This window comes from Abramis brama (assembly GCF_963993115.1).
Source record: "Abramis brama genome assembly, chromosome: 17".
NCBI classification, from domain to species: Eukaryota; Metazoa; Chordata; class Actinopteri; order Cypriniformes; family Leuciscidae; genus Abramis; species Abramis brama.
In genome coordinates, this window is record NC_139979.1 from 9638488 (window position 1) to 9770193 (window position 131706).

The 131706-nt window shown below is 38.1% G+C and overlaps 2 protein-coding genes across 2 annotated transcripts; both read left to right on the plus strand.

The window, feature by feature from the left end:
* The first annotated feature begins 6972 nt into the window (after nucleotides 1–6972).
* eif3ea (eukaryotic translation initiation factor 3, subunit E, a) lies at nucleotides 6973–46702 on the plus strand. The gene is made up of 13 exons (XM_084089662.1): nucleotides 6973–7114; nucleotides 8323–8440; nucleotides 8553–8670; nucleotides 14976–15018; nucleotides 17715–17819; nucleotides 25098–25223; nucleotides 26567–26691; nucleotides 30719–30845; nucleotides 33348–33449; nucleotides 38751–38860; nucleotides 43737–43839; nucleotides 45613–45747; nucleotides 46496–46702. Exons 1-13 carry the CDS (start codon nucleotides 7025–7027, stop codon nucleotides 46529–46531), a joined length of 1338 nt encoding a protein of 445 aa, XP_083945788.1. The 5' UTR covers nucleotides 6973–7024; the 3' UTR covers nucleotides 46532–46702.
* Nucleotides 46703–49277: 2575 nt separating this feature from the next.
* On the plus strand, nucleotides 49278–104195 carry rspo2 (R-spondin 2). The gene is made up of 5 exons (XM_084088863.1): nucleotides 49278–50114; nucleotides 72188–72376; nucleotides 81678–81821; nucleotides 82397–82585; nucleotides 103265–104195. Exons 1-5 carry the CDS (start codon nucleotides 50012–50014, stop codon nucleotides 103384–103386), a joined length of 747 nt encoding a protein of 248 aa, XP_083944989.1. The 5' UTR covers nucleotides 49278–50011; the 3' UTR covers nucleotides 103387–104195.
* Nucleotides 104196–131706: the final 27511 nt, after the last annotated feature.

Below are 131706 nucleotides of genomic sequence, written 5' to 3' on the forward strand. Positions count from 1 at the left end.
AATCAGCAGTTATTCTGAATCAGACGATTCACGAAACAGAATCAAACTCGAACAATATCCGGTTATGTCCGATTTGAAACGAAACCGTTGTAGGCTATAGCCTTCTTTAGGTTAGTGTTACTTACATTGTGTTTACCAGGGCTCAACAACATAAGGATTTTTTTTTTCTACTTGCCCGACAATAACATTTTTACTTGCCTTGCCAAACAAAAACATGCGCAAATGATAGACTTTCGTGAGGATACGATGCAACACTTCTGAGGATGCGAGGGACACTTCTGTCAACTGTCCCACGCTGGCTCCGCACCATCGATGCAGGCCTTATTGTCGAGCTCTGTTTTAACTCACTGGTTATTTTATATGTAAAGTGTAATTAAAGATACATATTCAAAGTCAGAATTATTCTTACAAACATCTTACTTATAACAATCAGGATCCACTGCAACTTCAGGTGCAGTAGTGTATGGAAATTGTGAGAAATGTAAGCACACAATTAAATCTTAAGGTAGTGTTAGGCTATATGACAGGACAAAGAAATATCGATACGATCCACCTTTACACTAAAGGTATTTAAACTTCTGGAACTCCGTTTTAATATAATATACTAAAATGTTATGTTTAGTTACATAACATAAACAAAATGGTAATATAATGTAATTATTTCTGATCAACAGAAATTAATTTGTTACATTTATATAGCGCTTTTTCTGAGACCTCAAAGCGCTTTACATAGAAGGGGGGAATCTCCTCAACCATCACCATGTTAAATTAGAAATTAGAAATATTACTACTACAGTTTGCTATGGCAAAATACTATACCGGAAGCTCGTGTAGCACTGAGATTTACATATTTACAGAAATACATATGCAGCCGTCATGCATAAAGTCCAGTTGGAGTGTATATATGCAGTATGTGTCCAATATATATATACAGTGCAATGGGGGTGTCCTTGGTCATTAATAGAAAGTAAAATGGCATGTTTTGCTGTGGATTTTTTTTTTTTTTTTTTTTTTACAAGCATCCAATCAAAATGTACTTTGTCCCTGGCATTTCCTCTCTTATTCACAGTGTGGGCCTACCATGGCTCCTCATTAAGTCTGCCTTCGTCTCTCCCAGGCTGGGGAGACTAGAGAGCGCCTGGCAGCAGAAGCCCACACAAAGGTGCGGAGAAACTGGCCAGACGCGACTGCTGGACCACCCTCCAATCTTCCTCCCCCTGACGGAGTCAGATAAGTAACAACAAGGGGTCTCCTCGACACCGCACTTAACAATAGTTCCCTGCAGTTAACGAGGGGCCTACGGGCCTTTTCTCCCATGAACTTCCTTTATCACTCACACGTAATATAAACACACAATGAGGTATATTTATTTATTTTTAGTGTGAAGTGGTATAATACAATGTTCAGTGTTTTGTGTATGTATGAATGAATGAATTAAGTGGTATATCTATGGAGGGCCAAATTACTCATCAATTAAATCATCAAATAAATGTTATTCAATTAAATAAATAAAATATTAAATATTTACTTAATAATTCAAGTAATTTGGCCCTCTATATAACACAATGTTTGTATAATTAGTAAATAAATACATACATAAAGCAATGCAATTTGTATTGCTTTATGTATTTTTTTTTCTAATTGTGAAGTGGTATAACACATAGTTTTGCTTTTATTTATTTATTATTGTGGAGTGGTATAACAGTGTTTTGCTTTATTTATTTATTGTGAAGTGGTATAATACAATGTTCAATGTTTTATGTATGTATGCATGTATGTATTTATTTATTGTGAAGTCATATAGCGCACAACATTTACAGGGTTGAACACAGTATTTGGTCGTGTAAAAATGCTAGCCTCTACGTGTACTGTAACTGTCAAGTGTGATAGATTTAATACAAAATGCAGCAGTGGTTTTTACTTACAAGTCTTATGTAAGGTGCTGTTTTTTTATTTTGAGGCTTGAGGTTTATGATAGTGAAAGGAAGAAAGATGTCCATTTGTGCGTGTGCACTCCGAGTGGAATACTTAATTGTGCAAGTTATTATTTTTGTGGTCATACCCACCACTTTTCTCAGTTGGGATGGGTGGAGATGGAGCGTGGGTGTGCAGAATTCCCTCCGACGTGTTGTGGAGCATCTGCATAGTGTAGTTTCCAGACAGAAGAGTTGTAAAAAAGCAGCAACAACATCTGGGGCAATCACAACTTTTCCTGCAAACATTTTATTGTCTACCACAGACATTTAAACCATCCATTTCTATCTACATAAACATTGCATGTCCAAAAACATCAAGAAAGATACTTCTGCAAATATTAATTGAGTCCATTTTTACTTCAGATTGATTTGCAGCATTTTGAAGGGAAATATACCCTCAACCATGAGCTCATTCAACACTTCGTCAGTCAAATAAGGTTATAAAAATTTAGGTTAGATTTAGGCCTCCTTTTAAAACACTGCCTTTAAAGATCCAGAGGGATTTGGGTTTACTAACTTCATCCAATTGCAAATGCAGAAAGGCCTCTATTTTCCGGAGCAGTGGGTACGTTTCCCTCAAAGGCACATCAGCAATTTAATCACCTACTGTATAGTGCTCACAGTTTCCCGTGCATTAACAAAGCCACAATTTTGTATGATTCACTGTAAAACACAGTTCCTCTTTATAAATGACTCTATTTGTGTTGAAATGAACTGTTAAGGAGGTACCAACGCCAAGATAACTTTTTTTTTTGTGTGTGCCATTGCATTTGTACCGCTTAAATTATGGGACACCACCAGCGTCACCTTGAATTGAAATCTGTAGTCTGCTCTTCAAAGATGTTTTGTTAATTTTTTTGTTAATTTTTAGTCACTTATTTTAGTCACTTAGTTAGTCACTTTTTTTTTCATTTTTTTTTTTCAAGGTCTGTAACCACAGAAATTAATAAGCAACGGTTTCACGTGTTCTGGAGTATTAGCTAACTTGTCAGTCTTCAGGAACTATTATTCCTCCATTTCCATAGATGTCACCTCCGTTTCCACCTACATGTCACAAATAGATTGCTTCAAAGGAATATGCACTCTAATATAAGGGTTTTATACATGTAGCTCAAATTTAAGTTTTTTCATCACGCTCGCCGTCTCAGACTCAGTCTCAGTCTTGTTTGGTGGAGAGGGTAAACGTGGATTTTCCAATGCTGTGCTCCAGGGCCTCCTTCATTAAAATGATTGGCTGGTTGAAACAGGAGAAACCAGAGCAATTTGGCCTCAGAATTAATTTTTCAAAAGTAGTCTTAATGTCAATTAGTATTCTATTGCGGTGTTTAACCTATTGCTCCTTCCTTTTCCAACAGCCTTTGCCAGCATTGGACTCTTTCTGGAAGTCATTGCCTTATCAAGTTTACAAGCAAAATAATAATATAATAAAAAAGCAGTTGATGATTCTATTTGCTGATTTCAGCATATTGGTTGCATTCGCTCTGAAATATCTAATAAAACCACTTTGCTGCACTTATCATATTTGGAAATTAAAAAAAGATGAATTGGAAACACCAAATATGATAATTTTGTCTCAAATTTCGAAAGAGATTATATGTGATAAAACTTGTTACTATCCCTTTCATATAAAACAATGACACCTTTATTCCCGAGAGAGACAGTAGAACGCTTAGGTACTTTATAAATAGGGATAGTGGGGAAAAAAATAATTCCAGTTTAAGAGCCGAAGCATTTACAATCCCGACATGGTGCCTATTTGCAGTTAAACCAAAGCACTTAGTAACAGCCGGTAATTTCCTTATGTTAAGCCATGGATAATTATTTCACAATAATTTTCATGGAGGTCTTCCCAAGCAGAGTGCCAGCTATAGGTTTGATGTGCCAAATTGTTGAAACAGGGAAAATAAATTTTCTCATTGAGAATTATAAAACAAGTAAGTAAAATAAGAGCCTTAAATAAATGAGCTCCTTGCTTTTCTTTTGTAAAAACTCCAAGGCTATCACTGTGCATATGCTCGCATGCAAGAAACGCATTATTGATGCTGAATTATTTGGACAAAAGGATTTTCTCGTGAACTCTGGGAAGTTGTGGGAACGTATGGTGGGTGTGACTGCAAACAATATACTCAAAAAAGAAAATCATGATTGGTTTGCAAAGGAAACGTCATGCACACACGAAGACTGTGAAAACTCGTAGCTAAAGCAAGCGTGAATTTTGATGTGATATTTCCCATGTTTCAAAGAGAGTTAAAAATCATGTTAACCTTTCAACCTCAAAACTAACAAGATGTCATGCCACTAAATACCATTCCAAACAAAAGTATTTATAATACAACAAAACATGTTTTAACTAAAGGGCTTTGTTCGGATGTATAAATCCTCAAACAAAGACATCTTTAACTACATATGTTGTTTTCCCTCCAGCTTTCAGAGTTGCCCAGTTAAACAGAGTTGGCCAAAGTGACAGCTTTACATTTGTGACTCATTCCACAGTCAGAAGAAACAAGGGTTCGATGTTACAAGAGGGAAATTGTTTTGGGATCCAGGACAGTGCCGTGTGGTTGTCAAGTAAATATAGTGCTTGTGGAACCCATTAGAGATGGGCCATTTAGGAGCTGATATTGGCTCTTCTCTGCGGTGTATGGCCAACACATGGGCATCTTTATGAGACAGCTGCTGAAGTGAGGAGTATAAAACCCGCTGGATGCTCTTCTGCTCCCGTCTTCAATTTATCATTGAGGTAGGCCCATATTGCATGATTATTTTGACAGTAATGTCATTGAGGGAGCTTTTTTTCCCGTTGGACCTCCGTTTTGTTTTGATCTTGAAGTGAAGGTAGCACTGTGTTCCAGAAAGAGGTCACATCTCTCTGGGACTCTCGCTGATACTTGTCTGCTGGAGGAATTTCAGTGGGTTCTGGAAGAGGCCCATTATTTCAGCTGGGTTTTTAAAAATTCACCAAGTTCACTTGGCAGAGCACGACCTCTTTAGAAATAAAATGTTTCATTGTATCAATTCTGCAGTCAAATTATATAGTCTTGAAAGGTTTATAGCATGTGCTCCTATTTAAGTAGGCTAGAATTACACACTTAGGAGAGATTGTTGTAGGCTATTATATTCATGTAGAGTTTAGTAAACTTATTTTTCTATTTTATTCTATTTGCGAGTACAATAAATTACTCACTCTCTCACCCTCTCTCTCTCTCTAATTCATTAAAAACTATTACAAGGCTACTTTATTTCACTTCAGAATTCTAGATCTGAGCTGTAGATGAACGGAAATTATCTCCGGACTATATCTGTTCCGTCAGATTTTGCGCTGCAAAACATTCATGAGTCATGACAGCTGTTATCTTGACCATGCTGGCGAATAATCATGACCACCCGACATGAATTATATAAATTATTTTAATAGCACGGCCATTCAAAACCAGGGGCTATGTGCATAGATCAGCGAAAATCATTTTGGCCGGGAATTAATGTAAACACAGATATTGGATTCCAGTCCTGTCTAAAGTGAATGTAAACAGGCCAAAAAATCAGATATGGTCAAAAGATCGGATCTGTGCATTAAGACTTGCACTGTAAATGCAGCCTGCGCGACTCATCATAGATGTAAACAGAGAGTAGCTCCAGCTACAATGTTCTTCCGAGAGATGCATGCACTTCTGTTTATTAACCGCTAGAGCACCAAAAGTTACGGACTGCACTACTTTATTTTATATTGCATCAAATATTATTCAATTCTGTTAGCGGAGAGTATAGTCATAACATTACAATAGTAATGAACTTAACTTAAAGAGCTCTTCATTGTACCACCTGACTGCTTCAGATTTATTTTGGCATTGATGATGTTGCTATTAAAACGCATGAATTTGAGACACGAACCGCTCCGATTATATATCTCTTCCAAATTATGGCGTGAACGCAGCATAAGCTTATTGTTTTGGTTCAGGAGGAACTGCTGTTTCAGTTGCGGTGCTCGGTGAGTGGCGTTTAACTGCATAGCATTAAACGCGCTGATGACGTAAACCGTGGAGGTATGAAAATACATGCGTTGATAGGCAGGTGGGACATCGTACCATTGCATTCGGACCAAATGCAATGATTGGCTGAACATTTTATGGTCCTATGACTTCCACAGACGACATATACTTATAAATACATTTAGAACACTTAACTTAAGCCGGGGACACACTTAACAACTGTAAATCTGATTATGAATGTAATTTGATATACTGATCATGCCCAAACACGCTGCGCTCAGTCAGTGTTTACAGTCGGTGTTTAAAATCTGCTCCAGTCGTTGGAAACAGTCTGTAAGTGTGTTCAGTTCAGTCTTCGAATGTTTCAGCTATCGTTAAGTGTGCCATAAGTGATTGTTATCAGGATTTCAACCAGCATAACAAAAAAATTTTCTGGAACAAATCTCCTACCCTGCCTTTAATACAATTTTATTCTTTAAATTTCTTCTATTCTGTTCCGTTGTTTTACAATATAGGAAATGTAATTATTAAACCTAATTTTTTTTTTTTAAGTCAGTTTATTTTATTCTTTCCTAGAAGTGCAGTTGAGTAAATGTTATTATTTAAACTATTGTATTCTGTTTCATTTGTTAACTTTATTATATTAGCGCAGAATAGTCAAGAAATTTTATTAATACAATTTCGTTTTATTCCTTCATTTATTCCCCATTTCGTTCTGTTTTACATTAGAGTAAGCGTATTATTAATAAACCTAGTTGTTTTTTGTTTTTTTTAACTTTATTTAATTCTATTCGTTTTTATTACATTTATAAGTAGGCTACAGGGAATACCAGAGTAAATAAATAAAAAAATATATATTGTATTCTGTTTATTTTGTAGATTTATTCTATAATATTTTTATTTTGCATAGAGTAAACATCATTCAATTTAAACCAGTATATTCTATGATACTGTGACTTTCACTTACACCTACACATGCAGCCTTTGGCGCTTTGTACTGTGTGAACACTGTATTAAATAAAGTTTTCCCCGTTTTGAAGCGCGTCCTCTTCCGTAGTCAACATGGCGGAATACGATCTGACCACCAAAATCGCCCACTTTTTGGACAGGCATCTCGTTTTCCCACTGCTGGAATTCCTTTCAGTAAAAGAGGTACATGTGTAACATATGTTCGTTTTTGCAGGCGTGTTGTAGCACTGTTTGTTTGTAGAAGGCGGCATAGGTAATACCACGTGCGCGCAGCCGGTAGCCGCAATATAGTGGAGCCGCACCGCTAACTTGCGTCCGGTAGTGTGTAAAAAATCACATAATTCATGAGTTCAGCCGGTATTTAAATAACACAGAGTAAATACAGGAAAATGACAGAACAAAAAAACTTTGACCTGAATAATTATGGACACACTGTCTAACCATAGTACACTGTCAACCCATCTGTTAGTTATTTGCTAGCTGTGTAGCCTAGCTTTTGCCTAGCTTTCTAAGCAGCGAGAAAGAGTTTCTGACCAGCTGATAAAACAGTACAATAGTAATATTGTTGTGAAATATTACAATTTAATGTAATTATAAATGTTTTCTCTTGTAATTTTATTTATATATATATATATATATATATATATATATATATTCCTATGATGAAAAGCTGAATTTTCAGCATTATTACTCCAGTCTTCAGTGTCACATGATCCTTCAGAAATCATTCTATGCTGTGTTGGTGTTCAAGAAACATTTATTATCAATGGTGAAAACAGTTGTGGTGCTTCGTATTTTTGTGGAAGCTTGATGCACTAAGTTACCATTTTAAAAGTTTGGGGTAAAATCGATCTTTAAAAAGATGAAGAAATAAATACTTTAAATCAACAAGAACGCATTAAATTGATACAAATGACAGTAAAGATATTTATAATGTTACAAAATATTCATATTCATTTCTATTTCAAATGAATGCTGTTCTATTCATCAGAATTCTGAAAAAAGGTATTACAGTTTCCACAGAAATATTAAGCTGGAACTGTTGTCAACATTGATATTAATAACCTTTATTGATAATTGAGCACCAATAATAATTGATACGGAGCACTAAATCATCATATTATTATGATTTCTGAAGGATCATGTGACACTGAAGACTGGAGTAATGATGCTGAAAATTCAGATTTGCCATCACAGGAATAAATTGCATTTTAGAATATTTAAATAGAAAACATTTATTTTAAAATGTAATTATTTCACAAAATCACTGTTTTTCAGCATAGTCGTAGTGAGCATAAGATACTTATTTCAAAAACATTAATAAAATTGTTCCAAACTTTTGTTCCAATGTATTCTCACATCTGCATGAATGCACTGTCACTGTTTTCTAGATCTACAATGAGAATGAGCTCCTCCATGGAAAGCTGGATCTCCTCAGTGACACCAACATGGTGGACTTTGCCATGGATGTATACAGGAATTTATATCCTGATAAAGAAATACCCAGCTGTGAGTGCTTTCAGTTCTAATGGTCTTCAGTGTTAAAAGATGTGTTGCTTAATGTGATGCTTGAGAATTGACTGTATGAGATTCATATCTAAAATGTATCACCTGTTTGCAGCTCTCAGAGAGAAGAGGACTGAAGTTGTGGCTCAACTGAAACAACTGCAAGCTGACACCGAGCCGATTGTGAAGGTGTTTGAGGACCCAGAGACCATGAGACAGATGCAGTCTACAAGGTACAGTACATGCTGAAATTACACATGTACTAATTTTTTCAACTGTCTGTCACATACTGTCTTAATATTATTTTTTATAATCTGCTGTTAATTTACTCACCCTCAGGCCCTCCAAGATATAGGTGACTTATTTTCCTTCAGTAGAAGAGTTAAGTTTTTAGCTGAAACCGTGGTCCACGGTGATTCAATGCAAGTCAATGGCTACTGTCACTTTGGGAGTCAAAAAAACAAAATGTATACATGTAAAACAAAATGAATACCCGTGGATCCTGACTATAAATTGAGGTCTTATGAAGTGAAACGATCTGACTGTACAAGAAATGTCTGAATGCCAGTGTATGGCAACTGCCATTATTTGCCATACTTAAACGCCACCCCTGGTTTCAGTTACAAATCTTCTTTACTCTTGTACTTAAGAAAAACAAATTCATCCACATGTAAATCAACAGCAAATTTTCATTTTTGGGTGAAAAAAGTATCCATTTATTAAAAGGGTTTGTCTCACCTGATTATCTAAATATCAATATACTTAAGCCATTTATGAGATGTTCCTTTTAACACACCTGTCTAGATTGTGATCACTGCATTCATTAAAGGTTGTTCCTTGTCTTTAGGAAATTTAATTCTCTTTTAGGAAATTATTTTTTGTTGTTTTAAACAATCTGTGTATATTGTTATGAACCAGATTAGGGACCAACACAAGTCATAAAAAAAAAAAAAAAAAATTACAAACAAATCGCAATGGCCAGGGCAAGAAAAGGATTACATTTATTGGCAGTAAAAGTAACTAAACAAAGGAACATATAAACACACAAAACTCAAATCAGGACTGGCGAGCTAACTAATCTAAACTACAACTCGGTTAACATTTCCTAACTACCGAGAAAAAAAAAAAGAAAAAAAATGGACTGCATTTATATAGCGCTTTCACAGACCTATGGCCACCAAAGCGCTTTACATTGCCTCACATTCACCCATTCACTCACTCATTCATACACCGACGGCGGTGTCAGCCATGCAAGGCGCCATCCAGCTCGTCGGGAGCAGCTGGGGTTAGGTGTCTTGCTCATGGACACCTCGACACTTGGTCAAGTGGAACCGGGGATTGAACCACCAACCTTTCGGTTTGTAGACAACCTACATGAACCACCGAGCCACTGCCGCCCCAAGAAAAATGAGCAAACACAAAAGAATCGTCCGGGTCAGCTTACTTACCTATGCTTTCCCTCTATTCTAATATAACTAAACAAACCAAACTCACCATCCTGTACAAAAGAAAAGGAAAAACAACCACCAACAATAGGTTTCCTGAGGTAAGCCAACGTGAGGTGCCACCAGCAGCTGTTAAATAAGCAGAGGCCGCAGGCGTTAGGAATAATCAGGCTCCGCCCCCATCCAATTGGTAACTATGCTCAGAAAGAAAACGAAAAGAGAAAACAAGAGAACGAGCAGGGGCTCGTAACAGTTGTCATTATTATTCATTTATTATTGTTTTTACTTTGTCAGTGCTTTTGAATTTCAGTTCATTTATTTATTCATTCAGTCATTTAGTCAATCAAGTAATGCTCATCTTCATTGGCTCATTTGTGTATTCAGACGTGTTTGGCCATGGACATGCCCCAATGCCTGTTTTTTGAGGTATTTGGTGCACGCTTTAGAGTGTACAGTGGTTGACTTTAAATTAGAATTGATCTTTCTGTACTTAACAGTACATTTGTATAGGCCTTTATATGTCTGTGGTTTTTACTGGAAGAAGACTGGAGAATCGTTTTATGTTATGACAAGATTAGTCATTGTCTATTCCAAGCAACAGCTGAGATGGTACTTTAGTTATTTTGTTGTTCATCTAATGCAAGTTGAACAGTGTACAATTGCACATTTGAGACAAGACAGTCCTCAGGGATGTGGGATGAAGCCCTGCTCGATGCTAGACGATACTCCAAACAGAACATTTGTGGCTCTTTTTCTGGATGGTCTGGCTTAAGTGCCATTTAATTAAGTGGATGGCAGAACATCAGCGGGCATTTGTAATCACAATCGGTTCGCATTTGATTGAAATTGCCATGTGGATGAGTGTATGGTTTCATTCTGCAAATTTCAGAAGAGCAGAATGTTAGAGCATCCTGTGGTGAGTTTCACAGAGGCTACTTTTCAATTTAACTGATGCTGACTTTGCCGTAATTAAAATATTTTGGTTAAACTTAGTCCTCTTCTAGTGCTTGCTTTTCTTTGATGGATGTGCCTCATTTCTAGCTGCCGGCCAATCTAGATGTTTTAGGTTTAGATATGTGGTGTATAAGGGATTAAGAGATGTTTTTTCTTAAAAGAAGGTTGTTGTTGCATTGATCACTAAAGCAAGTATAGATATTCTCAAATAGCATTACCATTAGCAGTTGGAGGGATTTGCTGGATTAGAGACAGTGGATTCCTGTTGATTATGTTGGATTGAAAAGACATTGTTCTGCTCTCAATCAGTCGCCATCAAACCTAGAAAGAACAGAAGAGAATGCATAGCAATGAGTTAGTCACTGATTTAGCCACTATATTTGAGATAATTTAGACCTGATCATGAGACCACTGTTCAAAGAGTTGAATATTTGAATCTTTGTCTCTCCTTTATAGCAGGGATTCCCTTTTTTGTCAGCCGAACCTCTTTGGCCTAAAATGTTTACTTGAAGAACCCCTTGAAGTTAATATTTCAATAATTTAACGACACATTCACGTTCACGCCACGGTTCCCTGATGTTATATATATATATATGTATATATAAATATAAATATTTATTTATTTATTTTTAATGATATAAGTAATTTTAGCTTTTCATTAACTAATGAACTGCATGCAGTTTTCTCATGAACCCAGCAAAATCTTATATGCTATCAATATGAATAATTAACAACTAAAATGGCAAATCAAAAAACAATGACATGTAGCTTTCAGTTGTTTCTTAAGTAACAATAATTTGAGTAATTCATAAACAGTAATAAATAAAGGTCAGTAAGAGTTTTTTTGTCAGTATTGTTTGGTTTATGAAATAAATTACATTTACCGATTAATTTACATTTATTACTGTAAATATTGGTGTTGTTAATTATAGTTGTTTTTGACATGCTTTTGTGGGTATTTTAAACTAAGCTTTGTGGTTTTAGCAGATTTAGCCTACTTAGAATCTAGATTTTTACACATACACAAAAAGAGGTCGATGATACAATACTAGGGTGTTGTGGTTCGTTGCCAGGGTGTTGCTATGCAGTCGGTGATGTGTTCTGTTTGTGTTCTTATTGCGGTCCTATATGTTGGTTAGAATTTTCAAAATCAAAAGCTGCATGATTTTATATATCATTCATATCTTCAACACAAACCATGTAGGACAAGTTATGCTCCATAGTTTAATATTTGGGGTTAGGGGTTTGTTGAAATTTGCTTGCCACAGCAATAATTGCTAATAGGTTTGGTTAACTTTTTAATCACATTTTTGCTAGAGCTGTTTTATATCTTTTTTGTGTCTGTGTTCTATGTCTTTTGGCCCCTGCAGGTATAGAGGCAGCAGCTGAGGCCACGATCTGCACTTAGTTATTGTTTAATTGCTCGCTTTGACTAGCGTTAATACAGCACCGTGCTTCCATATATTTTATCAGGCTACCGATGTGTGTTTGTGGTGTCTCTACAGTGTGAAATCTCAGTAGGTGGTATTGCCTTCCCTAGACATTTTTAAACACCAGTTTGCGTTTCGTTTCTCCAAAACATGCTTTTATCACAGTTTAGGATTAAGTATGTGGCCTTAGAACCAGGCGCAGTCTTAATTAACCCACTCAAATGGATGTCTGCTCTTCATTAACGAGCGACTTTGAAGTTTACTTGTTCGATCTGAATATTTCGGGTTTCGGGGGGCATTTTTTGGTGTCTGGAGTTTCACAGGCCGAGACGACCACGAGGAAGTGCAGATCAGGACTCGTCTTTATTTGTTCTTTTATTTGTTAATAGCTGCTTGTGTGCGACATGTTTCTTTTAAACAACGTCAGTCGGATGTTTACTGGGTCAGCTCTCTGACAATGTCGCTCACAGGGCGGATGCAGTAAGCAGGTGATATCATGTTTAGAAATCTGTCAGAACCATTGTTCAGGAGTGTTAGGACATATGGAGTGGCGATGGATTTTTTCTTTAACATACTGAGCGTGATGGATAGATGAGCTGCACTGAATGGCTGAGGGCCGAGTTATCTCGCAGTTCCCTCAGCACCAATGCATTGACCTCCATGGCGAAACCTGCCCTGTCTGTTCCTCATTTCAACCCAGACGGGAGGTGGTGAAAGCTGACGGAGTAAAGATGTAATGTCTTCCTCAGCAGACAGAATAACATGGACTGACTGTTAGTTTTTGGAGATACTAGGTGAGAGCTGAGGAGGTTGGGCGAATGCAAAAATGCTCGGTATTGACTGTTCTAATCCGGTTTGATGCGATAGTTCGTCAAAAATGTGTTGTTTTCAAAACCTGCATGACATTATTTCTTCTGTGAATCACAAAAGAAGACTTTAAGAATGTTCACACTGCTCTCTTCCATACAGTGACAGTGAATGTCTGCACGAATAATCAGAATAACCAAATTATTATTATATTCTCTTAAATTCTCAATTTTATTTGTTAAAGTGAAATATTTTTGTAATACATTTGTAATTTTAAAGTTTTTTTTGTTATAATAAAAATTATTATATAGTCATATTGATATATAACTACAAAAATGTTGGCCAAATTATGTAGCCCTACAAACAAGCAAATCAAACCTGCAGTTAAAAAAAATAAGTTTACATTGAAACATTTCTTAGAAAAATTGCAATACATTTTTTTTTTTACCCCAATTCATGCAGCCCTTGGACTAGAACCTAGAACTTTTTTTTTGTGATGTACAAAAATACATCATAAAAGTGGCCCATATGACTTATTCTCTATATTCCAAATCTTCTGAAGCCATACAATAGCTTTGTTTGAAGAACGGACTGAAATGTGAGTCGTTATTCAAAATCTAGCTCGGCAGTTCTGCTCACAACTGTTCATTGTATGGAAAAGAGCAGCTTGGACATTCAACTATAAATATTCTATTTGTGCTCCACAGAAGCCATAAAGTTTTCAAAAGACATGACGGTGAGTAAATGACAGAATTTACATTTTTGGGTGAACTATTCTTTGTTTCCTGATGTTCTTATTTGGAGCGAGATTATAGACCAATGAGATTTCACAAAGGGTGAGGCTCGCCGGCGCAACGGCATAGACAGAAAAATCAGACAATTGCATAAATGTACTGTTGCTGTTTGCGGATATGTCTGCTTACATCAATAAAACCTGATTCACACAGAAAAGATTGGTAGGTTTTATCACTTATCGCTGTTTAGGACGTGGCGTAAGGGAGGTGGCTCGTCTCCACCCAGAGTCCCAGCATCTGTCAGATGATAGTATAATGGAACAGAAGCAGTTCTGCAGGAGAATGCCTTTATAAACAGCCTTTGAACCTCCCCACAAATAAAATAAACGTGCAAACCTCCTCTTTCTGTCTGGAGCATGCATGGCTTCATTTGCCGAATTCTTCTGAGGCCGGCCACATTTGGCGGAGGTGGTCATGCGGTAAGCTTGGTTACCAGCCCCCCGTGCTGAGCATTTTGCCAAAACTCAATGATACGCACAAGTCGCAGTAGATTCTTACTCCATCTCACCTGAGGGGGAGACACAATGTGTTTGTTTTTCATGTCTTCGTTACTTTATTTTTTGTTTAATTAGCGGTGTTTCCTAAGTGGTGTTACTTAAGGCTTGTCTTTAGGCTTATTGGTTTTTCTAAACCCCAGTATTAAAGGTCGTTGTGTAACTCATCCCGCAAAGTTTGTGTTACGGATATGAATGATACCTCAAATCATGAGGCTGGTTGAAAAATGTGTGCTATTTTAAGTAATCAGACTTACAATTTTTGTCTGGCAGACATTGGCAAAATAAAAAAAACTAATATACTTTTATTGAAGTGGACCATGAGGCATATCTAGATCACATTTTCTTCAGAAAGTGTGACATTTTTTTCTTATAGTTTTCCAACTTTTTTCTTTCTTTTTTTTCACATTATTTTTGTTAAAGGGACCATCAAAATAAAGTGAAACCTTTATTTTTTATAAAAATAAAATATATTTTTATGTTACATTATATTTCATTATATTAAATTTAATATAAATTTAATATAAAATATAGTGATTTTATTTAATATGATTATTTATACGTATGTGTATTCCATCAACTGTTGCTCACCGCAAAATGTTTCTGTGTTCCAGGGACGGGCGTATGCTGTTCGACTATCTGGCTGACAAGCATGGCGTAAGTACTTCTGCTGACTCTTCCACCCTTCTGAAGAGTTCTCATGACTTCTCTATGAACCCAGTGTTGTTTTCGGGGGCCAACAGGAGGGGCGGCCCTGAGCAGCGAAACATTAAATGACTTCCCAAACCTTAAGTCATTTTCGGGGATTTTATGGCTTGCAGAAATTTCTGCGGACATTTACATTCTGTGGCGAATTGTTAAGAATAAACTGAACAGCTCGGGACCCGTGGGTATGGCCTCAAGAATGCTGGGGATTCTATATTTGACTTGACGGCACTCCCACCCCAGCATCCTGAGACTGACCTGAGGCCTGTCCTCAGTGCACCTTCACTGCACAGGCTACGCCGTCTTTACGACACGATCCTCGCCTTAACAACCCTCTCGTCGCCGCCCCCAGGAAGGCCCCTGTGGCCTTAACGACATCCGCACCAGGGCTCTAGTTTACTGTGACCACACAAACACACAGATCTAAACTACACACACAATGAGCTCTCTGTTCTAAGACGCTCTGGCAGCAAGTTTCCCGAGCATGTTCTATCGAACTGTCCATCAAACTGCCGGTGCTCTCTGGTCATCGCTGTTAGCTGAAATTGAGGATTGTATTTGAGGTCATGTAGGTTCACATGTGAACAAAGTTTTCTGAAAAGCTACAAATAATTTGTCTGTTCTCACTAGAAGTGAAAGTACTGCTGCACAAAGTACCAAAATCACAGTAAATCAGAACACATTTGTGACCCTGGATCATAAAACCATGTCACATGTCGCACGGGTATATTTGTGGCAATAGCCAACAATACATTGTATGGGTCAAAATTAACGATTTTTCTTTTATGCCAAAAATCATTAGGATATCAAGTAAAGATCATTTTCAATGTAAATTTTCTACCGTAAATATATAAAACATTTATTTTTGTGAGTGAATGCAGCACAATCGCGAAGATAAATGGACAACTTAAAAGGCGATTTTCTCAATGTTTCGATTTTTTTTTTTGCACCCTCAGATTCCAGATTTTCAAGTAGCTGTATCTCGGCCAGATATTGTCCTATCCTAACAAACCATACATCAATGGAAAGCTTATTTATTTAGCTTTCAGATGATGACTAGTTTTGTGGTCCAGGGTCACATTTGATGTTTAAGGTAGCTTATTTGATATTTAAAGGAATAAACATGTTGTGGGCGTTTTGGACTGTCGTCTCTATCGTGGTTACGCTCATGTGACGTTGCTGTGCTAACGCTGTCACGAAAACGTATTGTTTGCATGCGTTTTTAAGTATTGCTGTTTAAAAACAAGTTATTTTTAAACCGTTGAAGTGCAGTTAGCAGCAGAAAGAGAGACTGTTTCTCAGCACTGTCTGAGAGACGCGCACATAAAGAAGCGTGAGAACTTTTCACAGACTAATTGGGCTTGAACAGTTAAATACACATACTTATGTGTCAAAGTGACCATGTCTTTCCAAGTAAACACAGTCATTTATTTCTTAAGTGAGCATAAAGAAAGCACATGAGTATATCAGATCTGTGCAGTCGCTCTTAAAGTGACAGCATCCAAATTTACCTGCTGTCGTTATTAATGTTAATCAAACAACAACAAAAAGAAAATCTCTCACTACTCTTGACTGAATCACTTTTGTTGCTTTAAAAAGAATAAATGTATATTAAATTGACATAGTAAAGGCTATGCAGTTTTTTATTTTTTTATACATTTGATAACTTTAATTATTAATAAAATTACTCCTCTCGTGATACAGTGTAAGATTTTGGTCAAATTGCCCACCCCTAGTTGTGCCTACTGCCTAGCAAGATTACGTTACGTAATCATGTTACATTACGTGTGTTATGTTTTCACACCCTGATGTGAATGTGTTAGCCATGAATAAATAAAGTTTTTTTTCTAAGTTCTCGATTGCTTTGGCCTAAATTGTTTAAAGGGTTAGTTCACCCAAAAATGAAAATTCTGTCAGTAATTACTCACCCTCATGTTGTTTCAACCCCGTAAGACCTTCGTTCATCTTCGGAACACAAATTAAGATATTTTTGATGAAATCTGAGAGCTGATCACTCCTCCGTAGGCTTCTAAGTGATTGAAACTTGCTGGCCCAGAAAATGTATTAAAGACATCGTTAATATAGTCCAAGTGACTACAGTGGCTCAATCTTAAGTTTATAAAGCGACGAGAATACTTTTTGTGCGCAAAAACAAACAAAAATAACGACTTTATTCCACTATTCATTTCCTTCTCTCTGGACCTCGAGTCTTTTTACGTAGTGTTTAAGCGTAGCGCGTCTGTGTTGCACGTCACCACGTAGGCTCACTATTGGTCGACGGTGATCATGTGTGTGATGCGTGGTGACAAGTTTCAATCACTTAGAAGCCTACGGAGGAGTGATCAGCTCTCAGATTTAATCAAAAATATCGTAATTTGTGTTCCGAAGATGAACGAATGTCTTACGGGGTTGAAACAACATGAGGGTGAGTAATTACTGACAGAATTTTCATTTTTGGGTGAACTAACCCTTTAAGCAAGTACAAGGCTTATCCAGCATCTTCATATGGCAGAAATATTATGTTACTCTTCATTTCATTGCGCATAAATACACATTTTGTGTATCTAATCATACACAGTGTCTACTGATAAGGTTTATCATTGCCTTATAAATTACTTTGCGACTTTAACATCTATCTTTCCTTGCAGTTCCGGCAGGAGTATTTGGACACCCTGTATCGATACGCCAAGTTCCAGTACGAGTGTGGGAACTACTCAGGTGCAGCGGAGTACCTCTATTTCTTCAGAGTCCTGGTATGTGTCTTACCACGCCCCTGTCTTTAACAGATGACAGAGTTGTGTTTTCTAGCATTCTCCTCTGGGACGTTCCCAGTGGGGCAATTTTCAAGAGCTTCTTTTCATCACGACACCCTTTCATTTTCTCGTTTGCAAATTGATGCCATTAAATGCATTCTTGTTTAATAAGTTCTTGTCTAATGGACAAACAGTTATATTTTGATGGAGAGTCCCCTTGTGGGTGTTAATTGAGCCAGACGGTCGCCCTATTGAGAGTTTGAATTATTGTCTCTGCTTAATATGGTTCTGCTTTTTTAGTACGAGTCTCTGCCAAATCCTGTGAGTTACGAGCATTACGCATGCACTTAACGTTGTGTTTTTCAAAATGACACAGATGAAAAGTAGACATGGCTCGCTCACAGGTAGATTTTCTCAAATTAGAATCCAAATCCTTTTATCATGAAATATTGTGTCACTTATTCATTGCTCCACAAAACAGGCAACTTTTTTTTTTTTTTACTTGAGGCAATCCGAAGAACTAAAAGCTCCTGATCTGTAATTACTTCTGAAAAGTGCCATCCCATGGCTTGTTAAATTCCTTGCATGTCTTGAGTGCTGAAAAGAACCTCTTCAAGGACTTGGTTAGGAGTTGTTTCAGGGCTGTGTTTAGTGGCAGACTTCATAAGCTTATGGGTTTATGGGCAGTGCTGCTCCCCATAGATGATTGGTGGGGATTTTGTGGCCTAATCACTCTTGGTTTGACAGGATTCCCCAGTTTTTGTAAGGGTTAAAGGTTACACAGCTTGTTCCATATAATCCAAAGGCACCAAAAAAAAGGCTTTTGCAACAGAAGATGACTAGAATTTGTGTTCTTCGAACAGTCAAACCATTTTGAGTGTTTTTTCGAGCCAAAATCTCATTGAATAAATGGATACTAAGGCCGAATTCACAATGCAGTTAAATTAAGCCCAAATCAGAATTGCATTGTGAAAAGAAAAAAATCCTTTTAAATCAGATAATTTCAGTTCTGATCTGGAAATAAATCAGATTCATATCTGATTTTTCTTTTGTTACTTAATATAACATGTTACTCATACACGTGTCTGATATGGACTATATTTAAAAAGTTAAGTGAACAACCTCACCAAAAAAACTAAAATCTGATTCCAGCATAGAATTGGAAGTTTTGTCTTGCATTGTGAAACTAGCCTAGAGCGCACACAAACACTCGCATCTTCCTCTAAGTTCCCTTTATCCCTTTACCTTTTTTTAAAAATAAATGTTGTTGTCTGGATAATGATCCAGGCGGTGATGCACCGAGGACCTTGGATTAAATAATTTTCACCAGTGGAATACTTTTAGAATCAGATAATACCAAAGTAGGTTTGTGGGGGAAGATAATTGCAGTTCACTGAGAGTACTGGCAGTATCCATGTTACACGTGCGTACTTCTTATTTCCTCTATAAACAAAGGGCTCATTGCTGGGGCTCTGGTGTTTGTGGCTTCTCTCCCACTGCCTGTAGAAATGAGTGAAAGATGAACTTATGGGGAAAAGCGTCCGGGTGCTCAGAGCCCAGCGCAGTGCTGCTGTCTAGCTAGTGGGGCGGGGGGGGGCAAATGACGGCTGGGAACGAACAAATTGACCCGCTCCTTTCTCTCTGGCCGCAGTGTGTGGAGGTAGTCCAGTGTCTTAAAGAGAGGTGCCCATTGTCAACGCTGCCCTGGGCCAAGAGTGTTGCGAGAGGCTCCATGCCTGGCTAAGTTATCGGACTCCCTTGCCGGCAAGCTTTTCTCACGTAACCACATAGCCTGCCTTCTCACATGGAATGCACTCCTGTTTCTTCAGACCAGCTCTCACGTATGATTCACTCAGCCTACATTGTTTTAAAAAAAAGGCCAGACGTTTGCCAAGCGACGCTGTGTCGCTGTGGTAACAAGTGACCGAAAAGAAACCCTTTATTTGATTTTAAATAATTTTGGTTTTAGCATTTCAGAGGTGTGATGAAGACTGTGTGTTGTTTAGATTTGCAACATGTTTCCCATTTGTGCATGATTTGCAGCGTCAGTCACGCTGTTTGTTTGTTTGTTGTGTCCCTGTGGTTTTCGTGGGAGCCGAAGGAAGGAACGGCCAACGAGCCTTGAATTACACCCTTCAGTTTTTGTCACTCTTTTTTGCATATTCATTAGTATAGATGCTTCAAGGACATACTAAAAGGGATACTTGAGAATTCTGTCATCATTTTTCATTATCATGTCATTCAAAACATGTATGACTTTCTATGTTTTTGCAGAAAACACAGAATGTTTTTATCCATATAATAAAAGTCAGTGGGGTCCAAAACAACACTGGACCCAATAGACTTGTATAGACAAAAACATTGAAACATTTCAAAAGTTTGGGGTTGGTAATAATAAAAAACCTATACAGTAATATTGACTACGTTTACAAGCTGTCAAATATCCGGTTATGGTCGGGTTAAGGTCACTATTTGGGTTTCTGAAACATTCGGAATAACCCGTTTACATGCGTGAGCAGAGAGAGTTACTCCTGTATACATGGAATTTGTAATCAATTGGCAATATCCCGATGTAAACGGCGACGCACGGACAACCTTAAGACGCAATATGCGTCATTTCCGATTCTTCTTCCTGTATCCAAAGACAACAACAACAACAGCAGCAGCACGCGGATAATGAATAGTTCGGGGCAGATAGCGATCGCCTTTGTTTGCGCTTTCCTCCTCGCTCCAAAAGTGTGGTGCTGTGCTGCGTCTCGCCATGTTTACCTCTGCTTCTTGTTTACTTCCGGTATACTGCACGCGGGTTTTTGTATGCGCCGTCTCTACTCAAAAGACCAAGATTCCTTGCGAATAGAACATGCGCAGAACACAAATCAATGTTCCTTTTGATGGGGATATGCCGATACGCGTTTACATGACCAAATATTCGGGTTAGAAAAGGGGTACCCCAGGGATCATATCCGGGTTTTTAAAAACCGGGATATGAGCATATTCGGGTTTTTGCCGGTGTTTACATGGCCGTGCGCAACCGGGTTATTGCTAATATTCCGGTTTTGAACGGGTTATTGGCTGCGTGTAAACGTAGTCATTGTGAAATATTAATACAATTTAAAATAACTGTTTTCTATTACCTGTGTTGGCAAACCTGATTTTTCAGAAGCCATTACTCCAGTCTTCAGTGCCACATAATCCTTCAGAAATCATTCTAATATGCTGATTTAATGCTCAAGAAGCATTTCTTATATCAGTGTTGAAAACATCTGCTTAGTATTTTTGTGGAAATACTTTTTTTTCTTTTTTTTACAGGATTCTTTGATGAATAGAATGTTCAAAAGAACAGCATTTATTTGAAAAAAGTATTTATTTGTTAAAATAAATACTGACCCCAAACTTTGAATGGTAGTGTATCTTTTGTGTTCATACAGGTTTGGAACAATATGAGGTTGAGTAAATGACAGAATTTTGATCTTTAGGAGAACTATTCCTTGTGTAAGTGTGCCGAGAGCTTTGTAAACATGCATGTTAGGTTTTTCTCAAGGTTTTTTAGGATAAGTTAAAATACAATAGAGTCTACTTATCCTAGGAAAACCACATCATTGGTATCGTGAACACACCAAGCGTTTTGAGTAGATTAGGCTGTTCACACAACAACCAGTCTTGTTTATGCTGTTACTGCTCAATCTAAATAAACGGAAATAGCTTCCAGATATTTTCTCCCTGTGCATGTTTTGAAGCGTTTAAATGTTATCCTTTTATTTCAAATTTAAGATAATTCTCAGATAATATGCTTTGTTACTCAATATCTTCTATTTTCATCATCAACAGTGAGAAGGCGATTGGAATAGCCATAATGTAACTGGTTTTAGTGGAGCTTTCTAACCGAATACCTGCCCCTTTTTCTTTTCTTATTTACTATTTATCCACCTCTTTTCAAGCTGGACCTCCCGTCTCCTTGGATGGCTCCTAGCATGGGAGATGTCAGGCTCTAGAACTCCTCTAGCGTGGGAAACACAACCATTTAACGAAGGAAGCCAGGCTTGCAAAATCCAGACCCGAGGTCCTGTTACAGTGAGGGCCCGGTGCGAAAAGAGCAACTTATTCATATCATCTGTTAATGCAGGGATTGGATGTTGAGAATAAAGATTGAGTGTCCCGTCAGATCCCCAGCACAGTAAATTTATTGTTGCTGGTCAGTCAGTGAAAATGTGCCCATTTCGGGAGGCAATGGAAACTCAAGGTAACTTGTGGAAAAACCCAGGTATTGAAACTATTCTTGCATGGCCAGTGCTGAAAGCCAGTCAGTGTGCAGAAAGCTGCTATAATGACATGGAGCGTCGCCAAATGTAGCAGGCAGGGACTTCCAGGAAAAAAAAAACAAACACTTTTCGAAATGAAACGTTGACCTTTATATTGGCAGCAGGGATGGCTTTTTCCCCGGTTGTCCCTCCGAGCTGATCTCTCAAAGTTTTTGGTCTTTGACTATTGTTTAGACACATCCAACTTGGGAATTTTGATGAAAGGGCTCCACTGTTGCAGGGTGATTGCGTCTGTACTGTATGGATTTTATAACCATACTACTGTGTGTCACTATGCAAATATAGAAGTAGATTTTATCCTGCCATAAATCTACAGAGAATTTATTTTAGGGCTAGATTTCTCGATTTTAAATGATTTCACTTATTTTGCTGAACCAATTTCGAATCTTAAATCCCAACGATTTTTTTAGTCTATGCTGTTTTCAGTTCATGAATGAACAAAACTTTGTAGCATACCTCCAATCCAATAAATCGCAATACGCTTTGTGCTTTGGTACTTTTGTTATGAAACAAAGTCTCAGCTTTTAAATTCTGTAATTTTATTACGAAACCAAACAATAAATACAGTTTTGGCAATAGCACCTCAGTTCAAGCGAAGCTACAGCACAGAGAGCATGTGAACCGATCACCTCTTGTTCTTTATTATTAAAGCACGGACTAAAAATGAATGAACATCAGAAGGTATGCTGAAAGATACAGTGCAACTTTACGAAAAACTGATCATGTCTCATATAATCACTCAATCAGTGTTTCAAACGCGGAAAGACATCAATAAAACAGCTTACATTTAACCCTTTCTATTTCAGATAAATGCTGCTCTTTTTTCTATTTTTCAAAGAATCCTGAACAAAAATGTACACAACTTTTTTTTCTTTTTTTTTAACATTGATGATAAGAATTGTTTCTTGAGCAGCAAATCAGCATATTAGAATGATTTCTGAATGATCATGTGACACTGAAGACTGGAGTAATGATGCTGAAAATTCAGGTCTAATCACAGGAATAAATTACAATTTAGAATATATTAAAACCAAAAACAATTATTTTAAATTGTAATAATATTTCACAATATTTTTGATTAAATAAATAGACTTCTTTCAAAAAAAATCTTACCGATCCCTAACTCTTGAACAGCAGTGCACATGAGGAGCAGTATGTCCATCCAATCAGATTTCAGTGTATGCATGCAGGGCTCCTTTTGACATTCAGACCCTGACTTCCGGGTTGTCTGCATGCCGCCACGTCTGTCATAGGTCATTTTCTTGCACGCTGGTGGTCAGTCTAAAAACTCCATTTCCCATGAGCCTTTGGCTATAGCTCATCCCCCTTTTTTCATGAAACATGCTGAGATGCTTCAGCAGCTCGCTAATCTGCAACACATTATCTCTTCCCTTTGTTTGTTTTTGTTTTGAGTCATAATTTAAAACAGCTTATGTTCCTTTGAAGCTGATTGTCTGCAGAGATGCACCATGTTAAATCTTGTTCATATTTCCATACAAGAAGCTGAGCTTCTTTCAGGGGTTTCTTAACTCGATTCCGCAGGATGTTTTTCTTTTGCGCCAAATGTTCAGGAGATCATCACAATTACTAGTTAATCAAGTTATCTAAACATTATTTTCAAGGGCTTGTTTCTGTTAACAAGACTTAACAAGGCTTCTGCTGTCAAAGGATTTTAGTCAAGGTAGATGTGACATAGACATGGGACAAAGACATAGAACATAGACTGTTCAGCCTTTTGAACATATTGTCTGTGTGAATGTAAATTAAATAATACATTTAATCATTATTTGTCCAGCAAAGACCTACTCAAATGGTTTTCATTAACTTTGGCACTACACAACTATTCATCCTCACCCAGTGTTTGTGTTTAGTTTGTCCTTTGATTTGATTAGTTGATTTTCTTTACCTAATGTCTGGACCTCATTCTCTCACTCCTCCACAAGCAGACATTTTGATTAGCGTCCCGCCACTCCAGTCCTGTCCACATCTCGGGGCTGATCAAAGCTTGCAGACATGTGTTAGGGCCAGTAACAGAGGCTGTAGCGGTAGTAGCACACATCATTAAAGACCCTCACCAAAGGCAATGCATTAAGGTCATCGTAAGTTCACATGAACTTCAGGGAGCTTTTGTTCCCCATTTGTGCTTGATGATGCTCCATACCAGATATCAGAAAGAATTACTATAATAGTAACTTATTTTAAACTAATTTGATTTACATTTTGTGCTTCTGAAAAAAAAAATATATATATATATAAAAAAAACGTTCCTGTTCGTTTTGGTGATTTGAAGCCACTTTCATCTCTTGACGTGACCCTCCTTTCCCTCAAGATAGCACTTGACCCCAGGCTTGTTAAAGAGCACTTGTTTAACTTGCGTAATTATTTCCCAGCAATATCACAGACAAGTTGGCCTTTAACCTTTGGCCTTTGTCTGATGACCCCTTCAACCCAACCACTTCAAAAACACACTTTCTTGAATAAAAAAAAATCTATTATACAGATTCTTTCAATATACATTTTATATGAATCATCATTATAACGATCAGAGTAAAATTATTAAACTTTCATTAGGTTCATTTAATTCCTAACATTACAAAACAGAAAAAATATATTTTTTTTTTTTACCTCAGATGTGCTTAATAAGGAAAAGGGTTTGTGTGTGGTGCAGCAGTGACTTTATCACAGAAATACAGCAAAAGAAGTTCTATAAAACGCTAAATAGTCTTTCAAGATCCATTTTTCCCTTAGGAGCCCAATTCTCCACGGAGAACCTTAACCAAGAGCTTAACTTTTAGCTCTGTGAAATGGCAGATGTCAGAAATACAGTATTTAGAAAGTGGAAAGGGCCCAAGACTGCCACCCTACCAGTGTAATTTTATGGGGAGTGAGTTGATTTCAGTGTCTACTTCTGTTTACAGTGGTTCAATGTATTTTTCTATGCTTGTGTGTGTTTGTGCAGGTCCCCGCCACAGACAGAAATGCGCTGAACTCTCTTTGGGGCAAGCTTGCCTCAGAGATCCTGATGCAGAACTGGGAAGCTGCCATGGAGGACCTCACCCGCCTGAGAGAGACTATCGATAACAATGTAATGCCCCGCCACTCAGAATTCAATACCACACTCAGATTCCCTTACATAGGCCGTAATATTGACCGCCTTGCGTTTGAGCATAGCACCGCTGCTGTTGCCGTTCCTCCCCTCCTCTTCTCCATCTCCTCGAATCCTTCTCACCGCAACTCACAAGTCAAGCAAAACCTTAATTGCTGTGTTATGTCGGTGCAGCTTGATTTTTAATTGGAGGAATTGAGCTGGGAAAGAAGGGTTTGGCTTTGGGAGAAGTATGAGTAAATAAAAAAATTAAAGTCTTTGGACATTGTAAATTTCAATTCGGAACTTTTATTTGTACTGAGTCTGGAAGGCAGCGGAAGCCAAGTGTTGGTTTTCCGGAGTCAGAAGTTCATCTTGTTATGATCAAGTCACGATCAAGACAAATCACTTTTTAAAGGGATAGTTCAACTAAAAATGAACATTTTATCAGTATTTACTTGCATTCATGTTACTTTAATTCTCAATATATAAATTCTTTTGGTGGAAATTAATTTGTATTCAACAAAAATGTATTAAACTGATCAAAGTGACAGTAACGACATTTATAATGTTCTAAAAGATTTCTATTTCAAATAAATAGAAAACTCAGTAACACTTTAGTTTAGTGTCCAATTCTAACTAACTAGTTGCTTATTAGCATGCATATTACTAGGATATTGGCTGTTTATTAGTACTTATAAAGCACATATTAATGCCGTATTCTGCATGACCATAAACCATCTCTTAATCCTACCTACTCAATACCTAAACTAACTATTAATATTAATATTATAGTAATTATGAGTTAATTGAGGCAAAAGTCAGTTAATAGTTAGTTATTAGTGAGAGTTGGACCCTAATCTAAAATGTGACTGAAATTTCTATAGAATTTTCTGTGTATCTATTTAGAATCCTGAAAAAAAAAGAATCGTTGTTCCACAAAGATATTAAGCAGCACAACCGTTTTAAACATAGACAATAATAATAAATGTTTCTTAAACACCAAATCAGCATATTAGAATGATTTCTGAAGAATCATGTGACACTGGAGTAATGGCTGTTGAAAATTCAACTTTACCCTCAGGAATTAAAATATATAAAAATAGAAAATGGTTATTTTAAATTGTAGTAATATTTGACAATATTATTGTTTTTACTGTATTTTTTATAAAATAAATATAATCAAATAATCAAATAAATCTCCTTTTGTTTTCCATGGAAAAAGAAAGTCATGCAGGTTTGGAACAACATGAGGCTTAGTAAAATTGTTATTTGGGGTTGAACCAATCCTTGTCAATGATTTTTAACACCCTTTCCCCTCTATTTTTGTTATATCTCTACAGACGGTAAGTTCTCCTCTCCAGTCACTCCAGCAAAGGACTTGGCTGATCCACTGGTCACTCTTTGTGTTCTTCAACCACCCCAAAGGCAGAGACAACATCATCGAGCTTTTCCTCTACCAACCACAGTAAGCACCTTCTGCAGCTGCTCGTTTTCCATCTGGGATTTGGTTTTGCTTTGGTTTGACTCTAATAAAAACGGATGAGGTAGGAAGAGAGCACGGGTCCAGGTTGGAAAGCCCACCACAGTCCGCAAACGAAACTGCTGATGCTGGGCTCACCAGCCAGCCGCTCACAGACCCACGACCCCAGTGGTCAACTCGAAAATGAGTCTAGCAGCACGGACGAATGCTGACAATGGCAAATGGGCTGCTTAACTCACGGGTTTAATGTTTTAGGCTTCTTAAAAAGCAATGTTGTCGATCCTGGACAAGCATGTTTATCTTTATTTAATCATTTTCAAAAATGTTTCCAAATGGGAAAAAAATGTTAATGAATCACCCCTGACTTTCATCCCAATCAGGTCTGAATGTTACATGAGGAAAAAGTTTCTAGTAACAAACCCAAAATTCATTTCACATTTGTACATATACATATATTCACACACACACACACACTTATTTTTCATAAGTGTGCATTCTAGAAGAATAATCTGGGGCTTTTTGTTGCCGACTAGTCAAGGTTTAACACATTAAAGGGCAACGAGGTTCAGTCTTGTTGTGTGCACATGAGTACAAAGAAGCTTTAAAAAACCCCTTTTTAAGTGGGTTTACACCTGGTGCCTAAGGTAGGAAACTTGATCTACTAAATAATTCTACATTCCATCTATTTTAAGGCCACACTTTTCCACGAATGCACTTTTGTGGAGCCTAATGCTTATACACTATTCAAAGACAAAATAGACTTCTGCCTCCAAGATGTTGTTTTCCATCGGTTTTCACCAGCGTAGATGATTAAGGATGACCAGACCAATAATTAGTCATTAGAACCTGACCATAGTGGGTGAAAAGATAGATTGAGGTTGCTTATTGCACTGTTGCTAGCTGGAAAACCATGTTTATGTTTGGCTTTTTCTTTGGCCCTAAAAACAGTACACAGCGGTCATGAACAGTGACCTGTGGCCGTGAACCTAGAGTGAATGTTTGACCTGCCTTTGAGACAATTGGCTGGCTTAACAGCAGCCCTTTGGACGTAGGTGCTCATTATACAAGAACATTCATTATGCTTCATTAAAACCGCTCCAAAAAGGTACTTCTAAATTGCGGTTGGGCTCGTCAGATCAGAGGTCTTTCAATGCTGGCAGCGTGCTTTTCGTTTTTGTGGTGTTCTCTCACCTCTTCTGCCTTCAGCTTTTATTTGCAGAGCTGTGGCCACGAAGAGCAATCAGACCCCATAAATCTGAATCCGAGTGTAATTTACCGCATTAGATGCACTGCGTTTTATGTACCACAACAGTATTGCGTTCTTGGAGGGTAGATGCATTGATTGTCATGTTTTAGTTGGAAAACGGGATCATGGTCTGTTTTTGACCCTGTGAAAAGATCTTTTGTTTTCTGTTCTTCTCCATTTTGTTATTCTTGAAGTTTTGTTGACAATTAGACTGACATCAGCCTGTGGCATTCAGGTTCAATTCATAGTTGTTTGGCTGTCATTCAGGACAGGGTACGATCCAGTGCTCTCGGCCTGAAGATTGTTCACGATGTAGTCGTGCCGTCGAGCAGACGGCCAAAACAAAAACAGAAACCGAAATTTTTTTAGTGCAGGAAAAACGATACCAACGATAGGCTATCATATAATACGTTCCAACCAAGTCCAAGGGCAGTTCGAGAAAGAATATTGTCACAAGATGACCTATGATGTAGGTGCAAACAGGAAAGCTAATACCGCCGAAACACTATCCCGGCCAGCGGAGAGTGGATTCAGAGTTTCACTTGATTTACCTCTAATTCCCCTCCTCCCTTCAGATGCATCATGAAATTGGAACTGCACCACTGTTCTTTCCTTCGCCTTGTTTCTACCTTTTTCTCTCTCTGCTCACTCAGACCCGCTAAATTAGGGCTGCAACAGCTAAGAGCCTCCTTCAGTGAAGCCACTTTAAAGTAGTAAAAACGCATTTCTTGTTTATTGTGCATTTATTGTTTAAAAGTGACTGTGAAGACATTGTTATAAAACATTTCCATTTCAAATAAATGTTGTTCTATTGAACTTTCATCATTCAACACTAAAATATTTGAAAAAATCTTGCTGACCCTGAAGTTTTTGTATATTTTAATTTAATATCACGCTTACATTTATTATGTAGAACAATTTTGTGACTAAATTCACTTAAATGTTTTAAAAGCCTGACATAGAATAATCGTCTTTTTTTATCGTTTGTCAATAACATTAAAATAATCACCAGCTAATTGGTATTAGCCAGAATTTTTATAATGGTGCAGTTTTGGTTATTTAAACACAAAAGAAGATATTTTGAAGAATGTTGGTAACCAGACAGTTGACGGTAGCAATTGAGTTCCACGGTAGAAAAAAAAAATACTATGGAAGTCAATGGCTACTGTCAACTGTCTGGTTACCAACATTCTTCAAAATATCTTCTTTTGTGTTCAACAGAAGAAAGAAACTCATACTGGTTTGGAACAACTTGAGGGTGAGAAAATGACAAAATGTTCATTTTTGGGTGAGCTATCATTTTAAGCCGCTCCAACAGGAAATTACGTTGAGAGAGAGTCGAAACAGGAGCGGAACATGACCTAGGCCAGACTCGAACACGGGTCAACAACACAATCAAAACCTTGATCTATTATCAAAGTAGTTTTTAGTTGCAGCCCTATCCTAAATCCCTACCTCCCTGAGGAGAATGTGACGTACTCAAATTGAACTACTACTTCCTGTTTTGCCCTTTTCCTTGCAAAGTCATTTAGCAACCGATTAAGCCGTATCATGGCTTTGGTCGTAGCTGTTGGGCTCCGTTAGATAATGTTTTTTTTTTTTTCTGTGCGAAGCCCAGATATGGCATCATGACTCATGTGAGCGGTCTGGCCATCGGAGCCTCCCTGGGAGAGCGAGTAGGTGTAAGTTAATCAGGAACACAGCATGAAGTGTTGTGGTTTGCCATGAAGTCAGACAACTACAAAGGGAGGAGAGACCGAAGGCTGCGCCAACTGGGATCACACGCCGCCGAAGCCCGCTGCTGTTTTTAGCTCCAACATCACAAGTGCCACAGGCCCCCTTGTCCCTTTAATTGTTTCGGCTAATTAAACCATCCGGCAGCCCTCCTCCTTTTCCTCCATGTGTTTCTCCATGCTAATCTGTAAGGGAGCTTTAGGGCCTGGCCAAGGCAGAGCAGCTCCACTTCCTCCTTGAAATTTAATTTGGTTCTCGTATGGGGGGGGGAGGGAGGGAGGGAGGGAGGGAGGGGGGGGGGGGGGGGTCAAAGATGTTCGTACAGATACCGCAGGCGCGGAGACCGTCCTCCAAATTGACTCAAAATGTTAAGTGCATTTTAACAGGAGCTCTTAGCCCTATGACAAGGCATCTGTTGTATGTTTTTTTTTTTTTTTTTTTTTTTCATATAAGAAAGTTCTTGCACGTCTCTAGACGGTAGAGAGGAAACTTTGTCTTGGGTTGTAATAGTAGTGCTATGTAGCTTTCATTCTCGGTGAAGCCCACAGCTAGTTGACCTGTGGCTGAAAAACAAGTCCCTGGTGGGATAGTGTTTCACTGCTCTGCAGGCCTGTAGCTGGTGATCCGTGTCTAGAAAGGGGCTTTTCCTTTTCCCTTCCCTCCACAGTGGGACCAATGAACAGAGGTGCTTTCAACACGGTCTGATTCTTGTTCTTCTGTTTAACAAGAATCTGCAAGTTCACTATATGAGAATAGGGAAACTGATAGTTCATGGTTCTTACAGCTTTCCTGTAGCTCAAACAGTAGAGTGTTGGCGCTTGCAACGCCAAGGTAATGGGTTCGATTCACAGGGAATGTGTACCTTGAAATGCAATGCAAGTCGCTTTGGATAAAAGCGTCTGCCAAATGCATAAATGTAAATGTTATAGAACATTTTTGCTGTGAAAACAGTGTCCAACCTCGACAAATTTCACTTTAGAGATGATAGCTGTCCTTCAAGCGTGTGACTGTTGTTGTTGTTGTTGTTTGCAGGTATCTAAATGCTATTCAGACCATGTGCCCACACATACTGCGCTATCTGACCACAGCTGTCATCACCAACAAGGACGTCCGCAAGCGTAGGCAGGTGCTGAAGGATCTGGTGAAAGTCATCCAGCAGGTATCAGACAGGACTTTGGTTTTTCAATGTAATTGAATTTGGTTTTTTTGTAATGGTTTGCCATGTCCTTCAGTAAATTTTTATTCTTTTATTTCATTATTTATTATTGAAAAATATTCATAAAAATATGAAGTAATGCTATTAAAATAATTTGATTACATTTTTAAATCAACTGACAGCTCTTGTATCAACATTTAATTAAATAGATATATTAAATATATTAAAATACTAAAATTAATAATTAATTAATAATAAAAAAAACAATACAAACAAAATATAATAATTTCTCGGCATATATTGATTACATTAATTTAATTACATTTTAATTCAACTGACAGCCCTAGTATAAACATTTTAATTTAATGTAAAAAAAAACAACAACAAAAAAAATATATTTATATAAATATATTTATAATATATATTTTAATATTTATATATATATACACAATAATAATAATGTTTAATTTGATAGTTTTTTATGGTGCATCACTACAACTATCAAATTAAACATTAATATAGTATACATGTGTGTATGTATGAATATTAAAATACTCATAAATATTATATTATATTATATATATATATATATATATATATATATATATATATATATATATATATATATATAATATAATATAATATAATATTTATGAGTATTTTAATATTCATACATACACACATGTATACTATATTAATGTTTAATTTGATAGTTGTAGTGATGCACCATAAAAAACTATCAAATTAAACTATTATTATTATTATTATTATTATTATTGTGTATATATAAATATTAAAATATATATTATAAATGTTTTTTTTGTTTTGTTTTGTTTTTTACATTAAATTAAAATGTTTATACTAGGGCTGTCAGTTGAATTAAAATGTAATTAAATTTATGTAATCAATATATGCCGAGAAATTATTATATTTTGTTTGTATTGTTTTTTTTTATTATTAATTTATGAACACATTAAATGGATTGTATTAAAAGATGCTTTGTGTGCCTAGATTACAACATTTTTCATTTGCATTCATGCTACTTTGTGTGTATCCTCAGGCTTATTAAATTCTAAGCCTTTTTTTCTTGTAATTCAATTTGAGCAATTTGTCAGGTGGTGCTTTTTTAATGATAACCGTTTCGTACTCTGTTGGTCTTCCTGCAATCATCCACACTGGTCTTGCGAGTACTGATAGATGTTTTCAAGAAGAGGTTACCCATCACCAGATAAACGATGCTTTCTCTCTGTTAAATAAGAGTGTATTTTTATTTGAATTTAATACATCTAAAACATTGCAGGGAATATTATACCTCGCTGTGTCTGTGGAAAAGAATGAATGAACGAGTGGTGTATATTGGCCTGTAGCTCTGTTTATCTATGTGCCTCCTCAGGCCGTGCGAGTCTTGAACCCATTAGATTTGATGAATGGTGCTGGACAGTCTGATTGTAGTGTTCTGATGTGTGTGTCCAACAACAGTAGCTTCTTCAGAGATCAATGGCACTGAAATCCAAATAAGTACATCCCGCAGCCTTTGCGTAATCACTTAAACATGTGTCCTGAGGTGCTCACCATACTCCCTGCACAAGTTTCTCTTCTCATGGTTACTCAAGCATCTATGGTATTTAGATCCAGGGAAGACCCAAAGACTATCACATATCCAAATGGGATTCATCCCATCAGGTTCTCTGCAAAAGGGATTGTACTGTACTAAAGTCTTTCAGCTCATGGCTGTTTATAGACATGGCACATTAAGCAGAGGTTATTCTCATTATTATATACAACCAGACAGGAAGAGTTGAACCAAAAATAAAAGTTCTCTGATCATCTGCTCACCCTTATATTGTTTGAAACCAGTAAGATTTTCATTCTACAATGGAACAACACAAAAGATATTTTGCAGAATGTTAAAGCTATTGTTTTCCATATACAGCAAAAGAGAATGGTTGTGGATGGAAGTTGCAAATTTATTTTATTTGATATTTTTAACATTTCAATTAGTTATATTATATGAATTAATTATAATTTATTATTTAAGCCACGTATTAGTGTTTCCATTCAGCATTTTTATGTGGTATCCCAAAATGTGGTTGGAAAAACCAGGCTGCTGTCGAGAACAGAAAAAGTGCCATAAAAGTAGTCCATATTACTTGCACACTGTTTTCAAGTCTTCTCAGAGACAGTTTTACTATTTACCATATATGTGACTTGATTTCTTTACTGTAGGCAAATTAACTGTCAGCTTGTGTCAATTAAGAAAATAGATGCAACAGTTTGTCGACAGCCATGTTTGTAACCACAAGATGAAAGAAGCAGCAATTTTGTGCTTGAACAGCTGATATCAGTTCTGCTTGTAATGTGAAACTATTTGTTAATAAAGCAGACATATTTATAATGAAAAACACACCCCAGTTTGAGAACCAATGGTGGAAGTTTATTTCTTGCATGAACTTTCCCTTAAAGAACTATTTTGCATTCATTTTTCTTTTGTTCTCTTCTTTTTAGGAGTCATACACCTACAAAGATCCAATCACGGAGTTTGTGGAGTGTCTGTATGTGAACTTTGACTTTGATAGTGCTCAGAAGAAGCTGCGAGAGTGTGAGGCGGTAAGTTCCAGCTGTCTTTTCCCGTTACCTTTTTATTAGCTTGTTTCTTTGCGTGTCCTTAAAAGCATCGCACAGCCTCCTGTTTATAGGGACTTCACAGATTGATTGTATCTTCTGTCATGTTCCTGTTTTTTTTTTTCAAAAGCATAAGATTCATAACATAAGATTCCTAACGTTTCATAACAGGTTCCATTAGTGAATGCGTTTGAAGAGACTATCCTTCTTCTAAGATGTTGAGCTCATCCTTCACTTCTTGTCTGGCCACAAAAAGCCTTTAACTTTGTAATTTACGCAGATGATGTGTCAATTTCCCTAATGATGAGTTGTGATGACATCACACTGAGTCTCCGACCTCTGATTTGTCAGAAGTGTCCTCTGAACTTCACCATAACTGTTGATGGTCATTAGCGATGCTGTCTGTCACTTTTCTGCAGTCACAAACAGCCTACCCTTCTGTTTCGGGCCCTGAAAGGGGTCTTAAAGCTCAGGCGGTCTCTGCATGCCGCGGTGTCATGGGCAGCTGTGGCAGTGGGCCCCTGAAACAGCCTCTGACTCACCATTTGTCATGTTTTTATGATAGCCGGTAATTGTCAGATCAGTGGGATGGTTAACAAGAAGTGCTTTTGGTGTGCAGAGGCGGACACGCGCACTGGAAAGAGCTTTCTGCGGTACAGACAAGCCAGTGATCTGTATTTTTGTTCCCGTTTATAAATGGCCTTCCATAATGGTCACTTCATCAGTTTTCACCCTTGCCCTGCTGTGTCATTCTGTCTGTTTTTACAGTTAAACTACTGACTCCCAGTGCCAACACCGCACCGAACAAAACAAAAACACAACGGAATAGAGTTAAAAGCTGTTTCAAAGGAATAGCTCACCTCAAAAATCAAAATCAATCTTTTCCATGCAGTTTTTATTGAAAAGAGACTGAAGCTTTTAAGCTTTAAAAGCCAAGGGACCATAAAAGTGGTCCATACAACTTGTGAACTTTTTTCCAAGCCTGTTGAAGTCATACGGTAGTTTCATGTGAGGGCCAAAATTAAATTTGTGTCTATTCACTCGTAATCTTCTCCTGCAGTGAGCTGTTGGCGTCAGTGACACAACAATCAGATCAGAATCATAAAGAATCTTTCAGACTAATTGATTGAAAAGATCAGACTCAAAAGAACAATTTGTTCATGAATCATACATTGGTATTTTTCTTATGAATTCAGATGACTAGGGTGGATATATTGCATGTTGTAGTTCATGTATAATGATTAAATTTTTTTATCTTTTTCACACAAAACTATCTTAAGTCTTGGAATATGAGTCTTAAGGACCACTTTTGTAGTGCTTTTGCATTTGTGTTTTAAACTTGAAAGCTTTAATCCACTCTCACCATCTTCAAAATTGCTCCTTTTGTGTTCTACGTAAAGACAAAATGGCTAGGTTTGGTACATAAGGTACATAAATTATGACCATTTTCAATTTTCAAGATTTTAGAGCTGCTGGTACAAAACACTGAACACGGAATTAATCACGTCTTGGCTTTAGTAAGAGAAGATTTTTCTTTTCAGTGAATTGGTATTATCATTAACATAGTGTAGGGAATAGTGCAAATGACTTTTGCTACCATGCGATTATAGATATTGTTGGCACAGCACAGAGATTTTTTCGCCATCCTGACCCTGGAAAACATTACATTTCAACCTAAATGCATTTGGTAAGCTTCCCCACAAACGTGCCAAATCTTAAATTGCAAAAAGTATTTTAAGAAAGTCTTAGTGTGATAAAAGCCAGAAATGGCCTTCAGGCGCATTCTTGGTTGCTGTAAACACATTACATTACAAAGATTCATCCCAAGCGTAATTAGCTTGAGTGCCTTTAGCCTAGTGTGCACTTATGTCGAAACTCATTCCCATTCTCTAAATTATAATGAATTCAAAGACCAGTCGCACTGCCCGTCGTCTACCATTGCCCAAAATAAAACAATTCAGTTTTGTTTATTAACAAGCACCTCGTATGTTAAATAGCAGGCTTTTTATAGGAGAATGAAATAAATAACCCAACTTAACATTGAAATGGGAACCTTCCTAAAACGCTGACATGATTTATAAACATTTACTCTTGTGCGAGTGCCCATTTGATCAGGCCAGCTGTTTTTCATTCTAGACGTTTATCGTCAAGAAGCGTAGAAGAAAAGGAGTGCCTAAATCACCAGAAGTTTTTTTGGGGGGTCTCTGCTGGTCTAAATGATCGAGTCATTTGGGAGATCTCTATTACACTTTGCATGCTTGGAGTCCAGGGTTTGTAAGGCTAGCAATAATTAGCACACCTGCATCTGTGAGATCTCGTGAGAGCCCCCCGGCTACTGGACCACCAGAACCAGGCGCATTCTACAACCAGAGTTCAGCCCAGACACTGCATAAACGGCCACTAATTAGTCCTGACCCTGATTATGAAAGCCTGAGGCATTATCGAGATCACAAGCTGCAAAAAAAAAAAAAAGTTAAACTATGTGGCATGTGAGCATAACTGGCTAGGCTCAGATGTATGTCAGCTATAAATGCTTACAAAATCACAGTCTGATTGAGTGACTTACAAAATCTGAGTTGCCCTTCTACAATAGCCCAAGGCTTTTCCTGTTAGACTGCCGAAGCCTTGCGAGTCATCATTGCTCTTAACCGCCTTTACTCGTACAAAAACAAACATCCCCTCCCCTTCAAACAAGTTCATTACAGTAACTATTTATTTAAGTGATTGTAAAAGAAAAAAACAAGTTGTATGACCCAAATGAGCAACTTACTTTTAAGTGGGTACAAAGGATATTAACACTTTTCTCAATTTATTTATTTATTTTATTAATAAAGAAAATATTATTGAAAGGGGAGATGCTTGGTCCAAAAATAAATAAATATTAAAAATATATTGTGTTGCTTTATATATATGCGCATATATGTCTGTTGATTGCTGCTAAAAAAAAAAAAATCATAAAGATCCAGTGAGGGTCCACTGAAAAGTATTACCCTCTTCATTTTATGTATGTATTACTCTTTAAATTTAAATGTGTTTTGTGAATTTATATAAGTTTTTATTTTAATATATTTTCAATTGTAATTTACTCCTGTGATGCATCCAGCATCATTACTCCAGTCTTCAGTGTCACATGATCCTTTAGAAATTATTTGGTGCTCAAGAAACATTTCTTATTATTATCATTGTTGAAAACGGTACTTGATTTATTTAAAAAATAAATCATACCGACCTCATACTTGATGTCTAAGCTAAAATTACCCAAATACAGTACTGTTGTTTACAAGCAATTCCTTAGCATATCATCGGCACCCATGGCTCCAGAGGTTCTGCAGGCCTGTGATTCACTCCAACTGGACACGGTCCTGGATCTGTAGAGACTGACCGCATAAGTGTTCTGGGATTTTCTTCAAGCTGTGGATCATCACATTGCTTACTTTGCATCGTGATTACCTTATCATGCTTATCCAGTCAGCTTTTGTAATTTTTCCTTCTTCAGTTGATCCATCTCAGTGGAGAGGGGCCATTTGCACAATGGTTTGGGCTCATAATGTCTATGCTATGCATAAAACATAGACACAACCTTATATAGCCCTGTTTTCAATCTTTTGGAAGACTAAAAAAAAAAAAAAAACTAAAGCTGCACTTTTAGATTCCAGTAAGTTAAGCATAAATTGACATTTTTTTGTTCTGCTACAAAGTTGCTGTAGCCGCCTTCTCTCCCCCTCTTACTAAAAAAAACCTCAACAGTAATTATAGCACTTAAGCGAACCGTTATCAGCTTAAGATAAGACAATGTCAATGATGAAATGTGTGTTGGCTGATAGGGCCATGGCCATGTAGTTGGGATTGCTTCAAGCAGAACAACGGAGATAGTAGCTCTCAAGCCTAAGCAAACAAAGCGGGGGCTGTGAGCGCAGACGTGCACACGAAGACGCGGGACGGGGGACTGCATGTGAACCGTGCAGAGACAGCAGGGGCTCGCACATGTCTTCAGATGAGTGGAATGCACCGCACTATTTGCGTTTTGACAGCAAATTAAAGCACACCAGGTCTCTTTAGGATGTGGAGGTTAGTATGCGGTGATCAGAGCTCAGCTGAGATTGATAGTAGACTGTAGTTGAGATGTTTGAAAGCAGTGGCACTGTAAATTGGTTCCGATGGACCCTGCGGCAATGGGCAAGACAAATGGCGATAAGTCACAGCCATTGCGGTGGATTCAGTGGCTGGCTCTGTTCCTGCTCCGTTTCATGTGGGGACTGTGGAATTCCAAGATCTGTGGTTAGTTTAGAGTGCTGAGAATGACCCCAGATTTTCCCTTTTTTTTTGTGCTTCCAGATAATTGTTTTCTCCTGAGGATAGCATTAAACACTGTTGTATATGTGTTAACTATAGGCTTCCATTGCTTTAACCTGCAGCTACAAATTCATTTCCATAATTTGTCATAATGCTTGCTTTTGGCCTTTTTCCCATACCGTTACTCCCCAACCAGGTGCTATTACAGAGACCTTGGATAAAGTGGAACTGTTTTTATTTCAGTTCTGAGTTTATATAAACTTCCTGTTCTGCTCATTGTCCAGTTTAGCCACAGAGTTTTCTGTGTTCCAGCAAACTTTTGGACCAAACTCTTCTAATCCTAAAACATTAAAACAGTGATTTCTTTCTCTCTCCCAGTTTTGACATCAAACTGTAGACAGGCGCTTACATTAATATTTGTGTGTGTGTGTGTGTGTGTGTGTGTGTGTGTCTATATATATATATATATATATATATATATATATATATATATATATATATATATATATATATATATATATATATATATATATATATGTATATGTACTTAAACTTAAAACATGCAGAGATTTTATTTTTTAAATACTAATTATTTTATGCAATGATGCATTAAAGTGATTACAATGAATTACTACAATAAAGACTTTCTTACATTAATAAAAAAAAATATTATTTAAAATACATGCTGTTCTTTTTTAAATTTATAGTCATTAATGAATACTGAAAATAATGTATCACAGTTAAACAGCTCAACTATTTTCAACATTGATTTGGGGCCTAACATTTTTTGTATTATTATCATTGTATTAGAAATCTATAGTGTATGAAAATAAAAAGCCTTTATGTTTCAGGGGTTCATGCAAAAGAATCATCATATTTTAGCATCTGTGGTATCAAACAGTTTGAAAATCCCTGGTTTTATTATAATCAGTGTAAGATTGTGTGCATGAAAATGCATTCAGTGTCTAATGTAAGCATTTAAATCTTTTGAAGGTGCTGGTGAATGATTTTTTTCTTGTGGCGTGCCTTGAGGACTTCATCGAAAATGCTCGTTTGTTCATCTTCGAGACCTTCTGCCGAATTCACCAGTGCATCAGTATAAAGTAAGTACTTATGATTTTCAATGTAGTACAAAATAACTGCTGGGTCACATAACAAATTTTGAAATACCATTTAAAGTGGACAAATTGATGGATAAATTGTTGTCAGGAATGATAAAACAAAAAAAAAGGTAGCAGGTCTGAAAATGTGTCCACAATGTGGGAACGCTTCCTGTTTCCTCTCTTCCATTCCCACTCCACTCTCTGATAAGTTTTTATTACCCAGTGTGCTAGAGGAAGCATGTCCAGAGACTGGCTGCCAGCACCTCAATCTCACACATGGAGACACGCATTCAGAACCAGACATCCCAGGCACATCCACCCATCTGTTTTGAAGCATGTCTAAAGGGTCTACATATTGGCCCTCGTGAGGATCTTAATGGGTGCGCCCCGTCTGTGGATAATACAGCAGATTTTTCTCTTCTAAGCGCCACTTGCTCCGTTATTGTCTGTTGCGTCTTCTCACGTCGTCGTTAAGTGAATTAGCGCAGACAAAAATTCCAAACGCCACTTTCTTTGAGCGCAACCGAAGAGGAATATTACCTTAATTAAACCGATTAAAGAGAATAGTTAAGATAAATTTACAGTGATTTATGTTGTTCATTGATCCACACGGTTCAATTACCACTGACACGATGCATCATAGACTCTCCGATCTGCGTTACGGCAGGTGTTTTATTACCACTTTACTCTGGTTGTACTTTTTTATTGCCTATTTTACGGTATTTATAAGGCATTGTAGGCTTCCAGAGAAGACATGCAATGGTTTCAGTCCCCAACATTTTCCATTGGTGGAAAAGAAGTGGTCTGCATGGAAAGAGAGGTTTGGGCGGGTGTCACTGGTTTCCCTGTGTCTGGTTCCTATTAGCCTTTCAGTGACGGAGTGCAGAGCAGAGAGGCCGCGTTGCCCTCCTGCCTGTTTAATGAGCTTTCATAACTAGTAGTCGTTGAGCATCTGTCCTGCATTCTTTTTCCCGCCACCGCCTCTGCGCCAAGCAGAAAGCACTTGACGGCAAACTGGAGATCTGCTAACAGGTTGCATCTACCTCTGGGGATTTATGACATCCTGTAAATCCCGAAAGGTCCATGTTCGTGAATGCACACACTCACCCGACACAATATCATGTACCATGTTTGATGAAAGGAGGGGTTTTTTTCCCCAGCAGTGCACGTGCAAACATAGAGACATTCAGAATCTGTTATTTCTCTTCTAAACGCACACCCGGCGATCAAAAAGGTTCTTGCACTATTTCCATGCTTCATTGTACAGCCTAATTGCTTGCTCACATTTTCTGAGCTGTATTAAACCGAGAAGGGCTGGAGTCAAGGTTGAAACATGGAATGTGATCAGGCTCTGTCCAAATCTCCAGTTGCAGATAGTCTGGAATTGATTTGGAGTCTTGGCTCTTTTTTGGCAGTCTCGTTGCAATTGAATCCATTTTCTTGTCAAAGGCGACAAATGTAATGCTGAACTAGGAAACCGAATTGTGATTGCTGTTTATCTGTTCAGGTTAGTAGCTCAAAGGAGTTGCCTGAAAGACAGTGTTATGTCTGTTCAGAGGATATAGAGGATTGGAAAACATCCATTTTTGGTTTACTAGTGCATGTCATTGGTACATTACGCAGAAGGCCTCTGCAGCTAATTGTGGGCTCAAATGAAACGCATGCAAGTTTTGTAGCAGTTTTGTTATGTTTACAGTTGTTGGCCTTGAACGGGTAGGCAGAATATTTTTTTCCTGTGTTTTTGCCCTCAGCCTACACCAAAAAAATGACCACAACTACAAATGGCTTTATACATAAAAATGTCTGAGAAGGCTCTATTTGAAATCTGATTTTATGACTTGCGCTTATGAAGGCATTTGTATTAGTCTCTTGCCCTCAAAAGTCTTAAATTCCCAATTTTGCATTCATTGGCCTTTATTTGAGTAGAAAGTTTGTGTGCATCTGATGAACATTTTAGTTGGATGTCTACGATCTTGTCATCTGTAAAACAATGTGATCTCTCACAGTCCACATTAATCCATTTTGCAGTTGATTTGTGGGGCCAAGCACATAGGAGACAATAGCCGCTTTCCGACCGGAGGAACCTTTTCACAGTTCCTAGAACTATTGGCTAAAGTACCCGGATGTCGGCGTGTTCGCACCGCAGGAACTAGGAACGATTTTAGTTCTAGGAACTCCATTTGTAGGAACTAATTTGGGTCCTACTTCAGAGTAGGGTCTAAACCAGCACTATAGGAACTACCCGTGACGTTAGTGTACGCTGATTGACCGAACGCACGCAGAACACCCGCCATTTTTAAAACAGCTAGAATGTAAACACACAGATTATAGCCTATATATTTACTCCATAAACTAACTATACAAACATGGAAAACAGTGATAGATGGGTCTCTAAACCTTTATGCTGAAGAGAAAATCCAACGCAACTTTGAGGGGACCAGGTCAAACATGATTATGTTTATCTGCCCAGCTAGCAACACTGGACATCAACCACACGGCATAGGTATAACAGTTATATCTAATAAGATATTAAACAGTACTGTTAGACAGATCGCTAACTAATAAACACAGAGAATGCGAGCATTGTTTGCTCTGGCGTTCTCAGCGCCGCCAAAATAAAGGTCCGCCGCGCCGTCAAAATAAAAGTCACCGTGCTTGCGTCACTCCCTTACCCCTCCTACCAGTTCCTATGGCCACTTGGCCAGTGCGAACGCAAACAGCAAAACCGAGTTTGGGGGAGAGTAGTTCTTAGAACTGTTTAGAAGTGGACAGTTCCTAGAACTAAGTTCCTAGAACTACTTGGTCGGAAAGCGGCTATTGTTGTATTCAATCTGGATGGTTTTATTTTTGGTAAAAAAAATGTTTTTAATTCCCTTCCAATCGGGTTGGTATTGTTAATTTTTTACTCTTTTTTTTAAAATTAACAATTAGAAAGAGGGGAGGTTGTTTTAGTGGGAAGAGGGGAATACATTTTCCCTCAAGATATGAAGCAGAGGTCACTTCCAATGATGTGAATCTCTTTGTGCCTTCATATGGAAATATTTAACAATGCGTTTGTTTTAAGTGCACCATGTTAAAAACTTCTTTAGAGCAGGTCAGCACTGTATGAATTCACAGCTGACCTTTTAGCTGTCTACGGATCCTGGAGTGAGACTGGTTGCCTCAGTCCCACCGGCCTGGAATCGGAATTGGATAAATCAACTGCGAGGAGCCGGTACATGTAAGGGGGTTGAAGTGAAAACGATCCTTACCCTTCACCCCCTAACCCCAGAGGACCAGGTTTATTCCTGTGTAAAATGAGACTGCAGTGAGGGGAGTCAAGCAACTTGGCTTAAAACGCCATGTCAGGCACTTATGCTTGAGTGGTTCATTCACCCGACCTTTCTTTTCCATAATTACTTCTTTCAGCGTTTGTATATTTTTGGTTTCAGTTCAGACTTTCATTCATATTAGTGGCAAGCATGTGCAAGTACGACTTTTTTTCCTTCTTGTTTTAAAGTCAAACTTCTGGGTAAAATTAGATTAGTGTGTGTGTGGGCCATTTCATTGCACTGAGGCAGTGGTTGACCTTGGTCTCTGGTTTAGCTTGTCCGGAGGGTTAGCTCCCCTAAGAGGAAACTCGATCTTATTTGTTTTTTGAGTTGATCTTTGACTTTGGCTTGACTGACATGTGTCACCACTTAATCAAATCAGTGAAAAAATATTCATTGTCTCTTGCATCACTTGCAGCACCGAGTTTGTCTTAGATGTTTATCTATCATGCAATTCTGCGTTTCCATTTATTTTTCTGTAAAAGCTCACAATTTGTCTGCTTCATTTCAGACATGGTCTAGACCTCTAGGTCTGTGGGCCTGTAATGGATGTTCAGCTATCTAAACTTCCCAGTGTCTTAATTGGTTTCCTGTTCCTTTTCGGTTGTAATTGTTCATCAGTGCGCCGCATGCTTCGCGGAGTGCTTTGGGGCTGGCGAAGAGCTTGGATTTCATGTCCCTGCTTTAACCCCTGGAGTCGACAGGCATTCCTTTTTCCCGCACCGAGTGTCACTGCTTGATGTTGGACATGTGTTAACCATCACCGGCTTGGAACTCGTGATGTGACAACCGGCACATTCGTTGGCGGTTAGCTCTTAAATAATGAGCTTTATGACCAATCTAGCCTGTCACGCATCATTTTCTGAGGGTTTCACTGGGAGTGAAATGATATAAGCTGTCATCTCTGCCTGTCTCCAGACCCATGCTGTTGCCACGGTGGGTGATTGAGTTAACCTTTCACTGCGAAAGCATTGGAAACCTGGTGTGTTGGCTTTACTTACAGAACAGAATGGGACAAGCCGGCTCTTTTTGACTAGCACGGAATGAGCTTAGTCGAAAAGAAAGCCAGCTGCGGTATTGTAGGATTTTGGATCAAAGAGCACTTGAGCCCCTGCTGCCACCTTCCTCCCTCAATGACACATTCGTGGAGGAGACACCTGGCTTCATTTATGGATGGTTTTTCCAAAATGCCATAGGATGTTCAGTAGCCATGCAAGCCCAAGCTGTGTCACTTTATTCTTGTCTGCAAAGTTTGTTTTATCGTTACCTTGACCATATCCACGAAAGCGCAATGATGTAATTGTATTCCATATTTATGGGTTTCTTAGTACGATTAGAATCACAGATAATGCAAAGCATTTGTCACTCTTGACCAGACGTCTAAATGCTGAGGTATGACAGTAAACCCATTATCATCCAGCACTTTCGATCAGCACTTTAAACCTGCATGCACACACACTCCACAAGCTTGTTATATACCTCACAATTTTCACGTAATACCATCAGTGTATATAATGTTCTCCTTTTACCTAAGTTTGTCCTAATGGACTGTGTTTGCCTCGCAGTATGCTGGCCGATAAGCTGAATATGACTCCCGAGGAGGCAGAAAGATGGATCGTCAACCTCATTCGCAATGCCAGGCTGGATGCCAAAATCGACTCCAAACTGGTGAGAGTCTCTCATATTTTATTTCACTCTTGTTTCTCTGCCGCCCTCCTCAAATAGCGAACGATTGATAGATGCTGCGTTAGTGTCCTTTAATTAGTCCGAAAATCAAATTCAGCCTCTTTTGTGCGGGGATTATGTTCTGCTTTAATACATAAAGGAGAGGCAATCAATTACGTCAGTAATTCTGCCCAGTGCCCGCTTACTCACCATATCCTTCCTCGAGGGTAAGAGGACTGTCATTACAGTCCTGAAGGAGGGTCATTCTCAATATGGTGACAAACGTGTAGCTTTACTTTTTAGTCATGACAAAAGATTAATATTCTATTAACATTCTAGAAAACTATATATATATATATATATATATATATATATATATATATATATATATATATATATATATATAATTTTGTTTCGATTTTAATAAAAAATAAATCTTCTCATTTTTAATGTTTTACACTACTTAAAGTTTTTGGGTCACTTTTATGTTTTGAAAGTAATCAGTAATATTGTGAAATATGATTTATCCAGCTTTTATTAATATGATATTCTAATAATGATCTAGCTTACTGCAATGTGCAACGAGTAACATTATAACATTACTTTCAACACACTCAAATGTATATAGTAGATTGTTTTGAGCAAGTAAAACAACGCTGTGTTACCCCACAAGTTTATATTAGTTAAAAATATATTAGTTAAAAAAGTGACCTGAATGAGTAGTAATTCAGCTATTTCATTAGAAATTAAATAAAGTAATTAGATTTTAAGTGATCAAACATAACTGTAATAAAGTTCAAGTTCAGGGAAGAACCACCAAACTGGCAAACATTAAACATAACTTTAATCGTTAAATAAATATAAACAACAAAGCGAAAGGACTGTCAGCGGCCGACTGGCATATAAGCATAATAAAAGCTCCAGAGCTCCTCCATGGGGCTCGAGACCAGTGTGTTGCGCAGGCGTCTCTCGTTAGCATTCGCTCGTTCTGCTTCAAACCACAGTAACGTTAATAAAACTTTAATACGTTCGCTCATCCTTGAACATGATTTCTGCCTGAGTCCCGTAACATTGATTTCCATCGGCTGTGGAGGCAAAGATGACAACTTCCATGATTCCACACTCATTCGCAACATCAAGCTACGCCTTTGTTATGGTTTTGAATAAGCGACCTCTAGTGGCGAAACTTGCATACTGTGCTTTTAATTTTCAGTAGCCATTACTCCAGTCACATGTCACATGATCTTTCAAAATCATTCTAATACGCTGATTTGGTGCTTAAAACCATTTCTTCTTATTATCAATTGTATTGTACTGCTTAATATTTTGTGGAAACTGATATATATTTTTTCAGGATTATTAAGTTCAAAAAGCAGCATTTGAAATAGAAATCTTTTGTAATGCTATGTCTTTACTGTAAATTTTGATTAATTTAATGAGTTCATGCTTAATAAAAGTATTAATTTCATTTTTTTTAAGTTTTCTAAACTTTCGAGCAGTAATATATATAATGTAATGTTTGTGTAAAAGACTTTTTTTTTTGTCAATTGATCTAGGAACTTAACATGTCATAACACCACAAACAAGTAACGAGACTTCTGATCTCACAAATCACATGGCATTCTACTGGAATGACCTAGAATTAGCTCCTGTGTGTTTTGAGCTGACTGTGAGGAGGTTGTGAATACATGTCTGTGTGTCTGTGGGAACAGAAAAGGATTGGTGTTCCCTGAGTTTAGCTCTGACACTCTTTTCCTCTCCTCTTTCCTTTGGCAGGGACACGTGGTGATGGGCAACAACGCCATATCGCCATATCAGCAGGTGATCGAGAAAACCAAGAGCCTTTCGTTCCGCAGCCAAATGCTGGCCATGAACATCGAGAAGAAGCAGACCAACGCGAACAGGACTGAGGTCAGCATCTCTCCATCTCTTTTATCTGATCTCATCTCTTTTTGTCTTGAGCCCTGTAGTTTACACACACAAATGATCTATCCAGAAGAATGCCGAGCGGCAATCAGCCCAGAACTGTCTTTACACGGTGTAAACCAGTAAGAGCAGGTTTAACACAGCGAGCGCTTTCATCATGCCGTTTTTCTTCAAAGGCCTAATGACAAGGTAGCACAGCTCAGCCATAAAGAAGAAGGTCTGAGTCCCATGACTCAGCGCTGCAGAGTAAATAACGCTTGCACACAATCACACACACGCTCCATGGAGTTCCCTGCGTTTAGGAGTCACCACAGATGTTTTGCTTGGGGTCCAGTCGGTCTCCGTTTGATCTCGTATGTGTGCACTGATTGGCCCACGACAAACGTGCCCTCTCTTTTGTTTGAAATAGAACGTTTCCAAAACAACGGCCTTTAAATGTCTCGGTCCCTCAAACCACGTCATTTAAGTGACTCGCTCGCACAAACACCACAGTGGCAAAGGTCATAACACACAGTCCTGTATTATGATGTGTTTGGTCAGACGCAATTTAATTGAACATTTTCTCTTTCCCAATGGAAAAGGTGCGAACGTGAACTCGAACTGCTTGTACTTAAGAAACGACTGCGGTTTTGCAGTAGATGGTCTCAGTTGCATGTTCAGTCATTTATAATGAACTCACCTTCATTTGTGTTGGGTAATGACATCTTTTGGCTCTCTCTTTCTCTCTATTCAGACTCCAAACTGGGCGGGTCAGGATTCTGGCTTCTGAGTGGATCTCTGCAGACCGTACGCTCCCATCAAACCTTCCAGCATTCCCATATTGCGGCCGAACATCCTGTTCTCCCTCTCGTGTCCCTCAAAGGAGCGAGACAGAGGCCTTATTTTTGAACTTGGGCTCAATGCATCTGGTATTAAATAAAAAAAAAAACTTACAAAACCATCTTCACCTCATGCTTGCATTTTATTCCTGGACATTACGAATGGTGGTTGAGGGTTAAGTGGTTGTGATCTTTTGTGTAATAGATGAAGTTTTAATGTGCTCTGAGTCACTGAGTGGGATGGGGGGTTTTGTGCCGCTGCACATGCATGCGCCGTAATGATGAATGAGTGTTTAGTCTGCTGCGTTTACGGCGCTGTTATGCGAAGAGGGCACGGAAAGGTGATCATCCCGAACTCGCGTTGTCATTTTCAATGCCGCTCGTCCTCTTTGTTCGCAGACGGGCACGTCAGATGCGCTAGACAATCAACGTAATGCCTCTCCACCTTTCCCATCTCATCACATCTTCCGCACATGACACCTACAGTCTAACGCTCTATACGTTTTCTATTTCCATCCCTGCCGTTCGCAGACGCTGCAGGCTGGGATTCGAAGCGTGTCTTAATGTCTGCTTTGGCCTCTCTATCAGCTGACATGTTTATGGGCCCTGTCTCTCTGGACGAGTGAAGAGGGGGCTTATAGCTGCCACAGCGCTCGGGCTCCCAGCCAGACATCTAAAACAACTGACGTCACCTTTACTTTCCCAGCGAGCGAGCAGGCGGGGAGGAAGGGGGGGTGGGCTAAAGTGATTGGTTTACCGGTCCTGTGCCATGACACATTACGAAAATAAAACCCTCCTAGCCCTTAATTATCACATTCACCTTAGGAGTGCTGTCTCAGATGTTGTTTTAGTAAGACATCCAGACCAACAGCAGACGTGCGGCTGAGAAGGTTGTCCACCACAACGTCTGTCACTTCACTTAAAATAAATAAACAAACACCCAAACGAAAAGGTCAACGTAGGTTTTGGTTAAAATGGCTACATAATCTTTCCCTTTTTCGCATTGTTCATTGCTTTTCCCCTACGTGAAAAGGTTAAGGCATTTGTTCAAACACAGGCCACATAATTAAAATATACAACGCATGTTCCCTAATAAATTTTTGTCGGGAATTATTCCTTGAGTCTTGTTTTCCAACTTGCAAATGGCTGTATTTAGAGTAGCTTTTCTGTAATATGAGCGGTCATTGCAGTGTCTGTCCTAATGCAGAAGCTTTATATTGTCAGGGAATCACTTGTTTTGAATTTAGGTTTTACGTATAGAATGCACTCAAATGTCTACCCACTGAAATGGAATAGTAAACCGAGATGGAAAGTCTTCAGGTACTCTTAAGGAGGAAAGCAACCTGATACTCTAGTTATGAAGGCAGGTGAATAAATACATATCTTCAATAAGATTTTTTTAATGAGAAATGAAACTCTATTGTGTTGTACTGATGGAGACATATAGCTGTCATATAATTAACATTGACTTTAGGAGAATTTCACTTTGATCTGAACATCAAAGGGCTCTCAAGGAGAGAGTGTCATCACTTAGAAATGACAAATGTTTTTTTTTTTTTTTTTTTTTTCTGAGGAGGGAACAGAGATTCTGTGCGGACTGTTTAAAGTGCTGCCTGCTATTGGTACCTGAATCAGGTGCTGCACACCTTGACCTAACCTGGAAGAGTTCTAGCTAATCTGAGCCAAACTGATAGAAGGGGGAAAACATTTTAAGATGAAGTCAAAGAACATGGAGAAAAAAAGAAAGAAAAAAAAAAGATATAAAAATAAAAGATTAAGTGCCACACCTAGTGGTCAAGCTGGGTAAAACATGTCTTGCATTTCAAAGCAATTAATGTCCATTTTGGCAAAGAAGCTTCTCAAGGAAAATTGCCTCAGCAGCACTCATTTTCTATTTTAAATAGTTAAAAAACTTTAAACTCATTTTAATATCTTAAATGAAAGCTGTTATAATCGACCTGAATAGATTAAGTTGTATTAATGCTAATATATAAAAATAAAATTGTAGTCTTTTAAATTTTAATAGTGTTTACATTTTCCAAACATCACACTGAGACATTTACATCATTATAACAGGGATAATATGAGTACAAATATTTTTCCTTCTCATAATGTATTATTTTTAGGTTTCTGGTTTCATCCTGGCTGAAAAAAATAAAAAAATAAATTAACCATCTTAAATAGGTTTGCTGGTCTTAGCAGGTTTAAACTGGTCTCTCAGTCTGGCCAAACTAAAGTTCAGCTGGTTTATTGGGTCGCCAAACTGGTCTTATCACCTGAAAATTGCTCACAGAGACCAGTAAAGACCAGCAAAACCAGCGTAGGCTGTTTTAATTTTTGTTTGTTTGTTTTGCCAACAGGATGTCACAATAAAATGAAGATTGCAGCTCAGGTACTGTATATGCAGTATTATTATTAAGTTGTATTTTATGTGAAGTTACTGTTTTTGTTTATTTTTATATATGTGTCAGGTTTATGATTAGAGAAAAACAAAAACAAATTTAATGAGTATATAAAATGCACACTACTTTTAATTCAAGCCAATGCACTAGGACCCTGGGGAAGCTCATCTGTGTTGTATAGATACAGTAGGAGAAATTCCATTTGTCATCTTCTAAAACTTAAACAAGGAGGGGGAGAACAGCCCTCTCTCTGGCCGAGGGGCTTCTGAAAGTGCTCCGAAAAACCCCACAAGGCACAAGATCTTGGGAGTCTCCACGTGACAGCAGCGCCTATATAGCATCAGCACCAGTAGAGTGATACTCCATCACCAGCCGAGCACTGCAGCATATGCCACAGTTACACACACATCCTCATGCATCTCAAGGGTTTATTCTAGAGCTTTTGCAGACTATTGCATCCATGTGTTTTCTCACTCTGTCTAGGGGACGAAAGGACTAAACTTTTCCTGCGAGAGGGATGCTGGATGTTCCAAGTCCACTTTGGCAGTCGGAAGGAACTTGATGTATAGGCAAAGTTTCTCTTTTTTTGGACTGGACTCGCGCAGGTATATTTCTTTCGCTCTGTGCATCTACTTTTGAGGGCACCCATCTCGTCTCGTGCGCTTTTGGAGATTCGCTAATTCCTTCAGTTATTTTGAATGAAATAGTTCACTCGCAAACACATTGAACCATCAAGGTGTATTTTTTAGTCAAAGAAGCTCAAGTTAAAAGCTTTTTCTTTCTCCACAGACATTAACGAGACACTTTTTTTAGTGTAAAAAGCACGTTTCGCTCTCTAAAATGACATTAACCGGTGGTGAGAAATGGTGTTTTCTCTATGTGTGACACAACCGAGTCCGGACTCCTCAACTCCCTGCTCCTCTGTGGGAAAATATACATATTGAAACCTCATATACGGACCTTGAAGGCTCGCGGCGAGTACCTTTGACGCTTTCTACCTTGAGTCGGGACAATCATACAGCCGCCCAGATGCAGTTTCGCCTGTTCTCATTTGCGCTGATCGTGTTGAACTGTGTGGACTACAGCCACTGTCAGACGCAGCAGTCTCACCGCTGGAGAAGAAACAAAAGAGGTGAGTGACCTGTGTGCGTGTGGATTTGATAGAAGCTTCAGCTTATTAATTCACATTAGTCATTTAGCTGACGCTTCTACATAGATAGACTTTCGGTAAGCGCGTGACAGGGACAGTCCCACCTGGTGTTACGCTGCTTCGTCACAAAAAAATACCATGGTAACCGTAGCACGCTTTCTGAATCTTTTTGTCAATTTAACTTTTTGATGGAAGCGGTGGCAAGTTGCCATAGTTTTACAATTGTAAAAATTACTAGTTTTAACTATTTGGCGAAAATGTATCGTTACCATGGTTATTTTTGTAGAACGAGGTTTGGTGAGAGATGTTCATGGATCATTTAATTTCACGTTTGAACGTACAACATTACGGTTAATAACGTTACTAAGGTAACACTGGGCACCGCAACTTCTCGCAGCTTTAGTCACAAGTATGTTGGCAAAACGTTAAAAAATAAGACGCTTTTATTTTTTTATTATCATAGATTGAGTAAATAACCTGTTAAGGTTACTCATCCATGTACGTTAACGTTAGCCTATTTGTTTTGTTGTATATTTTGGCATGTTGAAGTGAATCCAAGAAAGCAGTTTTAGGACGTTTAACCTACTGTCTGAATTTTAAAAAGACAAGGGCTGTTGTACCTTCAAGATGAGAATTTAGGATTGGGATTGTGTTTCAGCATCTGTTCCTGTCAGAGAAAGCTCTATACGGTGTCTCCATTAGATGCATAAAGATGACGTTTTAAAGGTCCAAACGTGAAAAAAGCGTATCTTTTTTTTCATCGGCGTCATGTTTAACTATAGCCTAACGTTACTGCTTTACTTTGTTATAAATTACGGCGCCCAGAACTCCGTTTAAGAGCTTTAAAACGCACATTTTAGGTTGGTAGAGAACAATTGAGAGCCGGTTTAAAAAAAATCAATAGATCAGCAAGCTGAAAAGAGTGCGTTATACTTTCGTCTTCAGATGTTTCGTCCAGTTCTACTAAACGTAAGTAGATATCTATGTAGGCTATCATTTTATTATAAATTCACACATTTATCATTTAATCTTTAATGTTTTGCTTTGAAGGTGTTTAATATTCTAGAGACGGTTGGATGTGTTAGCGACGTCAAAAAATAATTGATTTCGGAACGCAAAAATAATTGCTTTCGGAACTCAAAAATTGCTGCCATTAAAAAAAAAATAATAATAATGATAAAAAGAAGTTTATGAATAATCCACACACTTTACTAAAGCCTTAATATATATTTTTTATGTCAAATCTCATTTTGATTGTGATGAGTTAGTTCACATTTGCACGTCATGTTTTGTAGAGCTGTGTTGCCTACATATGAATTATCTCAAAGAATATGGGCAATTCATTCTCAAAGTGCTGACTGTAGAACAGACCCTCACAGTGCGGCGCTGTCTGGTGGCCATTTGATGAGTTGAGCTTTTCTTTACCCTTTTCAAATGCACTGACCCCCCTCTTGCCCTAAGCCGCTTTTAATTGATATCACAGACAGACATTGATTAAGCTTTGAACAACTGCTGCAAGTATAACAATCCACACTTAAGATCCACAGGGATTTAACCCATCAGTAAATATAAGGGGCTGCCTTGCTTAGCCAATGCATATGGACACAGAGGGGGCTGCTGGAAGTCAAACATTTCAAACGTAACCGTCCCCCCTAAACCTTAAACTCTGGAACATCATTCATTCACTGCATGTGACAGGACAACCGCCTACATGTCTCCCAATTTAACTTGATCCCAAATGAAGACACTTGCTGACACCATGGCTGATATGCGCTCTTAAATCCGCAGAGATGTAAATTGGGAGGCATTCATAGATTTAATCATATGCATGGCATGCCAATGGAGATCTGCTCCGGCTGAGAGCCCCAACCACTGCCCATCTGCAAATAATCAGTCAGACACTGTAGGGAACTGGCACACACAAGTTTTCAGCCCCACTGTTTTTCTACAAGATTTGCGATTTCAGATACTACGTAATATAATTTTCTTAATAGGATCAAACTTGTTGGCAGAGGCAGACTAGTTAAGCATTTTCAGGAGGATTGAAAGATTTTGATGGAGAAAATGGTGGCAGAAGTGCATCTGGAGGTGAGCGGGATCCTTTGTACTGTATTTGTAAATGGTGACGCATCTGTAAAACATGCCTTAGAGTTTTGAGTTTGGTCCTGCAAACTGAAAGGTGTGTGTACTATGTGGCTTGTTTCGATTTGAAATGCCATTAAGCTTTTAGATGTGCTTCGTTCCTATATTTATCATGCTTATTGAGGGCTGTATCAATTGAGTCTAAAACACTGAAGTGTTTTTCTTGCCCTCGGCACACTTGAGACAGCTTAATGTGCAGTCTTTTCTGGCGTGCTTGTGTGCACTACAATCCCACATCACCCCAGCGGCACGGTCAATCCTCTTGAACCTTGTTTTACAAGGCTTTGTCTTAACCACCCCACAAGTGTGTATATTCGCAACAGATACTCCACTAAAGCTGAGCAGACTGAAATCGAAGCTCAAATCGTACTTTTTCTGTGTTTTTGTTCGTGATTGGTTTTGTGGCAGCTCTTTGTATTCGCACAGCCTTCCTCATATGAATATAACAAAGCCAACAGAAAGACACATTAAATTTGCACCTCTGTACCCCCCATTCAGTGCTTTACAGATGCCAGCGAGTTTGCAATGATATCATTGCTTGGCCCAGGGGTAATGCTTTTCATTTTTATTCTTTGGCTAATGATGCCACCTGCTGACTACATAAAACTGTGGGCTCACGTGCCAGCGGAGACTAGAGAACATTCTCATACAGGACTTGCGGGTTTGACAGGCCAGGCTCAGGAGGGGTGGTAATGCTTTTACCTCAGAGCTTCTGCTCTCAATACGACGACTTTTTTTTAAATTGTATATAAGAACATACAAATTTGAATTTGACCAATCTCTGTACTCAAGCCATCTACTTGCACTTTAAATGAAACTCTGCACTATGGGAGGTTAAGGAGCGGCTAGCTCTGATGAACGGCCCGATTAAGCTCACAGTAATGGAACTAATAGAAGTCTGTTTCCAGAGAAACACAGTCGCGGTAATCCATGGGAAAGTGGAAGAGAGGAAAGGCTTAGCTCCATCCCTGAGCTCCTCAGCTTCACCCTGAAGGGATTAGGGGGAAAGCACCTGTATTTTAACACTATCGAACAGTTATATCTTAATCTGCTGGCAGCAAACGGCAATCTGTCCCATTATGCCTCAGAAACTGTTTTGTATTGATAAATGTTTCATAAAAATGAAATGCAAGATGATCGGTTTATATGGCTCATAGTTAAGCAAATCCAAACCTATATGCGTTTCTTTCTTCTGTGACGCACAAAAGATGACATTTTGAACAATGTCTCAATGTTTTTATTGCAATGATAGTCAATGGTTGCATACAGGTTTGGGACAATGTAAGGGTGAGTAAAGATGCAAGAATTTTCATATTTGGATTAACTTTTGATTCAAGAGACATGGTGTGTGCAGCCCAATGCATGTAATTAGAGAATACATGTAAGAAAAAATGGCCTGAGCGGTTAAACTGCGAGAGTGTAGGATGTAAAAGACTTCTTTGTTATTAAAATCTGTCCGGGAAGACGTTTAAAATGAGTAAGGACAGAAAGAACTGTTTAGAGCTACGCTTTCTACAAGTTTATGTAAGGTCCCAGGTTTATGGGTGTAAGTGTTAATGTTGGCTCTTGCTATGTTCGTGCCATTTAATGTCCTGATGAAGTGCGTGACAGGATGGGTGACTGCTCCAGAGCCTCTTTATTTAAAAAAAAACAATAATAAAAAAAAAACATTCTGCCACTCTTCTTTTGGAAAATGTGACATTTCCTTTCATTCTATTCCATAATGGAAGGGATGTTTTATGAAATTGATGTTCATTTAATTTTGTCAAGTACAGCCAACTCTCTCACCCAGCCATTTATTCCGCTGGCCAGGAGTGACTTTTTTATTCCAGCAGGTTAGACGGTGTTGGGTGTGTTCGCTGTGTCCCTTTCCTGTCGCACCATAGCTTGCCATCGATCTGTGGTGTGATCGCTTTGGAGAATCTCTGAGAATTGAGTGTGCGTGAGAGTGAATATCATTAGATGAAGAGTTTGATCTGGGGGCACTGGAGAGACCGTAGGGAGGGATGGATGGCATATTTGAGGAGATCAGTTGGTTTAATGGGAGCACCATCACCTGAGACGGATTAAATCTTTTGGTGTTCTCTAAGTGAACAAATATCCGATGAGATGTCCCTCTCTGTTTCTGTCTCTCACTTTCTCCATTCCGCTATCCTGAAGGTGTGTTTTTGTCAGTATGTAGGCCTATACATTGTATTAAGTGGGTTTTTACATTACTTGCAGAATGTGGTGCTTGTGTAGCCTATATAGATAGACGTGGGGCTGATTGCATAGAAAGGTAGTAGCATGATTAATTAGCCGACAATTTAAGTGTTACACAATTTTTAAAAACCCTTAAAGGGATAGTTCACCCAAAAATGTCAATTCTGCCATCATTTACTCACCCTCAAGTTGTTCCAAACCTGTATGAATTTCTTTCTCCTGCTGAACACAAAAGAAGATATTTTGAAGAATATTCGTTACCAAACATTTGATGGGACGCATTGACTTCCATAGTATGGGGAAAACAAAGTCAATGGGGCCCATCAACTGTTTGGGGCCCTATCCCTTTAAATGTACTACTAAAAGACTGTGCCCACATCCACTTCACTATTAACTCAATTAATTCTGTAAATTTAAACAGTCCCAAACTTGCCGTCCAGACCAGGCATTCTTTGTGCGGACATTTTCCTCATCACCAGGGGAACTGCCTAATGTTCAAAGTGGAGCATTGATGAGAATTGAATGCATGCCGCTCAGAGAGGTTTTGTAACACTTTCCACGCCTTTATTTGTCTTGTCGCGGCAGAGAAATACCCATTGTGCATTCATAGTTTTTTTGGTAATGTAACCAAGGGCATCCTCTCCACTGGCCTCAATCGTTGTCATCAGAAGATCCCATGTGTTGGCAAAGCTAAATGCCAAACAGATGGTTTGCTCTCAGGCTACAATTTACCACACTGTAAAAGTTCATTTTCGGAAATGTGAAATAAAATAGAATTATTATATAAATCTTATTATAATAAGCTCCATATTTCCTGATGGTGATTGAAAACCGTTTTGCCACAGACAAAAAGTCCACTGTGCTTTTGAAATTCCATGGATGTTTTTTTTATTTTTATTTTTTATAATATTTTTTAACATGCTCACCTCTGTTATTTCCACTACAGCCAAACCCTAAAGTAATTTTACTTTAATGCATTTCTTATAAGGCTGCTAAATATGGTAAGCCAGTTGAGCCAGTTGAGTCTGATTCTCTTAAGTTTGAGCTATAAATTGTTTAAAATAGTAACTTAAATCATACAATGACACAAATAAGTGAAATTTGAAGATGTTGATGTGCAAATGTAAATGAGGTGGACATAGCCTATACATTGTCTCAGTTTTTTTTCACCATCAGGAGCATGAGCTTGCACTTATAAGATGGCATGCCAAGTTAAGCGTAGTTCATTTTTAAAAGGTAGGCCTACATCTTGTGACCCCTGCTTTCTGTTTCACTCCATTCTGCAGTCTTTTTGATTTCGAAAGTAAGAATCCGTAATTTACATTTGCACATCTGTACCATGTGCATGTGCATGTTATTCAAAAGCATTGCTTTTTACATCAAGTTCTGGTTCTATTTGGTATCATCTGGACATTTGATGAAGTGAGACAAACATTGTAGCCTACATGTCACTGACATAGTTTTGCCTGTTCTGTGACAGATATTTGCTGTGTTCCAAATCCTAGTAAGATTCCCCTGTAGGCAACTTTTTAAGGCATCATGTGTCTTTTCCAAGAGAAAAGAAAAGAAAAAAAAGACATCTTAATTATGCTGTCATCTAAGATGCTCACTTTTTGCCCAATTTGTAAGGCAGCATTGCTTGTGTCTTTCACAGAAGCCATATGTGTATATATTCACACAATTCAATAATATTCAATAATCCTAATGCTCATTGAAGTATCGTGCCATTCCTCTTGTGTTTCATTGAAAACTGAGTCGAATGTCTCGTGTATAGCATTATTTGTATGATGAATTCCTTTGTAGATCATTCCAAATCACTTAAGATTTGGCGGTTACATTTCGGTTATGACTCAGCTCTAGAATGCAGCTGCCTGTGTAGGTAGTAGACAGCGAGAAAGTTCACTAGATTTTGAAACAGAGCTTGAATGTAAAACAAACCTGCTGGTCTTTTACATAATACAATTCCTTATGAATCACCCACCCCTCGCATCTTGAACCAGCTATATGAGAAAGGATGGGAGAGCACAGACAGAGGAATGGCCCTTTCAGACAGGATGCGGAATGTTCTGCGCTGCGCTATGAAATCCAATTATTTCAATGGTTTGCGGAGCGCACCATTGGCGAGCTCGCGCGCACGCCGTGGTCAAAGTTCAAAATAGTTCAACTTTTGCCACTGCGCTCTGTGACGATTAGCTGCACGGCCAATAGAAATGGGGCATCCAAACAAGCGCGGAAATCAAAATGGATGAACAGCTAGTACTGTGTGGGTCGGAATTTCCTGAGCTGTACGATACAAGTTTGAGGTCATATAGGGACAGCGTAGTGCAAATCGGTTTGTGTCTGAAGGGTTACGCTAAACCATCGCTGTGCATTCCGCGTCCTGTCTGAAAGGCACTTAATGGGGTGTCAGTTGAGTGTGCAGGACATTTTGAAGAATTTAATTGGTGGTTCAAAATGTCCTGAAAGGGTTGGAGAAAATCGAACTGCCTTGAAGTATAGGCTCTCTGTGTTCCCAGGCCTTGCCAGGTTCTATTCCATACCACATTTGTTCTCCATGTGCGAGTCGGTCTGTCCGTGTGCATTCAGGCTTTCTACCTAGTCTGAATCGATCTGCGAGGGCCTTGTTGTAACGTGAGCTCTAGAGGCTTCCTCCATAAAAAAAAACACACACACATAGCTACATATGCAGGCGTGTGTGGCCTGTCTCTGGCTCTGATAGATATTTACATCCACGCCTACACAAATCGCTGGAACAACAACAAGGGGGAACGTTGGGCTGCCGTTTCCCCCTCCCCATCTCTCTAACACCCGACAGATGGACAGGCCTCCTCTGTTCCCCTGCGCTTGATAGGACCTCTAATTACGCATCTAGACCACATCAAACCAGCCATCCACACGCCTTGCTTTCAGTATAGTGCGGAAGTGATACGGTCAGGGGCAATAAAGCTACACCACTTGCTTGTAATTTGTTTGTGAATCGAGCTTGGGTCTCGTCCCCTTTGCCCTGTCATTGTGCCCGTCTCCATCGTGAGTCTAGGTCGAGGATGTCTGGACCTTCTAAGAGCTTGAAAGGGAAGCAGAGACACCCTGCCTGCTGCCCGCCTGCCTGTGGAACCCAGAAGTCCTGGTGTGGTTTTAATCAAGGCCAGGCATGGTAGTCATTACAGTGCCCTGGCGCTAAGCTCATTGTCTTTCTTTGTCTCTCTCCCTCCCTCTCTCTCTTTCTGTGAGGATTCAACATGCAACTCAGATGTGAAGGGGTCCTCAAGGGTCACTAGCCCTTGATGAGAAAGTGTCAGTGGTTTGTGTGCAGTAGCCAGCTCGTATCTGTAATCAGCGTATTTGTTTGGAGTCATGAGTCATTGCAAAACTCGCTTAATTCAGAAATAAACTAAACAAAAAGGTCTTTAAAACATTCTGTTCTCTATTATATAATAAGCTGTGCAATGGGAAATTATCGTTGTAAGCTATTATTCAGACGATTCGGTGTCATTCTTATAAGTTTGATATGTCTAGGAGTATAAAAATGATAAATTAACTTCATTACTATAATGCCGGTTTATAAGTAGCATGGTTACATTTACACTTATACATTTTTATAAGTAACATTAATGGTTTATAAGTTATCTCTCACAGACTGAGCTAATATACAGTATAGGGACACAGTTATATTAATAAAATATTTAATTAGCTTACACTACTATTCAGAAGTTTGGGGTCAGTAAGAATTTTGTTCTTTTGAACTTTTTATTTATCAAAGAATCCTCAAAAAAGTATCATGGTTTCCACAAACATGAAGCAGCACAACTGTTTTCAACATTGATAATGATAAGAAATGTTTCTTTAGCACCAAATCAATGATTTCTGAAGGATCATGTGACACTGAAAACTGGAATAACGGCTGCTGAAAATTCTGCTTTGCATCACAGGAATAAATTACATTTTAAAATATATTATAATAGAAAACAGTTAGGCCTATTTTAATTTGTAATAATATTTCACAATATTACTTACTGTTGGATCAAGTAAATTCAGCCTTGGTGACCATAAGAGGTTTTTAAAAAAATTAAAAATCTTACTGACCCTTACTGACCTGATAAAATAGTTATCAGGACTAATCCCTTACTTCATGAGCAGGATCCTGATTCTTATTGGAGAGGTCTTGTATCACTCTTATTTGGCTTATTTTGATATCTTGATGTTTTGAATGTCTTGAATACTTGGGGTTAAATATGTAAGGAGTTTGATATTGATTTGAGTTAAAATAGTTGTATCATGTTTTACAGTTTAGTGGGCATTATATTTTTGCCTGCAGATTGACCAATCAGAATCAAGTATTCCAGTGAGCTGCGTGATAACAGGAAGTTTCAGTGTAGTATTTCAGCAGCTATAGGGTGGTGCAGGGATGATGTATTTTTGTATTTTTTGTCCAGGGTAATGCTAACCAGGGTAATGCTAACTTCCAGGTTAGCCTACAAAAATACGTCCTCCCTCCACCACTCTATTGTCTCTTTTTGCGCTGTCTTTGCTGATGCTGGGTCATGTGCCTGCATGTAATGTAGTCTGCCATTGTGCCACCTAAATAGAACACAACTGAAGAGAAAAAGCCATGTTTTGTGCTTTGTAATCTTTTGCGCATAATTTAAAGAAATTCACAAACTCAAGTTATGATTTTAATGTGGTCTTCAATTCATCAGACTCTGAAGTTTCGAAATGCAGAGGACGACTTCAATTGTGGTGAGTTTAGGCCTATGTATTGTGCGACTTCAATATATCTCTGTTTTTGTCCCTTTATTGTCTTTAACTACCCACTGGGCTCAGTGGTAGATAGATATTTAGATGGGGTCAGGCCAGTGGCGGCGCGAATGATAAAGAAAAGGTTTAGGATGTGGGGAAAGAGAAAATATCCATGCACATTTCACAAATTCCTCCTTTTTTCAACCACTCAGTTATCCACTTGTATTACATCTTGGCTGACTTCAACAGTGTATTATTTTATTTGAACCAGAGCCAGACCTCAGAAGCACACCGTCTTCTCTTGTGTAAACAGCTGTCACGGAGAGGGACGGTGCGTTGAAGGTATCCGCAGGCAGGGGTCACATGTAGTTTTCATGTTCATGTGCTAATAATGGCTTTGGTGGTGGCACTCCAGTAATGGATAATACCAGCTTGTCATTGTAATTAACATGCACAAAGGTCTGGTGTCTTTGAAACAAAATACATTTTTGCACACATTTTTGTTTTGTCATTGTCTTTTGATGAAAATTTTCTTCAGATGCATTCAGTATGTCATATACATTCATTTCAGTCAATTATAATCTGAGTAAAACTGTTTTGTTGACAAAAATAGCATTTTATTAATTGACAATGTGCTGTAAGATGTAAAAGTTTCTTTTTTTAAAAATCACGCTTCGATTTGATGCTTCAAAAAGTTCATAAAGAGATTGTAAAACTAATCCAAATTAATTGAGTGGTTTAGTCCCAAATTTTCTGAAAAGACACAATCGCTTTATATGATTAACAGATTGGATTTCCAGCATCATTACTCCAGTCTTCAGTCACATGATACTTCTAATGTGCTGAATTAGTGCTCAAGAAACATTTCTTATTATTATCAAATTTGAAAACAGCTGTGCTGCTTAATTTTTTTTTTTTTGTTGAAAACTTGATATTTTTTTCAGGATACTTTGATGAATAGAAATTTCAAAACTACAGCATTTAAATAGAAATGTCCTTGCTGAATAAAAAAAGTATTGATTTCTTAAATAAAAAAAATGTTACTGACCCAAAACCTTTGAATAGTATAGTGTAATATGTTCATTTTGTCTATAGTTAAAGTCATTTAATTATCATTATGATGCTTTTTCGCCTCGTCTAAGTTATCACTTTTTGCCAACAAACATTTTTAGCAAGAATTTCTTTAACAAGATTTAAAGTCTGCTTTCAAGTCTCAAAAGCAAAAGAAGAGAGTTGCATGGTGTGGCCAACGTGTTTATGGGAGTACGGGGCCATACAGGGGCCGTATCTGAGATGTATCTGGCTGCCAGACAGGTTTGTTTTAGTAAGAGCAAGAAGAGGTTGAAGTTGAGTGATTATAACAGAGCTCTTTAGTGTAAGCTCTGCCCTGGGGAGCAGATGAGATGAGCGGCCATTACATAAAACGCTGCCCTGGTGTTCATTTGTATCTGGAAGTGTTCTGGCATGTCCTCGCTGGCCAGGTTTTCACGGGGATTTGACAAATTTGTAACAATACACGCAGATTTTATACATTGTGCCACCCATGTGTGCAGGAAACCGCAACTGTAGAACCTGTTTTTGTTATTTTCAAGCTTATGCTTATCGTATGCCTGCCGTTTTTGAAGTCGATGGCATGGGTGTTGCGTGGTATCCTGTTGAATTTTTGCTTAATTAGCTCAATAGAAGTTTTTGAGGGTCTGCTGAAGCTATTTATGGAGTAGAAGACTCAGTCTTGGGCATCAGGCTTTGAAGTCCCCTCACAGTGGTTGGGACCATATGAGGTTCCTCGGCATGTTTCTGCCTGCCACCCCCGTGGTGCTCTCCACTTTTGACCCTGTGGATCACTTCTGATCTGGCCTGTAGGGAAGGGTTGAGGCAGGGAGGTGGAGAAGAGGTCTCGTTAAAGGGTTAATGAGGTAATACCTTTCATGTTCCATAGCATAGCACAGACTCAGGCGTGAAGGCAAACAATACTGTGTAGAGGGAGGTCTGATGGGTAGTGTGTCTGTGTATGTATGTGTGGGTGGGTGAGTTTTATGTGCACTCATAATTCTAAACTTAGTTTTTAGAGGTGTTTGCGAAGGCAAGCTTCACGAATACTAGTGCTCAAACTTCCGGTTTGAGTTTTGAACAACCCGTTAATGCTTATTATTAAACTAATATCAAATAATAAAAATGATTGGAGTAGGTTTTACAAGAAAATACTATTTCAGACTTTCTACGTCAAAATGTCATGTTTAATTCAATGCGTTACTTGCCATTTCTTTGTAATTATTTGTCAAATTTACTAGCAATCTCTGAGTTATTGTTTCAAAGTAAATCCTACACCAAATTCATAATTTAAGCTAATGACATGAATGATACCTCAAACCATGATACACTGACAAATGATAAAATGGACGAATAAAGGGAACCATGTCATGTCTACCATTTAGAATGGTGGGTAACAACTGCATAGCAACACGCTGGTTCTCAACCAAGACAACCAGACCAAGATCTTCTATAACAATATTTAAAGGAATTTTAGAGCTTGACATTTCTACAAAATGTATTTTCTTAATAAAAAAAAAAATACCCATGGTGTTTTAAGATTTTTATTAATTTGCATTACGTTTCTAGGTCTATAAATCACTTTTTAAAATTAGGGTACCTCATATTGTCATGTTTGCTGGTGTGGTGCATTTCGAAGGCCGCATTTGTCAGCCACATACGTCATTGAGGGTGCTTTATTTCAGTAAACTCACCACTACATTTCAAAGTCATTAATCCTTAAATGCATGAATGTTTCGCCAATCATTATTACATATTCGGGTCTTTAGCGACCAGGATCTTTATCTAACACGGATGGATCTCCACCTGTCGTGATAATATAAAACTCTCCTCAGAGTTACAATTACAGAAGAATAACATAAAGCATATTTTGTTACCTTTTGGAGCCTGGAAGGGTTCAGTTTGAGCAGATGTTTTATACCATTATCACTGTCCTCATCAGAGCTCATTCAGTATCTGGCTCATTTGCGATCTCAAACATATTCTCAAAACTATCATTTTCAAAATCAATATTTTGATCGCTGACAGCTTCTTCACCAGACCACAAATATTTGATTGCGTTTAGTACTTGCCTTAAATGGATAGGAAATTCTGCATTTACTTTCATGTTGTTCCAAACCTGTATACTTACTTTTTGTCAAACGCTAAAGGAGGTTTAAAAAAGAAATTTGATTGGATCACTGGCAGGCGGAAAAGGAGGGTCTTGTTAGGTCCGCTAATGCTCAATGTTGTGAAACTATCCCAGGCATGTCTTTTCTCTGATCTTTTGGCAGCGACATTGCTCTTTCTCCATGCAAAAAATCCACTGCTAGCTGTTTAGCCTGTTTGTAGAACAGCATGTGTGACTGAATTGTGGGATTCAGAACCCATTGTGCCACAGGTGTGAAAATTAGGTGTGAGGTTTATGTGTGATAAATTACCAACAGGTGTGCTAATTTTAACCGTTCCACTTCCCACCCTCTCCACCACCACCCTCATGTCTTTGCTTCTCTGCCACTTACACTGCTTTTTATAAGCATAAATCAAACAATTTAATACATTTTAAAATAATAATTTAACTTAATAATAATATTAAAATATTTTGCTAGTGGTAGAAAAATAAAAACTGCTCATAACAGATAAAGTCTCTTTGAAAAAGTCTTACTATTGTGCACAGATTTGTGAATCACTTGTTTTTATCTTTTATTAAGGATGCTTAGATATTTTAACTGGAAACAATACCAAAATACTGATCGAGAAAATTATTCATCTCGGACCTCACCTCTGAACTTTCTTTACAGACCTGAGACCATAATAGAACATCTCACTCTGAAAAGAATTCATGGAGTGGAAAAAGCTACTAACTTCCAAATTCCGTTCTAAAGAAGAAGAGTGAGCTGTGCAGAAACATAAACATGTCTTCTCACACATAGTCCGACATGACAGATTGCCTTTTGCACCTTACAGCACCTGTCTTTGGTCCACACATAAAGATTTTTTTTTTTTTTTTTTTTTACGAGATTCATAATAGGTAAAGTGCTATTTGACCTCTCATTCAAAACTCTCATTGAAGAATTACAGCATATCAGCAGGTATTCATTGTATTTGCTTTTTTAAATGAGAATTTACATGAATCAAAATGTCTGCTCTTTCATGCTTAATTGCAGTTTGCCTGAAGATAATGCTAATCCCTTTTCACAGCCCGTTAATATGATATATTTCAGAATGAAATGGGATATCCAACAAGAAAATATGTATATATGTACATATTTATATCTTTTTGTTGAATTCAGTTTCTTTAAACAATTTTTCTCAAGTCTCATTCCCACCAGGGATTGAACCAACAACATTTTTGGTTACCAAACTTGGATTTTAAAAACTACCAAGAGCAGCGCAAACTAGCGTCTGGTTTAAGACATGTTTTTTTGGCCGGTAAATAATGGCGCAAATACCAGTAACTTGACTAGCGCAAACCTTAGTAAATCACCTTGCATGATTCATTTCAATACTCTCCTCCCATTAATTTTTCGTCTTAAAAGGGAAACAATACAGTCAGCCGCAAAAATAACTGTGTCCGCCTTTTCAGCACTCATTTTTCACTGTAGTTTTTTTAATGGCAAAAGAGGGTTTGAGTTGGCGCAAGCTGTTAGTAAATCTGGCCCTAAGTCAACTAAATAAATGAATAAATGTTTCATCAATGAGAAAATGTTCAGTTCTAGAGGCACAGTGTAAATAATTGGTTACCTTAAATGACTGTATTTCCTACTTTAAATTAATGACAATAATCAGCCCGTATGTGTGCTCTGCAATCTCTCTGCGGACTTAAAAGCCAAGCCAAGGTATTAGCATACACGTCAGCAGGTTTGCCCTCAGGTCTGATTCTCCTTTTGTCTTGCACCAATTGCAAAGAAACACTAACACCAGTACCAGCTGCCCAAACTTACAAGGCATGTTTCGATATCATGTCCACCAATTCAATCGCGGTGATCCAATCTACAAATCCATCGGTGCTTGCCATGCCTCCCGGGCCTGTATCACAGGAACACTCTCACTAAGCTAATAAGCCAGTGCCGTGAAACAAATGTGTTTACTCAGACACATGGGTGCAGAATCATTATAAGTAATGGGATTGCCCTAAATTGTAAACATATGCATACAGTACAATCTGTTAAAGTAAACTGGAGTTAGGGGGGGAAAACATGGATGCCTAAATCCTGACTATTTCCAGCTGCAAAGTAGTCGGAGGTGAGGTCCAGCATATTTTCTGCTAAATTTGAGGAGAAATGTGCCTGTAGAGCAAAACGTACCCTTGCCATATCCCACCATTCTGGCTCTGGTGTATTAATCTTCAGCAAAGTGTGATTTCCATACCCATGACCATGACAAATAAAGTCAGATGCAACAAATGTGGGTGGATTGATGCAGTTTTCCATGTACTGCCTTCAACCATGTGGAACAATGTGGGGACTGGCACACTTTTAGTGGATGATCTGAAAGTTTTATTGCATACTCCCAGTTTCTTTTCCATTATAAGAGGCGAGCGTTTCTGATTCTAAATGGATGGTTTACCCAAAAATATTTACCCTCATGTTGTTCCAATGCCGTATGACTTTCTTCCTTCCACAAATGGAGATTACAATGAAAGTGAATAGTGACTGAGGCTGTCATTCAGCCTAACACCTCCTTTTGTGTTCCACCGAAGAAAGAAAGTTATACAAATTGGAACAACATGAGGGTGAGTAAATGATGACAGAATTTCAAAATGAGACGGCTGACTCTATGCTGACTCTGACTTCTCTCGATTCTCATTCATGTAATGCTGATTACTCATTAACACATACAAATCCTCATTTTAATAGAACTTTGAATGGTCTTAGTATATTGTATCATATTGTTATTTGCTCCAATACTTATTTGTGGTGGATATTGTACGGTGGTTTAAAGCAGTGTTGTTATTGATATCTACAACAATATACACTCACCTAAAGGATTATTAGGAACACCTGTTCAATTTCTCATTAATGCAATTATCTAATCAACCAATCACATGGCAGTTGCTTCAATGCATTTAGGGGTGTGGTCCTGGTCAAGACAATCTCCTGAACTCCAAACTGAATGTCAGAATGGGAAAGAAAGGTGATTTAAGCAATTTTGAGCGTGGCATGGTTGTTGGTGCCAGACGGGCCGGTCTGAGTATTTCACAATCTGCTCAGTTACTGGGATTTTCACGCACAACCATTTCTAGGGTTTACAAAGAATGGTGTGAAAAGGGAAAAACATCCAGTATGCGGCAGTCCTGTGGGCGAAAATGCCTTGTTGATGCTAGAGGTCAGAGGAGAATGGGCCGACTGATTCAAGCTGATAGAAGAGCAACTTTGACTGAAATAACCACTCGTTACAACCGAGGTATGCAGCAAAGCATTTGTGAAGCCACAACACGCACAACCTTGAGGCGGATGGGCTACAACAGCAGAAGACCCCACCGGGTACCACTCATCTCCACTACAAATAGGAAAAAGAGGCTACAATTTGCACGAGCTCACCAAAATTGGACAGTTGAAGACTGGAAAAATGTTGCCTGGTCTGATGAGTCTCGATTTCTGTTGAGACATTCAGATGGTAGAGTCAGAATTTGGCGTAAACAGAATGAGAACATGGATCCATCATGCCTTGTTACCACTGTGCAGGCTGGTGGTGGTGGTGTAATGGTGTGGGGGATGTTTTCTTGGCACACTTTAGGCCCCTTAGTGCCAATTGGGCATCGTTTAAATGCCACGGCCTACCTGAGCATTGTTTCTGACCATGTCCATCCCTTTATGACCACCATGTACCCATCCTCTGATGGCTACTTCCAGCAGGATAATGCACCATGTCACAAAGCTCGAATCATTTCAAATTGGTTTCTTGAACATGACATTGAGTTCACTGTACTAAAATGGCCCCCACAGTCACCAGATATCAACCCAATAGAGCATCTTTGGGATGTGGTGGAACAGGAGCTTCGTGCCCTGGATGTGCATCCCACAAATCTCCATCAACTGCAAGATGCTATCCTATCAATATGGGCCAACATTTCTAAAGAATGCTTTCAGCACCTTGTTGAATCAATGCCACGTAGAATTAAGGCAGTTCTGATGGTGAAAGGGGGTCAAACACAGTATTAGTATGGTGTTCCTAATAATCCTGTAGGTGAGTGTGTATATATATATATATATATATATATATATATATTAAATAAACCAGAAATAAAATGACTGAAATTGAAATAAAATAAACCTAAATTGAAAATAACTATAAATAAATAATGACAAAATCACATAACAAAATTACTAAAACTTAAATGAAAATATATATATAAAAAGCTAAAAGCTAATTTTACTTATCCCAGTTGCTGGTCTGACAACTTTTGGCTTTTTTTATTTTTTTATTTTTTTAAGTTGGTGGTTTTAACTTTAAAACACAATTCTGACATTTTAGTGACAATGTCATTTGAAGCTCCTGTAAAACTAGTTTATGTGCAAAATTAAGACAAAACAGATTGTAATTGATCCCACTTTTGCTTTACTTAACAGTAGCAGAATTATAGCTTATGTGGAGAGACAGAGAATGATCTCCCATCTATCTTTCAAACAATTCTTTCTTATTGAATGAACATTGAATTAGCCTCACAGTTGTAGGTACTGTGCTTCTTCGTGGCTTCCTCTTTTTCTTCTAGAGATTTTTGTATTTTAACTTTTTACAGCTTTGAATCTTGACAGATGATGCATGATATCATCTAGATTGTAGGGAAAGGGATGATGTCACCGTATGATGTCATGTTTGTGAGTGTGAGAAAGAGAGATCATTGGGAGTTGTTGGGAGTGTTTGTTTGAGGTGGGGGGGTTTGCCCTTTCTTCCCAGCTCTGGCGGCCCGATGCGATGAACGGCACAGTTGTTTAAGAGTCTTTAAATGTACCTGAGACAGTTTTTTATTTTCTGTCGGTTCTCACTCACACTGTAATTACTGTTGATCAGGATTCAAAACAAAGCCAGCCAAAGCTGAATGAAGGCAACACAATCCAACAATGCCGTCATACGTTGTGTTCTGAGCTTGTGATTCGCATGAATGAAGGACCAAGAATTTTGCGTTTACCTGAATGAACCACAGTCTCCCCACAGAAACTGGGCACAGTGAAGCTAGCACACAATATTGTTGGTTAGATATTTTACTCCTCATAAGTTACATTTCATTTCACTAATGTCTGCAGATGAATTAGTTGTCTGCAGTTGGATGCCATACCTGTCATGTGATGTTCCAAATGCCCAGAAAACTGTGGCGAACGATTGAGAGAATAAAGGAAAAAAATGAAAATAAAGACCTTTCATTTTGCTCCCCAAACAAATCAAGACATCCACATCTAATCCGTTTGTACTGGTGATTTTCTGTTGCCTCATAAAGCCTCATTCTTGGCTAACAGAAATGGAGGAGACAGTATGATGAGCTGTCTGTTGGTTATTTTACACCAGGGTTCCTCAGATCCAGCTTTGGAGAGCTGTCCTGCAGAGTTTAGCTCAAACCATGATCGAACTCACCTACCTGCAATTTTCTAGTAACTCTGAAGACCTTGACTAGCTTGTTCAGGTGTGTTTGATTAGCGTTTGAACTAAACTCATTTAGGATTTGATGAACCCTGTTTTACACCATACAATGTCACACTCTAGAGACGATTTGCAGAAATTGTCTCGTCTTCTGGTCAGGCTGCAATAATTTGGAGTCCTTGTGGTGTCCTAAGCCCAGATGTTCAAAGTGGATAAAGGTAAATACAGTTGTTTAGGTTGTAGATGGTCGTTTAATGCATGATGAAAGAAGGCACTTGCATATTTTGGTTTTGTGAAACATTTGTCCCGTGCTCTCAGTGTAAACTATTTTGCTTTGTTATGGGAAAGGGCAGTTCAAAGAGAGGTGCACAGGTTGTCAGGTTGATGTCAGGGGTGTTGGAATAGTTTCAAAGTAGCGTTGGAAGCATTGAAGTCAATATTACAAAGACAGTTTTTTCCCCTTGGAATATTGTGTTGAGGTTTAAAGCTGCATCATTGCATGGAAAATGAAATTTAATAATCCATTATAATACCTAATGTGTTACGGATGCCATCTCAGATTATCCACTTGCACAGTTTTAATGAGGAAAAGTTCATGCTGCAGAGATTGGATTTCAGCATTATTATTCGTAATTGCATGCATCAATTTCAGAAAAGTAAATTAACTGTTGTTGTTTTTCTTCCCCAGTTGTGATTCTTTAGTTTGCTGATGTGATATTATCCTTTCATTTTATTGACTCAGTAATGTGCACAAATTGAAACTTGGATAAAACATTGAGACTATGAATGTAAAGCCTAATATATTATTTTGTTTATGTGTAACTGTCAAATCGTAGTCAGAACAAATGTTTAACATTTTTTTCTCAGGATAGGGGTGAATTTTTGTGAAGTTAAAACAAGAAATGTGTTTCTCTCTCTTTAAAAAAAAAAAGAAATCTTAGTTTTAGTTCTGCAATATACGCTTGCCAGCATAAGTTACACTCTGGCAGGTTAACATGACAGACTTATGGTAAAGTTTAAAGCTCACGCTGGTATGATTCTTGGAACAAAAAACACTCTTAGCAGCCAAATTAGGCTTATCCACTGTAATTTACATAGAACTCGAAATTCTGCCAGACCGACACACTTAGATAATTAGCGTTCTAGAGTGACTTAAAAACATAGCCGGAGATGTTGTTTACATGTATGGAAGCCACTTGGATCGTTCGGTTTTTCTTGGATGGACTTTTATCATTCAAACAACGAGGGCAGATTTCTGTGTGAATAAGACGCATAAATGCCACATGATTGCTATGACATAAATACTTCACATTTTCTATTTAGCTTGAGTTTAATTATAAGTAGAGTTGAATGCAGAATATGAATGAGGTCCTACTGGGCACTTTTTCTTGTTTGTTTCCCCTCTTGGGTCCCAGTGTCTCTTTAAGGCCTGATTTGACAGTGATATTGGAAAGCCATCAAATTTTCTGGTTTAGAGCTTGAATTTAATCCCCTTGATGAATTGATGAAAATGCGATTCAGAATGGAAGACTCCGGTCATAGCTCCAGGTATAAATCAGCTGGCGGTGAAAAGATTTCCGTAAAATGTGGAAGCGCTGGGCCCTCTAGGGTGGCTCTTGGACACCCTTGCCCTAGACACACCAGATCCCAGCATCCTTTTTGACATGCCTGTGGTCAGAGCTGGGAAAGCCGTCCTCAGACATGCTGCTGTTCCAAAAATCTCGTATGAGGCAAAAAAAACGTCAGCTATGCCGTATCCCTTACTCTTTCCATTTATAATTGCTAGGCCAGTGAGAGCATGTCCCGTCAGTGCTGGTCTGAATATCATGCCATACAATTGATAACAAGCAAAACCCTGCCAAACACAAGGCGATGAGGGAAGCGATATGATCATGCAGGGCAATCGCTGCACTGATGTGATTGTTCATAGTTGATTGTATTGTTCAAGCTCATGTTGACAGCAACAGTTAAAGTAATAATTTAACTGCCGCATTTAACTCTGACAGTGGGATGAAAGGAATAACACCCCTATGATTAAGAACAGGGGAAACGGTTTGTGATATTGCCATACCACCCTCAATTAACCAAATTCAGTAAGGGAAACGCTCTGATAGTTTTCGGCTTTTTGAAGTTCCAACCTCACGCCAGTCCTGGTTTCCGCCTGTTCTCTGCACTACGATCGCAATCAGGTCTGAAGTATGTGGGCTGAGTCGGGGAGATTTTTTACCAATTTATGGTGAATGTCAGGTTTCTATAAACATGTTCAAACTGTATACCATATGTCCATATGTGTGGTTGGGGAAAAAATGTGTCCAGATCATTTCCTTATCACAAAAACACTGAGGTCACGTGACATGAATCAAGCTACACAATAATGCTGTCTATTTTTTGGTTAACATGAAAACAACATGATAAAAAACAAAAAATGCTATAAATATTCTCTTTTGATGTAGCCTTCCTAATCCGTTCTAGAGCTTTTTGTTCCAGGATAGTTGATTGGCAACATTTCAATTTTACAATGTAAACTTGAATGTGTATAGCACATGTGTATTGTGTATTGACTGTGTAGCATAGATAACATAAATGCTGTGATGAAAACAAAATATTCCTGTATGGTTCCTGTATGTCTGTTGTCACATATTAAAGGTCCCAAGCATATCTGATCCCAAGCAGTCAAGCATTTTTACATAAATTTCCAGTCCTTTATCAAATTTTAAAATTTGAAATCTATATTAAAGATAGAGGTTATGTCTTATTCTGCCCATTAGCATATTTTAAATACAATTGGGCACTAGGAAGGGCCTTGTTCAACTAAACATTAACATAAGCATGACGACATTTTGCAGCAAGCAAATGCAGTGAGCTACTAATGCTCAATGGTTTTAAGGTGCATTCTGGGAATTTCTAGTGAGCATATTTTTTAGTGCACAAAGATATTGACAAGAAAAGGTTAATTTGGGGAGCACATTGATTGATGAAGAGTATTAGAACTATTGTCTAATACTTATACTTAGAAGTATTAGTATTATGGTCTGTCCAGTGGAAAATGTTTATGAATGACACATATTTTTTTAACATCTTTTTAAGCCATGCATAATTTTCTTTTTATGTGGTGCACTCTTAATTATTTATTCAAACTGAAGAAAAGATTAGGGAAAAAGGGAATGGGGAAAAAGGTCAGTGAAATACATGATATTTTATAAAGAGTTGTGGTGGGTCGTCCAGTTCGGACTGTTACGGTTGATCTACGGTTTGTGATATTTAAAACTTGGCTCCAATCAATAGCAATGTCTCTGGTTTGCAGCTATTGTGTGCGCCCAAGGACATTTTCCTGTAAAGGGGACGCTAAGGCGCTTACATTAAGAGACATTTATTGTGAAACGGTATGGTCGTTACTGGCTCCTTTGTCTTCTACCAGCAACATGATCCTTCTCGGAGTCAATGCGGTTTTGGGCTTTCAGCGGCTGTCTGAACTAAACTTACAGGAGTTGAGCTTTGAATCAAATCACTGTGCTGCGAAAACGTCAGGCCTCGCTAGTGTCACAGTAATGACAGTTTCTTTAGTCAATGAAAGTTTTATGTGTCAATGAAAATGTCTTAGACAGTTCTATAGCAGCACACGTTTAACGATTCAATAGAGCCCTTTGTAGTTAGCTTGCTCTGTGGTGAAGTGGTTTCAACTTAACGTTTCTGATTTGATTGCAAGAAAGGAGTCATGAACTATCACCATGCTCCCTTGAGCAAAGCACTTAACCTCAGTAAGTGTAAGTGTACAGTAAGTTTAGTTGTTGCTAAACATGTGTGCTTTTGTCTTGGTACTTACAGTACATTCGGCATTCATGTAGGTCAAGATTAAGGTTGCTGATAGTCCTGTATTTAAGCAAATAATCTTTTCTATATTCATCCCATACGGGATGCAATTTGTCCGTTATTTTAGCATCTCACATTAAAACACTTGGGAAAGCTTCTGTATGTATCTCATTTGAATTGATTTACTATTCAGCATACAATTTTCATTGTTAAACTATTGCATATTAGAATATATTTGAAAACAAATTGCATGCAAGGGTTTACAAAGGTGATATATAATGATTATAATATATTCATGTTATATTTTGGCTAGGCTGAAGTTAAGTCAGTACAATTTCTTCATTTCTTATACACATATTGTAAATAGCTGCACACGGTGACTGCAGCATTTTGTTTTTTATTTTGTGATCAATTGTCACATATCACTGGTGTTTCACTGAAATCTCAAGTTGCATGTTCTATAAAGAAATGGAGATTGTTGGCAAACCTATTATTTATGGCATTATGTGGTGTTATTAGCTGGTAAAGTGTCTGTTTTGTGTCTTCCTTTATTGCAGCTAGCTATGGAGCTTATCCTATTTGTAAAGGCTGCTCGGTGTGTTCAAAGGACAACGGGTGTATGAACTGCCAGCCCAAGCTCTTCCTGTTCCTGAGGAGGGAGAGGATGAGGCAGTACGGCGAGTGTCTCCACGCCTGTCCGTCAGGCTACTACGGCATGCGCGGGACAGAGATCAACATGTGCTCCAGTAAGATCCTACACTTACTCAATCACATATACACACACTGCCTATTTGTAACACAGGTGTGTGGATGCTAAAGCAAAGACATGCCGCTTTAGCATTCTTTACTCTGTAAAGAATATATTTACCGTGTCACATACTGTGAATAGGCCTACTCAAAGTAATTTGACCTTGTATTTGATACAATCAAGTCAAGTCAAGTCACCTTCATTTATATAGCGCTTTTAACAATAAGGACTGTTTCAAAGCAGCTTTACAGTGATAATAGGAAATTAAAGTAACAGAGATTGTTTTGGCTGTACAGCAGCTCTAGAATAAAGTTATTGTCCATCTAAAGTTAGTTTTGATTGATTCACTTCCGTTGCAAAGATCATTAGTTATTAACTTAGGGGCCGCTTACACGACACCGTTTTTACAGAAAACCCTTAACGCGTTCCGGCCCGCTCATTCACACAACAACAGTGCCTGGTGGCTCGAAAACGAAAACCTTGAAATAGGTTCATATATATATATATATTATTTATTTATTTATTTCATTTTGTTTGAGTGAACTGACAAATCTGACAATGTCGATTTGGCTAGTTAGGACTTTGCAAATAGGATATTCACTATTGAAATCTGTAATCTTAATCTTATGCTTATTTGTTTATAGATCACTTTATATTTCTCCTGAAGAGTGGTGTGATTTGTGAAGACCCTTTTTTCCAGCATTTTCCATGTGTTCTATCATAATTATGTTCAAGTGCTGTTCCCTAACTACAATCAGAAACATCTCACTTTTATATTACATTCAGTATATGATACAAGTAGGGATGTGCAAAAATACATATGTCCTAAATCAACTAGTCATTTGGGCAACCGAAATCTTTTTTCAATATTTTGAACTGAATGCAATATTGACATGAGTATTGACTAATCAGTTTCGTTTTGACCTGATTGGACACATTTTCTAGGGTGTGTTTATATAAGATGTGTTTTTGCAAGGGTCTCGAGATGAGTTTTTAAAAGTTACAATATTTCTTTCTTGACCTAGTGAGTTAATACGTGGCGTTTGAGATGGGATTCTTTATAAGAAGAGGACGTTTAGTCGACTTCAATTATTGACTAGTCAGATGTTGGATGTCACCCATCCGTAGAAACAAGAATGAAATAGGAAAACAACATTTTTCTGCTAAGAGTAATATAATAGTCCTATTGGAATTGTTTATCCCCATCCTTCCATGCCCTGTATTTCATAACCTTATTTTAACATTTGTGCCAGGCCTGAGACACTCAGGACCTTTGAGGTTAAGTGAAAAGCCTGAGGTGTTGGCTTTGTACTTTATGTGAAAACAAAACTCTAACTCTTTGGATTGTTCGAGCCAAACTCCTGACAGACAGACTTGAAACCTCAGAGGAGTGTGTCAGGACCTACAATGCTAATAAACCCAGATGCAGTACAGATACCCCTGTATAAAAACATGTCCCTTCTCACTAGCAAACTCTATACAGATTTATCTGCCAATTTTATCAAAAGAGGAGGAGGGGGAAACACCTAAAACGCCTCATTTACCATAAACTGGATGTACCAATTGAGGCTACTTAGAGTTATAGAGCTCGCCTGTTCTCCACTAGTAATCAAAGTCATTGCACCTACGTTTTGAAAGTTCTTAAGTTGTGGAGAAGGGACAAAGGCATGTTGTTTTCTGAGACTGTCCTCCAACCATTCGTTGTCCTAGTTGAATTTTGATTTTAAATGATACTGATATGTGGCCAGTTAATCTGGATTCCTTTCCAGGAGAACTTCTCCCAGAACAAAACCTCACATTGTCACGTAGCATCAAATCTCCGTGCAAAGCCTACTTTGATGTGATCACTGTTTCAGTGACTTTGTAATCCAGCTTCGCATTTGACCCATCTCCTTAAGTTATGCTTTTTCTGTCATCTTCACTAAGCTCTTCATGTGTGCCAGTCATAATGGGATGTTCTATCAGGGTTAGTGCGAGAACTAATCGTCGGGTCACTGGGAACAATTTCGAACACATCGCATCCGTTCAAAGTCACTCCGCAAGTCCGCATTCTCTCTTGTCCGGGTTTTCAGCACAACTACAGTTCGTTCTTTCAAGAGCCTGAAACGGCGGATTACATTGGAGTTGATCGTGTTTTTAAAAAACATGCTCTGAAATCACTTAAGCAGCAGCTGCTTATCATTAGACCTTGAATGTGTGTGTGATCCTATCTCGTTTAAGAATGCTTCGCAGTATCGCCAGGCCTGAGCGAAAACAAAGGCAAAGAGGAGACAGGTTTGCACTACATCAGTCCAGACTCTTCCGCTGGAGCCGTGGGGTGGTGTCGAGCGCTTTTGAAATCCAAATTGAACACTGACCTACCTCTGGCGAGCATCATATGTGTGACCCAACCATCTAAAATGTGTAGAAGGAAGATTGCATAATTGACTTAAATGGATAGTTCACCAAAAAAAATTATAATTATAATAATTCTGTCATAATTTACTGTCAGTCCAAACAAACATGACTTTCTTCTGTACAATACAAAGGAAGATACTTTGAAAGATGTCCATACTATGAAAGTCAATGGGGTCCAGTGTTGTTTGGCTGAGAAAAAGTCTAACATCAATTGTTTGCAGATATCACTTGGTTTGATGTTTCATTGTTGAATGCAAACAACAGTCATTCATTTTAAGTGTGGTCCGTTTTAATTGTAGGTCAATTTAATAATAATGAAAATAATAACTATTAAAGTGTCCATAAATGTAAATTCAAACCACTCTTAAAAATAAAGGTTCTTTATTGGCATCTATGGTTCCATGAAGAACCTTAAACATCCACCTTTCCATTCTAAAAACGGTTCTTTATTGTGGAAAAGGGTTCTTTAGATTATGAAAACATTCTTTGCATGAAGAAAAAAAGGGTTCTTTAGATTATTAAAACATTCTTTACATGAAGAAAAAAGGGTTCTTTTAAGAACTGTTCACTAAAAGGTTCTTTGGGGAACCAAAAATGGTTCTTCGATGGCATCACTTTTGGAAACTTTATTTTTAAGAGTGAAGGGCCATCTAAATTCTCAAATGATCTTACAGACCTATAAAACTCAGTAGATGATGATTGATAGAACTATTTGAGAGAGACATACTTGGAGAGCTTGTTTAATAATTACCTGATCTCACAAGATTGTTTGACTGTGTGCGCGATAGCCTTTCTGCTTTTGGTTAGTTGCTCCTAAACACTGCTGCAGCCTACCACTTAAGCTAACCAGATAAAAAGAGAGTGTGGGGAGGATGAAGGAGAGATAAACGCTGGAAAAGAGATTCAGAATGCAGACAGAACTGGTGTGCTGGTACCATCAGTTTTTCCACAGGTTGTCAAGTGGAAGCCCTCTTCCTCATCCATCTTGAACCCTCCTTTTCTCCCTTTACATTTTAAATCTTTCAGTGTCACCACAAGGAAACCCCCCCATGCCCTCTTTCTCACGGATACATAAGCACATGAAAAGCCTCTAGACTGAGAATTAGGGTATAACATGCAATCAGGGAGAATCATAACCTTTACAGCAGCCAACAAGCTGATACATCTCTTTTATGGACATGTGACTTCACAGTGGCAGGGCTGTGAGTATTAATGCTGACTTTATGACTTTATGAAATATTTTTTACATGATTAATAGCCCATGTTAGTAAGCTGCCTTCCACTGAATGGTAGAAATTGGCCCTAGATGACCTCCTGTTTGTCCATACGTGAAGTTTCCTGTTATCTCTTTACTCACATTGAAAGCCTTTTTTAGAGCTTTCTGATTGCCAATATCCTGGACGTGTAGTTCAAGTATTTTTGACAGCTCATCCAGGACTAGTATATGTGCCACATGAGAGCCCCCCATAATTGTTTCATCCAATTTGTTTTATCGTCATTGGTGTTGTAAAATCTGTTCCTATTGTACTGTTGTTGTAAGAATTCCCACTTTGACACTATTTTAATTTGGCAAATGCAGGCGTTTGGGTACGTCTGTTCGAAACCTTCCTGAGCTTCTGAGTTTTACAGGTAGTTTTGATAATCCAATGGGACTGAGGTGGACCTCAGCCACACGAAAGGGCCGTTGCCTGAAGTGGTACCCAATAGTTAAAGAATCAACTCAATTCCACAATATACCCTTCCAATGAGGTAATGAGTCCTGTACCCTCTGGAAAAGAATGAGTTGTTGCAGTTAAAGTTATGTCATTTGGGACCTGCAAAACAGCAATTGCCGTTGGCCCCTCTGTCTTACTCTCACACCAGAGAGCTCGATTTGCCAGACAGTGTAAGTGGTACACCTATCCTTCACCCTGTTTCTACTGAGTTTTACAGGTCTGAATGATCATTTGAGAATTTAGATGGCCCCAGTTGAATTGAATATACATTTATGGACACTTTAATAGTTGGTATTTTTGTTATTATTATAGTAGCCTACATCTTAAAACGGGCCACACTTAAAATGAATGACTGATGCATTAAATAATGAAACATCAAGCCAAGTGATTTCTGCAAACAATTGATGTTAGACTTTTTCTCAGCCATTTTTGGAATGACTTTCCAGCCAATTGGACATTTAACCACTAACTTTGACAACCAGAATGTTCTTTATATTTAAATTATTTATTTAATTTTTGACTTTGGCACCACCCCTCTGACAATCTGACTGTATACAAATATACGGAAGTATGATCTGTAATTTTAATAAACGCCTTGGATGACTCAAAATAACATGTTGACAAGTCCAGCTGACCTTTGCTGACAAATAAGTCAGGTAACATGGAGAAAGATTATACATTTGTTTATATATATATATATATATATACATATATATATCAACATTGTAACAATACTCACTGCACCCACTGTCACAGCAAGATGACATTTTGGGGTGTGAGAAAGTCAACTGCATAATGCTCACCAGGGAAAAAAGCAGGTCAGATGAGGCAGGCTCTTTCAGCAAAGCTCTCTGGGTAGGAGAAATGGAAAAATATGTCTGGATTTAGCACTCCCCAAGCATGGGCATCCCTTTTGCACCGCAGATGGCTGCCGAATACTATGCATTGGTTTCTGTGACCTCAGGACCGGCTACCAAATTGACCCCTTGTTTACAAGGCACTGTCATATAGGATTTAAAGTCGATTTTTATTTGAAAAAGAAGCTGCTGAAAATTACGTTTAATTGCTTAAAAATGAAGTAAACTTTCAACAACCCTGGCCAAGATGGTTTGCAGCCGCTTGAATATAACACTAGCTCGAATGTCCACATAATAATTTGCTTTATTGTTTTTTTTTTGGAAAAAAATTTCATCCAGACCACAGCAGAGAGGCATTCCTGCCACAAGTCTTTCAGGATTAGATCACCCCTAAAGCTTGATGATTCAACTCAACATGCACTTGACTTGAAAACCACATCGAAAGCCAAGTGGAAAAAAAGTACAAACATAAATCTCAAGCAGTTTGCAGCGTAGTAGGCAATTTCCTATAATGTTCTGTTTAGGAATTTTTTTGTTTTTTGTTTTTTTGTCCTTCTTGCATTGGGCTTTCATCAGATTCCCACCGCCTGTCCTTATCCCCATGTCTGTGGAAGAACAAGTAATCTAATTATGTCATATTAGCCTCATGTTATCATCTTGGCCTTCAAAAGTGGCACCAAGGTTAATCCTGCTGGAACAAGTGTCTCAAACTCTGTCGGTGGCCTTATAAAATTTAATTTTCTTTTTATTTGTATGTATTTATATATAAACAACATATATCTTCATAGATTAAAAAAATGAATAAAAATGCATATATATATATATATATATATATATATATATGTGTGTGTGTGTGTGTGTGTGTGTGTGTGTGTGTGTGTGTGTGTGTGTGTGTGTGTGTGTGTGTGTGTGTGTGCATTTTTATAAATTATATAATATATTGTAATGTAACAAAATATTGCTTGAATTGCAGGCTGGATTTAAGGATAAGCTCTTACTAGCAGTTTGGTGGTTTGAGACCCTAAATGATCTTCTCACTGATGGTCAGATTATTCATTCAATATCAGGCTTTCGAACCCAGGCTCACCTTATTCAGATTCACAGTTAGCGTTACTAATTTCTAACAGATATTCCAACACAGTGGATTTTGATATTGCAGTTTTATTAATCATTGCATTGCATGTCAAGTCAGTCCAGTCACTGTCTGAGTCGTGTGCCAATAGTTGCTCTTTTTTCTTTTTCGTCGTCAATTCCCTGTTGAAGTAAGCGATCCAAAAGGTGATGACAGCCTCCCAAAGGCTGCAGTATATCAGGCCGAGGACAGAGGCGGCTTTTCTGTTACAAAGCTCATTTATTAGCTGTTGCTCCCTGTCATAGATTGGACATGTAGGGACACAGAGACTGAGACAGAGCTCTGATTAATCTGGGAACAAAAGCAAGTAGATCCATCTGTGTGGCCTTCCTCTTCTCAGACTTTGCGCCAAGATCTCTACAGCACAGTGTAATTCGACCAGCCAGAGCACGTGTTTATCAAACAAAAGATGCAGTTCTGCCCTGGTGTCTTGGCTGATGTAAAGACAAGGGTGTTAAAAATAATGACATGATGAAGATGTACTTTTTTTTGTTGTTGTTGTTGTCCTTTTTTCTTTTTGAATAGCGTGCTTTACATTGCCTGCAGCAAAGCTATGAGACAACTTGGCTCGTCTCTATAATCTGAGTATCTCATCGGTTCAGACTGAGTGTGTATTACATTTGTTGCAAACTATGGCTTAGCAGTTTGAACGCATGTGAACACGTTGGTCGCTGGTGCTCATACGGGCACCACAAGTTAGAGTCTTGCTCCCGTAATAGGGTTCAACAATAAGGATGGCCTGCTGGCTTTTTTGTGTTTTGAAAATAAATAAATTATGAATGAAAACTTGTTTTGTCAAGACAACTATATGTTTTTTAGAAAAGGCAATATATAATTAAATAAATAATAATATTAATAATAATTTAAAAAAATTAAAAAAATTATTATAATAAAAAATATTTTGTGGTGGTGCCAGTTAAAAAAATGCGGGCAGGGCAAAGTATCAGGGTTCTGTCACTTCGGTCTATTTATTCTTGGTTTGGTGACAGAGCTCTGACACTCCTTCCTCCGAGTTCGCTTGGGCCGTATGCTGTTCTGTCCGTGTGTGTTGTTGTGTTCTGTGTGGTACGCCGTTTGCGTTTTCATCGGCCGTGTGTTTTCATGTTATGTCTTGTGTGAACACGCGGCTTATGAGTGTTCTCATTAGCTGCGTGTTTGTGTCTTGTTTTGTTTGATCACATGGTGTTCCCTGGCCATGTGCTCTTGTTTTTGCTTTGTTTAGTGTGAGCACATGGTTGTCATGTCTGTTTCTTTGTGCCATGTGCTCCCATGTATATTGTGTAACCCCACCGTTCTTGTTATCTGATTATTGGTTCATTTGTCCAACCTGTCCTCCCTCGTTACCTGCCTTGTTTGCTCCCTATTTATTCTCCTAGTGTCAGTTTGTGTTCTGTGCCAGATCTTCTTCAAATGTTCCCTCATCCCTTCACCCAACCCTGACACAAAGTATCAGAATTGGGCCAGCTGGAAAAAATCTCTTCATAATTTCTCCCATGATTTCCTGTCATTTCTCTTCTATAATTAGGCAATAAAGTATGAAAGTCGAACCTGTTGTTCATGTAATTAGGCTAAAGGAGTGTTGCTTGACGCCTATATTCACAGTAAATTACAACCTCAATTTATTGCATACAGGTTTTAAAGGTTGCAAAAAGGTCAAAAAATACTTTATCACAATCATTCCCCTGGGAGTGATAATGATGGTGATTATGGTTGTCGGAGTGCTGTGTGCGTGTGTGTGTGAGTGTGTATTTTCTCGCCATGAGATTGTTTGGACTGGATAAAGAAAGCGTGAGAGATCAGGAAAAGTGGGCTGAGGCTTCAGGGGTTCAAAGGGAGAAGGGGAAAGACTCATTTGTTGGGAAAGAATGTAGCTGAGGAGACAGGCTGGTTAACTGGAGATGGTCTAATTAGGGGGGTGTGATGGTGAGAACCTTCACAAAACCCAGAGAGGTCAGAGATAAAAGCCCAAGCCTTATCTCTTTGTACTGTGCCAGATTTTCCTCTTTCAAACATTTTATTAAATACATGCTTACCTGTAGACTGGTAAAAGTTACAAACCTTCCACTAAAGATCTACAAACAGGTGCCTTAAGCTACCTGAGTGGAACCAGCAACCAATTTCACATGTTTGTGGATAGCTGTAATCTGAGATCCTTTGCCTATCTGGCAATCAGGTCTCTGAAGAAGCTTTTTAGAAGCGCCATAAATTAGACAGCTCCCAGTGGCTCTTTTTAATTATGCAGGCCAGCGTATCGCCCTGTTGGTGAGGCTCATGTAATTTCGCTCTGCTTGACGTGCTATTTGCAGAGTCACAGCTTGATGACATGCTGGCACGCTGCCCTTGATATGCTGTGGCAAGGCGGGGCGTGGGAGGATCGGCGCGGCGGTATTTCCTCATTCACAGAGTGTCTTGACCCCTCTTTCTCTTTCTCTTCGACCCAACTCTGATGTTAACACAGGAGAACATCGTCATCTGCCTGACTAGATTATTTCACATAGGCCTAGACTACCTTTTAAGATTTTATGCTAATAATTATTGTATGCTAAGGTCTTGCTGAAAATTTGCTCAAATTTTATCCTGATAATGATTTTATGCTAAGTTCCTCCTAAACATTTTGGTAAGATTTTATGATGCATATGAATTTATGCTAAGTTCTTATTTATAATTTGTCAAATTTTTATGCTAATAACGACTGCATGTTAAATTCTTCTTAAAACTTTGCTCAGATTTTATGCTAATAATGATTTTATGCTGAGTTCTTACTGAAGTATGCTAATAATGATTTTATGCTCATAAAGTGTGCCGCCACTTGCTCAGTCAAGAGAGCGAATGAGAGCCAAACTTTTCTTCTAACTCTGTACTCTTGGAGGCTGAGATGTTCTGCTTTCCTTTCTTCTGTGAAGGGGTCATGGTGAGGTAATTCCTCATTCCGGATGTCGTCACATCTTTGGAGTTCTATGCAGCCCTAAAAACTCTCACACCCCACACTCCCTGGCTCAACATGCATGTCAGTGGAAGTTGCACTGGAATATCTCACTCCCCTGAAGTAAAAAGCTTCACATGGCATCAAAATGCCTTTTTCCCAACCTCATAATCCCTCTCTCACGTCGATCCCCTCCCCCACCCTTCAGTCTGCTCCAGATGAGGAGGTTTTGTATGCTGTCCCGACTGACATCTGTCTCTCTTGTTTCTTCACAGGGTGTAGGATAGATAACTGTGAGGCCTGCTTTAGCAAAGACTTCTGCACAAAGTGCAAGCCTGGTTTTTACTTGCACAAGGGCCATTGCTTCGAAAAGTGTCCGGAGGGCTTTGCTCCGCTGGAGGACAGCATGGAGTGCGGAGGTAAGTATCATTTTATACAAGCCTACTGGAAAATCCAGATAAATCTGTTAGTTGTTCTGGAACATGATTACTGGTTTGTAATGACACCATCACAAAATCTCTCTGGTTTGCGCATTAGCTGTTCCAAGATGGTCCTTTGTATCAGCTAGACCATCTTAGACCAGCAATAAAAACCAGCTACCAACTGGTCAAACCAATTTAAGGTGGTCAAGCTGGCTTCTGGGATATAGTTGCTGGTCAATCAGCAAATGATTAGCTTGTGCCAGATAATGACCAGCTTGGAACAGTTAATGGCCTTTTTAGACTAGAACCAGCTATTATATTCCAAAAACACAGCTACCAGTTTAAGCCGGATTTTCACAAATATCATTTTTCTCTAATATCCAATGCTTCATTCCACAAAAGACTTTCAAAACCTCTATCTCTCTTTTTTTTGGTAACCTAAAACTTCTCTGAATAAAGATATGTTGACATTAGATATGTTATCATATCCAAACCTTCATAGCCATTATCATTGGTTTTCATTATCATCATCATCATCTAGTTCTCTAAATAAGTTTTCTTTCACCAAATAGAGGGTTGTGAGGTGGGCCAGTGGAGTGAGTGGGGGACCTGCGCCAGAAGAAACAAGACCTGTGGTTTCAAGTGGGGTCTGGAAACCCGAACACGGCATATCGTGAAGAAGCCACCAAAGGACACAATACCATGTCCAACCATCGCCGAGTCCAGGAGGTGCAAAATGGCTATGCGACATTGCAGGAGAGGTGAGTGTGTGTGTGTGTGTGATTGGATCAGCATATGTGGATCTAGGCCTGCTCATGCCTTGGTTTAAGATAAAAATCATTAATTCCTTCTGCAAATCATCAATTTCATTAGATTTCCAAACCTTTTCCATTTGAAGAAGGAAATATAACTGTGGCCATTTCGACTGCATCTCACCTGTTTAATCTTGAGCTCTGTATTTTTGGATTGAAAAGTCAGCCGATTGGGTTTTCGCCCTCTATTTGGGTTTTCATTGTCGACTGGCATTTTCATTCATGATTTATTAGTATTTTTCCATGCTCACTTTAGCCAGCTTGCCTTAGGTTTTCTTCTCTCTCTTTTCTTGAGAGCGTATGTGTTCTCTCACTTATTCTCCTCTCCTCCCAGTGGAATTCCTTAAAGTATGAAGTGCAGGTTTCCTCAATGGTACTCTGTTTCCTTTCTCTATAAGAGAGTTATTTGCGGTAGGTGGTGCATGTATTTTACCACTAAAACGAGAAGTCAAATCGGAGGGAAAATATTTTTTGAGTAAATAGAGCCAAGGAAACATATTTTATAAAGTGTTTAGTTTTAGAAGAGATGGGCCAAGTTTACTCGTGGAAATAATTGCCGTATTCAGGAGGGCTTATCAGGAAAACTCACGATGATAATTAATCGAGACGTTTCCTCGCAGCTTTTTTCATTCTGCTCACCTGAACAAACTTAAATCTTTTGTGGTCACTGACTTAGGATACTGTCACACCGAGTACACATGCAATTTCAATTTCGGAGGTCAGTAAAGGACAACACATTCACATTGAGAAAGTTTTTGACTGATTATGGAAAGGTTAATTGTCAACCCAGAGACCCGAGGCAATATGAAGCTGAACTTGCTCAGTTTCCATTGTTTATTTAGGTACCTCAGTCTCGTACTGTATCTAAATTTCCATAATGTCCATCTTAGTATCAGGTCACAGCCACTGAATTTTGCTCCATGAGCTATTAGTTTTGAGAAGTGCATTGCTAAAACTGAATCCATTCATCTTCATTTAAATCATTTGGAAGAAATAAAAAATGTGTCTACTTTGGTACATATGCACTCTGACAGCTGCTTTAAAGAGGTGCTGATTGAGTAAGTATGTTTCTGACATGTCACATGACTCTTTTCCCCTTTCGGGTGCTTGTAAGGTGCGGAGCGAAGGTTGGAAATAGTGATTTTCTGGCATGTCTTCCTTCTTTACCCTATGTTGGCTCTCTCCACAGGAATTTTTCCCTCCCTAATTCAGCTCCTCCTGACCTTTTCCAAAAGTACTTTATAGTCATATTTAATTAAAAACTGGCATTGTGATGCATGGTTCCTGGTTTCAATTATCTCATCTGAGGTCAGTGATTAGGAGCCATTGTTAAAGACTTAATTAAACATGCAGTGGAGCTGCTCCTTTGTTACATTTAGAAACCAATAACCAAGTAAGCTTATGGAAAAGTCCTACATGGTATTATGGTCATTATGAGTCACTAACAGAGTGTACCTCTGAGATGGACTATAACTGTTAGGAAATAGCATTTGAACTTACCAAGAAATGTTTAACAGCAAGTTGCTACATGGACAATCAGTCAGTAATGATACTGACACAATACTTTATTTCGATATAGATATCATTAAATAAAATGATGATGACTCTGATCAATTCAGTTCAGTAAAGGATTTGTCTGATGGATTAAAAGCAGTAAAGTATTTTTGAACAATTAATTAAAAGAACCACATATTAAGAGTCATTAGTTTGGGAATCAGACTACTCTGGACATGCTGTACAGAACCAATTAAAAATATAATTTGTTTATTAGTCATGCTGCATGGTTTTCATAATAATAATAATAAAAGCACTTGCTCATAAGAATCATTTGTCTGTGAATTGAGCTACACTGGTCGCGCATTATGTATTTGATTCACTAAAAGACTCATTCATAAGATTCATAAAAGTCATTTGATAGTGAATCAGGCTACACTGCTCATGTTGTATGTTTTTCATTCACTAAAAAGAACCAGTTGCATCACTGAAAATAACCAATTCATAAGAGCCATTTGTTTATAAATGTTGACTACACTGATCGTGTTGTATGTTGTATTTAAGGCAGTGCATTTAAAGGAGAACTCCGGTCAATTTTAACATTGAGCTCATTATTTTGTAAATTTGGAGTGCTGTCAGTACAGAGAACAAAGGCAAAAATCGGTGTTGCCTACACCGTGTTATCCTCTTTTTAAAATTTGTACCCTGTTGACTTCAATGGGGCAAGTTTTAAACCTGCTTTTAGCCTCTTAACATCCTTGATGTGTCATTACAAGTGCCCAGCCATGTGAGTGATTCCTTTTCGAGTGAACACGGTGAATCTGACTGCAGTAGATGTGAAAGATATGAATAAAAGTGATGTTAATTCAGCCAGCGCACATACCTGTATTTACTTCCTGTTTTCGGTCGAAATCCACAGTAGTCGATTGTCGAGTTCTCCAAACGAAACTTGACAAGTGTAAATGCATCTGGTTGTTGAAAGCACATATATGCAATTTTTTCTGCTCCCAAAATGGTAAAAAAAAAAAAAAATGTGTGTGTTATACCGGCTCCTGTAGGCCAGATTTGACAGCACTACTGCAACACGCATGTGGCCTGAAAGTTCGACGTCGCATCCTGAAGCTCAACACACAGTTATCTTAATTAAAAGTAGTGTGACTAAATTATCTCACCAGTACTGATGCCACTCTCTCTCCTATTGCAGTCTTTGATCTTGAAATTAACTGATTATAAATAAAATGCAGCCCATACTATCTGTTGCTTTCTCTGACGTGAACACTGTTAAATTAGCATATAGAGCGGGAATTAAAGATCGGATTTATATTTGTATTGCGTAGGAACATTTATGTGGCCAAGTGTGAATTGAACAGTTTTAACAAATCGGATCGCTATCTGATCAGTAAAAACGCATGAAGTGACCAGGTGTAATAGGCCCTTTTGATATTCATGTGATGTTCTATAGAAATAATGATGTTATGGTCATTGTCTTGCATCCCAGTGCAGGTACGGCAGATAAAATATTGTGCATGGGTGACCAGGAAGTAGCCAAAGCCTTTGTATAAGGATATGGGCGCTTGGTTTAGAGTCTTCATTAAACGACAGGGCCATGATAACATAGCCCCCGACTAACCTCTTACATTACACTGGATTCCAAGGACTTTACCAGTAAGTCCCTGAATGCTACCTAATACGACAGCTTTGCTCTGCAATATAACAAATTACTTTGTGAGACATAAATAGGATTACAGCCAGACTATAAACATGTACGCATGTGTAAGTTTATGTATGCCCTGCTGCCAAGCAAATTGCTCTACATGAGAAGAAAAATGAGGTAAAAGGTGACTGTGGGGGAGTGTGCTAAAATACAACCCTGTTACCATAATGCACATAACATTAGATACTAGACACCCGCTTGTGGAAATCAGTATAAGATTACGTAACAGCAGACTTTGCAGATTGCTATGGATTAGACAAAGGCAGGAAATATGAGATGGTGAGAAACATCAGAGGAGTTATACATGTGAATATATTTTTGTATTGTTTATCTGATCATCCAGCTTCCGTTTCTTTGTGCTTAAATGTCGCCGGACGTCATTTACAGACCCTAGCTTGAACTTGACGCACAAGCGACTTAAGAAAAGATGAAAACATCTGGACACCAGTAGTTTAAAGCACTCACATGCACCAGTGCAGAAAGCAAAAGCTTGTATTATCATTTTGTCTGCGTCCATTGCAAATCTGTTTTTACTTCCGTTTCCTGGTCAGTACATCTACCTTGGTTTGTTTCGCCAACTGTATAGTGTAAATGCAGATATCGGATATGGGTCACTTTTAAAAGAAGGATATATAAATTTAAAAAAATCGGATATAGTCAAATAATCCGAATTGGGCAGTGTAAATGTACATGCCAACTTATTCTAACCCTAACAACTTACTAATACTCTTGACATGACAGTTAGTTGACATGTAGTTGCAAAGTTACTTATAGTTAGTAGAATGTCTAAAGTAGACTATTGAAATAAAGTCAAACATTTTTTTTTACAATTTAAATGCTGTAAATTGTTAATGATACCTAATTCATGAAATACTGTTAATTGATTTTGTCTTTTTATAATCATCATTTAAAATGAATTTATAAATCTGATCATTACATTACATAGGGCAAAACATTACAGATATAGTGCTGTCCATTTCCCAAACAAATGGAAAAATCTTATAAAACATCTTATAAAACAGTTATTTCAGTGAATAACTTTTTTTTTAAAAGTATCAAACTCACACGTTGTTGGTTTGAATGAATCAGATAAAATTAATTTTCAATTAACGTATTGCTGACTATTGTTGAATATCACCATCGTTCACTTTTCCATTTAGGATCTGGGAGTCGGTTGCCGGGCCGACGCTCTCCCAGCAGGCTAGACGGCCTCTTTCTGGCAGCGTGACGGGACTCCTCTGGGTGGTGTATAGAGTGGGCTGTAAACACAATTTATTAATAGTCACCCGGCTGTTCGCGAAAATGAAATGCCTGCTGAGCTCTAGCTTTCACCTAACCAAGCCCCTGTCATCAAATCAACTGACTGATCAGCCACACTAGAGAGAGAGCAATGCTAAGACAATTCTGCCATGAAATTGCTCTGTAGAGTGATATTCCAGCAGGGAGCTTCTGTCAGTAGAACTGCTGTTCTGTGGATAGATTTTCCTTCCTTCCTGGAGCAAAGGATTTCCACAAAGGTTGTTAGCCCTCTGCCTTTTTGCAACCAACAAGCAGCAGGTTACTTAATGTCAATTGTATTAAATGTTGTGTAAACAACTTAGACTCTTATTGCCTCCATTCATCTCCCTAATCCTAGTAGTAATTCCCTAAGATTGTATTTGGTGTGACTGAGGTTCAGACACAAACACGACATTGAGACTTGTTGGATAATTTTTCTGTTCGTAGCAAAGCGGCTTTCAGATTCTCAGACAGCTAGAAATTGTGTATTGAATGACATTTTGGTACACTCATAACCACGTCTGCGCCACTTATGGGTGGCTCTATCGGGGGGAAAAAATGTTACTTCAGGAACAAGTAAGACTCCATAGTGCAATGATATGCATGCTCAACTTCTCGTAACGATTCTCTGTGGTTTCTAGATTCTATAGCTCAGGGCCAAAGAGCCTTGCATGGTGCAATTGATTTCCCATTTTTGAAACAGGAGAAACATACCGTTTTTCCTATATGCCCTGATATCTGTGACAGTTCCTTGTCCTTCTTGGGTTGCTCATGATCCTTTCTCACTCTTAAATGTATCATTTAGACACTTTGGCTTCTTGCAAGAGTTTTACGCTATTCAGAATTCAATTGAGAATGCCTTTAAAATTAAATTAATACATTTGATTTGAATTGAGCTTGCAAACAGGTAGCAAACCATTGCAATTCGAACGTGAAGTTTGATGTACTGTGGCCCGTCTGTGGAACACAAAGAAAGATATTTTGAAAAATGTCTCAGTGTTTTTTGTCCTTTCAATGAAAGTCAGTGGGGTCCAATATTGTTTTGTACTAAAGGTCTTCGGGACAAGTTTTGAATTGCTGAATGCTGATGCGGGAGGGAAGATACTGATGTGTGCAGAGGAAGCAGGAGAAAAAAAATTACAAAAAATATCTAAAAATGAAAATAAGAGTTACTCAAATTTAATTTATGTTTTAAGGTACAGAATGTTATATGTTAACGTCTACTGTCTATTCGCTTATTATCAAAAATAAGCGTTTTACAGGCACAGGGGTGGACATGTTTCTCAGTTATATGTCTTCCTTTTTCCTGCTAAGACAAATGTAACAGGGTGAGGTCAGAAGCATCATGTCTGTGTGGAAATTGAAAAAGAAAGCCTATGACACCAGAGTGAGACTGAAACGGGACTACAAAAATCAATGTAGATCTGTACCTGCAGGATTTTGCGAGTTTTAACAAAGCATAAAAGTTGGGGGCGGGAGCAGGAAGAAATATAGACACTTATTTTTAGCGGGCACAGGAGTGAAAAATGTATCCTGTGCAAACCACTATTTTGGACCCCCATTGACCTTTAATTGACCCCATTGACCACTTGCAACGATAAGGTCATGGGTCCGATTCCAAGGGAAAGCTAAAATTGATAAGAATATAAAATGTGTACCTTGAAATGCAATATAAGTCGCTTTGGATAAAAGTGTCTGCCAAATGCATAAATGTAAATGTAAAATGTAATGTATGGACAAAAAAAAAAGCTGAAACATTCTTCAAAATATTATCTTTTGTGTCTCTTTATGTTGTGTCAATTTAAATGCACCACAGGGCCTTAAAGGAACAGTATTTCACCCCCTCTGTATACTTCTATATGCCTGGTGTTAAAGCTCTCTAGAATTTTGAAACTAATACTCCCTTTAGAAGTTGTGGGGAGATCAGTGGCTGCAAAGGCGCTATTTGCCTTCCCGTCTTCGGATTAGGATGGAGCTCCACCCACCCCCCCTAAATCCTCTGCTTGTCAGTCCAGGCCAGTCTGGGAGCCAGATGGAGACTATGGTAAAGTGATGCCCACAGAGGAGTAATTGCCTTTAATCTGTTATTGAGGGAAGCAGGATGAGACCCGCAGCAAGGCATGCCCCTCTGTGCCACAGAGAAAACACTGGCGGAGTTTCGTTTTAATGTGTGCGCGGCTTTGTGTGGCACTGGTGTGTTTATGGTTAGTTAGCGGAGTGAATTTGGGGGCTTGGCAGGATAACCTTGTTCTCCGAGCATTTTAATTACGCTCTATGATCTGACTCGGGGCCTGTGTTTAGTTTGGAAAACCAAAAATCCAAATCCATACTTGAACGTCTTCTGAGTGTCAAACATTCCTGCTACAGATGCGAGCGTCCACAGACAACTAATTCACTTCTTATGCGAGTTCTCTTACGCTCGCCCTGTGCCGAGCGCCCCTCCAAAACAAATAGCGGACGCCTCTCGCCACTGCTGCCGAGAGTGTGTGTTTGCACTTATTTATTTAATAACTGTCAGGCTGCCTTGCACTTCCCACTAAAACTTGGGCCTCTCGCAGGAGAAAGTGATCCGCAGATGACGACTCCCGATGAGATCCTGACTCGGTGTTGAAATTCAGGAATGATAAATGGTGTATTACGTCTGGGTAATACTGCGGGCTATCATTGGATAGAGCGGGAGCGCAGCGTGCGCTGTTTTCCCAGGGCAAGAGGAGCTCACTAATTGGCTGCCGTGTTGGGTGATTATCCGTGCCTTGCGCCCAGGTCTGTTGTGACTGGTGTGCCAATGGACTAATCTTTCTTTAATTAGCTGACTCCGCAGGACTGACTGGCCGCTGTTTCACAGCCAACTCGCTTTTCTGAATTCACACCACAGCTCCCATACTTTTCCCAGCTACCTCTATACCAGGGGTGCCCAATCCTGCTCCTGCCGATCGACTGTCCTGCACAGTTCATCTCCAACCCCAATCAAACACACCTGCCTTTAATTTTCAAGTGATCCTGAAGACCTTAATTGGTTGCTTCAGGTGTGTTTGATTAGGGTTGGAGATGAACTCTGCAGGACAGTCGATCGGGGCACCCCTGCTCTAGACCCTTTTGGTCTGTTTTTTTAAAGTGTGTATTGCGGCACCGCTAATGTTAATTGGCTCTGTGTGATTAATCGCTCATTTGTTTCTCGCTCGTAGGTCGATTTGGATAAAAGTGTCTACAAAACATAAATATCCATTTAGAGCCTGACTGAAGATGAGGCGTCTGAGATTGGACATCTGGTCCGAGGTCAATAGTAAATGGTGTTTGTCAATATTTATTGATCCTTAATGATTCTTTTTGAATTATTCATAAGAAGTCATTGAGATATTGATATCCCAGCCCATTGATTGCAGTTTTCATGATTTTCGGTTGGCTTTTCTAAAGGTGCCTGATTGCAAGAAATTACTTTCTCTTCATTGTTTAATTTGAAATCAACTACAACATCAACTTCAACTACGATCTTACTGATTAAGTGATACAGTAACTTACAATTTTTATATGGAGGCCCTTTTCCATTAAAAGAAAAATGTAACTTTTATTGTAATTGTGGCTTCATATCTACCAATTGTGCCATTGTACAAAATAACTATTTCTTAATTTGACACTTAATTTTTTTGTGAATTTAAATCTCAAAATGAAACTTTATATTATAATTCTTACTTTGTATCTCAAAATTGTGACTTGATTGCTCATAATTGTGACTATCTCACAGTTTGAATTCATATCTTACAATGTGACTTAATTTCTTATTTTAAAGTCTATCTCACTATAAACCTTTTTTTATATTTTACTCAAGTGGAAAAGGGCTTCCATACTTTTGTATATTTACAAACTTTTCAGTTTCAGTTCAGGCAACTTCTCACCTGCTGTACAATTTGTGTGACACCCTCTGCCTAAATGTGATCTCTGAAGAGTTCTGCTAGTGCTAAATCTTCCACAAAGAGCGGAGGTCATTACCAGTAGCCCTGGGCTGTCTTTTCTTCACAGTTACATTCCTTGTAGAGGGGGAGAGGGGAGTCTCTGATTAACTCCCCACAAAGTGCCCTGCTCCCTGACCAAAATAAATATGGCCCCTGTCATTCTGTCAGCAACTGTCTTCAATATTTGAAATACCCCATGATCCCGCCGGCTTTTATATGGAGAATCCGTCGTCATTCCACAGGCATGAACCATAAACGTGGAGTCCTGTGAAAGAGGGACTGGGGTGAAGGGGATCTGTCTTTCTGCCTGTCTGTCTGTCTGTCTGTCTGATATGCCTGCTTTTTGTTTTCTTCTTTCTTTCTTTTTTTCAAATCATGTAGATTCTTAATATTTCATTCAGGGGTTTTCAGTCAGGGGTCTGGGGACCCTCTGTGCTTCACAAAGGGTGTCTGTGAAGAATTTGAGAAAGAATTTTAAGATATTAAGTATATTTTACATAATGATTTTTTGTTTTTAAATTCACATCCACCTATTATTTTATTATTTCATTCTGCTTTCTAATTATCCTGATTATTATAATGATTATTTAATTCTATTGACAGTCAAAGTTTAAGTATTTTTCATTATCTTCATATCTTGATTTGATCTTTTTATACTTTTGTGAAGAAAATAAAAATTGTTAGTTCCAGGTACACTGTAACTTCACAATTACAGAGTATTAATTGGGATTTATTAAAATATATAGCTGTTTTTATATTTTAGGGAAGGGGTCTCTTGCAAAGGGATCATCATATTTAGGGGTCTTTGGCATCAAAACTTCCTTCCTTCCTTCCTTCCTTCCTTCCTTCCTTCCTTCCTTCCTTCCTTCCTTCCTTCCTTCCGCTTGCATCATGCTCTACCAGTTGAAATGCAGAATAAAGCTGCAGTCCGTAACTTTTTTTGTGTTCAAAATGTACAAAATTATTTTAGATATTAGATATTATAAGCGAGTCATGAATCCATTTTACCACACCATGTTTCTGTCTTACCCTGAATCACTAAGGTACACCTATAATAAGTGTTTATATTAAGACTATTTTAGATTGGTTCGGGTCGTACCACTGCCCAGTACCTGTGTGACTCGTCATAGATATAAACAGAGACTGCTAGAGCGCCAAACACAATATACATTCTAGCGACAGTGACTTTCAGCTGTTATTTTGTCTCATGATAGCATCATAGGTTTATCATCACTCGAATTGTTTGCCATTTGAATGTGGCCCTTCTGTCTTCCAGGCATCTGCATAGCCCACTGCAAGCCCTTCCGCAAGGCCCCACACATGCTTTCATCTCCACAGACACACACAACAGCCATACACACATCACACATGACACATGACAGGCAAGACACTTCCTCCACACTCAGCATTCAGCATTCAATAAACATGCATTCATACGTTCCCACACATAAGCACTAATGTATAAGCTCAACTTTTGATAATGTGTATGCTGAGGTTCCGTTTCATGTACCCGCAATATCAGTGGGACACTGGCACGTCTTAGACCACCCCCCTCTTCGGGGCTAGATGGGAGCGGGGTATGACTTTCAACATCTGGTGCACAGTTGCACCAACTCAACCGCTAAAATCTTCTGTCCTCTCTCGGGCATTTTTATTGAGACATCACAGCTTGTAATCAGAGCCTCACGATACTGAGGGAAGCTGTGGCTTCTGACCCACTCACATCCAGCGGCTTGGACCAACGAAATAGACACCCAGACAAAACAAAGTGTCGTTTGCTGCTGGATGCATGTGTTTTTAGGTGTTTGTACATCCAAGCTTGCATACACACAGCAGGGAATAGCCAAAAGAGACTGTGTCAATTTGCAATTGGGTAAATTCAATAAAATAAACAGATGGGTTGCAAATGGGGTCGTGCACTATTTGGAACTGAAATGAGAGTTCCTTTAAATTCCAGTGAAATTCCTGAATTGGATTTGGTAACAAACAGAATGCAGAATTGCAATTTGGTTTTAAATGTAAGGAAGTAGAAGGTTTATAGGCCTTTTAATCATTTTAATGTTTAATGTTTTACTAATTTATGTGCTTTTCACATTTTTATTATTTTTTTATTGAGCTTTAATTTATTTTAATTTTAGTTTTATTAATTTTAGTACTAAATCTTGAATTTCATTTAGTTGTCAAGGCAGCAATTTTTAATCTAATGTACATATTTTACTGTTACTTCTGCTTTATTTCAATTAATACAAACTTGCCAATTAGCCAGTTCTTCAGTTCTTGCACAACCCTTGTTTTAAGTTAGAAATATACCCTCAAATTTCCTATTTAAATGGTGCAGTTGCTCTTGGTTGAAACTCTAGTTTTCTTTATGCTAAATATATTCTGATTTTATTCAGAACTGTAACTTCAGTATTGCTGGTTTTAGTTTGCCTCTCAACGTTCATCCAGATCCCAAGTCTCCAGTTTTTATACTTAATACCTGGATGTAGGATAAATCCCTGCTACCTCTAGTTACTTTTGGATCTTTTCCCTGACATGTTCCTGTTTTTCTAACCATTGCTGCGGTGTCAAACCCCTGACCCAATTGAGCCTTGAAAGAGCTTATAGCAGAAGTACTGTAGTAGAACCAGGGGAATTACTGGCACCGGGGCGGCTCCATATAGATGATAAAAGCTGCCAGTTTCACTCAGGTGAGTGGTTTTGGGTTGACAGGAACCTTTGCACCTAGATCCTCAAAACATTAAACACACCTCACAGCCCCACAGGCCCACAGATGCAAGTACAAAAGTTTCTATTGCTCTTCTTTAAAGTTAAGTTGTCTCGAAAGGATACAAGCACACCATTTAGACACATGAAAGCTGTTTGAAGGGAATTTTATAAATTGAGGTAACGAAAGGAAAGCAAGCGTGACGCCCTTGACTTGAAGCATTTCACAGAGGGTCCCTGCCCTCGAAAACACACGCTTACACACTACTCTCTTCAGTTTTAGTGTGTAAGCCTGTCTGATTTGGCACAGATCGTCTGCCTCATGGGCACTTCCTCTTTACGTAGAAACCCACTTGGTTCCTGGAGACAAGAGGCAGATTTCCTCTCCGTTCCCCATTGGAGATGGAGATTGAAGGCCTTGTTTCTGAAATGAGATATAAAGAACACATCATGCTGCACAATTTCCTCTTACATCCTCCAGAAGCGCCCTTGGGGAGCAAACAGATCTGAAACGGTCGGGTGTATTGCTCAGAAACACATATGGCCCAGACAGGGCTATGACAGGTACTTTCTTGACTCAAGATGTAGCCTAAAGGTTTGCTTTATAGTATGGCTGCACCTCAGTGTGTATTTATATAAGGAACAGATTAGATTGTATGAATTTAACATGGACCCCTGTTTGAAAAGCCCCAGTGGTGACGGCGGCCCCAAATGTTTCCCATAACTCTACAATAATGAACGTTCACTCTCCTGCCAGGACAACCGCACATAGGGGTGTAAAATAGTTCTACCTCTGCATCCATATGTACATTACATGACAAAATCTGAAGTTTGGCCCCTGTGTAAGGGGGCTACGATGTTCTCATTTGCCATGACGCACACACTTATTGGCTGTACTTCCCATCACCCACAGCACTCGCAGGAAATGCAGCTTCAGGAGTGAAATCGAAAACAAATGTTCCATCAAATAGTTCGTGTAATTTTAGTGTGACGAGGTCACATCCTTGGCGGAGCTGTCGATTCTCTTTTCTTATTTTTCCTTTTGTTCCATTTTCAGAACAAACATGAAAATGAGATTTTAAACGTACAGTAATTGTACAGTTGTGCACTCCTGGAGCAAGCGAAAAAGTGATGGATTCCAGGGACGAGATTTTTTCCTGTTTGTATGTATCAGCAATGATAGAAGCCTTAATCATGGGCTATTTATAGCAACTGTTTTTTTGTTGTTGTTCATATAAACAAAAGGTGTTCTTAAACATTCCGAGATGTTAGTCACAAAATGCCTGGGCGACCAGTTCCTTTCCTCGCAATCCGACGATGGCTGATTTGATGAGAACCACTCCTAGTATCTCATTCCTTCGTTCTATCAGCACAAAACAGATGTTTACGTAAATCTGACAGATCAAAGCGCCGCGCGAATCCAGAAAAACTGAATAGTTTTACCTCGGCTGTAGCTGTCATTTGCCTTATCAGAAATGATGCATTCGTGAAACTGTGGCATGTGACGCAAATTATAAATATATGGTATTCCCTTGATCTTTTTTTATCATCCTACTGCCGTTTTCTCAGTCCTGGTTGGTAATAGTCCATTGGATGCTTGCTAAAATAGCACAGAGGTTCTCTTTGATAAAGCTGTGGAAGCTGTTTATGTCGTTCGTCAGAAATGTAACATAACATTTAGGCAGTAATTAAATGAAACTAAAGCTAATTACGCCTCAGTTTCTGAGGGACTTAAGACTTCAGCTCTATGTACTTATGCCCAGATGTGGGGGTGAGTCAGGCAGTGAGATAGGAGACCACAGAAGCTGTTTTGCAGCCTTCTATATGGGTTTGCGGTGGCAGGCATATCAGCTTCTGTGTGTGGTGTAGAGGGCAGCTGGTATGACTGTGGTAACTCATAGTGGACATCACTCAAGTCTGCAGGTGATTGACGGAATTCTGAATAGAATGATAGCTCCACATATTTTTAATCAGACTACACAGTAGCATTGGTCAGAATAATTTATATGCCTTAATTACCATCTCTAGTTATTGACTAAGGATTTCTTTAACGTTCTGCCTGGAAGCAAAGCCGTCATGATGCCAAACCCATTATGGAAGAAGAAGCTATCGTGTTTACAACTGTGACAATGAGCGCTTATCAGGATCATCTAAACGCTGGATTTTCAAAAGTATGTGAAGTTCACATCATTAGCCATGTTTCCATCCATTTAATGGGTTATCGCATAAAAAAAACACTGGATGGAAACACCAATATGCGCATAAATTCTAAAGATGCGCATAAAAAAAGTCGGATACATTTTTTTTTATCCGCTAAGAAAACGTGCATAAACTATGATGGAAACACATTTACCGAATAAAATCCTCGATTTTGCAAACTCCTGACTTGATGGCATAACTGGACCAAACCAGATCTTTTTGCACAGCATCTGAAATGCTGTTTTGGTAGTTCTGAAATGCCTGAACAAAGTATGTCGTCAAAGCGGTTCAGTATATAGTTACTGCCAGAAGTGTCTTACATGACTGCGTTCTCATACAGCAGACATCCAAAAGCAAGATAACATGATCGGTTTATTGCGGTTTATTTGTCTGTAACTATATCTTGTTTTCAGGGTCCTTAGAGTTTTACAGGAAAACAAGTCCTATTATAATAGCTATATAATATAATAGATAATAGCTCCTATTATCATTCTTATGTTTTGATTAAATGCAGGCTGGATCGGGCTGGATCAGCTGCCTTGCAGTTAGAGATATTTAGCTGCAGTGCTCATGTATCATTTACGATCATTTACGTCCAATCATTTACGATATCTATGATCAATAAAGTTACAAAAAATACATTTTATTCATAATTTTATCTTAAATGATATCCAGCTCTGATCTGGGAAAAGTCTGGACATATTATTTGTATTGCATTAAAGATAATGTGTTCAGACTTTTCCAGTTCAGCTCTGGCCCATGACCTGATAACTGTGCAGTAACCACCAGATAAATCACTGCACCAGTCATGCGTGTTTTTGTGCTAAAGATGATGATCTAACGGCAGTGGACATATCATCGCGGATATCTTCAAAGAACCAATGCGGTACACTCACCTGCTCCTTAATCTCTCTACACTTGTACAGTTGCACAGATTCAAGACAATAATGACCCAACTAATCTCAACATTAGCTTTGAGTTCGGAATGTATGTGTTTTAAATCATTCCTTCTGATAGTAAGCAGAGCTTCAGAGGGAGAGAGAGAGAGAGGAGGGAGAGAAGTATGATCCAGAGTAACCTTGTTAGGCTAAGAGACACTGTGCAGAGAAGCTTCTTGTCAGCTGGTTAGCAAGATGGACTTCTACCAATAAAGGATCGTCTTCTCAGGGCAGTGTTGGGGAAGCTGCTTTAAAACTGTAGATTAAGCTACAAGCTAATCATAATTTACAGTAGTTCAACTACAGTTAAGATACTTTTTTGAAAAAGCGTTTAGCAATACTACAAGCTTGGATGTTCAGATATTCATACAATAAAATATTCTGGGGCCCATGAAAGTTTTGTGAAAATGATCAAAAATGATGGCGTTGGCTGGACACTTTTTTCAAAAACGCTGGCGGGGAAAGAGTTAAGTTCACTTGCTGCCTTCGATTTTTAAGTACAATCAAATTGTCTGTACAAGTCATTTCAACTTAAATTCTATTAAACTGACTTAAATCGAGTTGAATCTCATATAATCTATACAACAAAAAGTTTAAATTATAAAACATATGTTGCCATGACTTATTGATCATATTATTTTTTACAGTGTAGATGGCAGTATATTTTAAATACTATCTATCTATCTGATTACATCATTTATAATTAAACTTGTATGTATTATATAAACATTTAATATGTTTTATTATTTATGTTAATGTTAATGTAATGATTTAAATGTTTGTGTTATCAATTTTCTATTTTGAGGGTTATTTAAATTATTATTATTTTATGTATTTATTAATATATATGTTCTAATATATAACCTATATGTTACATATAGAACAGCCTGATGTAGCCCATGCCTGTTTGAAGATGAGAAATGACGAGACATTTTTATTTGAAATACAATATAGTACCACAATAACATTACATTTGAAAAAAAAAGAAGAAAAAAAAAGTTTAAAACAAAGAGAACATCAAATTAATTGCAGGGACTTGAATCAATTAATCTTTATTTGTAATTCATCTGATAATAAGCATAGTTTTTATTTTATTTTATTTTTTTACTGATTTTATTTTCTTTTTTTTATCTCCTAACATCTGATGAATAACTGTTGCTATGAGGATAATACAAGATACACAACACACAATTAAATTTGGTTAATTACAACATTAATTGCACCAGGGCATTAGTTCTGACCTTTTAAAAAAGGCATAATCCATAATTAGCTTAATTTATTTAGAAACATGACTTTATGACTTATGAGACCGGTAAAACTGGATTGCAGTGGTAGTGAATAAAACGGGATTTTGCGCTGAAATGCTGTGGGTAAAACTGACGCAACAGTTCAGTGAATTCCCCTTCTGTGTTCTGCCAGGTTCACTGTATGTATCTCCCTCCAGACACATTGTCCACAGTGTAAGTCAAGGGGAGCTGTTTGCAGTTACGCATCTCTTCACAGCATTATAAATGTATGTGTTAGGAGGCCCTTAATGGCTGCTAATCCAATTTCTGCTACTGAAATCAAATCTCGCTGGCGCCAGTGGTCCTCTCCTTCACTCACAAATAATGACTCTGCGTTTGGTGTCTTTATGAAAATGATGGACCACCAAAACAGCAGCTTTATCATCTCTTACTTCCACAAGAAGCATTGTACCCTGGTTTCTATTTTGCGTCTTTCCTCCTCATTCTCTCTTTAGCTCTTTTTGGGGGGCGGTGGTGGGAGTGGATGAGATTAAGGATCAGCAGATCTTCCACTTTGCTACCATGGCTACCACTCGCTTCGTCCGCCATTACGTTCTGCCGAAAAGAATTATGGGATAGGTAGGACGGGAAAGGATCCACCACAACCATCCTTCCAATTCGGGGAAAAGGAGGACGTATTTGTGGGCCGCATTTGAAGGATCCTACGAATTTGGACAGCCTTCGTCCGCGGCGCTGTGACGTAACATCCTTCAAATGAGCACTCCGAAGGATGTAGACCCTGAATTTGGACACAGCCTAAATCAGCATATTAGAATGATTTCTGAAGGATCATGTGACACTGAAGACTGGAATAATGATGCTGAAAATTCAGCTTTTCCATCACAGGAATACATTACATTTTAGAATACATTAAAGTAGAAAACAATTATTTTAAATTGTGACATTATTTTACAATATTACTGTTTTTACTGTATTTTTATCCCCAAAAAAATCAGCCTTGGTGAGCAGAAGAGACTTATTTCAAAATCATTAAAATAATCTTTATTCCAGACTGCCACTGTATACATTTTACCAATTCATGCATTTCCTGGGAATCAAACCCATGACCTTGGTGTTGCTAGTGTCATGCTGTAAACTATTGGAATGGCTATTTGAGCTACAGTTTCACAAGCATGTGATTAGAGTTTTCATCTTGATAATACCATTTCAAGCTTAAAAACTATATGAACTGATGTGTTATTTTGATGACATGAAAGAAAACAAACGCATGCAGTCAGAGCCAGGTAGAGGATTCAAAGGAGAGAGTAACCATGCGCTGAAGGAATTTGTGGTTGGGAGTGGAACTTCCACTCAGTGGTCTACCATTGCCAGGTGTTTCAGCAGATCATATCCATGCGTGTGGCAGAAACCAGGAGAAGAAAGAAAGTTATGAGGAAATCACACGGATGTACACTACAGAATGTGTTTCAACTTACACCTGTGTTCTCTTTGCTTTGCTTTCTTTTCTTGACACTCGTACACTCAGGGGAAAACTCTCTCTTTTGTTGCCAAGGAGTGGTAATCAATTTTCCGTGCAGATATCGGAACATTAGAGCACACACTAGTACGCTGTTTCTGATTAGCACTAACTTGTTTATTTGTTTGATGCTGAAAGTCATGTAAAACTGAGTGTCTTTTGGCAGATGCTTGTTTTATCTATAAAAGGAAAGCAATCAGTGTTGGAAAGATATCTTTTTTTAAATTCCACTTTAAAAAAAAGGAAAAATTAACCAGTGTTTATAGATAAAAACCATTCTGGCATGTTTGCGTTCAGCCTTCCTAATCAGAAATGCTAAAAACACATCAGTTTTTCCCCTCACGTCTCTCCGCGGTAATTCAAACTGTGGGGTTGTAGCGAAAGGCAGTGTTGTCTTGACCTCACTCCGTGAACCTTGCTAATTAAAGTTGGCAATTAATTGTTAATATTAGATCAAAATTGCAAACCCAGTCCTAATTCACAAAATCATACACCTGACATCAATTCAGGTTGAGGCACAGTGAAGCGAGGATGCAGACATCTTGATATGATTTTCCATTTCATGCATTGTTTTGACCCGCACAGACATAAAGCTTTCAGTTAGTTTTGGTTGCCCTCTAGCTGTCAGTTTTGAAATGTTATGAAATTTCCAACAGCATTTTTTCAGAATTCACAAATGAATGATGATTTGAGCGTCCAATGGGATGTGTAATTGAAAGCTGTTACTTGTAGGAAGTTCTACGTGACCCTGTTTCTTGAGACAGGCATTTCTACAGCAGTTTCAACAGTCAAATTTGCAGTGTTATTACAATTTTTTAAGGTGGAACCAGTAAAAAAAAAAAAAAAGGAAACCCGGTTTACTGTATTTTGACCATGGTAAATATAGTACTGTCATGAACTATAGTATATAATCCTCTGTCTTACTAAATTACTTGTAGTAATCAACACACTTATGAACTGTAAATAACTTGTTGAATGGCAATGATGTCAAAGTACATCCAAAACTTGAAATTACATTTTTAAATGAATAAGTTCAATTTTTAAATGCACAATAGAAAATTAGGACACTTCCAGCTGGGAAAACCAAAAACCACCAGCTAACAAAATGTTCTAAGAACATTTTGCTAACGTTCCTATCAAGTTATGAAAACATTTATTTCTTTGTATCATTTTGCAAGCATTATGAGAAACAAGTAGTCACAATTTTTTTTTAAAAATGTTATATGATTTTTTTTTTTTTTTTTTTTATGAGCGATGTATCAATAATGTTTTTGTGCTAACATTTTGAGAACATTATTAAAGACCAGGTAACTTTGAACAAACATTCTATTAATGTTACTGGAAGAACATTTGTTCATAACTTTGAGAGAACCTTGCCAGAAACCTTAGCCAAAGTTCTGAGAACATTCCCTGGGATCTGGTAACTTATAATGCCTTTGACAAATATTTACTACAATACTCCTTTAGAAGAACCCGTCCTTTTGAATGATGTCTTTGAAATGATTTGATCAGCCATAGAGGCATAGCCTGAGGTTTAGTTCTCTTTTAGGTAATCACACTGCTCTCCACTACTATAAACAGAACTTAATGAGACAGGATATTGTTCTAATGATTGGGAGGAAAGAACATATGTGCTCTGGCCTGCAACATACTGTAGGACTTTTTAATGTAGACCTCTGCTCTTTACTGCCATCAGACTGCACCCCCAAATTGATCGCATTGCAGAGTAGACTATGTTTATAAAGCACACAGTTTTGAATCAAAATGGCCTCTTAAAATGGAAAGCAAAAATATATTGCCTGTGGTCATTATGAACTTGCATACTGTGCCTGAATAAATCCATTCTAGCTCACTTGAAGCAATTGAAAGCGACATTTATCGAAGAGGTTCAACGGTTTCGCTGTTGCTGTAGTTTTTATGTGAGGCGCATGGAGATTCGGTTCAGTGATCTCAGACCCCTAGCGCTTTTTCGAGGCGTTTCTGAAGGCATAACGAGCCGTCGTGTAAAGACAACGTTTTTGCATTGTGCCAAATTGCGAGACCGCAAGAAATAAGTCCCAAAATAGAACGATTGTATTAATTGCAGGAAATTGCCGGTGGAAGATTACGATTTTTTTTTCTTTTTTCTCGTGCCACCAAAAGAGAGCATTTTCTCAGGGTTGTTTCCACTTAAGAAAATCATTTTCTTGAGAATTCACATCGTTGGGGCTGGGAATGGCAATCGGGCAGCTGCGAGCGAGCCAAGAGCTGGGACGGCGTTTGAGAGAGGCCCACTTGAGATAAAGTCACCACACATTATGCAGTCTTGCCTCATTTTGTGGTGCTAAATGGCCTGAACAAGTGCAATAATAAGACTGTGAGCCAGGCCTTGAAATACAACTATAGAAAGATTCTTTTCTGCAGCCTGTATGTGAACCGTAGCACAGCTAACGGAGAATGTGTGCCAGATCGGGATCCAGATACCACCCGGCATCCAAGTCTGACTCGTTTTTCCCCTGCTGACAAATTTTCTGTGCCTTTCAGTCACACTTTCTCCTTCGAACGTTCACACACTCACACACTCAATCATATGCACCTCGTTATCTTATTTGCCACTGTTGGATTTAGCTAGCCACCCTTCGTTGTGTGCGATATGCCACACAGTCTTTCCCAGAATGCTTTGCCTGCGACACCTGGCTTGCATTAATTCTGGTCTGAGAAGCCTGGCTGAGAAGCAAACGAGTGTTATGCACTTTGCTCCACTGGAGTGTGAGGAGGGGAGAAGGGGTGAAGAAAGGTTCATTTGATTTGGGGTTCTGCTCGGAGATCTGCTGTCTTTAAACCATTAAAAATATCATTCACGGGCAGCTAAAGGTCTGGCTTGGTATTTTAACCCTTTAACTGTCACTCCATAAAACGGTTAAGAAAATCATAATGTACAATAATCTTTTATCGCACTCAAAGTGTTTTACTTTGAGTGAGTTAAAAGATTCTTGTACTTGTTTTCATTCTAAGCTTTAACAGTAAAAAAAATACTTTCTATTCAACAAATATAAGTATCACAGATTCCATAAAAATATTAAGAAGCACTGTTTTAAATTTTGATATTAATAAGACATGTCTCTTGAGCACCAAATTAGCACATTATGATTTCTGAAGGAAATCCAATGATTCATACAGTGATTTCTGAAGGATCACGTGACACTGAAGAAATCCAGCTTTGCCGTCACAGGAATAAATTGCATTAAAATTGCACAAAAAAACACTTAATTTTGGGTTAAAATGCGTTGTTGTAACGTGCGTTACTGAGATTGTAACGAGTATAATATTTCAAAAAAGTTTATTATATATTACTGTCATATAATTACTTTTGTAATGCGCTACTCCCAACACTGAACATGAATATTAATCAACTTCTGTTGCAACTAAAATTTCTGCTTGGTCTTAAAGCTGTTGTTTTATGCAACCGGAAACTCTTTTTTTCTTGATTATTACTCAAAAAGCCTTTAAGAAATTTCTAAAAATGGATGTCATAATGTTTGCTACACCCCTGATCACGAATCAGAAAATGAGCATATCTAATTAATGTGTTTTTTCTTTGCCATAGGGGGTTCGGGGAAGGGCCACCGGACCAAAGAGCAGAAGAAGAAGTCCAACAAGCAGAGGCTGCGCTTCCGGGCCCAGAACCAACACAGCGACCACCTCGCCTCTATTCGGGCCAGCCAGTAAAAAAAAAAAAAAAAAAAAGACTTTACGATGGAACAAAGACCACAAAGCTGCTAGCCACGCTCCACACACACCTACCCTGATGAAAACACACACACACACACACACACACACACGCATTTATCCACATTCATGTGGTCACACTGTGTCTCTGTGCCTCCTGCTGCTTCCCTCACCGGTGACACGTCCCCCCCGACCCATGACCCCACTGTGATATCATGGAACACTACAGCAGCTGTTCATATAGCTCATATCTCGTCCTATTTGAGGAGAAAGAAGAGAGAGACTGAGCTGGAAGCACAGAAAGCCTGGGCATGGGAGACCTGGAGGAGTCGAACGAGCACAGACTGGCGAAAGGAGCAGAAGAGATCGGAAAGGTTACTCAAACGTGATTGACTGATTATGATGCCCTGAAAAACAAGAGAGAGACTTATCTGTATTTATGTACAATTTACAGCATTCCCCTTCCTTAAGAATCAAGGCAGAGGGCATCATGTACGGCCTTTCTTGTCAAATAGGTACTTTGTTTTTCATAGCAATGTTGCAAAACCATGCATAGTTGCGAAATTATTATTCTCAGCACAAGATGTTTACGTCCAGACCGCTTTATGCTTTAACTGTATATTGTGGGTAAGAATCTTAGTTGTTCAACTAGCATGGCCACAAACTCATGTGTACATAGTCGGTGAGTTTATCTAATAAAGGTAACATTGATGATAAATATAAAAAAAACCTTACTGTATTTTCAGTATTGACACTTCAGCGTTTAAATGTGTAAAGGGTTATAATACCAGCTACAGTTAAATGAATTTAAAAAGAACAAAAAAGCTAAATAAAAAACATAGCCTTCACATAGCTATTACATTTATATGGTATATAATTGATTTATTTATTGATTCTTTTTTTTATTATTATTATTATTATTATTATTATTTTTTATGTTTGGTGAAAATGATGTCTCTGTACCTGATACTCCTCAGTGCTGAAGTATTCTTTCAACCACTTATAACAATACAAAATATCTCTAACAGTGGAAACCGATTGTGTCCGATTTGCTGGTAAATGTTCCTCAGAAAATCACTGTGTAAACCTGGTTTAACATCTTGTACTTTATGTTGATCACACATCCTGCAGCAGCTGAAGTATATCGTCAACTGATTGATAATGTGTATATTGTGTGCTATTAAAACGCAGTTCATGTTGCACTTGGTGCCGTTGTATGCTTTCAGAACCTCGCCAACCTTTCCCGTCGAGTCCTGAAGCTCTATTACGTAACATTTGTCATTTCACAGCACACCAACAGATATGGCCAATTGGCAGCAGAGAATAGGGCCCTTATTGGAATGTGACATCATTCAGAGCAGCTGTAGGCCCTAAGTCTTTCTGACAGGTGCAAATGGCATCACTCCATCCATCGCTACAGGCACTGCAACCACTTCACACAACCTCTCAGAACGAAAATGAATAATCATTTTCTTCAGGTAGGTCCAAAAGGGTTTAATTTGAGTCACGGACAATTAACCTAGTGCTGTGTGCTGTATAATCGTTGCCTCTGGGGAAAAACACACACACACACACACACAAAAAACAAGCCTGATCTTCCAAACGGAGTCCATTTATCATGTGCTAAGAGTCGGACAGCAGACGTCCAGATTCTAATGTGAACCTAGAAATGATTTCCAGACGATAAGAATAAGCATATACAGTCAAACCAAAAATTATTCAGACACCAGATATCATTTTGTTATATATTTTTTTACTAGTGGGTGCAGGACACTATAGTTCATTTATGTAAGTGAGGATAGCAAAGTAAAGTAAACTATTATACCCAAAAATTCTTCATACAGTGGACTAGTAAAATGTATTTTAAAAAAATTGGGACCAAAAATGATTCAGACACTTTGACCTAAAGTGTTTTTTCTTTAATTGCTAATGCGACCTTTTTACACCAGACTGAACAAAATTTAGCATTGCTTGGTAACTGGTTAAACTAAATTGGTATTATCTAATTGTGCACTTAAATTTAACAGCTGCCAGCCATTCAACCTAATTCATTTGTGAAATATCAACTGATTTGATAACTCTTGAGTTCTTGTCATATTTTATTACCATTTTCTAAACTATAGCGAATAAACTGTGATAATGTGAGAAATGTTGAAGGTGTCTATTTCGGTTTTGACTGTATACAGTATTAGTCTCAAACTAACTTTAGAATGCAAACATTACAAAATTTAAATGAAAACTAGTAGATCATTTATAAATGAAATAATTAAATAATAATAATAAAAAAAACTAAATTGAATGCTCATTATTGATGTATAGAGTCATATACTCACATTACATTAAATTTGAATTTTATTTAAGTGGGAGGGGGAAATGGCTGGTGCCTGAGGGAAAGTGTGAAGTATCTTTCCACAATTACTGTTTGCATTTCACAATTTTATGGGTTATCCTCATGATTATGTTGAAAGACACCTGGACAAAACTGTTGATTGGATGAGACAGAAAACAAGAACAACAAAAACCCATGCTTTAAAACTTTAAAACGTTTACAATTTGGGCCTTCTTTGAAGTAGGAGTGGGGTCCATAAACTCTCCATGTAGTCAATGTATGTAAACTTACTGTATAAACACCCATCTGCTGTGGGTTACAAGTTAATGAACTCCTCACAGATGTCACCTCGGGGGCCACACCATCACCAAACCGAACTGGAAACTTACAGTCAAGAAAGAAGTGTTTAGGCTACCACCAAAAAAACAATAAAAAGCTAGGCTACATAATTGTTGCTGTGTGTAGTACAATGTTATAATGTAAATTATTTGTTTTCCTTTTTCTCTATAGTTAATCCCAAAACTGAAATCCTATCAACCCATACAAACATTTTTTTTTTTTCAAGTGTGTTATTAGCCTACTAAACTTCTTAAAAAAAAAAAAAAGAATAATAAAAAAGAAAGTATTCTTTCAGTCTACTTTTTATGTCCTTCTCAGAAATATCCATTATGTAGGCCTACTTTTAAGAAATATATTTAAAATTACACTACAGGATGAGTTATACTGACAGAAAAGTCAAAGTATGTAGCCCCGCCCCCTTTCAGCGCTTCGCTCGACGCTCGTTGTGTTCTGTCTTCCGGTTTGTAGGCCTATTTCCACAGCATGAAGGTAAGATCTCACGATATATGAATAAACCGCTCGTTTTAAAATCTTCCCGGTCTACTGACATTTGTTAGTCTACTGGCATCCGCTTCAAATATTACAATGCTCATGATAACTTTAGTTAGCTCTACAGTTCTAAAAATCCACTTAGCTAATTAGGTAACTCTTCAATGGCCATAACATTGAAATAACAGAGCTCAGCTAACCTTACCTCAAAAACGGAAGTTCAAAGACAAAATGCTAAAGATGGCTGTGCGCTTGTTTCTCTGGAGCATAAGGCCTATATTTGTACTCAGTCTTTTGATTGAGATCTAACTTACTTAAAAGTATAATTAAGTATTCTTGGCTTGTTGTTGTGTTTACTCTTCGATAGCCTATTGAATAAGGTACAATGGCGGTAAAGGTGCATTTTATTTTATTCTCTTTTAATCCATTAGATGGCAAAAAATAAATAAAAATAAAAAATCAGATCAGCACTTTTCTTGACAAACGCTTTTGATGATGAACATGAAAATTTGGCTGACCCTAGACTTGACAGGATTGCAGCAGTGCAAAGTTTATTCTATGCTAATTTGATCTAATATTTAATGTTTTTTAAGTAAATAATTGTATTAAAACTCATCTTTGATCACCAAAATGACATATTTAAATGTTTTTTCCTTGGAAAAAGAACTTGAATGTAACTCTACACCCTTGCCTCATTTAGTATACCTGTTCTATTAATATGCAAATTAGCCCCGCCTCCACTTACTCACACCAGCTCAGAGATCCACTCGTTGACGTGATTGGTTACAAGGTAGTTTGTGACGTCAGAAACACCAGCGATTTCAAACTGCGTTTTTGAGACTGTCTTAGGGAGAAAATACTCAGCAATGGTATTTTTGCACATGGTTTGTCTTAAAGCATATTTAAAAACCACATAGACATAAACAACATTAAAAGCTTGATTTTCACCACAGGGGGACTTTAAATGTTGTAGATTTATTTCGCAAATGATAATCGATTAAATGTTTTGAGACAAAGGTCTTGTTAATGATTTTCAATTTAATTAATTAAAGCAAGTTTTTCAATAACGGAATAATATGTAAAAGTATGGTATTTGAGGTCTTTGGCTCCCCTGCTGTTGGGGCTAAAGGCACAATAATTAACATGATAGATAATACATAGCCGGCTGATTTTTCCATTTGTTGACATGACATGGTTAGATTCAGATATCATATATATATGGGTTTCCAACTTCCCCATATTTATAATGAAACCATCATATTTAAAAATATGATATTAGTCAAATCGTATAATAAAATATATTTATTTGGTACTGTAAAGCTTTATTAAATTATTATGGGATCTCATTCAATGCTTTCAGAATCTTTACTTTTTAAAATAATTTTGTTTCTGTATTTTTAAAATGAACATTTTAATGACAGTATTTTAAATGAACAAAAATGAATTATTTTATTTATTAAAATAAATTGAAAATAGTACAAACTTTGCTGAAGTGATTGTTTTGAACAAGTATTAGGCTAATTTAGACATTATTAAAAACATTTTATTTTAGCTGAAGTATTTGTATTAATATGTTGTGCCACCTTTTGTGCACCTCAGACATTTCTAAGATTTTCAAACAAACCACTTATATGATTTATTTTCACACAAAATCTGTTGCTCTATCAATGTTCAATAAAAAACATATATATTTTTTTCTGAAATTATACACTATGGGAGTAGTGAAAATCATTTTTCTTAGGCAGTGCCTTGAGTCCCATTGTACCCTACTTTTTCCACATATTTTTCCATGCTGTCTTACATTGTTTAAAAACAGTTATTAATTCTGAGTATGTGATAAAATCACTTTGTTCCTGACGCAAAACTATTAGGCTATATGAATTCAGTGGAAATATAGCATATAATCAGGCGACTTTTATCATGTTTTCTATGACACTTTTGCATCCTTTTTGAAGTTTGAAAGTTCCACTTGCTATCAACTGTATCCTTTTGTGTTCCACAGAAGAAAGCCATGTTTGGAGCGACATATGGGTGAGTAAATGATGACAGAATGTTTATTTTTGGGTGAAGTAATCCAGGACACACTGCACATGCTAATGTTATGGTCTCTAATGCCGGTCCACACATCAGAAGTTTGCGTTGCCCATTTCCTCTTGCCATATTGCGATTCTCTTTTCATCATAAAACCACTTCTGTAAACTACGTGGCAGCGCCTTAAAGGCAGAGTATCATAGTGAGGATGTCTGTATGTTCCTGGTGTGTGTGTGTGTGTGTGTGTGTGTGTGTGTGTGTTTGCCTGTGGTATGAGCTTCTGGTCTAGTTGAGTCTAAGGCTTCCTTTTAATCTGACGGAGTGCGTTTTCATTAGCTCCATTTGGTTCTATTATTACGGCACACTTCAAAGACTGAGCAAGTGGAACCACAAACAGGAAATGCTGTTTGTGAGGCCTGAGTGCTAGTGGTCCTCATTCCCGCGCCGTGCCATTTCCCTCTCATCATTCTGTCATGTACAGAACGTTTGCTGCCTGAATGACACGTTTGTTCCAAAGCAGATGCCGGAGATGGAAGTTATGACATGGCATCGCCGGATTAATGACCATGCCCGGGACAATAAATGTTGAAATAATTTGCTCTTTTCAATAGGCTAACTGTGTAATGGGGCATTGGTTGCCCACCGAGGCAAAGGAAATCTGGGATCATTAGCCCTCTTGCTGAAAATGACTTTTTTTTTTGGCGAGAGATCCTGGATGGATATATATGCTCCGATGTTACAGGCCAAAAGTGTCTGCTGGTGTATAGTGTATCCTACAACTTTACCATATGTGAACTATCAATGCAAACATGCAAAATTAAAATCACAGAGAGAGAGAGAGAATTATTTTTTTACGCAAATATTATCCAGACTCCCAGTCCTTTTGGGAAATGTGTGCTCACACTGACCCCAAAAAAAGCATGTTTGAAGTAATAAATCAATGAAAAGAAATTGATTACTGCACTTATCTATCTATCTATCTATCTATCTATCTATCTATCTATCTATCTATCTATCTATCTATCTCTCTCTCTCTCACTCATAATGGTAATGGTCTCTTACTAAATATCCATCGCAGTGGGTGTGAATGGGACCTCAAGAATTTAGTAGTCCTTTGGGTGGGTGATGTAATTTCTGTAATGTCAAGTATAATGGTGTTGTTTTTATAGAGGTGCAAAGTAGAGGCACTATTGTATTCAGTCAATAATGGTCTGTCACTGTAGGGAAACATTCAGCTCAGTCGAGTGGTTTTAATGAAACTCTATCTGAATACAGCACGTGAGAATTATGTCATTTAATGCATTACTGGGGTTTATCACAATTAGACAAATCCTCTTTTATGTTTCTATCAATTTAAACGCCTGGCCCCTCTTCATGCTCATTTTCAGCCTTGAAGTCAAGAGGGAGTAAAATAATATTTACGGCCTCATTTTCTAGCCTGGTCATCTTGATTTCATTATGGCAGGTGCAGCGGTGGATATGGGCTCGATGTGATTCCCATTGGAGGGAGACTTCTTGGCAGGTCTGGCATGGGGTACGATATTATTATGGGGCATACGATATTATTCTTAGCGCCTTTTCCCTTGCCATGGCTAGTTTCCTTGCAAATGACCACTGCACCGCCACAATAAGTCAGCTGTTTTATTTCAGTCAGACAACCGCACAAGACCTCACGTCTTCCGTTGAGGCCTTGAGGTCTCGTAATCACATGAGAGGTCAAAACCGTGAGTCGACCGCACCATCACCACCTTCCTCTGGACTCCAGTTCAGGTCTTACCAGAAGGATCTTTAACATATGTTCTTTATCAGTGCCGCTGAGTACAGTTACGTATATTTAAAAGACATTAGCTAGAGCTCTGAGCTCCCTTTATGGCCAGACAGCGGTATGTGGAGACAAAAGTCACTTTTGGCCAAGCTTCCGTGCCTGTTGCTGTGGACGAAATTAAAACCTCCATCATGATTCTGCGTTCTCCTTTTTTGTTTGGCAACAGCTCTCCATTTATTGAATTTTATAGGGGTCTAGTAGCTACATTAGCTAGCGGTTTCAAGGGAGGATTAATACAAAACAGCCCTTATTAAACCATAATAGAAAGACGGCTGCCTATAGAATTACCAGTAAGGACCCAAAAGGGCGATATCAATCCCATTGCAGACACAAATAACTGTGAGGAATGGGGAATATTACTTTGCTTTGAAAAAAGAGGGAAGTAACGGAATTAAATTGGAATTTTGGAGTGGCGAGAAATTACATTGATTCATGTAATATTGCTAAATGAATATTGCATAATGCTTTATGTAATAAATTTTATAATTTTTGAGGAATATGTGTACTGGATCATACAAAAACTGACCCGGAGCATACAGAAAGCGTCTGATTAAATAAATGTCTGATTATTGTTTTCTATTTTGATTCAAAGGTGCCGGAATGCTGTTACGGATTGTTCCGGCCTAATTTAACCCCTGGACATAACAATGCTAACATGCAGCGAGGGTTTTTATAGAGGTGAAACCGTGTACAGGAGGTAGCTTGAGGTGTAAATCCTGAATATTTTTTCCACATAGAAATTCTTTGAGGTGAGTAGTTGGCTAAATCACACCTCCCTCACACACTCACACTTATAGGTGGTCTCTGATAAAAATCACCCTTAACATAACCACAGATTACAAAAGGAAACACAAAGTACTGCTCGCGTAGAGTTTAAAAAGAATGCTGGTTTTATTAGATGTATTATTGAAAGATTTTTGTGCTGAATGGGGTGGCCACACTATTCTTCTGTCTACGGTCTCTGCTGTTTTCACACTTCTCTGGTGCCATAACACCTGGAGTTTCAGTCTAACACTCAACTCGGCCTCTGCCAGGCCATTCTGTGCTTGCTTCTTAATGGTGCGTGGATACTTTGTCAATGTTCTGTACATTTTAATGCTAAAAAATTAGTTTAAATCATTTTACCCTGGATCACAAAACCAGTCACAAGTAGCACGGGTATATTTGTGGCAATAGCCAACAATACATTGTATGGGTCAAAATTATAAATTTTTCTTTTATGCCAAAAATCATTAGGATATCAAGTAAAGATCATGTTCCATGAAGATATTTTGTAAATTTCCTACCATAAATATATAAAACATTTATTTTTGTGAGTGGATGCAGAACAATCACAAACATAAATGGACAACTTTAAAGGAGATTTTCTCAATGTTTTGATTTTTTTTGCACCCTCAGATTTTCAAATAGTTGTATCTTGGCCAAATATTGTCCTATTCTAACAAATCCATACATCAATGGAAAGCTTATTTATTCAGCTTTCAGATGATGTATAAATCTCAATTTTACAAAATTGACCCATGTGACTGGTTTTGTCGTCCACGGTCACATATTGTTTTATACTACGGGGCTGTTAAATGCTTCAATCTGATTGGTTGACAAAAATTCTAAGGTGTGCAATTATTTAATAATGGAAACGCGCAGCAGGTCTTGACCGCATTTCAGTTCCATTTCACTTCGCCAAATGATTTCAGTTATTTCAAAGGTCCTTACAGCCTACAACAAGAATAATGACACTGACCAAGCAAAAAAAAATTGTAAACAAGACAAATTGTTTCCATTGTTTTTACCACAAAATTACATTTTAGTACAGACAGCATATACTCTCTCTCCCACTCAAACGCACACACAGAGAATACGGACACACACTCGCACAGAAACGTGTTTTCATCACTGTTTTGATGATTTTCTCAGTAAAATAGTTTAACAACTTAAAAGCTACATGACATTTCTCACTAGCGAGGTAATAACGGCGCCATTCTTGGAGCAGATAAACACTAAACAGTTTCGCTATTAGTAGAGACGGACAGTGTTGAGAGACGCACAGACTCAGGTATACCTAATTCACATACACTTAATCTCTCTCTCTCTCTCTCTCTCTCTCTCTCTCTTTCTCTTTCTTTCTGCATTAGTCTGCCATCAGTGGCTGAAGCCTCCATTACTAGCTCTAAAATGACGTTTTGGATTAGCAACGGAGGCTTGGGATTAGAAGCGCAAGACATACAAGAGTGTTTTAAGGAAAAACCTGACAAATCCCTTGAAATACATCATCTGAACAATGTTTTGAGGTTTGGTAAACATAGTACAAGCGGAATAATTGACTCCGGGCCGTTGAATTATTGATAAATACACCTCGGTGTGCATTATTTCTCTAATAATTCAACGGCCCATTGTCTATTATTCCTTTAATTATCCGACTTTTATATTTGTGTATTAAGTAGGCTATATTGTAATAGTTCACCTAAAAATGTACATTCCGTCATTATATACTCTCACTTATATTATGGAACAGATCTTTTCAAAGATATTTTAAAATGTTGAGCACATTTGACAACCTATATCCACCATTGCAGTCATTTTCTGCACCAAGATTTTTATAACATGGCCAAAAATTATTACTGTTAATGTAAGGTTTACTGTCTTTTTTATAATTCATTTTTTAGTCTGCAAAATTAACCAATAAAAGCTTATTCATTTAGGTATGTTAATGTTTTACTTTAAATAAAGCTAATTTACATTTATTTACAAGGCATATACAATCATACAATTAAACACACACAGAAAAAGGAAAAGTGGCTTCTATAACATTGTTTAAAAGCCTCAGGTCAGACTTTTTTTTGTTGTTGTTTTTTTTCAAATCTGTTTCAGTTCCTGAATACCCAGTGAGGTACAGAGGTGGAAATTGCAAACAGAAAGCGCTAACAGAAACCATTTGAGTGACAGAAAGGCACAATGTTCTACAAATAAGATTCTCTAGAGTGAATGAAGCAGTTTATCTCTTTGGTGATGCATGGAGGATAGACACTTACAAATACAGTTAATCATTTTTCAGCTCCTGAGAAGTGTCATAAAAATCATTCAGCTGTGTGGCATTTATGTGGCTGACTAAAATAGAAAATCAGAGTCCAGGTGAGTTTATAAGTGATCTGTTTTCTTCATCAGTCTGCTATTTATCCCCACATTACACGTTCATTACGCTCTCCTCTCATTTACGTGTCTGAAGCAATGACAGGCAGTTTGTCGGAGGGGAATACCAACTGAATACATGCTATCACCGGCCTCTAAATGAATGGCTAGTGTTCCGTGCAAGCCTTTAATTCCAAACCTTTTACTACAGTATGTGTTTAGCCTTTAACCTTTTCACAGAATGTTTGTAAGCTTTACACAACCTCCCATATATTTTCTGCGTATTTGCCTGTGTACGTCTGTCTACCAGCTTCAGCCAGTAGACATATTTAATTTTCTTGTTTTTTACTTCTTGTGAACTGAACAAAATTTTACATTTTCTAAAAAAATTCGCCACCAAAGGGTTATGACAAAAAAGTCATGACAACATGTGCCTTTCCAATACTTAAACTAGTCAAAATAATTTATTAAATTTCAACTTCATTTTTAAGTTATACGAGATTCAACTAGGCAAGATAAACTTAGGTGTCAGCTTAGCTAACAGGACACATTCTTAGAACTTTGGCTAACGTTCTGGCAAGGTTATACAATTAACAAATAGAGAAACCATTCCGTTAATGTTTTCTCTAATGTTCACATTACCAAGAAAATTTGTTTTTAAAACATTTAAAAAACTGGACTTTTCATAACTGAATAGGAACATTTGTAAAATATTCTTGCAAACCATATTGTTCTTTCAATTGTTTTAGCTGAACAAAAATGGTTTACTCGAAGTAGCAAAACGGTATTTGTTGTCATATTATTTTAATATATTATCATAATCATAAACACAATTAACACTTCAACACTGCAATTTGTTATTCAAGTTGTTTACCTATAGAGGTCAATGAATCAGAAATCACGCACATTTGCAGGAGGTAGCTTCTGCATTGAAAATTAAGGTAGCACCTATAAATCTTTTTATTTCTAGGACTAGATAATATAAAGCTATCAGACTGACACTGCAATATGTGTTTTGTTTTTATTTGGAATATTTGATATTTTAAAATGATCACACAACACATTACAAGATATGACCATTACGTTACCATTACAGATATTTAGACCATTACCAGTTCATGTGTAAAATGACATTTCAGACAAAATATTATGTGTAATTTTTATCTGTTTTTCCTTGGCAAACAAAAATGGTTTTAAAGGAAGCCACAGCTGAATTAACTGCTCTTGAATGAATCAGTGTTTTTGAACAAATAGGTTGAGTGAATTAATCAATGACTCACTCGCTTAACTTGTCACTACTTGAACTTGTCGTAACTTTCAGAACGATGCACAGAAAAATACAAAACACTAATATAATATGTGTAAATTCTGGTACCTATTGTCTCAGAACCCAATGAGATTTTTTATTATTATCAGCAGAAAAAAAACCTGTAAAATGTATAAAAGCTCATACGACTGTGACAAATCAATATAATTTGAGTTAAAATTCTGTACAGATAGAAAGAAAGATTAATTGGAGAGATCAAATGTAGCTTACGGTCTCATCCTATGCTATCTGTTTGTGGTTTGAGCTGTACTGTAGAATAGGTATGAGTCTAGGCGCAAGGCATGGCATGAAGCCGAGATCTACCATGCTGCTTAAAGAGACTGTTTTCGGGGGATGGCCCTCCGCTCGGGGGCCTCCCTGTCTGAGAGAGCGGCTACGAGGCACCAGTCTCTGCAGGGGAGACATAAGCTCCAATCAAAACAGGATTATATAGACCCTAGTTTAAAAGAGAATAGTGCCCACACACAAAGACAGTTGCACTGAGGCAGATGACATGTTGAGGACAGCTTTCCTTCACACCACACACTGGTTAAAGCTACAACAAACCAGTTTAGTCTCAGACTACTCAAACGGCAAAGTCATTATACAAAATTTGTTCATTCTTAATCCTATTCCTCATTAACCAGCTCCCCAAAGATTAGCATAACGTCCAATAAATACAAAGCAAAACTTCCCGCGCCAACAAGTGACGCACTAACACTTATAAAGCAAAAAAGGTGCGGAAGGCCATTTGAGACTTTTGTTAGTTAAATCACATCCCGCCAAAGTTTCTTCCCAGTGGCACGGTGCTGAATAAAACGATATTGTGACAGGACATGGGAACTCCGCCAACGCATCTGTAACACAGGAAGAAAATTCAACGGGAGCCTGCTGTAATTAGACTAATAAATGTTTTACCATGGATGTATTGGAAACAAAGCAGGGCTTATTGCAGCGTGCATGGCTTTCATTGCGAGACCTTGTAAGCGAATGATGTCTTCTACTCCGAGTCAAAGGGCGTCCTTAGTGTAGCAATGAAACAATTTAACGGGAGCTCAACCTCTAACAATAAAAAATAAAAAAAGTTTTTGCTACTAAGTAAGGAGGAAATGTGGAACTGCTTTCCTTGTTTTATAATTGACGGATGTTTGACAATTTGTATGAGGATTTTGTTTAATTCAAACCCATTTTATGTGCATATAAATCCTGATTAAAGATATGAATGAGGCCTTGAGTGAATGTCACTGCTAAAGCACGTTGATTTGACAATGTTATGATAATGTGTGTAACATTGTGTGCCACGTCCATTAAAAACACGCCTGCTGCTGTTGCAGAATAATCTGGTAGAGAAGGTGGTGTGTTTTTGGTTTGATGTGGTGCTGAGGAGTCTGGATCATTATTGTATAGGACCGGTTTGGCCTCAGCCACAGAATATGACCTGTTTAGACCCGATTAGCCCTCTTTAATGACCATGGGGCCACCATATCACATTCCCCCAACCTTTTATTTTATTAAAGATGTGGTTATTCAAAGAGTGTTGGGGAAATAAAAAGTGGCATAGACTGGGTCAGGAATTCATACACCACTGGTTGCTGGCAGACCAAATCATAGCCACATGAATGATGCTTACAGGTAGGTAGGCTGAAGTTCGGGTTAGGCCCCAGAAAGAGTGAATAAGATTAAATAGGAGAGCCAGACAGGTAACCTTGATGTTTGCATTAGCAGTGCATTATGGCCTCCATGTGTATACTGTATAGTATATCCAACCTCCTACTGTAGCGTACATTGCTCTGTAATTTGCACAGACTGTGTCCTGGGCTGGTTAATTAATCTCAGAGACCAAACCAGAAAGGACTGCCTGGTGATTTTGATTGGAACGGTTATATTTAGCTGTCTGACATGCCACTCGGAGGTGGCTGAGAGTCTTGGCTTTCTGGGTTACTGACGGTCAGTGCTGTAAAAATATCCATTTGTCAAGTGAAAATGCACTTGAGGTGTTTCATATCTCTCCCAAAAGGATTCTTCACTTAGACACAAGCCATAATAAAAGCTGAATTAGACAATTTCCACTTATTGAAGACCTGTACAGTATACAAGAAAATAAAATGGATAGCAAAATATGTAACCTCCTCAGACTGTGATATTTTTCAGGATTTCTCATTATTGCAAAGCCAAGCATCAGTAATGCACAAATGTGCTTTTTATTTTTTGAAGAGTTAACATTTTTTTAAAATGTTTGCCATGACACTCTTTTATTCTATCTAAAATATGATTCTATATTCTGAATATATAACCAGCTAACTTAAATTGTCTGTAAAATCATTAGCAGTTGATCCATCCTAAAACCTATGGAGCTAGAATTGTGTCTTTATTACATGCGAGAAAATAAATTATCTGAGAGAAAAAAAAAAAGTTTGAGAGAAAAAGTTATCACACTGATAGCAAAAAAAGCATTTCATGAGAGAAAAAAGAATATTTGAGAGAAAAAGTTTTCATACCAATAGCAAAAAATAATAAATAAACCAGGTGAGTTTGCAAGTTTACCTAGCATGATGGCTAATTAGCGATTAGCTTTACTAGCGATTAGCAAGCTAATAATATAATACACATTCATTCATGAATATGAGTGCTATTTTTTAATGTTTAATCTTCAGTGATGCTGAACTTGCTCAGCCAGCTACCCATAGAGTTATGTGTGTCATCATCTTACCCAAACATTGTAGTGTCCGTGCTCAACTAAGGCAGAGGCGGCATCTATGCCGGTGAACCGAACAATAGTGTAATGATTCAGTTCGACTCCCAAAGACAAGACGATGCTCACCCGACTGGCCAATAGGAACGTGGCCCCGCCCATGACACAATTTTCACAGCGAAAGCAAAATCCTGACAGGAGAGCAAGAAGCGTTTTGAGAGAAACACTTTTTTTTTTAGAGAAAATGATTTCACACTGACAGCAAAAAATATATATTTGAGAGTTTTTTTCAAAGCATTTTCAGAGAGATTTTTTTTCTCCGAAATAATTTTAAAAATTTCAAATTTATATATTTTTTTATGTTCTATGAGAAAATACTTTCTCTCAAAACTTTTTTTAGTCTCAAATATTATTATTTTTTGCTATTGGTATGAAAACTTTTTCTCTCAAATATTCTTTTTTCTCTCATGAAATGCTTTTTTGCTATCAGTGTGATAACTTTTTCTTTCAAACCTTTTTTTTTTTTTCTCAGATCATTTATTTTCTCGCATGTAATAAAGACACAATTCTAGCTCCATAAAAACCTGTATGACGTTCTTACTTCTTTGGAACACAAAAGAATATATTTTTTGAGAAAAATATATTTATATTTATATTTATTTTTTACACATGCAATTAAAAGCCAATTGGTCCAGTCAGTGTTGTTTGGACCATCCACCGTTCTTCACAATATCTTCTTTTTGTTCAGAAGAAAGAATAAATACAGGTTTGACATGACACAAGTAAATGATGATAGAGTTTTTCAATTTTGGGTGAACTGTCCTTTACCAAGCAATTACATTAACATTTGCAATAGGAGTCACTTGAGGATTTTTACACAGCAAATACAGCATTTCATCTTCACCTTTCATACAAGGCCCCCCTTCAGCAAGCTTAAATAGACGTACTGGAAATTTTGCATGTTTTATCCATCCTGCTTGACACCCAGCTTTCATAATTTAACATGGCACCTTTTATACATTGAGCATCTAATATATTTTCTCAGCTGGAACTCTTGAATAGCATTGTGAGCTTTGTTGAAGTGTTGAGTTGCAGAGAATCCACATCCACCTCACAGGAGGGGGGTCTCTGAATAATGAATCTATAGAGGAAATACATGTCCTGCCAATGAAACATTCACAAAACCTAGACTTTGCCCTTCTAACCGTAGAGAAATATTCATTTTTAATGCTGGGGAAAGTAGGTCTGGACAGACGATTTCATCTCTTGGTTAGTGGAAACCCGACAGTCCATGGTCCCTCCAAAACGGAGCCACAGCTGTCAAATCAACTTGTCAGGAAATGCTAAGCAATTGCCAGAGATGAAACTATTTGCCAGGTTATACAGATGAAACCTGCTATCCAAACACATTTAGATGAAGGGACCTTTCAGCAGTAAAATATGCAGAGCAAACTTCTCTCCATGAATTGTGTCTTGAAATAATACTAATGTTGCACATCAGTATATTGATGATCCTATTCCTCAGTTTAAGTTTAAGGACAGCCTCATTTTTCTCACACAAAACATAGTCTCTTTAGTTGGCTAAACTCAGAGGTTGTCAACCATAGGGTTGTGGAGGATATTTTTAAAACGTTTAGCATACTGTTTTAGACATAAGTTAGATCTATAAATTTGTAAAGTTTTGAGAAAGTGCAACACGCAATATGGCAGAATAAGTCCTTCTAAATAAAAGAGCCAATCATCTTTAAAGTTAGTAAAGTTGTGTTTAAAATAGTCCAAGTGACTACAGTGGCTCAACCATAAGTTTATCAAGCGACGAGAATACTTTTTGTGCGCAAACCCACCCCAAAATAACGACTTTATTAAACTTTTCATTTTCTTCTGTGTGAGTTCACGTAGTGTAACAGCGCAGAGCTTCTGGGTTGTGCGTCAGCACGTAGGCTGTGAGCCAACGTTCTGACGCACAACCCAGAAGCGCTGCGCTGTTACACTTTACACTTTAGGATTTATGCGCCCGACATTTCTTCGCTTTGTGTCGTGAACTTTTAAATGCGCACTTGTGCAGCGCTGCGCACTGTCTGCGACTCCATGCTGCTTTAAGCACATCATTCTGCACCTGTGATGCGCATACGCCATACGCGCTTTGTGCCGCTCTGTTTTGAAGCATATTATCATGCTTCAGTGCGTAAAACCATGACACGCATGAAGCATGATAATATGCTTCAAAACAGAGCGGCACAAAGCGCGTATGGCGTATGCGCATCACAGGTGCAGAATGATGTGCTTAAAGGTGAACTAAGTAACTTTTTTACCTTAACTGAACAGCTTCGGAGTCATTGGAATGGTTATATTACTTATTTCGGGTTGAATGGTGGTCGTTTCGCACCCCCCTGGTGCCCGTGAGCGGAAAATCCGCACTTACAACTTTGAGCCAGCGGGCCGCCGGCCGCCGTGTCAGGAAGTATCGCGTGATATCAGGTCTCGCGATGTAAACAATTGCTTTACGGCCAAAAGAAATCTGCTAAAATGCTGTCATTATTGCGCTCCCTCACGCTGTTCGAACCCGAATGAAGACGTTTTAAAGAATGTCCCATCTGCTTTGATGTCGTTGATCTACTAGCCTCTGGTGTCTGAGAATCGCCAACGAGTTTTTACAACAGTTTTGTCAAATATCTATTCCGAAGCTGTGGGGGGAGCTCTAGAGAGAAACCTGAGAGCAAAAAGCGAGAATACAGCGAAGAAATCCCGAAACTACTGAGCCCTGCTTTAAAGCAGCATGGAGTCGCAGACAGTGTGCAGGGCTGCACAAGTGCGCATTTAAAAGTTCACGACACAAAGCGAAGAAATGTCGAGCGCATAAATCCTAGTGTCTATCTGTCCAACAGTTTATTGTTCATTTGTTTCTTCACAGTTTTAAATTCCAGTTATTGTACGTTTGATGGCAATTCATAGTCCTAGCGAGTCATTTAGAAACAACAATAAACTCCCAACTAAATAAAGTAATTTTATGCAAATCAACAGCGCTTTATCTACAGATCAAGCATTATAACGTGAATATATCATATTGGAGAGAGTTTTACCGTGCATCATGTCGTAACCGGATGAGGCGCGTGCTAAATGCTGAACAGAGAATGATTGACAGCCGCAGAGGAGGGAAGACGAGTTTCCGTGAACTTTAATTTAACAATGTAAATATACTTCTGTCGCTCACATTAAGCAATGGAATGGCTTCAGATGACTTTTAATATATTGCAGGAAAACTTAATTAGTGCTTGTCTATTTCTTTTGGTGTATGACTCCCCTTTGTGCCATAGGCCTATAAAAGAGCGCAATAATCGCGGTTGTCTGAAACAATCGCAGTTAGATCAAATAATCACCATCAGGTTATTTAATTATCGCGACAGGCCTAATTTCAGCATAAGAAACCACATTTATGGGACAGTTCATTTCTGATTTTGTTGCTGATTTGAAAAATGTTATTTAATTGTGAGTTCGGCAAACAGTTTTTGAGATTCCAGGATTCCCCCATTCAAATAGATAGGACTTGGTCTTCGATGACCGAGTGACCGAGAGAGCTGCAACTGAAGAAAACACATACAATTAGAAAAAAAACACCAAATTAAGAAAACATTTTGACAACATGTGCTGCAAATACTCACAATGGGCCTCATTCACCAATATCTTCCTAAGAATTTTCTTAACTTTGTACTTAATAAACTCGTCGGATTCATGACATGTTCTTAAACAACAGAATTGTTCGCAGCTGTGTTCTTAGGATTGATGAATCCCACGTCTTCATAATTGAAAGCGCTTGCCAGTTGTTCCTAATTAGCATAAGAAAACGCCCCGCAAATTCCCATATAAGGACATGACACTTCAGGGCAGTGTGCAAGAAAAGTTGGAGAATGTCCAAAAGACGCACAGACGGTGGTGGTCCACCGATCAACCAAACGAATAAAGAACTTCAGTAATTCTGAAATAGAAATTTTACTGCAACAGGTAAATGCCAAACGAGGCATAATATTTGATTTAATCAGCTTAATTGCTGATGTACATTGCAGTGTTAGTGTTTCTTTGCATACTGTGATTTATTTTTTTCAACAAATGATCAGAAATGCATTACAGGAAAATACTATCATTGTAAACGACTGTAGAATTAAATAAAATGCAGTAACCAATTATTTGGAGCAAACTGTCATCACTCAAATGTGCGTAAGAGTGCCCTTGAGTGTGCGTAGATTTTGTTCTTAGCTAAGAACAAATCCAAGATAAGAAAACATTAGTGAATGTCAGAATCTTTGTAAAAAGTGTGTAAGTGGGGTTTATGAACACATTTCTTCGTAAGAACGGTTGGTGAATGAGGCCCAGTGTAACCAAATACAAAAACGAGCTGCAAATACTCACAACACAACCAAATACAGAAACACGCTGCAAATACTCACAAGGCAACCAAATACGGAAACGTGCTGCAAATACTCACAATGCAACCAAATACAGAAACACGCTGCAAATACTCACAAAGCAGCCAAATACAGAAACGTGTTGAAAGTACTCACAACACAACCAAATACAGAAATGCACTGCAAATACTTACAATGCAACCAAATACAGAAACGTGCTGCAAATACTCACAAAGCAGCCAAATACATAAAAGTGCTGCAAATACTTACAAAGCAGCCAAATACAGAAATGCACTGCAAATACAGAGCACATACGATCAGGATGTTAAAATAAACAAAAATCTCACCTTTCAGGTCATCAATAACACAACTAATGAGCACTTTTATGTACATTTTTTTCTATGTACATTTCTGAAATGCACTTTCTGTAAAGCTGCTTTGAGACAATATGTATTGTGAAAAGCGCTATACAAATAAATTTGAATTGAATTGAATAGAGATTGAACAATAAGCTTGTCCCCTTGAAACATTTATGTTGTGGTCTGTGCTATTTGCAGCGCGTTTCTGTATTTGGATGTGTTGTGAGTATTTGCAGCACATTTCTGTATTTAGTTGTGTTTTGAGTACTTGCAGCATGTGCTGTCAAACTGAAGAAGATGTTTTCTTAATTTGATTGTTTTTTATTTATTTATTTTTTATTAATATTGTTTTCTTCAGTTGCAGTGAGTTGAGCTATCTTGCAGCGCAGTGAGCTCTCTTGGCCACCGTACAAAATAGCTGCCCGGAGGTGTTGCAAATATGGCCGCAGAGTGAACAGACTTTTCTTGAGAACTAGAAATAAACAAACCTAAATGTCAAGGCTAAAATAAGAAATGATTGTCAGTTATAATGCAATTGACCAAAAACTACAATAGTAAACAAAACAAAAAAATACTTTTATTTATAAAATGTAATTTTCCACCTGTGAGATCCTAAAGTTTTCCTCTGAATTATGTTACGTGGGTGGTTCACCAGAATTTTGAAACTCTGGAAAATGGGTTGTGTGCCAATTTTTTTTCAAAAACCCTGGACAAATGGCTTGCACAAGAGCATCTAGTACATGATATTAAACACATTAAACAAGCTGACAGAAAGAAAGACAGTTAATGTAAATCATATTATATAACTGAACGTCATAATTCTCTTTATGATAAAACCTAACACATAAGCAGACGTGATAATCATATTCACAGATCTTGTTCATTTAGAGAGAATGTCGTAACATGGTCAGGCTCCACCAAGTGCAAATTACTCCAAGTTATAGACTTTAAAGTGATCCCTTCCTTTTCTTCATTCATGGAGCTGAGAGGGGCCACGAACAGATGAACTTTGTATGTATAGTGTTTCTTATATTTAAATGTTCAAGAGGACCACATTACCTTTTTTTATGATTTTGATTGTAATAGGGTCTTATCAAAACCAGATGTATGCAGTAATAATAGGCAGCTGCATAACTCTGCCTCAGGGCTTTTCCTTACATTAAAAAAAAAAAAAAGAAAAGAAAAAATGAGCAAAAGGAAAAGGAAAACTTCCACATGCTAACATTTACACAGTGATTTCTTTTAATTGCACTCTGCTTTTTAATTTGCCTCGGACTAATGCTTTTAAAAATGTGCAGAAGGTATTTTATTGAAGTTTTGCCTAACGCTGGACCATGTTTCCGTGCGTGTTCTTCTCTTTGGTGCATACCTGGCAACCTGCATTCCTTGTTTCATTCCCAGAGTCAAACGTGTCACACGGCATGTCGAATGAGCTGACTTCCATCAGTTCTTTGCTTCAAAGGATTACTGTAAATTAACATTCCTTATGTTGGGCTGTATGGACAAGTCCCAGTGAATCATGTTCGAGGCTCTGGTTGCAGCCTTGACCAAAGAATGGAGGTTTAAATCTACATAACTTGCTATAGCTTACTGAAAGGAGCATTGTGTGGAACGCCATGTTTCTATAAACTTCCAGTGATGATAAAGCTTCTGAAGCAAGTCTTCAGAAACTTGACAGCTTAAAAAAGTTTTGATATGTATTTTGACTTTTTTGGATGACTTTTGTTACCTGGCTTGCAAAAGAAAGCAGAGTTTTCATAGACCATGACCAGAATTGCATCATCATCATCATGTTGTTATAGACTGAGTCTTCAATTTTGGCTATTATACTAATTATTTATATTAGGACCATCTGTTTGACATAGTTCATTTATACCATCATGGTGTAGTAGGCATTGATAAAAATCTGGGAGGTAAAAGAGTGTTCCAAATTCTATACTTCCTTGACAGAACACTCTAACCTCAACTGTCTCCTGATTAAAAAAAAAAAAAATTGATGAGAAAAGCAACAACATAAATATTGTGGGAGTATTTATGGTTATGAGCTTCCAGTGGCAGTTCCTTCCAGATCTATATTTCTTGCTTTCAGCTTTTGGAAATGATGGATTGAAGGCTTGAGGAAGAGCCCAGACCCCCGACCTGCAATAAAGCAACTTTGCCGGATGACAGCCACGGCACCATCCACAACCGTCCTCCTAAAGGAAAAAAGTGGACAGAGAAGTGTGCAAAGGGGAGATGTGCATGAGGAGAAGAAAACCCAAGAAAAACAAACATTGATCTTAAAAAATATGGTGCAGGTTTAACCTGAGATTCACAGCGCTACTGTATGTCTTCCTTAGTCCTACTGAACCTCAACTTTCCATGTGAAGAAAGTGCTAGTCGGTGAATGGGTGCAAAACACTTATGATCATGCAACTGTTGGTGTGTGTATGAGAAATCAGCTTTAATTGGTACTCAAAATGACTTAAATAATTATAAAACGAATAAAAAGTTATTCAAACTTAATTATTTACTCACCACCGTCATGTCGTTGCATATCCGCATGACCCATAGCTCTCAAAACTCATTTGCATATAGGTAAACTAAAAACAAGGCTTTCCAAGTGATTGATGTGAAATGTAGCGCAGAGATTTTTCTTCTTCGACATGCTCTCGTCAATCTCGTGTTCTAGGTCTAGTTAATAAGTGGAAATGTAATGTTAATATAGGCTTAATGTTTGTGAGAAAAAGGTGGATTGGTGCCGGAAGAAGCGATGTAACATTATGTTTTGCGATGACGTCAACAGAAGAAACTTTTGATATACCAATAACAGAGATTCTGACATTTTTACTAGGCTACTGAAAGATCCAGACTGTTACAGGTTTAACTGAACTCATATTTTCTTCTTGGGGACGGCTGTTTCAGATTTTTCTGTCTGTTGTTTTTTTCGTATTGTTCAAAGATAGTCACCTATAAATTGCCCCCTCATGAAAGAGAATCAAAGCTGATGGTGTTCTTAGTCGTCTCTCCGTGTTCTCAATAGCAGCATGGCCTTGTTTCATTCGTCTATCTTGTCAAACTAAACAGACAGCACCATCTTGTGGTGAAATGAGGTCAACCGTTCTGCCAAGTGGAGAAACTCATTATTGATAAGCCTACTAAAAAATTTTCTGAGTGAGTGAGTTATTGGACTTCCCATTTTTACCTGGAAGATGATAATGTAAAGTAGCCAAAAAGTTCTATACAGACTTAGACGAGTATGGAAAACCATTTCCTCCACATAGGAAAAGAAACATGCCTTTGTAAATTTGTAAAACCGACTTTAAAATGGCAGAATTATACTTAGTTATGACATAAGTCGAAATTGAAAAAAATTCATAATATTTATGATTTAGTATCATAATTTTGACTTTTAATTTCATAATAATGACTCACCCAGAACACATCTAGCAACACAAAAAATCGAAACACCTTGACTTCCAAATAAAAACATGGCATCCAAAGAACTTCAGCCTTCAAAAAAACTCAAAACCTGTGTATCAGAGCGGTAAACAGCGGTATTTCATGGTTTAAAAATAGTAATAGAGGCCCGCTGCCACACATCTCACGTATTTGTGAGTGAAAGCCTTGAATGTTCCGCAGATGGACACCTTTATTCTCTCGCAGTCTGAGCTGGAGCATCGTCGTTGGACTGTGGTCCTGCTCAAACTCACCGTGGTTAATTAGTGTCCTGTGGGAGCCTGGCAAATCCTCTGTCTAATGAAACCTCTTCAACCAAAGCCACAGTGTCTCCACCACATTAGAGCTACAGTAGCAGACTCACAACAACATCTCAACGTTATTATGCCTTCTCAGTAAGTAGAAAACCACATTGCTGTCTCTCACTGGTCGGTCAAACACTGGACCCTCTGTCATTGGCAACCTAAGGGAGAGACAGCTGCCTAGTCATAGTAACTGCAGTATCCAGGGATTACACCCAGACTGCTCCTCACACAATGGAGGGCTTCTTCTGGTTTAATGAAGCAGATGATGTTTAATCCGGAGGTGGATGTGGCAAGTTTCATCACAGAGCTCTTACGTATGGAAGCCCATTTCCGCCACATAAGAAAAAATCATGCTTTGGTAAATCTTAATTGACATAAAAAGTCATAATTATGACAAAATAGGTTGAAATTATGATTATATACTAAGTCATAATTGTGACATACCAAGTCATTTTGATGACATAAAAAGTCATTATGGCATACTAAGTCATGGGCCAAACTATGACATAATTCGTGACTTAGTATGTTATAATTATGACTTTATTTTGACGTATAAGTCATAATTAGTAAGTAAAAATGAAGACAGTACTAAATCATATATATGAGATTAAAAAGTGGAAATATGTGTCTACTTTATACAGTATTGCGAAGTACAACGTCACTTTTAGGAATACTGCAGTGTGACATTTCTGAAATGTAACTGTTTTATCTTTTTTGTTGCCATTTATTTCCGACAGAAATATATATGTCCTGCACATGTACCTGGTCCTACTCGACTCACTTCGAGTGGGATTTGAACAGGTGTCTCCGGCATGGGAGGCCGGCGTGCTAACAAAGACGCAGTCTCTAGCGTCAGTAGCTAGTGTGCCTCTTGAGGCCAGGGTGGTTACACAGCTCTTATTGGCTTGCTTCCGTTACACTCACCCCCCTAAACCTCACTCCTATCTGAGTCACGGCACCAAATGTAACTCCGGTCCTACTCGACCCTCTCTGAGCAGCATTTGAACCGGAGTCTCTGGCATGGGAGGCGGGTGCGCTAACAAGGATGCCAAAGACTGCAGTCTCTAGCATCTGTCGCTAGTGCGCCTCTTGAGATCAGGGGAGTGAGGTTTACCTGCACCGCTCTTACTAGCTCGCCTCATTCACTCACTCTCACTCACTCAGACAACTCTTCTGATTATTCTTTTCACTCCTCTATCAGAAATCTTGTGAGGAGCACTGGTCGAGGCAAATTTATTGTGAAATTATTGTCTTTCCACTTCCGTATTATGGCCCCAAAAGTGCTCACTGGACCATTCAGAAGCTTAGAATGGCACCTATAACCAATGCCATCATTATGTTTTGCAACAATTAGGTTGCGAAGGTCTTGAGACAGCTCTTCGCTTTTACCCATCATGAGATGTGTCTTGTGTGACACCTTGGCAATGAGACCTTTTTGTAGGCCATCATTTGGGACTGAACCAGCTGTTATTAATTTCCACTGACAGGGGGCTGGATTGCTTTTTTCAGCAGTTGTCTTGGCTTTCCATGCCTTTTTGCGCCTCCCTTTCTTCATGTGTTCAATACTTTTTCCCTGTGTCATTTCACATTATTACACACATTATTATTATTTTTGTTTGTTTCTTTGTATGTATGGCTTACTTGGGTTGTTACCAACATCTGGTGAAAATTTCATATCAATAGCACCTTTGGAAATATATTTACTGAGAAAAATTATGACGTGTTCAATACTTATTTCCCCCGCTGTATCTATTTACTGACTCGCTCGTTGTTCATACTGTATAACATTAAAGATACATATTCACAACATAGTTTTATAATTGTAATAGATTAGCAATGTTTTTCTTAAAAAGCATTCAAATAGTTTACACAATTGACAAAATATTATTGATTAATTATTGTTAAGATCCATTTGTAAGAGAAAGATTGGGTGACCTGTTGAAAACATTAATCCACTAAAAATTATTTTTTATTTTTTCAAACAGGTAGAAATATTATTTCAAAACATTTTTTATTTTATTTTTTTTACATAATCAAATGTCCGTTAATTTCAGCAAACCACAGTTGTGGTATTTGACTTGTTAGCTAAAATTGGAAACCATGCACTCACTGAAGCACTTTCAACAACCATTTTTATCAGGCAATTCCATAATTTTTTTACAACCGTGCTTTAGAGTTGTGTTCTAAATGACGCACTATGCATTTGTATACTATTTTATGGAAGCTTGTTTCCGCCACTGAAAAGGTAATTGGGACAATTATCTGACTTTTTTTCTCAGAAATGCATTAGAAGTGCGAGATATAAATTTGCAATTGCGAGTTATAAAGTCAGAATTGCGTGATATAAACTCGCAATTGCGAGTTATAAAGTCAGAATTGTGAGATATAAACTTGCAATTGTGAGTTTATAAAGTCAGAATTCCACGATATAAACTCGCAATTGCGACTTATATAGTCATTCACAAGTTCGCAAGATTATGCGTAGTTGGCGTGCTGTCCGGGGGAGGGCTCCGGGCTCGGAATTTTGGCCCGAACCCAAAGTATTCACCCCCGTTGTTGTAAGAGTAGTTAGGACTAGAAGTGAGGAGATGGGGTGGTGGAGGGATGCTGTTAAACTGTCAACGAACGGAAGTCTGCTGTATATATATATACCTCTTAACTCGTTGATTGGGTTGATTAACGGAATGTGCTCCACTCGTGTTTAATTAGGTTTAATTATCTGAACGTGCTCCTCCCGAACTTTGTTAATAAAACATCATGAAGTGTGAGATATAAACTTGCAATTGTGAGTTATAAAATCAGATTTGCGTGATATAAATTTGCAATTGCGCGGGCTTGTGGGCTCCATAAAAGTGCATCAAGGGCACATATCGGCTGCAAAGGGGATGCTTGTGAGCCCTTGTGAAACCTAAAATGACAAATGGGATACCCTACGGTCTTGTGGACTCAACGAACACACACACACAACGTCCATTGTAAGTCCGCAAGTGCACGAACCCCTGCCCCAAATGGCACCCTAAACACTCACGGCCTTCCTACGAATCCACACTTTCGTGACGTGATGCCGCATTGACTGTCGGGTAAAAGTCTACTGTGGAGCTTGTGGGCTTACAGGCTCTAAAGTGCACAACGAGGGCGCATATCGACCACAAAAGGACTCTCGTTAGCACCCTTCTGAAAACTAAAATGACAAATGGGACACCCTACGTTCTCGTGGACTTCACGATCACACGCACGCGGCGGCCATTTTAAGTCTACAAGGCTGTAAGCCATTTAAATTGGGACAGGGCCAAAGTGTGCCATTTTGGACAGAGATAGCCCCTGACCTCTGCTTATTAAAGCAGCGACAGTGCATGAAGTGTCCAACATTCCACACTTCGTTTTTTAAGTTCAGTTAATTAAGTGCATCATGTGGGTATTTAAAGTGTACTTTTTCTTTTTGTAATTTGGTTACTACAATAATAGGTTACTACAAAATAGTACTAATTGGGACGCACCTAAATAATATAAAGGATGAAAAGAGAGAAAATAATTATTTATCAGCTTGTGTTTACCCGCTCCTTCACATCTGTGCTTGACTGAAAAAGAGTCATATTTTTTACTTAACACACACTTAATAATATCAGCCAAGCCATTTGATATCTTAAGTATGACTGGTGTGGTGAATAACTTGATTGAGCGCCAATCATATTATCAAATCCAGTAAGTTACTGATGGTTATAATTCAAGGTTAATGTAAATCAAGGGGAGTTCATTTAGCATTTTCCTTACTGCCAGGTTTCCATTGGAGCATAATGTAAAATGCGGTTTGGTTTGTGTTACTGTTCCATAAAATTATGTCAGACCCAACACGAGTTTAAAAATGAAACACTCCATTTGAGCTTGAAAAAATAAGATCTCGAATGCTAACTGAGTGTTTGAGGTGAAAGTCATGTCTTATGTTGTGGGTCAGTGGTTGTGGCAAAGCAGTTTGTCTATTTTTCATGTTCAAGCACGCTTACTATTACAGTCAGATGGCTGAGGAACCCCGTCATCACCACCATCAATAACGTCCACAAGTTTTGTGTTCGAATAATTTATAATAACGAAATGTCAGACAGGTTTGTGAGCTCATTAGCGAGCTTGATAAATGGGCAGGCAGGTCTGGTTATGCTCAAGACAATTTAAAATAATTGAATTTACAGCTACATTGAAGTATATGATTGTGTTATGATTAATCAGGAAAATAAATAATACATATTCCAACTAATTAGAAATAAGGATCATTAAATAAATAAAAAAGACTATATAAACATCTCACAAGGGAGCATTTTTCTTGGGACCCCTAGAAAATGTGTACATTAAATACAAAGAATTGAGAGTTGTTTTTAAATTTCCCTTTAGTAGTGTTGTAGGCTATGTGAACACTCTCAACTTGTTCTTCATAAGAAAGGATAGTAGTGCTCATTGGTTTGGCAGCCACTAGAGAGCGCCATGAATCTTGCATGCATCTTTATTGATTGCACAGCATTTTACTACCAGGGTTATTTCCTCATGTCTTGTCCTTCAATTCTGCTTTTTATCATAGAAATAAAACACTAACCCGACGTGAGGATGATCCTTCTTAAGAGTTAGTTACATAATTTTAACACCAAAACATACCTGTTAGTATTCTTGATTCCTCTGGTGCCTAAATGAATCCCAAAGGATTATTTAAAATAATATTATTATAGTCCAGTCATTTTATGAAAAAAGGTTGAACAAATTGCAACAGAAGCAAACTCAACTGATTTTGTATCCTCAATATGTCCTGAGTAAGGGAAAAAAAAGCCCCGAAGAATCCCATTAGGGGAAAGTTTCGAAAAAGACCCAAATATAGCCTATTCATACGCCTAGTCATTCTTTTTCTTACGTGAATAGGGTAAAAATTTTAACCTTTAGATATCATCGTGAAAATTACTGAGTTGATTACTTGCATCAAGATGTATTACATCAAAAAATGTATTACAAGTTTTTTTAAATGGTTTGTTAACATGGACAAACGGTGCATATTCTAATTACGTATGTGCTAATTTGCATAAATACCACAACAGATCTAAACATTGGGTATAGCCAGGTGAAAATGTCTTGTTGAATCTTGTTGACATATAACAGTAAAATACTTAATATTAAGGTCTGAATGGAACCCAAGCCATGAGCTCTTCTGTCCTGTATATTGTTTTCTAATGGAGCACATGACTTGTTGTGCCATTGGTTTGTCATGTGCTCTTATATCCTGTATATTGTTTAATAATGGAGCACATGACTTGTAGAACCATTGGTTTGTCATGTGTTTGTGTGAGCACATGGCTTCTGTCATGTTGCCATATGCCTTTTGCACTTGGCTTTTGTTGGTTTCTGTATGTGTGCCATGTGCTTTTCTGTGTCTCTAGTCTTGGCCACTCTCTTGTTCCCTGATTGTTGGTTTATTTGCCCCACCTGCTCTCCCTTGTTACCCTCCTGATTTCCTTCCCTGTTTATTATCCCTTTGTCCTCTGTCCTGTGCTAGTTTGTTGTGGATGTTTCCCCATTAGGTGTTGCTGTCCAGCCCTGCCTTGCTGGTCTGTTTTCCCCCATGGGGTTGTTTTTGTTTGTTTTGTTTTATTTTATTATTAATAAAAAGCCCATTGAAAACTCTGCTCTTGAGTCCTCACCTTACAATT

Coding starts and splice junctions, on each gene's coding strand:
- eif3ea (XM_084089662.1), top strand. CDS start 7,025: ATGGCGGAATACGATCTGACCACCAAAATCGCCCACTTTTTGGACAGG. Junction 8,441..8,552: donor TGATAAAGAAATACCCAGCT/GTGAGTGCTTTC, acceptor ACCTGTTTGCAG/CTCTCAGAGAGAAGAGGACT. Junction 33,450..38,750: donor AGCTGCGAGAGTGTGAGGCG/GTAAGTTCCAGC, acceptor AATCTTTTGAAG/GTGCTGGTGAATGATTTTTT.
- rspo2 (XM_084088863.1), top strand. CDS start 50,012: ATGCAGTTTCGCCTGTTCTCATTTGCGCTGATCGTGTTGAACTGTGTG. Junction 50,115..72,187: donor CTGGAGAAGAAACAAAAGAG/GTGAGTGACCTG, acceptor CCTTTATTGCAG/CTAGCTATGGAGCTTATCCT. Junction 81,822..82,396: donor GGACAGCATGGAGTGCGGAG/GTAAGTATCATT, acceptor TTCACCAAATAG/AGGGTTGTGAGGTGGGCCAG.